The sequence below is a fragment of the Manihot esculenta genome, chromosome 17 (genome assembly GCF_001659605.2).
Source record: "Manihot esculenta cultivar AM560-2 chromosome 17, M.esculenta_v8, whole genome shotgun sequence".
NCBI lineage: Eukaryota > Viridiplantae > Streptophyta > Magnoliopsida > Malpighiales > Euphorbiaceae > Manihot > Manihot esculenta.
Genome location: NC_035177.2, coordinates 20867434 through 21004296, shown reverse-complemented (window position 1 = coordinate 21004296; position 136863 = coordinate 20867434). Strand labels below are relative to the sequence as shown.

General features: G+C 37.8%; 8 protein-coding genes and 1 pseudogene across 10 annotated transcripts; 5 read left to right on the top strand and 4 right to left on the bottom strand.

Annotated features, from left to right (window-relative positions):
- The first annotated feature begins 6971 nt into the window (after positions 1-6971).
- On the top strand, positions 6972-12014 carry LOC110605529 (tobamovirus multiplication protein 1). The gene is made up of 11 exons (XM_021744149.2): positions 6972-7288; positions 7883-7973; positions 8065-8117; positions 8314-8406; positions 8560-8631; positions 9100-9172; positions 9349-9394; positions 9533-9596; positions 10275-10328; positions 11421-11498; positions 11581-12014. The coding sequence occupies exons 1-11, from the start codon at positions 7139-7141 to the stop codon at positions 11671-11673; spliced, it is 867 nt and encodes a 288-aa protein (XP_021599841.1). The 5' UTR covers positions 6972-7138; the 3' UTR covers positions 11674-12014.
- A 1543-nt stretch (positions 12015-13557) lies between these two features.
- LOC110605393 (derlin-2.2) lies at positions 13558-20325 on the bottom strand. Its single transcript, XM_021743958.2, has 6 exons — positions 20008-20325; positions 18395-18494; positions 15017-15231; positions 14835-14918; positions 14557-14610; positions 13558-13998 (listed from the first exon to the last, which is right to left on the bottom strand). The coding sequence occupies exons 1-6, from the start codon at positions 20104-20106 to the stop codon at positions 13816-13818; spliced, it is 735 nt and encodes a 244-aa protein (XP_021599650.1). The 5' UTR covers positions 20107-20325; the 3' UTR covers positions 13558-13815.
- Positions 20326-56669: 36344 nt separating this feature from the next.
- On the top strand, positions 56670-72642 carry LOC110604631 (abnormal spindle-like microcephaly-associated protein homolog). Of its 2 annotated transcripts, none has more exons than XM_021742888.2 (20): positions 56670-57478; positions 57731-58199; positions 58306-58391; positions 58584-58697; positions 58819-59007; positions 59118-59183; positions 59413-59475; positions 59698-59820; positions 59919-60035; positions 60255-60362; positions 60445-60580; positions 61105-61242; positions 68785-68943; positions 69050-69585; positions 69940-70117; positions 70288-70475; positions 71116-71305; positions 71721-71946; positions 72044-72199; positions 72316-72642. In XM_021742888.2, the coding sequence occupies exons 1-20, from the start codon at positions 56777-56779 to the stop codon at positions 72422-72424; spliced, it is 4053 nt and encodes a 1350-aa protein (XP_021598580.1). In that variant the 5' UTR covers positions 56670-56776; the 3' UTR covers positions 72425-72642. The 2 variants fall into 2 exon arrangements, with proteins under 2 accessions (XP_021598580.1, XP_021598579.1); XM_021742887.2 differs by having other exon boundaries at positions 68785-68961.
- Positions 72643-73911: 1269 nt separating this feature from the next.
- LOC110604693 (15.4 kDa class V heat shock protein) lies at positions 73912-74690 on the bottom strand. Its single transcript, XM_021742964.2, has 2 exons — positions 74392-74690; positions 73912-74287 (listed from the first exon to the last, which is right to left on the bottom strand). Exons 1-2 carry the CDS (start codon positions 74531-74533, stop codon positions 74028-74030), a joined length of 402 nt encoding a protein of 133 aa, XP_021598656.1. The 5' UTR covers positions 74534-74690; the 3' UTR covers positions 73912-74027.
- A 625-nt stretch (positions 74691-75315) lies between these two features.
- On the bottom strand, positions 75316-79260 carry LOC110605415 (zinc finger MYND domain-containing protein 15). The gene is made up of 2 exons (XM_021743997.2): positions 75842-79260; positions 75316-75468 (listed from the first exon to the last, which is right to left on the bottom strand). Exon 1 carries the CDS (start codon positions 78817-78819, stop codon positions 76933-76935), a length of 1887 nt encoding a protein of 628 aa, XP_021599689.1. The 5' UTR covers positions 78820-79260; the 3' UTR covers positions 75316-75468; positions 75842-76932.
- A 617-nt stretch (positions 79261-79877) lies between these two features.
- Positions 79878-84171, top strand: LOC110605097 (polyadenylate-binding protein RBP45B). 2 transcript variants are annotated; one of them, XM_021743409.2, is made up of 6 exons: positions 79878-80326; positions 80983-81454; positions 83201-83262; positions 83345-83475; positions 83559-83655; positions 83752-84171. In XM_021743409.2, exons 1-6 carry the CDS (start codon positions 79952-79954, stop codon positions 83932-83934), a joined length of 1320 nt encoding a protein of 439 aa, XP_021599101.1. In that variant the 5' UTR covers positions 79878-79951; the 3' UTR covers positions 83935-84171. The 2 variants fall into 2 exon arrangements, with proteins under 2 accessions (XP_021599101.1, XP_021599102.1); XM_021743410.2 differs by having other exon boundaries at positions 79879-80326; positions 83204-83262.
- A 2138-nt stretch (positions 84172-86309) lies between these two features.
- LOC110604704 lies at positions 86310-90530 on the top strand. Its single transcript, XM_021742977.2, has 2 exons — positions 86310-86579; positions 88653-90530. The coding sequence occupies exon 2, from the start codon at positions 88700-88702 to the stop codon at positions 90179-90181; it is 1482 nt and encodes a 493-aa protein (XP_021598669.1). The 5' UTR covers positions 86310-86579; positions 88653-88699; the 3' UTR covers positions 90182-90530.
- Positions 90531-91427: 897 nt separating this feature from the next.
- LOC110604873 lies at positions 91428-116615 on the top strand (annotated as a pseudogene).
- An 11201-nt stretch (positions 116616-127816) lies between these two features.
- LOC110605451 (protein DETOXIFICATION 40) lies at positions 127817-132941 on the bottom strand. Its single transcript, XM_021744042.2, has 7 exons — positions 132516-132941; positions 131777-132408; positions 131317-131373; positions 130919-131157; positions 130711-130829; positions 130529-130615; positions 127817-128539 (listed from the first exon to the last, which is right to left on the bottom strand). The coding sequence occupies exons 1-7, from the start codon at positions 132831-132833 to the stop codon at positions 128468-128470; spliced, it is 1524 nt and encodes a 507-aa protein (XP_021599734.1). The 5' UTR covers positions 132834-132941; the 3' UTR covers positions 127817-128467.
- Between the last annotated feature and the right edge of the window lie 3922 nt (positions 132942-136863).

The window sequence follows — 136863 nt, the reverse complement described above, 5'->3', positions numbered from 1 at the left end:
TTATGACTACCCAACTAATATGAGGATCAATAGTCCGATAGAGCCTAATAAATAGAACATGTATTGATCCCTTTGTCACACGATATCTAGTTTGAACATAAGTCATGGTCAATGTCAAACTTATAATGTTCAAACTTATAATTTCTCGATCTCTAAGTAGACTGATAAATTCAAATGATATTGATCACGCTATTAATTCATTTGAGCACGGCCATGCATTTCTCAGTCTCACTTATCGAGGGGCCCAGAAGATATCTCTCTCAAAGAGAGGGATAAATCCTATCTTGATTGCTCAATATCCTCTATATAATTTCTATTATACTCAATCATAACCTTTATGACGGTCTGATTAAAGACAATGTTTGTGTAACGACCCGGAAATCGGACTGCTACCGGCGCTAGGATCCAGATCGGCATAAGGCCGCCGGGACCCGTAGCAAACCTACTATGCATCCTGTACAGTTGGTATAATCCCAAACATGATCAAACATTTCCACAAAATATTTAAAACTTTACCTTTACCAAGCTTGACCTGTGTATGCACTATGGCTGAACTCATAGAACCCCTAGGGTCAGCATACCCTATGTCAAACTCGATCCAACACATATATCAACATAATATAAAACTCATGTACAAAGGGATTATCCAACTCGGGTCAAGCACAATACTATCACTCTGAACACATTACATAATATCATTTTACAATACAACTCTTTTACATCATTACATAACCTTACATTACATCATGTCCACAACTATTCTATTACATATCATAACCATAGCCATATCCTGTTGACTTCCTGAACTATCTCTGACCCTGCAAACCTGGGGTTAGGGGAGAGGGGTGAGCTATAAAGCCCAGTGAGCAGAACAATAATAAGAATCATTTAAATATATACTTCCATGAAATGCAGCACATCACAAACATATCACATCAAGGATGAACTTGTCACCAATAGCCCTCTACATAACGTAATATGTCCAACTACGCTAGGGGCGGTTAGGCCTCGCCTGGGCTTCTCTTAACTAGCTCATATCATAACATGTCCAACTACGCCAGGGGCGATTAGGCCACACCTGGTCTTTCCTTACATATACATAATGTCAGGGGCGACTAGGCCACACCTGGTCTTTCCATCTCATGCCATATCATCTCATATCATGTTATCTCATCTCATATTGAGGGCTAAGGATCATCCAATATCCATCCACATCAACAACATATTATGCAATGCATCATATTCGTGGATTCTAATGCAAAACAACCTAATACATATCATGGCATTTTATGATGCATGGATCATGCTCTAAAAACATTTAATTTCTCAATTATAAAGATTAAGTTTAGTTCCACTCACCTCTAACTAGCTCTGAACTAACTCCGAAGCAGCTAATACTGCTGAACACCTTGGTTCCTCATGTCCGATCCTACACAGGTGGACTCAAATGAGGGACCAAACAACTCTAACATAACACTAAACATCTCCCCAAAAACCCCCCTAAAACACCTCAAAACATGCATAGGAAACAACCATGAAAAGGCTGGACAGGGCACTTTCGGCGGCACTTTCGGCGGCCGAAGGTCCCTTCCAGAGCCGAAAGCCATGCAGGTTCGGGGGCACTTTCGGCGGCCGAACCCTTACTCCAGATCCAAAAGTCAGGCTCTTTCGGCGGCCGAACATCACTTCGGCGGCAGAAAGTCTGCTCCAGATCCGAAACTCCACTTTCGGGGGCAAGGTTAGGCGGCTAAACCATGCATCCATAGGCAAGTTCGGCGGCCGAAACTACCTTCGGCGGCCGAACTTGAGTTCATCCAGAACTCAGCCCTTGAGCATACAAGCCTCCCAACCCTCCAAAACAAACCAAAACCTCACATACCCTCTCCCAAACATGCATATACACTCCCACAAGCATAAAGGGATATAAACCAGCATAAAGTCCTCAACATAACATCATATAAGCAAACAGTGGGCATAAAACCCACATAAACCCTAACATGCATATCTACCCATATTCAAGTATTAAAACTCCATAAAACTTACTTAAAACTTTATTAAAACATAAGAAAAACATGGATCTACCCTTACCTCTTGAAGATCGAGGGTTGGTGCGATCCCAAGCTAGAGATATGGAGAACCCAAGCTCCAAACGTCTCCAAGCTCCAAAACTTGAACTTTGAACTCAAAACTTCAAAATCCAAACTATCACTTGTTAAAACTTGAAGGATTTGAAGAAATAACTTAAAATGAACCAAAGGAGGACATGAACATACCTGAGCTCGAGAATGGGGAGAAAACTCGCCCATTTTTGGTCTGAGGGCCTTTTATAGGTGGCCTGGTCGACCACCTTCGGCAGCCTAACGTGCCTCCTAAACTCATGCATGTTCGGCGGCCGAACTTGAGATTCAGCGGCCGAACCTGGTTTCTGCCCTCAATGCTTTCGGAAGCCTAAAGCACTCCCGAAACAGCCCTATGTTCGGCGGCCGAACTTGAGGTTCGGCGGCCGAACCTGGGTCCTTCCTCCTTGGCCTATTCTTTTCAAAACTCAATTTCTTTTGCATTAAAACCATAAAATCATGTGAAAACATTTTAGAAACACATTTTACCCCTCTAAAAGACTCTGGCATCATCAAATTCCCAGATTCCAACGGAGATTCCGCTGAAAGGTAGGGATTCTGATGCCGGAATCTAGCCGGGTATTACAGTTTGGTTATGTCAAAACATAATAGTCCTTATGTTGGAAACTATGACAATCTCAAGTCAAATGATTAAGACATAACTATTTTGAGATTCACTTATGACAATAACCCATGTAGTGATGTCAATGCGAATCCATCCAATACTTTGTTCTCTAACAAGTATCTATGATTATTGAATTATATCAATATATACATTATCATCTCATGATTATCAATCAATAATCATACTAGCTATATTTTTATTATTATCAACATAATAATAAGTAACCAAGGATGATAATCATTATTATGTGACATGCAAACAAATAATAATGATGATAAAAACCTCTAATATTAATAACCAAAACGACATACAAAAAGGTCCAAGATAATGGCCTAGGGCAAATACACTAACACTTTTCTTAGGTCGGCTGCTTATTTCTCAAATTTTCTCTTATAGGCTTATAGCCTTGCTGCTCCTTTGCAGAGATATGTCTGGCCTTTCTGGGCTTTTTGGGGAGATCGACCAAGGGTTGAAGAGGTCGAACTATCTGTTTTGGACCTGATCATACTGGGGTTTGATTCTTTTGTACCCAATGAATCGGGGCTTTCTACTGCCCCATCCGACCATTTGGAATGATTCATTCGGCTTTTTCAAATTATGGGTACATGCGTCACGCCCTTGATGGGTCTTATTTTACTCGGTGTTAGTGTTACCCCTTCACATCTCCGATGGTTATTTATGACCTTCGGAGAAGGGAATTTGCCATGCTATTTTGTGCTTCCTTTTTACATGTCAATCTTGCATATTAGTTTTACGAGCATGTTGGATTTTTGCCGGGATTTTCAACTTTTTACATTGCTCTTGGCTCCTTGATTCTTTATTTGAGCATTTGGTTCTCGGGTACGTCTCGGTTGTTTGGGTTTTTTGCCCCCAAGCACTTTTCGGGCTGTCTGCTGCCTAGACCTTTCTCTAAGCTAACCGAACCTGTTTGATGCCAGCGGTCAATTCTTGAGGTCGGCGCCTCTTATGATTGTCCCTGGTCTTTTGTTTAGTTCTCTATTTCGGTATGCATTTTGCCTTAGTTCTGTCTGCCCATTAGCTTTACCAGCACCGAGCTTATTTCCTTAAGGTCGGAATGGTGCTTTGGCTCTGTGAGCCTTGAATTGGCCTTTAGTACGCTATATTGCTTCATAAAGCGAGCATTGGGATGCCTTAGTTTAATTTCTTTATACGCTGGCTGTTTTGCGAGATCGAGGTTTTATTATCCTGTGAGAGCTCCTTTGGGAGGTCGGATTCGAATTTTTTTATTTGTGTTCCAGTGCCCTCTTAAGGTCAGCATGGCACTTTGGCGCTTTGGCTATTGTGTTAGATCAAAATCTCATTACCCCATGATTGAAGCTCCTTTGGGAGGTCGGATTCGAATTTTTTATTTGTGGGCCAGTGCCTCAATTCTTCATATGAGGTTGGATTCGGGTTTTCCTGTGTTGTTTTTGTGATATCCGAGCTCTTTTTTGTGAGGTTAGAGCCATGCCTTTATTTTTTCTCTTGGAGGCTCATGGCGTTTATTGATGTTGTTTTTCTGTGTTGGCATTTGCTCCCCAGCCGGTTTTATGGTGCCGGCAGTCCTGTTTCGAGACTGGTCATCTATCTCACTGAGGGTTTCTTCCTCTCAGCCGGTTTTATGGTGCCGACAGTCATTTTTCGAGACCAGTCATCTACCTCACTGAGGGCTTCTTCCTCTCAGCCAGTTTTGTGGTGCCGGCAGTCATTTTTTAAGACCGGTCACCTACCTCACTGAGAGTTTCTTCCTCTCAGTCGGTTTTATGGTACTGGCGGTCATGTTCCAAGACCGGTCACCTACTTCACTGAGGGCTTCTTCCTCTCAGTTGGTTTTGTGGTGCCGGCAATCATTTTCCTAGACCGGTTACCTACCTCACTGAGGACTTTTTCCTCTCTTTTTAATATTTTTTTGCAAAGTAAAAGCTTGCATAGAATATATTATAAGTAAATGCAAATATTAATTTTGACAAATCCTATCTTTTTATGTGATTTAAAGGATTCAGTAAATAATAATTCACATGCTTGATTTATTTTATAATTCTTTCTTAATGGCATACGTAAACAGATAATCCTTTTTTCAATATTTCCCATGTTAAAATTCATGCTTTTAAATTACTTCAGTATACTATCATGTTTAGTCTCATACACACAAGACTTTCATCTTCAATCTTAATTTTATAACTAATCATGATAATGAAGATATTTTGGATTAAAAAAGTGATCGTGCAACTTAGTTATGACATCTTTCTTCCACAACTTGTGAATCACCCCTGCGTTGCCCTTTTTTCTTTATATCGGTATTTTCCTCTATTTGACTTTCGTCGTGTGACTTTTTGATGTAAGTGGTGATTCTTGGGTCTTTCCCTGTCTCGTGGCACCACAAATCTAGAGAATGAGGACTGCAGTCCTTCCTGAGCAGAGCTCGGATCATTTAGGATGCTTCCGATATAATTCTCGCCGTGATTGGCCATGTGAATCTCGGTAGGTGAAGTGAGGATGAGAACTCCAGTGACGAGAAGATCCCCTTCGTCCCCACTGACGGCGCCAATTGATAATTTGAAATTCAGAAAGAAATAGGGTTTCTGTGTGTATAAGTGAGCTTGGTCTGAATGAATCATGCTCCCCTCTTTTATTCCTTTTTTATTTGTCCTCTAGTGGTGCATAACCGCCACCCTGCTACAGTGCCACCAGTCACTGTCACACAGTGCCGTACGTATGGGCATATCTGCCTACCCACTATTATCAGGCAGCCATTTAATTCTTTTATGGCACTCGTGCGGATAAGGTCACAGTATAGTTGGACTTGCTCTCCTACTCTCCGTCACGTCAGATGAGTTGGGTTCCTCTCTGATGAGCCCGGGTCCTCGGTCAACCCGGCCTACTTCAACCGCGGATTGAGTGGTGTACTGATGGGTTAACTTATATAATCGGCTCTGATGCATAGTGGGCTCTGATGGATTTTGTGCCCGACTCTTCTTCAACCTGGGTATCAATGACCCGGCAGTCATCAAATTGATAACATTTTTTATATATCTTTTTTACATTTAAAATATTTAAAAATTAATTAAAAAATATTGCATAATAAAAAGAATTAAATTATTTTTTAAAAAGTTTCTCATTTCAAAAAATAAAATCATTTTTTTAATTTAAAAAATTTTATTAATATAATTAAACTTTTATAAATTTATTATTTTTTTCATATATAATATTTTTTATAAATATTTTATACATGTAAGTTTTTTTTTCTCAATAAATGGAGTTTTAATGTTTTTTATTTCTATGTTTTTTCTAGTTTGGTTCAATAATAATAATAATAATTGTTTCCTGTGTATTTCCTTTTATTTTCTTTAATTATTTAAATACAAAGAAGCAATATCAATATTTTTTTCATGAAATTTAGTTTAAATTCAAAATATTGAAATAATGAGTCTTTATTTTTAACAGTATAAATTAAAAGTTATTTTATTATTTAATATCGTTAAATTTGAATTACATCAAATAAATTTTTTTTACAAAAATAAATTTCTATAAACAGGTTGGATCTAATTATTGATTTATATGATCTAGTTTCATCTAAAAATTATTAGTTTTTTGTCTTAAAGTGAAGGGTTTAGAATCAAAAGCAGGACTTTATTTATTTATTTATTTTCAATAGTAATATCTAATTTGTTTTATTCAATTTAAATTAATTTCATGATTTAAATTAGATTGTTCTGACTCGATCTTTGTTTGATTAAAGAAATAATTCAATTTCATAAAACTTCAATCTAATTTCAATGCAATTCTAAGTTGAGAGTGGATGATACAGTTATAAATCATCACCTTATCACAAAATAAATAAATAAAAAGTAGCACGTGTAGATAATAATTAAAAGGAAAAGGGAGAGTAGAATGTGTAATGTAAAGCTACGGAGTAAACTACCAAATCTCACCGCTGGGATGAAGAGAAAATTATTATTCAGTGTGAAAAATAATTTTAATTTTAAAAATGTATTAAATATTTATAATATTTTTAATAAATTTATTAATTAATTTTTTTTAATTTTATTTATTAAGTATTATAATAAAATTTAAAATATTCTTAATGTATAAGAATTAATTAATAAAATAATTTAAAATTATAAAAATTAAATAATAAAATATATTATAATAAAATTAACTAAAAATTTAACTAATAAACTAAAACAGTGAGTTTATTAAGTTCTATGATATTAAATGCTGATGTGTTGAAATCCGTAGACCGTCTGGTAGAACTCAGTGAAGTCCAATCATTTGCTCTCTTTCTTTGGCTTTGAATTTCGCACTCTTTTCTTTTGGGCGTCGATGTGCTGGAGGGAAGTTTGGGGGCCAGGATTTTTATTTTGACTCGTCCTGGACTTTCTGGGGAAAATTTTATATGTTGAGAATGCCTGTGCAATTAGCTCCTATGGAAGTTGTTGGTTTGGTTGGGAACTGGTGGGATGAAATCAATGAATCTACTCGGTGGCAGGATGGGATCTTCTACGCTCTCTGTGCTGCTTATGCTCTTGTCTCCTCTGTTGCTCTGGTCTTTTTCACTCTCTAATTAATATTTTTGTAATTTTTTTATTCTTTTGGCGGTTTTATTGGATCATGAAATTTTGAGGCTTCGTAGTATTGGCGTTGTGACGAAGCAAAATATTATATTTTACCTTCAAATTCCTCGAATTCATCATCTTTTTTAAGTTGGTATTGATTGGCCTGGAACTGAACAATGTGATCAAGCCTTTTCTTTTCCTTAGAAAGGAAAATATTTAAACTATCATGTCGGAAGTTCCCACAGCTTCAATTATCAGCTAACCTGTTAGTTACTAATTAATTAGTTTTATTTATTCTCTTGATCTGTATAATATTATTAGTATTTTTAAAAAAAGAAATTATTTTGGCTACTGCCTGAATATTTTATGTTTCAATGGTAAATAATTGAGAGTTTCAGGGGTTTGAGTTCCTTGGGTACAGGTCTAGCAAGCTAAACTGTTTGACAGTCTTGTTATTACCTACTTTAGCCGCTAATATATGCTATTTTGTGGAACTTTCTGTCTGTATGGTTTTGGTTTGTATCTAAACACGAACAGGTTAACTGAGTTTAGAGGGTTTTGATAGTTTTCTATTTGATTTTCAGATTCAATTGATAAGGATAGAATTGAGAGTGCCCGAGTATGGTTGGACGACGCAGAAAGTTTTCCACCTTATGAACTTTATTGTGAATGGAGGTGATGCTTAAAGCATCGGTTTGTTCTGATTCTCACTATAACTTTATCGTCGGAGTGCTAACTTGTTCTTTTGGAATTATATATTTTTCAGTGCGCGCAATTTTGTTTGGATTTCACAGGCAAGTGTTTATTTTTCATCCCAAGGTTAGTTGCTGGAGCTTTAGAAAACATCAGTTCCACTCCACTTCCACATCTAAATGTACTCCTGGTTTCAGACTTACCATTTGAACAAGAGTTGTTTTATATTAACATTCATGGATAAAGTTGCTTTCTGCATCATATAGCATCTAGAGTGACTTACGCATTTACACTAACATATTCTAGTGCACCTTCAACCCAGGTGCTAACAGTGATATTATTAGATTTCCCGGGACTTCTTTTCTTTTCTACATACACCCTGCTTCTCCTATTTTGGGCAGAGATATATTATCAGGCAAGTACTTATTTAAGTTGCTCTTTCATGAGTAGTAGGCTGTTTATTTGCATGCTTTTCTCAGTTGCTCATGGAATTCTTTCTTCTTCTTGTTCTCTTTTTTCCTTTTTAAAAAGATTCTGAACTTTTCTTTTTGCCTTTCTTGGCATCCAGGCAAGAAGTTTGCCAACCGATAAGCTCAGAACTGTCTATATTTCAGCCAACAGTGGAATTTACTTCATTCAGGTTTGCTTAATGTTTCAATCTGTTTTACTACAGGTATGACAGAGGCCAAGACTGAACCTTGATTAGGAATTCACTATGTTTCATCATGTTTGTCACATGCAGTCCCATGGAGATATAGCTTATGTTTCCTTCGCATTCTGTGAGTTATTAGTTTATGTGCTGCAGGACCCATGTTGAATCATTATAACACTGTTTGGGGATTAGTGTTAAACATGTATCTTGTTGTGTGTCAACAACTACTGCATCCAAGCATGTTCAATGTTCAAGTTTCCTCCTCATTGATGGCACATTAGATTGAATTCTTGTGGTTATTTGTCCTAGTCTTCTTGTTTTGGGGGGTGTACAGGTGTACCAAGTGGTGATCTTCCTTATATGAATAGTTGACCAGGCACTGTGAGATCCAATACTGGACCTTTGTATTGCATCATATTTTGTAAAATGCCTTATCAAATTGAGGTTTTGAATCAGGTTTGCATCTGGGTATACCTCTGTGTAACGGACAACAGCATTGTTGAGCTCATTGGGAAGATCTTTGTTGCAGGTTAGATCTTATATTATGCGATTGATAAACCTGATGAGTTAAATTTTTGAAATTGAAGTTCTCTTTCTATCTTACTTTTTTCTATTTTAACATTTGTACTTATTACCTAAGTGTATTTTATTTTAATTTTTGTACCTATCTAAGTGTATTATTGCTATTTTTTAAAATTTCTCCAGTGGTATCAATTATAGCTGCATTGGGTTTCTTGTTATATGGAGGAAGGTGAGTGTTCTCTATAGTACTAATGATTATGGTAATACTAATTATGGTTTTTGGAGCCATCTCAGCTCTGTTTGCTCATGTGAAATTACTTTTATTTCTCTTGTTATTGTGTCTTTTTTTTTTCTTCCCATTAATCAGATTATTTTTCATGCTGAGACGTTTCCCCATTGAGTCTAAAGGGAGAAGAAAGAAGCTCCATGAGGTTTGATGCCTTTCATTTATCATTTGTCTTATGTTTGCAGTCATTATTAGTCTTACTACCACCCACTAGATATGATAAAAAGGTAGAAAGTGAACCAAGTCATATGGAGGATGAATTCTGTGTATATCATTTTGCAATATGAAAATGACAGTTAATTTTAAAAAAATGCTTTTGCCTATTGTTCACCAATGCCATTTTTGAATTATATCTCAGAAAATTAATAATGTTAAGTGATGGAAATCATTTATTATGACACTTTGGAAGGAACTACTTCCTCATTTCTGGACATGAGCTTAAAGTCAAATAATTGGAGGATCACAAATTTACTTTGTAACCTGCATCTCCATAGAAACTTGAAATTCCTATGGAGTTGCTAGTTGATCCGTATCACTAATGATTTCAGTACTTCTGATTGTGTATGCAATCTTTAGGGCACAAATGTTTGGTATCAGAGGTGTTCCCTTGAATTAGGTCATGCACGGTAATAGAACTTGAATATGAATAAATATGATATATATCATTATTATGAAACACTGTCACAAGCTTTAAAGAGATATCACCCATAATTTGAATTGGAAACATTAATTGATCTTCTTGTCACCATAGAAAAAATATATGAAACAAGGCTTCGTTTGAGTTTGAACTACTATTAATGAGATAATATTTGCACTGTTGCAGATTGGATCAGTTACAGCCATATGTTTCACATGCTTCCTTATAAGATGTTTTGTGGTAAGCTTGATCAATAATCTTCCTTTGTTGAATTTTATGAAAAATTTTCTAGATCTGCTAACCGCAAAATGTGGATCAAGGAAGCTGCTACTCATCTAATATATTGTATGTAATTCATCCCATTCAGCTATGCCAGCTGTTGGAAATGATATCCAGAAATATTAACTTCAGGCACATTGCTAATTTGAATAGTACATAATGCTAAATCATGCAGATAAAACATCAAGCAAATCATTTTTAATTTGTAATAAATTAATGAATAATCAACGCACATACATATGATGCAAAAGCTTCCTGATATTCTTCTTGATTGATCAAAGATGATGTGAACACTTTGAAAAATCATTAGAATTCTGAACTCAGTATTCAGGTTGAGGAGGGAATGTGATCTCAAATCTCAATTTTCTGGAAATATTTGGGCAATGTGCTGTACTTGATTCAACTGAAGTGAGAGATGGGAATTACCTTAACAATTCTTCTTGATCAAGTTTAAGGTTTCACAAAGAAGACATCTTTGTTACTGCGGGGAAAACAACATGGAGGGTGCTAAATAGTTTTTATGAACTCAAACTCCATGGCAGCATGAAATGTTGGGACATTAAGAAGTTGCTTCAGATGTTCTCACCATATCATACTTGAATGCTCATTCCTTCTTTGCACTGAGGTGATGAAGTTTGAGCATCTGTGACTTTTTCATGAAGTGACTGGTAATTAGAAATTATGTAGATTGTAGATAGCCATGGTGGACTTGGTTGTTGAAATGATGATATTCTGAGAGAAAGTGGAATTGTGCATAGCTTGATAGGCAAAAAGTTGAAGCATTCTTGAGATGCTTGACCTAAGAACCACTGTGATCTATGCTTAGTCATGAGACTCATCTAATATGATATATAATTATGATAATTGACTGTTCAAGTTTATAATTTGCTCTATTAGGATAAGATTGATAAGACTGGAGCAGCCATACGGCAATAGTGATATAATATTTGGTTTCATCATGTGATGGATTTTTTTTTCTGAAAATATCATGTGATATATTTGTGCTTTTTTTTTGTGTGCACGCGCGCATTTAACTCAATTCTTAACCTGCAGGTACTTCTTTCAGCTTTTGATTCAGATGCATCACTCGATGTTTTGGACCATCCAGTTTTGAACTTGATCTATTACATGGTATTCTTGGCTTACTATACATGATTTAGCTCCGCTACTCTACTTCATTGTATCCATAACTTTTTTTTATTGCATTTTACAGCTGGTTGAGATTTTACCCTCAGCTCTAGTGCTCTGCATTCTGCGGAAGTTGCCTCCCAAGAGAATATCAGTGCAATATCATCCAATTCGTTAACTGCAATGTTTCTTTGTTCTAGTGTGTTCATCCATGGTTCAAAGTTGGTGATATTGGAGCTAAGCAAGGCAGAGAAGAGCCAGAAAAACAAAAATGGATACATTCTGGTATGGCTCATGATAGCGGCAATTCTTTTCACATGTCGTAAGGGAAGGCATTAGATTTATGGCTTGAGGCTTTGGTTATTTGATACCTTTATGAAGTTTATTTATCTGAAATTTTGGGGAAGGGAAGTTTCTTTAGTTCGTGGTAGTTGCCTTGTCTGGTTTTAGCCCTAGTTTAATGTTTAAAATGCTTGGAGAACAATTGATTGAAATGAATTTTTTACGTGCATTCTTTTCACTTCCCTTAAGATCCCCATCCCCCCCACAATAAACCTTCATACGATATCTGTTACTTGAATATGGAAGACTAATTTAATGTTGTATTAACCTGCCTGAGAGCAGGTACCTCCTTTTAATTTGCACTTTGATGAACCTTTGTTGTAGGGTTGGTTTGGGAGGTTTGAGGTTCAGGGGACTAAAGTCTGATTTTAATTGCAATCAAATTCACTAACTCTTAGTTCTCTTTCTTTGGAATTAAAGATTTTATAAAGATTTAATTTAATTTTTTTTTATTAAATTCACATTTGATATTTAAGAATTTTTTTTAATTTATAAAATTTTCATTTAAAAAAAAATCAATTATGCATAATTTTATAAAAATTTATTTAAATTCTTTTCTCGTAAAATAAATTCCAAAATAAAATCTTTTAGTTGAAAATTAGACTGAATTTTGAACGACTATTTTGATTTGGTTTGAAAATGATTTTAATTAAGTCAGTTTTATGGATTTTAATCTTGGTTAAATCGTTCTAATTCTGTTGGTCTCTTCTCATTTGTTTAGAGTTTCCTCCTGCATTGATCGCTAATTTAATCGCGTCAAAGATCCATTTCGTATCAGTATATATTTTGTTCTCGTTGCCAATCTGAGGAGAAAATTGAGCAGCGACCCAGTATGTTGAAAACGTTCAGTTTTTATTAATAAAGAAAATATTTAATGATCTGTTTGTTTTAAGAATGTTAAGGACTTGCATTCCATTGACACAAAACAGATGAAAAAAAATAAAATAAAACCGACTTATGGAAAAAGTAATTTACTGTCATGTTCGTTCTTTTTTAAAAAAAAACATTAATTATTAGTTTATATTTCAAAATTTCCTTGTATTTTATAAAATAATTCTTTACTTTTATCAAATAATATGCTGATTAGCTTATTCCAGTCTTATCAAACAAATAAAATAATATATTTATTTAAAATTATAAATCTAAATAATATATAGACAAAATTATAAAAAAATTAAACGAAAATAAATTGTTTAATATTTTCTTTGAATAAGAGATTATAAAATTTGATTTTACAAAATATATATTGAGGAATTTTAAAAATAAAGACAAATTAATTAACTTCAATATAATACATGATGTAATAATAATTCATCCATTATAAAATATATATTTATAATTTGAATTTGATTTTGGCAAATAGACAAAGCCAAGCTGAACACATGAGAAACAATAATTCAGTTGATCTATATATTAATGATCTATTCAGATCTGGTTTCAACCGATCAATAACTTAATTAGAACATTTTCAGAATATTTGAAAATATTCAAACAGTTGAAAATCATATATCTAAATCAAATTATTTAGGCGTATTTGAAATTATATTTTTCACCTTTATCAATTGCTTGTTCTTTTGATTAAACCATAATAGTATTTGAGCATCAGACTTTCACCACTTTGTTCCACCAAGGAACAAGCAGAGTAGAGACTGCAAAGAACCTAAATTTCAGAAAAAGAATTAGCTGCATGAGTTTCAAAGAAAAGCCAGTCAGCAAGAAATGGATAAAAACACCCTCTATCATCAACTAGGACTTTCAGAAGCTTCCATTCTTGATATAAATTACAAAAACTTGTCTCTAAGTTATGCATGGCTCCATCAGCAGGCAATATCATATACATAGTTAAACCTCTAAAATGAAGACATGTCAGGACAGATAATATTAGAGAACTGTGTCAACTTTATGACACCTAATCGCAAGAGTTGACAAATGGCAACCAAAAGGTACTGCTCATTAGCCTGCGTTTCTATTGGTCTGATCAATCTTGATGCACCTCCTCTGCAGGTGGGGGAGCAAATCTCACATTTGCAGGCCGCGCCACTACAACAGCCTCATCAGCGAATAGCGATTTAATAAATGATGGGGTTCGCAGCGGCCGACGACCAGTCATTCGAGGATATACATCCTCAAGAAAATAATAAGCATGGCCAGCTATCATTCCCTGGAACACAAAGTAGTATTTGCTAAATAAGGGACGTAAAGCCACTTGTTAGAAAAAAAAGGCTGCAAATTTGGAAGATGTTTACTGGTGAGAATAATTAATCGGATGGGAAAGTAGCCAAGCATATTTCTTAGAGCAGTCAAGTTGTACAAGCATTCAATTATTATTATTTTTTCCTTCTAATTTTATGGGGTGCTAGTAATATTTTGTGCTCAGGAAAAAATGGAAAGTGGAGCCTACTGTCCTAATCTATATATTTAAATTGTGACTCGTGAACATTACCGAGTCCTGACATAACTTGTTGCAACACACTAATCAAGTTCATTCATCCCGTTCAAGCAGGCCATATCATAACCATTAACCATCCAAGCACTTGGACTTCCATTTTCAGAATTTTGCTCAATGGTCAAGCAATGTAATTTTGTTCTGAAATGAAGGTTTTGAATCAATGGGCTTGAGAGCACATGATTAAGAACATGCCCAACATGCACCTATGATTAATAAAGAAAACATGGAAATATTGATGCTTAAAGGGAATATTCAATAAATAAAACACACCAGTAGATCGACCCAAGCACTAGCACCAACAAGGACGGAAAATCCCAAAAGAACCTGCATGAATACAAGCAAATTTTTACCCAATGATACTTTCCAAATCATTATAATTGTGCGAGGGTTGGGGGGAAGGAAAGAGAAAATGAAGAGAATTTAAGCTCACGTATCAGGTTAAATGTGAGTGAGTTGGAACTTGGAAGGCAAATTGTGGAAGTCTACCGTAGTACAAGCATTTTAATTACATTAGCACAACAACTTGATGTAAGAGGAAGTTAACTCACCCATGGTAGGTAAGCTGCTGTAAAAGTAAAGAGGCCCAAGAAACTCATATGGATAAATGGATTTTGCTTGCTCCAGACGTAAACCTGTAAATATGAAAAAGTAAGAGGGAAGCTTTGGCGAATAATCAATTAAAAAGAACTACCAACAATGATGTGCCATATGTAGGCAAAGACTAACTTACCATCATAAATGTCAATGAGTTGCTAAGGAATATGATTTTCGCAAATGATTCTGACAAATAGGGTATCATCCCCCCAAGAAGAACAATGCCAGTCAAAACAGTTGCACCAAATAACAACATGTAAAAGAAATCTGCAGTCCTCCCCCTGAAAGAGTTCTCCTCAAGAAGTTTGCAGTATCGAGCAAGAAAGAACATGTGGAATAAAAAGTCCAGGTCTGGCATAACGAAAAGTCACTTTAAAAATAACAGAAATTAGAGCAAAGATATTATTTGAAACATGCCTAAACACTATGCAGATGAGAACATGAAACTCAATATTTGCCATGATAAAGCAATTTGACATGGCAAAATAACAAGATGATAAAGAGGCTTTCAACTAAAAGGAATACTTAAGTGGAGGTGCTTCACAGCAAAAATATCCATAACACAAAGTACAAGTACTTGTGTGAATAGTCTACATCGAGCAATTATCTGTCACATGCATGTGCACCTCAATTCCATTCTAGCTTCTCTGAGTTTCCCTCAACCTCTAGTTCTGCTTTCACATCCGGGGATGTTCTTGGGAACAACTCCGCTCTACCCTGTGTGTGTCTTGTGTGTATGACTTTGAACGTGGTACATAACAAAGGTGCCAGGTAGACTGCAGAGAATTCATTTTTGATAACCTAAAGAGCGGAAGATGACTATTACTTCTACTTTTACTTATGCCTTGTCTGAAGTTATGCTCGGATAAATCCTACCACTACTCTCTGATATTTCGACTCCTCATTTTGCTATGCGGTATCTGTGTCGTGCGATACGTCATGGGATACAATGTGGAATATGTGTCTACAAATATTCGTGCACTCGGACACTTGAGTGACATATTCATGCATTCTTTTTTCTCAGAATGAAGAGCGTGTATTTAGATAAAAATAGTTATTTGGTTGTATTTTGAATGATATATTTAGTTGTATTTAGATAAAAATAGTTATTTGATTGTATTTTGGATGATATATTTAGTTGTATTTAATAATCTATTTAGATTATTGATAACATATAAAAAATAGGATCTGTTAAGATCATAACAAGTGTATTGTGCGAACCTTTCCTCCTGATCGGACGATTAGACCGGTCCGTAGGAAGTCCAACCTATTGAGCACGAAGAATAAGACCACCAACACCCCTGAGTTTACTAAAGTCTGAAACAGACAGATTGACCTCTTTAAAGCCCAGAGATGACTGGCAGACCTCTTCAAAACTCATACTACAACGAGGCTTTGAATGCAGATGTGGCTGGCCTCAGTGAATGGAAGAAACTCACCTCCATATGGGTCAGATGAACCAGCCACGACTTGATAAACCAGGGTAAGGATGCCGACCTCCTATGCATTGATCGTCCCTTTGATACAGCACCGGAATCATTAATGCGCATGCAAAACCTACAAACTAGCGAGCTTCGCATTTATGGTCCTGTAACCCATCTTAATGTGCCGCCTGACACACCTGCCAAAAAGCATCTCTACTCAATCTGAATGAGATATGGCACAAAAGGCGTCAAAACGACCAGAGATATAAATACCATTGAACTAACCCTAAATCACTTTCTTCTCCAAGGAATAAACCATCTCTCTCTCGCCGACACACAGAGAGAAATCCAAAAACTCATTCTCTCTCTCTTAGGGGTTTTCTCTTCTCTTCTCCTCTCCTCTTTCCCTCTCTGTTTTATTTCTCTCAAACACCATTAAAGGGTCCCAGATTTGACTTGAGCGTCGAAAGGTCTTTACCGAGGCATCCCCGGTAGATCTCTGACCATCTTCTCATATTTTGCAGATCCCTTCATCAAAATCAAAGATCAAATATAGAGGGACCCTATGAAACCAATTATAGATCAATGGTCAACCCATCAAATCGAACCTCTGCCCAAGTGTCCGCATCTGGACACCCCATCTCACTTCATCAACAATAATTATTACTATATAACTATATTTTTTTTTTATTCTAGTTTATTGTATATAACATAATGTATTCAAGCACTCATGTTTAAACTTAGATCTATATCCCTGTATTTTCCATTTAGAATGTTGACAAGTTAGATATAGGGATATGCACCCATTTCTAACCTGTATCCAAGTCCAAGTAACATGGCTACTACTGCTGGTATTATTACTACTAACATGAATTGGCATCATAACAAACAGTTTTAAAAGAAGCACCACATCAATGAAATAGATAAACATTCCACTACCCCTTTTAGATATTGTTTCCATTTTGATTCAAGCACCTGAAGATGTTAGGCTCTACATAAATATCTGACACAAAATTACCAACACTAGAGGAAGAAGCTTATAATGCAAATATGGAGCATTATTCTAAATGAATCATAAATGCAATTAGCATATGAACCATTACACAAGCAAAATTTGAAATCGAAACAAGATTAAAGATTCAAACTGAAGTCCTTAACTAAGAGTTTGTACAGCACTTATTTTCACCTATGAAGTGCCAGAAATTTATTAATACTTTTTCATATTGCTGCTCTCAGCTTTCACTTTATCTAATATTAAAACTGAAAGTACAACACTGTGACAGTCATTGGGACCATTCACTCAAATAACTTCAATAACAAAAATTATGTGACTTCATGCTTATCCAAAATTTTAAACCAAATGAGGCATGAAACTTATGCAGTATTGGTTGACAAAGCGTTAATTCTTTGAAAATGGGGAAGCAAAGGTATTTTCAATGACAAAACCTCAGCAAATGCACTTGAACAAGTAAACATTGCTATTGCATGTACTATATGGAGAGAATGGAAATAGGCAGGACTAGAACAATGTTGCTCTGCATGTTATATGCCTAACATTAGAAAACATACAATTCTTTATTTCTAATACACTTTATCAGACAATTGCCATAACACTTGCAATAAATTGCATTAACATGAGTTTAAAATTTTGTGTCATGCATAAAATAGAAATAACTTTATCTATAAGCAAGCAATTGCATGTTTGTTTTTATAGTGGAAAATCTTCATTGCGAAGGTAAATATAGAACCTCCAAATCCACATAAGCCTATTACAATATGCCCAAAAGTCTCATCTTTCAGAATTCAGGGGAGCTGAGAAACTAGACAAGCTGATTTTATACCTACATCCCACACCTATATAATAAGAGAATGAACATGTTTATCCTGAATCATTACAGAGATTTGATTCCATGACCATGGCGGTTATCAAATCAAAATGTGAGTAGCCGAATATTTAAAAAGATATATATTCATATGATACTTTTCATTTTGAAAGTGGAGAGATTGAAAAACTACATTTACCTTAAATACTCATCCCTAAAATAACAATGCAATCGTTTATCATTTACACCTCAGAGTTTAGAACATACCCATTTTTCGGAAGTACAGGAAATTGGTGATAAGACGCCAGAATTGATAATGCTTAACCACAAGTGTAGGATGCAAGTACAGATTATGAGGAGATATTATCTGCAAAGGGAGAGAAAAGTTGCTAAAGCTTTTAAACCATCCAATTGCATATTCAGAGGATCAAAACTACGAGTGGAAGAAACAAAAAGAATCCAATTGAAATTTCAATGCACACCTAGATAAAAATAAACACAACATAAGATTAAAACTAATCAAGTTCATGAGCACCGAGCCCAACCCTTTGCATTGGATCCTTAATTGTGCAAGAGAATTGGAGAGAAATTTAAGAGAGAATAAAGAGAAAAGAAGAAATGAAATCTGATTTCTTTTATGTTGTTTGGATAGATTAATAATTTAGAGGAGAAATCAAGTTTCTCTCTTAAAAGGATGGAGGAGAAATAACAATTCTACCATTGGTTCTTCCATAGAACTTAATAATCTACTCTTCATAAGTGTTTCCAGAATATGAACTCAGAACTGAAATTGACAGTGAAACTAACAAAAGAAAAAAAAAAAGAAGTCTGACATGTAAAACTAGCACTTAAGAGTCAAAATATCCATAGTTTTATTCAGAAAAAAAAAAAGAAAAAAAAAGAAAAGAAAAGAGCAAAACCAACAATATTACAACACAATGAGCAACGATGCAATGGATATTGTCAGCTTAAAATGGAAAGAGCATTAATGAACCAGAAAAAGAAAATGAAAACAAATATATACTTGCTGCACTAAAATACAGAGCATAAATGGTAGAGAAATCCACAGATTCATGTTTCTCTTATATTTGGAGAAGAGCATCGATGTATTTTCTCCTTATTTCCTTCCAATTTCCACCATTTTGGAGGACATAAAATGGGTCATTTGTATCTGATTGGGAAATGTAATTTCCCTTCTTCCTCTCCTTTCTCTCCATTGCTTCTCCTCCATATTTTCTGTCAAGACAAGAGATGTTTCATAATTTTCATTTCTTTTTTCTCTTCTCTCCATATCTCCCCATCCAAACAAAGGGCAAGGGATAGCCTGATACAAGTGGATATTACTCTATATGTTATTGATAATGGTTCTACTTCTAAAGCTAAAACACAAGACTGGTAGTTTTCCTTCCCTACTATCCTCGAACCCAACATGGATAGTGAGCCTTGAACTGAACTATGACCTTAAAACAGTGTGGAAAAGATGCCTGTGATACCAATGGCCCCAAAGCTAAACATCAATAGCCCAAGTCATTAGTAAGATATACCAAAGAAATAATTAACATAACTTTGAAAATGCAAATGATTGGTTAATAGAATCAGAAGTTTGAGCTGCAACCGAAAAGCACATAATAATTCACATTAAACATGATAAGGGAATGGCTAAAATTAGCAAAATTAGAAAACCCAAGTCAGCTAAAGTCAGCTAAAAACAATAATTACCCATTTGTCTAGCAACAGAATTACCAACAATCCAGAAAATCAATGCAGAAACCTTATTAACAGTTTTTATCCACACCAATATTCAACTCCAATAAATATTAAAAAAGGAAGAAAAAAAAAGAAGCTAATCATAAAGGATTGAAGAGGTTGAAGAAATATACGTCTAAGGAACAACCGATGGTGGTGACAATAGCTGCTGTAAGATACGAGCGGGTGATGACAGGCATCTGCTTGTACCATTCCTCAACTGCTTGAGCCATAAGTACAATTTTCCTTTAATCTCTAGTTGATAAAACGATTCAGGTAGAATTTTTGAGACCTAAATCACGTAATGATCTGGCGATTAATAAATCCTTCGGAGCAAGAAATCGCAAAAGGGATTTCGAAGATCGACACACAGTTTTTGGAATAACACAAGGAAAGAGGTATTTCTCGCAGGATAGCTAACAGATGTAATGTGCCCCGAGCGTTCTAGCTTGGTTATGGTGACTAATACCGACGAATCAATAAAGCGCGTGAAGTTCACAGATCAATAATTTTTTAGGTTTGGGTTAAAATCCTCATTTCTTACCATCGAGTTTAAATTAAATGCTTGGCAAAAAAAACAGTTCAAATTAAATTAATCACCTAATTAATATGAAAATACATTCTTAAATCATTTGAATAATAAAATTAGCTGTTTTTTTTTTAAATAGGGATCAGGAGAGTCGAACCTTTCAAGGTTACAGGATGCACTTTTCACTAGGCTAAGCCTTGAAGTGCAATAATAAAATTAGCTTTAAACTCACTTATTTCGCATATAATAAAATTGCAAGTAATAGTAAACTTTAAAATAAATTACTAGAAAATCACACTTAGAAAAAATAGTTTGGCATGGAAAATATTAGTTCGATTCTTAAATATTATAAAATAAATTATTGTTAAAAAAATTAATAGTGCTAATAATATTTTTAAATTAGAAGATGACTTTAAAATGTTAAAAAACTCTTTTAAAAAAAATTGGTGCAAAAAATATATTTTCAAAATATCTTGACTTTTATAATAACAATATAAATTCTTATGAATATTCATTTCATATTTTGAAATACGAAGAGTCTAAATATTGACATCTCAACAGGTATTTTGATTTATAGAAGTTCTAAAAAAATATGGTTAGTTTATTAATGTAACAAATGGAGGTGATGAATGAGAGACTCTACTGGTCCTTTATTTGAAAATGTTAAGATTTTATTGTATAAGATTAAATGAGTTTCTTTCTATTGGACAAAAATATCAATCTCCTACTTATTCTTTGCGGGATATATATAATTTCGATTGAACCGTCACGTCACCATCAATTCTATTTGCGACGTATATTTTTTCTGACATTAGTCCTATTATTAAATCAATAATTCATTTTGTTAGGGATTTCAGATAATTTATTAATGGTGGTTAGCTAAACAATAAATATTAAGCCAACTAACTTATATTTTTTTAATCAAATACGTCACATCAATACTTTCTCTGCACATATGTATTTAAAATCTCGTGGTGGTCCGAGCTTTGAGAGAAGCCCTTAACGACATAATTGGACCATTTTAATAGTTGGTCTTGTTATGGTCAATCTGATCGGTCTGTAAAATTTTTTCTATACCATCTCTATTTTCTATATTGTTTGTGTTTCGACTTGTCATAAGCCCTTAACAACATGATCGAACTTCCTAATAGTCGGTCTTGTTATGCCCCAGTCTGATCTATTCGTAAAATCTTTTTTATACGATTTTTATCTTGACACACGTATTGTGATTCTAAAGGATATTTTTATTTATATGTTATCATTATTAATCAATTTTAAACAGAAGCAATTTAAAAGACAATAGATTAAAATGATATTGATAAAAAGTTGACACTTAATTCTATAAAAAAAAACATGGATTGGGTTTCAAAATGAATTAAATTTAAAAATTACAATTAATTTGATCAAAATTAAAATTATAAAAAAGGTAAAAGATCTCTTTAAACTCTTGATAAATTTTCAATCGTTCACTTAAATTCCTAATAAATTTTTTAGTCTATTGAAATCTCTAACTAAACCATAATGAACAATTAACTCATAAAGAGTGTGGATGCAAAGTGTGCTGAAGATATGCCATTTCGATAAGCATTGAACTGGATTAAAAAGTGTGGATGGGATCGAGTCCTTTTCGAATTGGATGCTCAGATACTTGTGATGTCAGTTAATTGTGCTTTGTTGGATGATTTATCGTCTTTTGGCCTTTTGGTTCAAGATTGTAAACTGCTTCTATATAGTTATGAGGAAGCAAAGTGTGTTTTTGTTCATAAATCTGCGAATGATGTCGCTCATGTTCTAGCAACATCGACTCATTCTGAGTCAGGTCAAGGAGTTTGGGTTGATGTCCCTCCTCCTCACATTATTTCAATGTTCTTTTTGAATTAATGAAATTTTCTTGTCCTTTCAAAAAAAAAAACTCATAAAGTTTCTTCCCGATACACTCTACTCATCTTTACTAATTCATTATTCATCTTTCTCCTCATACACATCACAGTCCCATTCTTAAATCAAATCCTCATTTCCTCTACAAATGTCAATCCTCTCCTGCAGTCCCAAATCCAATTCTATTCTCTTCAACAATAATCAGTCGGTTCTCATTTTTAATCTCAATAACCTTTGATATCTCCAACTATGGTGACCATGGTTCTTAAACGATATCCATGCTGATTGATGATTGAGCTTATAGGTCAATAACAAAACGAGTGAAAAGTACAGGTATAGACACACCAATCCTCAATGCAAATTGTAATATCCGGCTATATTCCGGTATCGGAATTCCTACCATCCGGTGGAATCCCGGATGTCGGAGACCTCTAGAAGGGTAAAATCATGTTTTGTAAAATGTTTTAATGTATTTTATGTTTTTAAGCTAGAAGGAAAATGAGTTTTTGCATGAAAATAGTCTTGAAGGAAAACTCAGGTTCGGCCGCCGAACATGCATGCACTTCGGGAGTGCTTTAGGCCCCCGAAAGCATAAGTGAGGGAAGTCCAGGTTCGGCCGCCGAACTTCATGTTCGGCCGCCGAACATGGCATGCATGCGGAGGCACGTTCGGCCCCCGAATGTGGCCTGGCCAGCCACCTATAAAAGGGTCCCTTAGCCGAAACAAGTGAGCTTTTCTCCCCATTTTCGGCCAAGGTGAGCTCTCCGCCGTCCCTCACCAATCTTGAGTTCCTTCCTTCAAATCTTTCACGATTTTCACTAGTTTTCACTTTGTTTTGAAGTTTTTCGAGTATAGAGCAAGTTTTGGAGCTTTGAGGTTCAAGAAACTCAATCTCTCCCATCTCCGAGCTAGGGCCGTTTTCCTCTCGATCTTCAAGAGGTAAGGGCCGATCTTGAGCTCACTATATGTTTTAAACAAGTTTTATGCAAGTTTATGGAGTAGAAATGCATGTTTAGGTTGTTTTGAGTTTATGGGTTTAATGTGTGTTTATGAGCAATGTGGGTATGTTTAATGTGTTGTAGTTGGGGTTTAGGCTAGTTTGAGACCCCTATGGACTTGTATGCTTGATTGTGTATGATTGAGAGTGTTGTAGAATAGGTTTATGCATGTTTGAAAGGTTTGGGAGGCGTTTGTGCATGTTGGAGCTGAGTTTCTGCCACTTTGGAGAAACTCAGGTTCGGCCGCCGAACCCGCTTGTGGAGGCAGCCTTCGGCTGCCGAAGCCTGCCCCCGAAAGAGGACTTTCGTCTCTGGAGGGCAGTTTCGACCGCCGAAAGTACTGCCGAACATGCATGAGTTTCGTCTCTGTCTGGGAGTTTCGGCCGCCGAAGGTGCCGCCGAACCTGCCTGACTTTCGGCTCTGGAGGGACTTTCGGCCGCCGAACCTGCCGCCGAAAGTGCCATGTTCAGCCTTCCTTTGCATGTTTTGCATGATTATTTTGAGGTGTTTTAGGGGGTTTTTGGGGGATGTTTTTTAGAGTCATGTTCTAGTTATTTGGTCTCTCATTTGAGTCCACCTGTGTAGGTTCAGACCCGAGGAACCGAGGACCCCAGCAGTGAGTCAGCTGCTTCAGTCATTGTCAGAGCTAGCTGAGGTGAGTAGAATAAACCTTTATGTTTTAAAGCAAATAAGTTATAAAGTTTGAGCATGTTCATGCATCATGAATGCCATGTGATATCCTAGGTTGTTGCATTAGAATTCACGAATATGTTGCATTGCATTCTATGATGTTGATGTGGATTGGTTATTGGATGATCCTTTAGTCCTCATATGATATGATATGATGATGGTACGGCATGATATGGTATGGAAGTCCGGTTGACCCATTCTACGTCCCGGCACTATGTAAGAGAAAGACCGGTTGACCCATTCTACGTCCCGGCACCTTGGAAATGTTATGTTATGATATGTTTAAGAGAAAGACCGGTTGACCCATTCTACGTCCCGGCACTTTGGAATGTAGAGGACTATTGGTGACAATACCATCCGTGATGTGATTTGTCTGTGATGTGTTGCATTCCATTATGGCATATGATTTAAATGTTTTTATTATTCTGCTCACTGGGCTCTAGTAGCTTATCCCTTTCCCTAATCCCCCAGGGTTGCAGGTACGGGCTAGACAGAGAAGTCAAGAAGAGTAAAGTCATGCTTATGTAATAGTTAGAAGTGTGGACATGATAAAATTGTGATGTAAAAGAATTGTAAAATGATGTAAAAGTTATGAATAGTTATGTCATGTAAATGTTGATTTTGAGGTTTAGAAATTGTGCTTGACCGAGTTTATATAGTAATTCCTTTTGTAAACATGATCTATGTTTTATGATGCTTATGTTCTACCAAGCTTGTGTATGAGGAAGATGCCCCATTGGAGTATTTGATGAGAGCTCCAGTGTGGGGTTTATGTTTATGTTTATGTATATGCTTATGTGCATGCACAGGTTGAGCTTGGTAAAAGAAAAGAAAAGTTCAAATTTTTATGTATGTTGTTGATCATGTATGGGATTAAACAAGTTTACAGGAGGTATGTCAGGCTTGCTACGGGTCCCGGCGGCCTTATACCGATCTGGATCCTAGCGTCGGTAGCGGTCCGATTTTCGGGTCGTTACAGAATGGTATCAGAGCCCTAGGTTCATATGGTCGGACCTAGAGTGTCGGGCTCATAGATGTTATAGAAGGTCAAGCACAATAGGAAAATCATGTCCACTAGGATAGGATAAAGAGTCCTGTCTTGAATGATGATGTGAAATGCCATGATTATATGCATGTGCATTAATGATATGTGATGTATGTGAAGCGGGTTCATGTGTTTCCACATGAACCATTTGATGCTAATGTTTATGTGATGTGTACTGTTTTTCAGAAAACAGGATGAGAGGAACTCGTCGATCTGCACGATTGACTGGAGTACCATCTCAGGATGAGGGCACTGATGCCCGTCCTCCAGCATTGCCTAAGGCAATGTCTAGTAGGTCCAGCAGAGAAAGAGCAGTAAAAGACCCTAGAAGGTCTTTGGATCTGGGTAGGAGCATATCAGTAAGGGAAACAGTGCAGGGAGGAATGTTAGTTGATATGGGGGATGAGATGGATGTGGACCAGAGGAGGGATGGCAGTTTAGGAGTGAGCATGTCGAAAGAGGGAATGGGAGAGTCCCAAGGAGGCACCCAGGCCTCGGGATTTGTTCAACCACCTCACTACCCACCCTTTTCACAAAACTCCGGGTATTCGATGGGAGGCACATCGGATTACCCTAGCTTTAACCCTTATCCCACATAGATGCCATACCCACCTTACTACCCACCATATCCACAGTACCCAATGTATCCACCCCCGCCCTACTATCCAAATCCAGCAAACCCTATCTCAGGGGATGCTGCTCCTCCTCCTCCACCAGCAGAACCCACAGTTCCAGAAACCCCAGTACCTAAGCCTAGCTCATCTGGTGGGAGCAAGGTCAAGATGACCGACTACATAAAGTTGGGTGCTCCTCAGTATGAAAAAGGGGATGACCCGTTTGTGTATCTTGAAAGGGTCAAGGTGATCACAGATGAGATTGGAGCTGATGACAGTAGAGCCATTCAGATGGCTGGGTTCACGCTTAAGTGCAAGAAGGCACGAGAGTGGTTTAAGAATTATGTGAACCCGAGGGTGGACAGCATGTCTTGGGAAGAGTTTGCAAACGAGTTTGCAGGATGGGCTTTCCCCGATAGTTCAAGGGAGCTGAAGATGATCGAATTTAAGCAGTTAAGGCAATCAGAAGAGATGAGTGTAGATGAGTTCACAGACAGATTCTTGGAGCTGTTGCCATTTGCAGGGCAAAATCTTGACTCAAACCAGAAGAAGTCAAGGAGGTATATCATGAAACTCCACTCCAGGTATTCCTCCTTGATCCAGTCAGCAGATAGAGAGAGCTTCCATGCCATAGTGGATATGGCCTGGAAAATGGAGGCCAGTGCCATCATTCAGGGGACAGTTAAACAGTCAGTGGCACAGTCTTCTGGTTCCAAGACCCCGGGTGGGGGAAGGCTAGATCCCTCATCCTTGAGTGCAGCAGCTTCGGGCAGCAGAAAGTGGGGTAACACCACTAGGAAGCCCAAGAAGAACAAGTTCTGGAACAAGATCAAGTCCAGTCTGGGACTAGGGAGTGGCTCAAGCTCTGGTGTAGATAATGCAGTTTGTGCAAAGTGTGGTAGGCCACACAAGGGAGTTTTCCGGGCTGGGACGGCAGCCTGCTTCAGATGCGGGCAAGAGGGACACATGGCTCGGAAGTGTCCTAGGACAGTACCTATGGCTCAGTCCCAACAGACAGCTTCAGGTAGTGTAGCGCAGCCAGCAGCTCCAGCCGTGACTCAGGCCAATGGCAGAGGCAGAGGGAGAAGGGCAGCCTCTTCTTCAGCGGGTTTCAGAGGTGAAGGTCCATCAGCTCCAGCACGGATCTTCACGATGACTCAGCAGGAGGCAGATGCATCTAACACCGTGGTGGCAGGTAACTTAGTCATTGATTGTTCAGATGTGTATGACTTGATGGACCCTGGTGCATCTCATTCTTTTATTGCTTCGAGAGCCGTAGAGAGGTTGGGTCTGATGATCTCTGGGTTAGAGTGTCCTCTTTGGGTCAGTGGACCCAAGTGTGATCCATCAGTTGCAGAGTTAGTCTGCTAGTGCAGTCCAGTCCTTGTAGAGGGAAGATGCCTTTCCGCCGACCTTGTGGTTCTAGACTTGACAGATTTTGACGTCATTCTAGGGATGGACTGGTTATCTACCCATGGAGCTACCTTGGACTGCAGGGACGAAGTAGTCAGGTTCAGAGGTCAGGATGGGTCAGAGGTTGTCTTCAGGGGAGACAGGAGGGGTACACCTAGAGGTCTGATATCAGCTCTTCAGGCTTGTAGGTTGCTTAGGAAGGGATGTCAGGGGTATTTGGCTCATGTGAGAGAACTTAGCAGTCAGGTTAGAGAGCCCGCCTCGGTGCCAATGGTCAGAGAGTTCTTAGATGTCTTCCCAGACGAGCTGCCAGGTTTACCACCTGCTAGTGAGATAGAGTTCGAGATATAATTGATGCCTGGAACCAAACTGATCTCTATCTCTCCCTACAGGATGGCACCAGCAGAGTTGAAGGAGCTTAAGGAACAGTTGCAAGAGCTGGTAGACAAGGGCTTCATCCGACCGAGTACCTCACCTTGGGGTGCTCCAGTATTGTTTGTGAGAAAGAAGGATGGATCCCTTAGACTTTGTATCGACTACAGGCAGTTGAATAAAGTCACTACCAAGAACAGGTACCCTTTGCCAAGGATCGATGATCTATTCGACCAGCTAGCAGGAGCGGGTTGTTTTTCCAAAATAGATCTGAGATCTGGGTACCATCAGCTGAGGATAAGAGAGGAAGATGTGCCAAAGACAGCTTTCAGGACCAGATATGGGCATTTTGAGTTCCTTGTTATGCCGTTCGGGTTAACCAATGCCCCTGCAGCATTCATGGATCTCATGAACAGAGTGTTTAGCCATTACCTGGATCACTTTGTTATTGTCTTCATAGATGATATCTTAGTGTATTCCAGGAATGCAGAGGAGCATGCTCATCATCTGAGGTTAGTTCTGCAGACCTTGAGGGAACATGGCTTGTATGCCAAGTTCTCCAAGTGTGAGTTCTGGTTGAGGAGCATCTCATTCTTGGGGCATGTTGTGTCAGAAAATGGAATAGAGGTGGACCCCAAGAAGGTAGAAGCTGTGGCTAACTGGCCTAGACCCACTTCAGTGACAGAGATCAGGAGTTTCTTGGGTTTGGCAGGTTACTACAGGAGGTTCGTTCAGGACTTCTCAAAAATTGCAGCCCCTCTGACCAGACTAACCAGGAAGAATCAGAAGTTTGTGTGGACTGACCAGTGCGAAGAGAGTTTTGAAGAGCTTAAGAAGAGGTTAACGTCAGCACCAGTGTTAGCTTTGCCAGCTAGCAATGAGGATTTCACAGTTTTCTGTGATGCATCCCGAGTGGGACTGGGTAGTGTGTTAATGCAGAATGAAAGGGTGATTGCTTATACTTCTAGGCAGCTGAAGAAGCATGAGTTGAATTACCCCACACATGACCTGGAGATGGCAGCAGTAATCTTTGTACTCAAGATGTGGAGGCACTACCTCTATGGGGTTAAATGTGAGATCTTCACAGATCATAAGAGCCTGCAGTACATCCTGAGTCAAAGAGATTTGAACTTGAGATAGAGAAGATGGGTAGAGCTGCTGAGTGATTATGATTGCAAGATTCAGCACCATCCGGGTAAGGCGAATGTTGTGGCAGACGCCCTAAGCCGGAAATCACTAGGCAGTCTATCCCACATCACGGCAGAGAGGAGACCAGTGGTGAAGGAGTTTTACAAGCTCGTTGATGAAGGTCTACAGTTAGAGTTGTCTGGTACAGGTGCATTGATTGCTCAGATGAGAGTAGCACCCGTGTTTCTGGAGCAGGTGGCTCAGAAACAGCATGAGGACCCATAGTTAGTGAAGATTGCCAGGGCTGTTCAGTCAGGCAAAGATAGTGAGTTCAGATTCGACAACAAGGGGATCCTCCGCTATGGGAGCCGATTGTGTGTACCAGACGACATAGGGCTAAAAGGAGACATTATGAGAGAGGCTCATAATGCAAGATACAGCGTTCACCCCGGAGCCACCAAGATGTACCAAGATCTGAAGAAATTTTATTGGTGGCCAGCTATGAAGAGAGAAGTGGCACAGTTTGTGTCAGCCTGAGAAGTGTGTCAGAGGGTGAAGCTAGAACATCAGAAGCCGGCTGGAATGCTTAACCCGCTACCTATTCCAGAGTGGAAATGGGAAAATATAGCTATGGACTTCGTAGTGGGGTTACCGGCGACGTCCAACAGATTGGACTCCATATGGGTGATTGTGGACAGACTCACCAAATCTGCTCACTTCATCCCTGTCAGGAGTGGCTATTCTGTGGACAAGTTGGCGCCGGTGTATGTTGATGAGATCGTCAGGCTGCATGGGGTTCCTGTTTCAATAGTGTCTGATAGAGGACCCCAGTTCACCTCCAGGTTTTGGCGGAGTCTGCAGAATGCCATGGGTACCAGGTTGGATTTTAGCACTGCTTTCCATCCACAGAGGGACGGACAATCAGAAAGGACCATCCAGACAATAGAGGATATGCTCAGAATGTGTGTGCTGGACTTTGGCGGTTCTTGGAGGCAGCATCTACCTTTGGTGGAGTTTGCCTACAATAACAGCTATCATGCTAGCATCGGGATGGCTCCATATGAAGCTTTGTATGGGAGGAAGTGCAGATCACCTGTTTGCTGGGAAGAGGTTGGAGAAAAGGCCTTGGCAGGGCCTGAGCTAGTAGAGATCACCAGCAGGGTGGTACCCATAATCAGAGAAAGGATCAAGACTGCTGCAAGCAGACAGAAGAGTTATGCAGACATCCGCAGAAGACAAGTAGAGTTTCAGGAGGGAGATCTGGTATTGCTCAAGGTGTCTCCTATGAAAGGAGTGGTTCGCTTTGGGAAGAAAGTTAAACTAGCCCCACGATACATCGGACCCTTTGAAATCTTGCAGAAGATTGGGAATGTGTCGTACAAGCTGGATTTACCTGCTTCAATGGAAAGAATCCATCCGGTTTTCCATGTTTCCATATTGAAGAAGTTCGTGTCAGATCCGGGCAAGGTTCTTAGTGAGCCTGATGTGGAGATCCAAGAAGATCTCACCTATGTTGAGCAGCCAGTGCGGATCATAGACACCCAGATCAGAAAGTTGAGGAACAAGGAAATCCCGATGGTGAAAGTCCTTTGGAACCACCACAATTTGGAAGAATGCACCTGGGAGACACGGGAGTCCATGCTCCAGCAATACCTTTATCTTTTCCAAAGTTAGTTCCTTGTGAGTTCATGTGTTTTATATGTATGTTATGTTGTGTGCCTTGCATGTGCTAGTTGAGGAACATTCGGGAACGAATGTTCTTAAGGGGGAGAGAATGTAATACCCGGCTAGACTCCGGTATCAGAATTCCTACCGTCCGGTGGAATCCCAGATGTCGGAGACCTCTAGAAGGGTAAAATCATGTTTTGTAAAATGTTTTAATGTATTTTATGTTTTTAAGCTAGAAGGAAAATGAGTTTTTGCATGAAAATAGTCTTGGAGGAAAACTCAGGTTCGGCCGCCGAACATCAAGTTCAGCCGCCGAACATGCATGCACTTCGGGAGTGCTTTAGACCCCCGAAAGCATAAGTGAGGGAAGTCCAGGTTCGGCTGCCGAACCTCATGTTCGGCCGCCGAACATGGCATGCATGCGGAGGCACGTTCGGCCCCCGAATGTGGCCTGGCCAGCCACCTATAAAAGGGTCCCTTAGCCGAAACGGGTGAGCTTTTCTCCCCATTTTCGGCCAAGGTGAGCTCTCCGCCGTCCCTCACCAATCTTGAGTTCCTTCCTTCAAATCTTTCATGATTTTCACTAATTTTCACTTTGTTTTGAAGTTTTTCGAGTATAGAGCAAGTTTTGGAGCTTTGAGGTTCAAGAAACTCAATCTCTCCCATCTCCGAGCTAGGGTCGTTTTTCTCTTGATCTTCAAGAGGTAAGGGCCGATCTTGAGCTCACTATATGTTTTAAACAAGTTTTATGCAAGTTTATGGAGTAGAAATGCATGTTTAGGTTGTTTTGAGTTTATGGGTTTAATGTGTGTTTATGAGCAATGTGGGTATGTTTAATGTGTTGTAGTTGGGGTTTAGGCTAGTTTGAGACCCCTATGGACTTGTATGCTTGATTGTGTATGATTGCGAGTGTTGTAGAATAGGTTTATGCATGTTTGAAAGGTTTGGGAGGCGTTTGTGCATGTTGGAGCTGAGTTTCTGCCACTTTGGAGAAACTCAGGTTCGGCCGCCGAAGGAACTTTCGGCCGCCGAACCCGCTTGTGGAGGCAGCTTTCGGCTGCCGAAGCCTGCCCCCGAAAGAGGACTTTCATCTCTGGAGGGCAGTTTCGGCCACCAAAAGTGCCGCCGAACATGCATGAGTTTCGTCTCTGTCTGGGAGTTTCGGTCGCCGAAGGTGCCGCCGAACCTGCCTGACTTTCGGCTCTGGAGGGACTTTCGGCCGCCGAACCTGCCGCCGAAAGTGCCCTGTTCAGCCTTCCTTTGCATGTTTTGCATGATTGTTTTGAGGTGTTTTAGGGGGTTTTTGGGGAATATTTTTTAGAGTCATGTTCTAGTTGTTTGGTCCCTCATTTAAGTCCACCTGTGTAGGTTCGGACCCGAGGAACCGAGGACCCCAGCAGTGAGTCAGCTGCTTCAGTCATTGTCAGAGCTAGCTGAGGTGAGTAGAATAAACCTTTATGTTTTAAAGCAAATAAGTTATAAAGTTTGAGCATGTTCATGCATCATGAATGCCATGTGATATCCTAGGTTGTTGTATTAGAATTCACGAATATGTTGCATTGCATTCTATGATGTTGATGTGGATTGGTTATTGGATGATCCTTTAATCCTCATATGATATGATATGATGATGGTACGACATGATATGGTATGGAAGTCCGGTTGACCCATTCTACGTCCCGGCACTATGTAAGAGAAAGACCGGTTGACCCATTCTACGTCCCGGCACCTTAGAAATGTTATGTTATGATATGTTTAAGAGAAAGACCGGTTGACCCATTCTACGTCCCGGCACTTTGGAATGTAGAGGGCTATTGGTGACAATACCATCTGTGATGTGATTTGTCTGTGATGTGTTGCATTCCATTATGGCATATGATTTAAATATTTTTATTATTCTGCTCACTGGGCTCTAGTAGCTCATCCCTTTCCCTAATCCCCCAGGGTTGCAGGTACGGGCTAGACAGAGAAGTTAAGAAGAGTAAAGTCATGCTTATGTAATAGTTAGAAGTGTGGACATGATAAAATTGTGATGTAAAAGAATTGTAAAATGATGTAAAAGTTATGAATAGTTATGTCATGTAAATGTTGATTTTGAGGTTTAGAAATTGTGCTTGACCGAGTTTATATAGTAATCCCTTTTGTAAACATGATCTATGTTTTATGATGCTTATGTTCTACCAAGCTTGTGTATGAGGAAGATGCCCCATTGGAGTATTTGATGAGAGCTCCAGTGTGGGGTTTATGTTTATGTTTATGTATATGCTTATGTGCATGCACAGGTTGAGCTTGGTAAAAGAAAAGAAAAGTTCAAATTTTTATGTATGTTGTTAATCATATATGGGATTAAACAGGTTTACAGGAGGTATGTAAGGTTTGCTACGGGTCCCGGCGGCCTTATGCCCATCTGGATCCTAGTGCCGGTAGCGGTCCGATTTTCGGGTCGTTACACAAATTGAGGACACTCTTTTTTCATCAACTAAAAGACCCATTACTTTGTTCTGTTAGTGATGCTTTTTCTCTTTCGCCTTTTCAATCACAGTATATTTTCTCTTCCTCTATTTCTTTCCAATTTCTTTCAATTTGTAATACCCGGCTAGAGTCCGGCACCGGAATTCTTGTCGTCCGGTGGACTCCGGGATGTCGGAATCCTCTAGAAGGTAGAAGGTAGGAGATATGAGTTTCTCAAGAAATGTTGTGTGGTTTACTGTGTTACAGGTAAATGGAACCAAGTTTTGAGTTGAAATGAACCAAGGCAGAGGAGCCAAGTTCGGCCGCCGAAGATAAGTTCGGCCGCCGAAAGTGCTCAATGTTCGGCTTCCGAAGATTTAGTTCGGCCCCCGAACGTTGCATTATCTTGCATGTGATTGGGCAGCCGAAGATGAGTTGGCCAGTCAGCTGAGTCATGGATTTTGACAGATGTTGGCCTCAGATTCTTGCCATGGAATAGGCCACGTCCCTCATGACTAATCTGCAAATGCTATTGAGCTGCTCATCACAGAAAAGTGAAATTTGTTTTTCAAAGGTTTTGGAAGTTTGAAACAAAAGCTAAGTGTGTGAGAGAGTTTGAGAGTTTGAGAAGAGTTGGTCCGTTTTCCCTTGGTCAGAGTGTTTAGCTTCTTGCTTCAGGAGGTAAGTGATGCTCTTGACCATGTGTCTATGTTTTCTGCAGGTTTTATGGGAGTTGTGGAGAGAGAGATGCATGTGTAGGTTTAAATGGGAGTTTTGATGATTTATGCATGTATACATGTTTCTGTGTTATGTTTGATTTGTTGTTTGGGGTTATTAGATAGTTTTGGACCCCTGTGAACATATACTTGAGTATATGTGAGTTGAGAAGATGATGTATGCATGTTTGGAGAGATTGAAGGGAAGGAGGAGATGGTTTGCCGTTGAAGCTGAGTTCTGGATGAACTCAGGTTCGGCAGCCGAAGGATCATTCGGCCGCCGAACCTCCTGCATGGTGGCTTGGTTGCCACAGCTTGCCCCCGAGTGTTTTTGCATGTTCGGCTCTGTTTGGGGGATTCGGCCGCCGAAGGTGCCGCCGAAGGTGCTTAAGTTTCGTCTCTGGAGAGGACTTTCGGCCGCCGAACCTGCCGCCGAAAGTGTCCTGTCCAGCTTTCTTTTGCATGCTTTGCATGGATAGTTGAGTGAGTTTTAGGGGATTCTTGGGGAGTTTAAGAGAGTTATTCATAAGCTTGTTTGGTCCCTCATTTGAGTCCATCTGTATAGGTACAGACCAGAGGAACCAGAGAGAGCAGCAGTGAGTACTGCTCCAGAGGTTCAGAGCCTACAGAGTCAGTCAGTCCAGATAGCCAGAGGTGAGTGGAACTAAACTTATGACTATTAATTGAACCACAAACTGCTTTTAGCATATCTCATGCATCATGGTTATGCCATAGGTTGATTGCATTAGTATTCACGAATATGTTGCATTGCATCGTTATTTGGTGATGTGAGTGAATGCTGAATGATCCAATAGTCTCAGACAGGAAGTCCAGGAGCCTTTGACTACGCCCTGGCAGGTATAGCGAAGACCAGGAGCCTTTGACTATGCGCTGGCAGGTATAGCAAAGTCCAGGAGCCTTTGACTACGCCCTGGCAATGGTAAGTACAGAGGTGTTATATACACATATACATATATATGACAGGAAGACCAGGTGCTCGATTCTACGCCCTGGCACAGAGTTACTGGGACTATGTGGTGACAGGTTTACTCTTGATGTGGCTTGTCTGTGATATGGTGCATTCCATGAGATCATATTTTACTGAGATGTTTTACTGTTCTACTCACTGGGCTATAGAGCTCATCCCACTCCCTTAACCCCAGTTTTGCAGGTTCAGTGTACAGTGTACAGGGACAGTCCAGCAGAGTACAGGAAAAGTAAAGAGATCTGTAATAGCTTAGAGTGGACATGTAATATTAAAGAGATGTACTAGTTGTTGCTTGACCTAGTGATGTATGTTTTGTACATGATCTGTATATGTATATATGTTTTCCTGTATGTGAAAACCAGACTTAACAGGTATGAGTTAACCCATCTAGAGCAAGCTCTAGTCAGGGATACAGAGTACAGAGTACATGAGTACAGAGTACAGAGATAGTGCATGCACAGGTTAAGCCTTGGTTCAGAAAAGAGTTTTATTTTCACAGTAAATGTATGATCATGTATGAGGTTTACAGGTACACAGAGAATATAGCAGGCTTGCTACGGGTTCTGGCGGCCTTAAGCCGACCTGAATCCTAGCGCCGGTGACGGTCCATTTGGGGTCGTTACAGATTGGTATCAGAGCCCTAGGTTCACATGATCGGACCTATAGAGACAGTGTTGGGCTCAGACAGGTTAGAAGTGGTCAAGCACAATAGGAAATCATGTCCACTAGGATAGGGTCTTGAGTCCTATCTGCTATGATATGCCATGAGTGTTGTATGTGTATGATTGATATGTGCTGTTTATGTGCTAAAGTGGTATGTTATATGTTGTGTTTCCAGAGTAAAGATGCGAGGAACTCGTCGATCAGCTCGATTGACTGGAGTCCCACCAGAGAATGAGAGATCAGCTGCTCGTCCTCCTGCATTGCCAAGGGCAAGGTCTCAGAGATCTAGCAGGGAAGGTACGTCAATAGACCCTAGAAGGTCTGTCGACGAGAGCAGAAGAGGAACAGCTAGGGGAGGAAGATCAGAGGAAAGGAGGGAAGCTATGGAGATTGATCAGTCTAGAAATGACAGCATGGGTATAGGCAGTTTTGAGGAAGGTATGGGAGAGTCGCAGGGAGGTGCTCAGACCTAAGATTTTGGCTATCCAGAGTATCCGATGGGAGGTATGTCGGAGTACTCGAGTTTTGTGCCATATCCTCCTTATATGCCTTATATGCCTTATCCTTACTATCCACCATATCCTATGTATCCCTCTTCCCCTACCCATCCAAGTGCAGCACACCTAGAGCCAAATGAACCAGTACTACCACCAGAACCAGTAGCCCCTGTTGTTGACAGACATGAACCTAGCTCATCTGGAGGTAAAGTCCAAATGACGGAGTACTTGAAATTGGATGCTCCTAAATACAACACGGGAGATGATCCATTTGATTACCTCAGAGCAGTTAGGATGATAACCAGTGAATTGGGAGCAGATGATAGGAGAACCATTGAGATGGCAGGTTTCACATTCAAATGCAAGAAAGCCAGAGAATGGTTTAAGAATTATGTGGAGCCTAGAATGGACAGTATGTCATGGGGAGAGTTCGCCAATGAATTTGCAGGGTGGGCTTTTCCTGACAGTTCCAGAGAGATGAAAGTCATTGAATTTGAACAGCTGAGACAGACAGATGAGATGAGTGTTGATGAATTCACAGATAAGTTCCTGGATCTGCTTCAGTACGTGGGTCAAGCCTATGATACTGATCAGAAGAAAGCAAGGAGATATACTATGAGACTGCATCCCAGGTATGCTTCCTTGGTTCTTCCAGCAGAAAAGGAGAGTTTCCATACCATAGTAGACGCAGCCAGGAAAATGGAAGCTAGTGCCAATATTCAGAAACAGTCAAAGGCACAGGCTTCGGGTTCTAAAGCCCCCACACCAAGCAGTAAAAGATGGGATAGAGCAAAAGGAACAAAGAGTAAGTTCTGGAGTAAAGTCAAGTCAGGTCTGGGAATAGGTAGTGGCTCAAGCTCTGGCACAGCTCCAGTTTGCAGACGATGCGGAAAACCACATGGAGGAGTTTGTCGGTTGGGATCTACAGCTTGTTTTCGATGTGGATAGGAAGGGCATGTTGCTCGGGATTGTCCGCAGATGACTTTTGCACCATCCCAGCAGATGAGTTCAGGCAGTGTGGTACAGCCAGTTGTACGACCAGCAGCCCCAGTCATGCCTCAGACTAGTGGCAGAGGTAGAGGGAGAGGGGTAGCCTCTACTTCAGCAGCAGGTTCCCGAGGTGGAAATCCGGTAGCCCCAGCACGGATTTTCACAGTGACACAGGAGGAGGCTAACACGTCGAACACAGTGGTGTCAGGTAATCTCATCATTGGGTGTTCAGATGTGTATGCTTTGATGGACCCCGGTGCTTCTCATTCCTTTATTGCTTCGAGAGCCATAGAGCGATTGGGTTTGATCAGTTCTGAGTTAGAGTATCCTCTCTGGGTCAGTGGACCTAGATGTGACCCATCAGTGGCAGTGTCAGTCTGTCGTTTCAGTCCAGTGTTTATCGAGGGTAGATACCTTCCAGCTGACCTTGTGGTTCTAGATTTGACGGATTTTGATGTCATTCTAGGGATGGATTGGTTATCTACATATAGTGCTACGTTGGACTATCGAGAGAAGCTAGTGAGTCTTCGAGACCAGGATGGGTCAGAGTGTGTCTTCAGAGGAGACAGGAGAGGTACACCCAGAGGTATGATTTCAGCCCTTCAGGCTCATCGTTTGCTTAGGAGGGGTTGTCAGGGGTTTCTAGCTCATGTGAGAGAGCTAGACAGTCAGGTGAGGGAACCAGCCACAGTACCAGTAGTCCGAGAGTTTCTCGATGTGTTCCCAGACGATTTGCCAGGACTACCACCTGATAGGGAGATAGGGTTTGAAATTGAATTACTGCCAGGTACCAGACCTATCTCTATTCCTCCCTACAGGATGGCGCCAGCAGAGTTAAAAGAGTTGAAAGAACAGTTGCAGGACTTGGTAGATAAGGATTTCATCCGCCCTAGTACCTCACCTTGGGGTGCTCCAGTGCTCTTTGTCAGAAAGAAGGATGGATCCCTCAGACTTTGTATCGACTACAGACAGTTGAACAAGGTCACTATCAAGAATAGGTATCCCTTACCTCGGATTGATGATCTATTTGACCAGCTAGCTGGAGCAGGTTGTTTCTCGAAAATAGATCTGAGATCTGGGTATCATCAGTTGAGAGTCAGAGAGGCAGATGTGCCTAAGACAGCTTTCCGGACCAGATATGGGCATTATGAGTTCTTAGTGATGCCATTCGGGTTGACTAACGCCCCTGCAGCATTTATGGATCTCATGAACAGGGTATTTAGTGAGTTTCTGGATCACTTTGTCATTGTGTTTATCGATGATATCTTAGTGTATTCCAGAGATGCAGAGGAGCATGCCCAGCATCTGAGGATCGTTCTGCAGACACTGAGAGAGCATGGTTTATATGCCAAGTTCTCGAAGTGTGAGTTTTGGTTAAGGAGCATTGCCTTCTTGGGACATGTGGTATCAGCAGAGGGTATTGAGGTAGACCCCAAGAAGATAGAGGCTGTAGCTAACTGGTCCAGACCCACGACAGTGACTGAGATTAAAAGCTTTCTGGGACTGGCAGGTTACTACAGGAGGTTCGTTCAGAACTTCTCAAAGATAGCAGCTCCTATGACCAAATTGACTCAGAAGAACCAGAAGTTTATCTGGTCAGACCAGTGTGAAGAGAGCTTTGAGGAGCTCAAGAGGAGATTGACAACAGCACCAGTGTTAGCTCTGCCTGTCAGTAATGAAGAGTTCACAGTGTTCTGTGATGCATCTCGAGTGGGATTGGGTTGTGTATTGATGCAGAGTGATAGAGTAATAGCTTATGCTTCTAGACAGTTGAAGAAGCACGAGTTGAATTACCCTACCCATGACCTAGAGATGGCAGCAGTTATCTTTGCACTTAAGATGTGGCGGCATTACCTCTACGGGGTTAAATGCGAGATCTTCACTGATCACAAGAGTTTACAGTACATCTTAAGTCAAAGAGAGCTGAATTTGCGGCAGAGAAGGTGGGTCGAATTGCTCAGTGATTATGATTGTAAAATCCAGTATCATCCGGGTAAGGCGAATGTGGTCGCAGACGCCCTAAGCCGGAAGTCACTAGGCAGTTTATCCCATATAGCAGCAGAGCGGAGACCAGTTGTGATAGAGCTTTATAAGCTCTTGGATGAGGGATTACAGCTCGAGTTGTCTGGTACAGGTGCGTTGATAGCACAGATGAGAGTGACACCTGTGTTTCTGGAGCAGATAGCTCAGAGACAGCATGAGGACCCTGAGGTGATGAAAATTGCCAGGACTGTTCAGTCAGGCAATAGTGCAGAGTTCAGATTTGACAGCAAAGGGATCCTTCGCTATGGGAGTCGACTTTGTGTACCAGATAGAGGCAGTGTGAAGGAAGACATTATGAGGGAAGCTCATAATGCGAGGTATAGTGTTCACCCAGGAGCCACCAAGATGTATCAGGATCTGAAAAGGGTCTATTGGTGGCCAGCCATGAAGAAAGAAGTGGCGCAGTTCGTGACAGCCTGTGAGGTTTGTCAGAGGGTGAAATTAGAGCATCAGAAACCAGCCGGAATGCTTAACCCATTACCGATTCCAGAGTGGAAATGGGAGAACATAGCCATGGATTTTGTAGTGGGATTACCAGTAGCGTCCAACAGGATAGACTCGATATGGGTGATTGTGGACAGACTCACGAAATCTGCTCATTTTCTTCCAGTACGGAGTAACTATTCTGTGGATAAGTTGGCACAGGTCTATCTGGATGAGATAGTGAGATTACATGGAGTTCCAGTGTCTATAGTTTCAGACAGAGGACCTCAGTTTACCTCCCGCTTTTGGCGGAGTCTGCAAAGTGCGATGGGCACGAGATTGGATTTTAGTACTGCTTTCCACCCACAGACTGATGGACAGTCAGAAAGGACCATCCAGACCATAGAGGATATGCTTCGACTATGTGTGTTAGACTTTGGCGGTTCTTGGAGGCAGCATCTACCTTTGGTGGAGTTTGCCTACAATAACAGCCATCATGCGAGCATCGGGATGGCTCCTTATGAAGCTTTGTATGGGAGGAAGTGCAGATCCCCTGTTTGCTGGGAAGAGGTAGGAGAGAAGGCTCTTGCAGGGCCAGAGTTAGTAGACATTACCAGTAGAATGGTGCCCCTGATCAGAGAGCGAATCAGAACAGCTCAGAGTAGACAGAAAAGTTATGCAGACGTTCGCAGAAAGCAGTTAGAGTTTCAAGAGGGTAATTGGGTATTGCTGAAAGTGTCTCCAATGAAAGGAGTGGTTCGTTTTGGGAAGAAAGGTAAATTGGCTCCACGGTACATTGGACCCTTTGAGGTGTTGCAGAGGATCGAAAATGTGTCGTATAAGCTGGATTTACCTGCTTCTATGGAGAGAATTCACCCGGTATTTCATGTTTCTATGCTACGACAGTTTGTGTCAGATCCGAATCAGGTTCTGAGTGAGCCTGAGGTAGAGATTCATACGGATCTCACCTATATAGAGCAGCCAGTGCGGATTCTGGACACGCAGATCAGACAGCTAAGGAACAAGGAGATTCCGATGGTGAAAGTTCTATGGAACCACCATAATCTAGAAGAGTGCACCTGGGAGACGCGGGAGTCTATGCTCCAGCAGTATCCATATTTGTTTTGAGGTTAGTTTTCTCCGTTTCATGTGTTAATTGTGTGTTTTAGGAACCTTCGAGGACGAATGTTCTTAAGGGGGGGAGAATGTAATACCCGGCTAGAGTCCGGCACCGGAATTCTTGTCGTCCGGTGGACTCCGGGATGTCGGAATCCTCTAGAAGGTAGAAGGTAGGAGATATGAGTTTCTCAAGAAATGTTGTGTGGTTTACTGTGTTACAGGTAAATGGAACCAAGTTTTGAGTTGAAATGAACCAAGGCAGAGGAGCCAAGTTCGGCCGCCGAAGATAAGTTCGGCCGCCGAAAGTGCTCAATGTTCGGCTTCCGAAGATTTAGTTCGGCCCCCGAACGTTGCATGATCTTGCATGTGATTGGGCAGCCGAAGATGAGTTGGCCAGTCAGCTGAGTCATGGATTTTGACAGATGTTGGCCTCAGATTCTTGCCATGGAATAGGCCACGTCCCTCATGACTAATCTGCAAATGCTATTGAGCTGCTCATCACAGAAAAGTGAAATTTGTTTTTCAAAGGTTTTGGAAGTTTAAAACAAAAGCTAAGTGTGTGAGAGAGTTTGAGAGTTTGAGAAGAGTTGGTCCGTTTTCCCTTGGTCAGAGTGTTTAGCTTCTTGCTTCAAGAGGTAAGTGATGCTCTTGACCATGTGTCTATGTTTTCTGCAGGTTTTATGGGAGTTGTGGAGAGAGAGATGCATGTGTAGGTTTAAATGGGAGTTTTGATGATTTATGCATGTATACATGTTTCTGTGTTATGTTTGATTTGTTGTTTGGGGTTATTAGATAGTTTTGGACCCCTGTGAACATATACTTGAGTATATGTGAGTTGAGAAGATGATGTATGCATGTTTGGAGAGATTGAAGGGAAGGAGGAGATGGTTTGCCGTTGAAGCTGAGTTCTGGATGAACTCAGGTTCGGCAGCCGAAGGATCATTCGGCCGCCGAACCTCCTGCATGGTGGCTTGGTTGCCACAGCTTGCCCCCGAGTGTTTTTGCATGTTCGGCTCTGTTTGGGGGATTCGGCCGCCGAAGGTGCCGCCGAAGGTGCTTAAGTTTCGTCTCTGGAGAGGACTTTCGGCCGCCGAACCTGCCGCCGAAAGTGTCCTGTCCAGCTTTCTTTTGCATGCTTTGCATGGATAGTTGAGTGAGTTTTAGGGGATTCTTGGGGAGTTTAAGAGAGTTATTCATAAGCTTGTTTGGTCCCTCATTTGAGTCCATCTGTATAGGTACAGACCAGAGGAACCAGAGAGAGCAGCAGTGAGTACTGCTCCAGAGGTTCAGAGCCTGCAGAGTCAGTCAGTCCAGATAGCCAGAGGTGAGTGGAACTAAACTTATGACTATTAATTGAACCACAAACTGCTTTTAGCATATCTCATGCATCATGGTTATGCCATAGGTTGATTGCATTAGTATTCACGAATATGTTGCATTGCATCGTTATTTGGTGATGTGAGTGAATGCTGAATGATCCAATAGTCTCAGACAGGAAGTCCAGGAGCCTTTGACTACGCCCTGGCAGGTATAGCGAAGTCCAGGAGCCTTTGACTACGCCCTGGCAGGTATAGCAAAGTCCAGGAGCCTTTGACTACGCCCTGGCAATGGTAAGTACAGAGGTGTTATATACACATATACATATATATGACAGGAAGACCAGGTGCTCGATTCTACGCCCTGGCACAGAGTTACTGGGACTATGTGGTGACAGGTTTACTCTTGATGTGGCTTGTCTGTGATATGGTGCATTCCATGAGATCATATTTTACTGAGATGTTTTACTGTTCTACTCACTGGGCTATAGAGCTCATCCCACTCCCTTAACCCCAGTTTTGCAGGTTCAGTGTACAGTGTACAGGGACAGTCCAGCAGAGTACAGGAAAAGTAAAGAGATCTGTAATAGCTTAGAGTGGACATGTAATATTAAAGAGATGTACTAGTTGTTGCTTGACCTAGTGATGTATGTTTTGTACATGATCTGTATATGTATATATGTTTTCCTGTATGTGAAAACCAGGCTTAACAGGTATGAGTTAACCCATCTAGAGCAAGCTCTAGTCAGGGATACAGAGTACAGAGTACATGAGTACAGAGTACAGAGATAGTGCATGCACAGGTTAAGCCTTGGTTCAGAAAAGAGTTTTATTTTCACAGTAAATGTATGATCATGTATGAGGTTTACAGGTACACAGAGAATATAGCAGGCTTGCTACGGGTTCTGGCGGCCTTAAGCCGACCTGAATCCTAGCGCCGGTGACGGTCCATTTGGGGTCGTTACACAATTCCTTCATAAAATTCGTGAAATAACTTCCTTACCAGAGAAAGTACCTTTTTATTTCATCATATAATATTGAAAAAAGTGGATCTTCATAGAGGAAAATTGTGACATTCAGCTGTCAGCTTGAAAAAGAATCCTACATTATCAGTTTATGGCAAATGGAAATTGTATATAATAGTTAGCACGAAACTACTAAATAACTTGAGTTAACCATTTTAAGCCAAGTAGAGAGTGGATCAAAAAGTTATTTGGATAAGTTTGGATCGGACTATTTTAATTGGTATCAGAGCCACCTGGGTTACAAAAATTGTGCAGAGCTAGTAGACCTGAAAAGGCTACTCGTGTGAGACGAGTTGAAACCGTCTGAGGTACTAGCGAACCACAATATCCAAGAGTTCGGTCTTGATTTAACAATTGTATCCGATTCAGTTGCGACGAGGATATCGCAAATTTAGCTGGGAGAATGTCACGTTCAACTGACTGCTTGAAAAAAAATCACACATCGGCAATTTACGGTAAATCAAAATTGTATATAATAGCTAGCAGAAAAATATTAAATAACTTGGGTGAGTTAATCATTTTGGATCAAATGAAAAGTGAGTCCAAAAAGTTATATGTATCAGTAGGGGTGAGCATTCGGTCGGTTCGGTTCAAAACCGAACCGAACCGAATAAACCGAAAATCGAAATTTTAGTTTTTATGAAAACCGAACCGAATCGATTTTGGTCAAAAACCGAATCGAACCGAACCGGTCTGATTCGGTTCGATTCGGTTCGGTTTGATCGGTTTCAATTTTTAATATTTTTTTAATTTTTTACATTTTATTTTTAGTATTTTAAAATTTAATTAAAATATTTTAATTTTAATATAATTTAATTTCTCTATATTATTGGAAAAACATATTATTATTCCTAATCGGTTCGGTTCGGTTTTTTCGGTTTTTTTCTGATCAAAACCGAATCGAACCGAAATAACCAAAATTTCTGAAATTTAAAACCGAACCGAAATGTATAAAAAACCGAACCAAATTTTCAAATCGGTTCGGTTCGGTCGGTTTTTTCGGTTTGAACCGAATTCTGCTCACCCCTATGTATCAGTTCGAACCGAACTGTATCAGAAATCAATTTGCAAAAATTTTAAAAAGAGTTTATGTTAGAAAATGAAGAATGTCATCCCTTGTTAATTACTTCAGAGAGATATTAATAATGTACGGGTCAAGTGCTTTGTCCCTACTTAATTTGACCTTCTTTTATTATCCTTATGTGTTAATTGTTCATTATCATTTAATTATAGGTTTCAATGAAAAAAAAAATATTAAGAGTTTTAAGTGAACAATTGAAAATTTGTGAAGAGTTTAAAGAAGCCTTTTGCTCATAAAAAAACAATTCTTAAACGATTAATTTCGATTATTTTAAATTAAAATTAAAATAACCAAATTAAAATTTAAATTAAGTCAAAAGAGTTCCATTAGCTAGGTATAATATTTGAAATTTAATTAATTTGTATTCTTCTCAATAATTACTGAAAATAAAATAAAACTTTAATTTTACATATATATAAATAAAGTATAAACACACGATATTTCACATAAAATTCTCATTCAATTTGTAATATGAACTCAAATAAACTCATTTTATTTATTAAACTTAATATTTCACTGATTTAAGAATAATTATAATATCACTAAATTAAAACTATGATCATAAATCATAAATTTCTAATGAACAATGTTAAATCATGCTGTCCACCAGGTTGAAGTACTGCATTTCATTAGTTTTTTTTGTATCAATTATCGTTGTCCTATACTTTAGTGTCTACATGAGTTTATACACTTTTAATGATTAATTTCATTAAAATTTCATTTATTTTCATATGGAAAATAACTTACATTTGGTTTATTTCACAAAACAATATTTCTTATATTAAAAAATAATTTAAATTCCATTTATTTTATAAAAAATATTTTTTATATTTTATGAGTTTGGAATATGTAAAAAAATTTAATTAATAAAAAATATTTTTTTAATCAAATAAAATTTTAAATCATTTTAAGAAAAATGAATCATTTTTTATATTTTAAAGATTTTATTAATATCTCCATATATAAATTTATTAACATAGTTTATTTTTTAAATTAAAATTAAATAATAAAAAATAAATTATTTTATTGTAAAATATTTACCTTAAAAATATTTTCTATTATGAAAAATATTTTTTTTAAAAATATTTTATATGAAAAAATAATTTTAATAAAATAATTTATTATCTATTATTTAATTTTAATTTTAAAAAATAAAATATACTAATAAATTTATATGTAAATATCCTAATAAATTTCAAAATGTAAAAAATAATTTTTTATTTTAAAAAAATTATTTAACTAATAAAATATTTTATGTTGATTGTTTTTTTGAGCCGCTCAAATAAAAAACATATGAGTTTCTGACAAAAAAAACAGTAAAAAAATTTGAAATATTTAAAGTATTAAAATAATTACTCCATCAGGATAAATAAATTGTAAATGGAGAGATACTTGGAATTATATTTGACTTAAAAAGCTATATTTTTAATAATTATTCATACATAATTAAGAATATTTTCAATTTATATGAATTGATTTAATGATATACCACTTAGTGAATGGATGAATGCTTTTAGAAAGAAAAAAAAAATCAAATTTTGATTCATAAAATCACCCTAAACTATTAGCAAAATGTTATTTACACGTGAGTATGAAGGGATTTTGAAATTTTTGAGTCTGACTCCCACACCAACATGTCTTTCTTTTGATGTGAGCATGACTGGACCATACATGAGTCATTATAAAAATGATTGGTTTTATCGACGAGAGGAGGTGGTTGCTTCTCTGATCGGGATACATAGTTAACTCAGTGTTTGTCGATCAAGTTTTACTTTGTTGAGATTTCTGTTGGATTTGATTGATATGGATCGTTTCTTACTTCGGTTTGATGAGATGGAACTTTGCTTTCCTTTTTCTCTCTCCAGTCGATGCTGGTGTTATCTCTACTCATTAGGAGGTCTCTTGCATGTCGACGATGTCAGTCTGTGATCCCATCACTACGTTAGGCGATCCTCGCTCCTATAAGCTCTTCGCTTCCTGTGAAGTAGAATCTTTTTTGTATTGGCGATTCAAATTTTTTTGGTGGATTTATTGGTTTGCTTGCAGATGTCTCTGAGTTGGAATTAATTTTGGCGGAAGTCTTGAGATTATAGGAAGAAAACTGTTTTTATTTTCTTACCTCTTGTGTAGTAAGTTACAGAGTTTATATAGTACATGATATGAACAATTAGACCTTTGATTGAGCCCTCAATTATGTCCTAGAATCGTGCTATGCTAAATATGGTAAGATTTGATCACTGACTGATTTACAATCATGACAGAGGATTCTTTCCAACAACTGATTGATTTACAATCATGGCAGAGAATTCTTTCCAACAGGAAGGCTGTTCTGGTTCTCCTATTTGCTTTGTGTGTGTTATTGTTCTTGCTTTTTTGTTGATCTATGTCTGTTTACATATTGTTGTTCTTGTTTATTTGTTTTTGCTTCTTTTGTGTCTGGTGTGGGGTGGAATTTGGCCATGTTCATCTTCTTCTTTGGCTGCCTTTCATCTATTTTTCTGATTTCTTATCGGAGATAGTGGTAGTGGGGGTGGCGGTGGCGTGGCGAAAGATGATAGTTTTGTATCATATTAGATTTGTGGATTGGGCTTTTGAGATTTGGGTTGGACTTCTGCTTTTAGATGGTGGGCTAGATAGTTAATTTAAGACTAGTTTTCCCTTTAGCCCTATGGGCTTTTAATGCAATTTATGTTGCATGGTAAAAAAAATATATAAAATACATGATGGAGTCTGTTTTTCTCTAGGTCTATTGAATCAAAGTATCATAGTTTTTGGAACATAATGTACTAAAGCCTTGGCTCCATCTCCTTAATCCCATGCTAAAATGAATCACAATATATATTTATTAAATAGGAGTATAAATGAATTAAATTGTTTGTGAGTTATTCAAGATTCAATTTGATAAAAACTTGATCTTACTAGACTCGATTTATAAATAAGTCAAGTTTGAATTTAATTTTTATGCTCGTTTAATAAACGAGTCAAATTTAAGTTTTATATTATTTAAATTGTTAAAACTCGTGAGTTTTGTTCGCTTCTGAACTAATGAGAAGACTCATGAATAATCTCGTTATATATGTTAAAATTAATATCATAAAAGAATTAAGATGAAACCCTGTATATACTTTGATATATCTTTTTCTCCTCTTTCTCCATGATAGATCTGGTTTTCTTCTTGGTCCATCATATGGGTTCATCAAATGGGTCTCTCGATGTTCTATTTGATGAAGGGGCCTGCAAAATAGGGAAAAATGGTCAGGGGTCTACCGGGAATGCCCCCGGCGGAGACCCTCTGACGCCCAAGTCAAGTCAGGTTTATGATATAATATTTCATGGATAGGCCCGAGTTTCCGAGAAAAATATGGAGGCCCTTCAGAGGAAGAAGAAGAAGAAGAAGAAGAGAGAAAAGAAGAGAGCTTGCCTTTTTTCCTGCCCCCCCTCACATCTATAGTGCTACCTGTATGTGTCCTTCAGGCCCGTACGTACGACGTGTCAGGCCCTTCTCCACGCAGGCGGCCATTTAATTCACCCTGGCACGCATGCAAACGGGGTTGGTGAGTGATTAGGCCTACTGGGCTTGTGCTCGTATCTGATCCGGATTGCCCTGGGTCGCTGGCCCAGGCTCGTGAAGTCGAGCCGTCTTTCGAGCATATGATCTGATGGGCTTTGGACCTGTGGCCTTCTTTTGGATCCGACCTTATTCCTGAGCTAGGAAAGATCTGGAGGTTATTAATTGCCCCTTTACCTCCTCAGCAGTTATTCCATGACTGGTGGGGGGTAAATACTTAGGCTCCATTAATGACCGTGCAGCTCGAGAACAGCTCTTGTCAAAACGTCCGTTACTTGCCTTATTTCTTTATCTCTTTACTTTGGTTTTTAAATGTATGGCGATCTGGAGATGTGTTCTTGATGATGAATGATATTTCACCTCGGCTTGTGCATCATCATTATTTTCTACTCAGACTGTCTTCTGGCTTTGTCAATTTTACTTACTTGATGGACCAGGCTGGCTCTACTGGGACTCTGCTAGTCGAACTGACCCGGGCTAAGAGCTCGGAGTCTGGTTAAACTTCTGACTTGCGAGTTTTTCTTATTCCCATGAGGGCATTTCTGTTTTTGACTCACAATCTCGTCATTGTTGCGAGCTCGGATACATAATACCTAGAGAAATGTCTTATTTGTATGAGTGCCCCACTTTAGATGATTTTAAATCTTGTTCTTGTTACGAGCTCAGACGCCTTGTCTCTCTTGAGATAACCTTTCGGCAGTCGGTGAGGTTTGAGCTGTGTGCTCCACTAGGATAGAGAGCTCATTCTTTTGTCGTTTTCCTCTTCCTAGGTTATTCTTGCTAAATGTTTGTTTATTGCAAATTAATCCGAGTTGTGAGCACGGTCCTTTACCTTCGTTTATCCTTTTATGCGTTCTTGCATTTGTGGGCCTTTTCATAGAGGGAGCTCGATTCTTTTGTATCCTAATGAGTCAGGGCTTTCTACTGCCCCATTCGGTCGTTCAGAATGGTTTATTTGTCTTTTTACGTTGCTCCTGTCTCCTTGATTCTTTATCTGAGCATTTGACTCTCGTGTATGTATCGGTTAGTTGGGTTTTTTGCCCCCGAGTGTTCTCTGGGTTGTCTACCCTCAAGCGTTTTGCGGGCTCTTTGCTACTTAGACCTCTCTCTAGGCTAGTTGAGCTGATTTAGTGCTAGCGGTCAACTTTCAAGGTCGGTGCCTCTTATGATTGCCCCTGATTCTTTGTTTGGTTTTGTATTTTGGTATGCATTTTGCTTAGGATTCGCCTCGCCTTAATTCGGTCTGCCTATTGGATTTACCAGTACCGGGCTCATTTTCTTGAGATCGGCATGGTGCTTTGGAGCTTTGGCGCCGTGAGCGTTGCATCGGCCTTTAGCAGGTCGCATTGTTACACGATATAGGCTATAACAGCCCGAAATCTGATACCCCTCTGTAACGGCCCGAACCGCTACCGGCGCTAGGCTCCAGATTGACGTAAGGCCGCCGGGACCCGTAGCAAGCCTATCCTGAACTCTGTGTACCTGATAAATCTCATACATGATCAAACATAAACATAAAAACTGAAAAACTTTCCTTTCCCTTACCAAGCTTGACCTGCATGCACTATGTCTGACAACATAGAACCCACTCTCATAGGGTCAGCATATCACAAGTCAGCCTTGGTTCAACACATTTCTCATCTTAAAACATAAAACAGTCAATAAAGATCATGCATAACAAGGGATTAACCATACACTAGGGCAAAGCACAACTCTATCCATTACATGACATTACATATCTATACATTCCATTACATCCTAGCTAATCCTTTAATTTACATCATGTCCACTACTCTATTACATACACTTCATACTCTAACTCTGCAGACTCTGACTCCCCATAGCTATCTCTGGCCATGCAAAACTAGGGTTAGGGGAGAGGGGTGAGCCAAAAAGCCCAGTGAGTAGAAACAATGAAAACCATTCATTAGTTACATGCTTTCATGAAATGCGTCACAGCACAAACATTTCACATCTCGGATTGGACATGACCTCAAAACTCCCTCTGTCAGCGCCCGGCCCCCCCAGGGAGCTCACACAGGTCTTTCCTTACTTAACAGATCGTGGGCTATTGAGGTCGCCTTGGTCCATCCACATCATCAATAAATAATGCAATGCATCATATTCGTGACTACTAATGCAATCAATCTATTGCATACTCATGGTGTATGAAACATGCTAAAAGCATTTAATTGCTCAATTTAAAACATTAAGTTTAGTTCTACTCACCTCTGGCAGACGCTAGACTAACTCTGCAACAGCTAACATTGATGGCCTCCTCGGTCCCTCGGGTCCGATCCTACACAGGTGGACTCGAATGAGGTGCCAAACATACTCTAAACAACTCCCTAAAAATCCCCCTAAAACATCCTCAAGCATGCATGGAAAACAAGCAAAGAAAAGCTGGACAGGACATCTTCGGCGGCACCTTCGGCGGCCGAACCCCCTCTCCAGAGACGAAACTCGGGCACTTTCGGCGGCACCTTCGGCGGCCGAAAGTCCCTTCCAGATCCGAAAGTCTACACTTTCGGGGGCAAGGTTCGGGGGCTGAAAGACCTTCCAGAGCCGAAAGTCATCCACCTTCGGCGACATGTTCGGAGGCCGAACCTTCCCTCCAGAGACGAAAGTCCCAACTTTCGGGGGCAAGGTTAGGCGGCCAAAACAGCCTTCCTAAGGGGTTCGGCGGTCGAACCTGAGTTCATCCAGAACTCAGCTTCATGCACAAACAAGCCTCCCAAACCTTCCAAACACCCAAAACATGCAAACCACACTTCCACAACCTGCATATACTCAAGTATAGGCACAAAGGGGTCCAAAACTAACTTACAACCCCAACAAACAACACATCTAAACACATAAGCATGCTTTAACCACAAATCAACCAAAAACCCACTTTACCCTAAACATGCATCTCTACCCATAAACCTCCATAAAACTCACTTAAAACTTCATAAAAGCTAAGGATCTACACTTACCTCTTAAAGAACAAGAGTTGGTGTGACCCCAAACGTGAAGATATGGAGATCCAAGCTCCACAAGTCTCCAAACTTCAAAATCTTGTTCAAAGCTCACAACTCTTCACAACAAGGAGAAAACTCATGAAAACCTTAAAAGATTTGAAGAAAAACCATGAAAACAACCCAAGGAGAGCATGAACCTACCCTTGCACAAAAAGAGAGTGAAACACACTCCATTTCCGGTCAACGGGGCTTTTATAGGTGGCCAACCGCCTCTCTTTCGGCGGCCTAAGCTGCATGCAAAACCATGCAACGTTCGGCAGCCGAACTTCACCTTCGGCGGGCGAAACCATGCAATGTTTGGCGGCCGAACTTATCCTTCGACGGCCGAACCTGAAATTTTCTTCCTTGGTCTTTTCCCTTTCAAAACCCAACTCCTTTGCATTCAAAACCATAAAACACTTAAAAACATTTTGAAAACCTCTTTTAAACCCTTCTAGAAGGCTCCGACATCCTCGAATTCCAGATTCCAACGGAAATTCCGCCGGAAAGTCAGAATTCCACAGGCGTTGGGGCGACTTAGTTTAATTTCGTTATATGCTGGTTACTTTGCGAGATCGGGGTCTTATTAGCCTGTAATCTGAGCTCTTTCGAGAGGTTGGATTCAAATTCTTTTATTTCTATTCTAGCACCCTCTTGAGGTTAGCATGGCACTTTGGCGCTTTTGGCTGTTGTGCGAGATCAAAGTCTCTTCACCTTATGACTCGAGCTCCTTTGGGAGGTCGGAGTTTAGCTTTTCATTTATGGTCCCGTGCCCCAATCTTTTATGTGAGGTCGAAACTATGTTCTTATGAGTTGTTTTTGCGTGTTGTCATTGTATACCACTGTTTGCTGTGACCATGTGACACCAGAAGATCTTTGGGGATCCCAGTCTTTGTTGCTCCGGGAGATCTTGGGGATCTAGCCGGCCGTTTTTTGCTCCGGGAGATCTTTGAGATCTTCGCCAGCCGTTTTTGCTCCGAGAGATCTTTGAGATCTTCGCCGGCCGTTTTTGCTCCGGGAGATCTTGGGGATCCCGGTCTTGTGCTTGCCTGAGGTTTTTGAGCGAGATTCAGGATTTTTCTGCAAAATAAAAGCTTGTACAGAGCGTATATAACGAGGATGCTCGTTGTTAATTTAATAATATTCATCAATAATATGTCGTACATGTCACTTAGTTTCATATTTCGGATGAATATAAATATTAGCTCTAATTAACAATATTAGCTCATACAATTTAGAGATTCAATAAATAATATTTTGCATGTGTAAATTCCTTTTAAATATTCTAATTTTTAATTTTTAATTTATAAAACAATATGCTTGAACACATAAAATTTTGTAAATTTAATTTTAAGTATTATGTAAACTTTATAATTTTACATCAATAATAACTGTAAAATGATAAGTAAAATGAAAATAGTGATAAGAAGCTCTCAACTTTGAAGTTTATCTGGTTGTGATGATGAATAATAATTAATTATTTGTAGCAGGAGTGGATTGGGTGCAAGCTATTTTTAACAAATTATTTATAATGGCATGTTGTAATATTTGTAGGGAATTTGGATACTTACCTCCGTCAAGAGCCATGTCGACCACCTATGAGTGGATCATGTGGACGCGTGGCTTTCTCCACTCTCATTAAACTCCGTCTTGAAAAATTTACAATTTTGATGTTTGGCCGACCTGCTATTGTCCGAGTTCCCCACTTGTGATTTTCTGCTTGCAACCTTCCAGCTCCATTAAGAGCCACGTCGACCCCTGAGCATTAAATAATTTACGCTTATCCTCCACCCGTTTCACCATTACACAAGATGTGGATTCCGGTAGTCCGTTCCCTTCATCGTTCTGGGATTTGCCAGAGGATCATCAACTTCATTACTGGGCTTGTTTTTCCTGGCTTCAAGCGGATCATTGACCATACAGCTTCTATTCATGATCCTTTGGTGGATGGTGTGGGCTCTGTGGTTCAACACCAGCATCCCAAAAGCCTTTCATAGCCCAGAGATGCTGAAATTGGGATACATTTCAAGCAATCTGATGAAGAAGGTTTGGAGCGGTGGACTCCTGTGGACAAGCTTGATTCTTCGGTCCATAGCGAGGAAGATTACCAAGTCCAATTCAACAAAGGCCATAACATTTCCAACTCTTCATCTGCAATGCCCTCTGACAAGGTTTCAGGGAAGAGAAGTAAAGTCACCGAGTCTCTCAGGGAGAAAGAGGTCCAGCTCCCCATAGTTGATGTGCATGGTAGCTCCCCTCATCAAGGGACGAAGAAAGCTAATCAGCCAACCCAACAACAAAAGAAAAGAGAGAAAGTGCCCAATTTGACGAGCTTGGCTCAAGAAAGAAGCCCGCAGAATGATTCTGTAGTTGGAGTATATGTTACCGACCTCGATTAATTGGGACTTGCTCTGGTTGAGCTCGTGCACCAGTCGACCTAACTTGCTCTGTCGGTCCATCGAGGTCGTCCTGCTTGATTCCTTTTGCCGATCTTCCGAAAGTGACTGGCCTGACCTCTTTCACCGACCTCCTGAAGGGAACCCGCCGGAGCTCTTCCATCAATCTTTAGCCGGAGCTCTTCCACCAACTTGCCAAAGGCGGCTAGGTCGGTTCTTCTATTGACTTATCAAGGAGGGCCTGATCGAGCTATTCCATTGACATTTATCTCGAGATCTTCTGTCGATCCGTCGATGATTGGCTGTCTATCTCAACCTTGCCGACTCACTTTTCCAGTCCGACCTCGTCTATTTTTTATTTTTATTTTTATTTTATTTTATTTTATTTTATTTTTTTATTTATTTATTTTTTGGTTAAGAAAAAATTAAAATTTTATACTCATAGACAAACATTTCGATCTGAAGTTTCACCTCGTCAGGTCTCAAAGAAAAAAAAAGTTAGCAGTAATAAAATTTAGTAAATATTAAAACAAACTATCTGAAATACTATATATATATATATATATATATATATATATATATATATATATATATATATATATATATATATATTAATACAATGAACCTTTCTTTTTAGCTGGGTTATTCGCTCAAACTTTCATATCTTATGTGGATCTCAATGGGTGGATCTGGAAACTTTAGAGATAGTAAAATCTCTTTCGTTTTCCCACAGACGGCGCCATTTGATATATATTTTTCTCCTCCTTCTCCATGATAGATCTGGTTTTCTTCTTGGTCCATCATATGGGTTCATCAAATGGGTCTCTCGATGTTCTATTTGACGAAGGGGCCTGCAAAATAGGGAAAAATGGTCAGGGGTCTACCGAGGATCCCCCGGCGGAGACCCTCCGACGCCCAAGTCAGGTTTATGATATAATATTTAATTGTAACGACCCGAAAATCGGACCGCTACCGGCGCTAGGATCCAGATCGGCTTAAGGCCGCCGGGACCCATAGCGAGCCTGACATGCAACCTGTAAACCTGATTAATCCCATACATGATCAACAACATACATAAAAATTAAAATTTTTCTTTCATACATTCTATCATACACCAAACTCAACCTGTGCATGCACTGAACATAGTCATAATCATAAACTTGACCCCTCAGTGGGATCTCATCAATGCCCCCAATGGGTGGCATAACATGTGTTGAGTTGGTTTACATCTACATCATCAACCCTCTAAGATCATGTAATAAAAGGGATAACAACATCCATAGGGTCAAGCACAACTTCTAATCCTCAATATCATTATACATAACATGACTATTCAAACTTTACATCATCTTACAATTTATCATGTCCACTTTCTATCTATTATAAACACATGACTTTACTCTTCTTGACTTCTCTGTCTAGCCCGTACCTGCAATTCTGGGGGATTAGGGAAAAGGGGTGAGCTACTAGAGCCCAGTGAGCAGAATAATAGAAAACAACATTTAAAATCTCATGCCATCATGTAATGCAACACATCACAACAAATCACATCTCGGATGGTATTGTCACCAATAGTCCTCTACATTCCAAAGTGCCGGGACGTAGAATGGGTACAACCGGTCTTTCTCTTAACATAACATATCATAACATTCCAATGTGCCAGGGACGTAGAATGGGTACAACCTGGACTTTCTCTTACATAGTGCCAGGGACGTAGAATGGGTACAACCTGGACTTCCATACCATATCATGCCGTAACATCATCATACCATATGAGGACTAAAGGATCATCCAATAACCAATCCACATCAACATCATAAATGCAATGCAACATATTCGTGAATTCTAATGCAAACAACCTAATTCATCACATGGCATTCATGATGCATGAACATGCTAAAAACTTTATAATTTATTTGCTTTAAATCGTAAAGGTTTATTCTACTCACCTCTTGGCTAGCTCTGACAATGACTGAAGCAGCTGACTTACTGCTGGGGTCCTCGGTTCCTCGGGTCCGAACCTACACAGGTGGACTCAAATGAGGGACCAAACAACTAGAACATAACTCTAAAAACATCCCCCAAAAACCCCCTAAAATACCTCAAAACAATCATGCAAAGGAAGGCTGAATAGGGCAGGTTCGGCGGCACCTTCGGCGGCCGAAAGTCCCTCCAGAGCCGAAACCCAGGCAGTTTCGGCGGCACCTTCGGCGGCCGAAAGTCCCAGACAGAGACGAAAGTCTCTTTTCGGGGGCAGGCTTCGGCAGCCGAAAGGCTTGCCTCCCCAGCCATGTTTAGCGGCCGAAAGTCCTTCGGCTGCCGAACCTGGTTTCTGCCAAAGGGCAGAAACTTGGCTCCTCTATGCACATTTGCCTCCAAAACTTCCATTCATGCATAAACCTATTCTACAACACACATACTCAAGCATACAAGCTCCTAAGGGCTTCAAACCAACTAAAACCCCATCTACAACACATCAAACAACACAAATCCAACATACATTGTCCATAACCCAACATAAACCCAAAAACTCATAAAACCCTACACATGCATTTCTACTTCAAGAATCAACTTAAAACTTGTTAAAAACATGTAGTGAGCTCAAGATCGGCCCTTACCTCTTGTAGATCGAGAGGAAAACGACCCTAGCTCGGAGATGAGAGAGATTTGAGTTCCTGAACCTCAAAGCTCCAAAACTTGCTTTAAACTCGAAAATCTTCAAAACAAGATGAAAACTCATAAGAAAAACATGAAAACTCGAAGGGAGAAGCTCAAAACAGAGGAGGGGCGGTGGAGAATTCACCTTGGCCGAAAACGGGAAGAAAAGCTTGCCCGTTTCGGCCATAGGGTTCTTTTATAGGGCTGTCCTTACCACCTTTCGGCGGCCTAACGTGCCCCCACAACGCATGCAAGTTCGGCGGCCGAACATGAGGTTCGGCGGCCGAACCTTGGCTGATTTAAACAAGGCTTTCGGAGGCCTAAAGCGCTCCCAAAACCTCCCCACGTTCGGCGGCCGAACATGATTTTCGGTGGCCGAACCTGGCAAAGTCTCCAAGGCCCTCTCCACTCAAAACTTGGATTTATTTTCATTAAAAACCATAAAATACATCAAAACATTTTAAGAAAACATGGTTTTACCCTTCTAGAGGTCTCCGACATCCGAGATTCCCCCGGACGGTAGGAATTCCGATACCGGAGTCTAGCTGGGTATTACATTAATGGATAGGCCCGAGTTTCCGAGAAAAATATGGAGGCCCTTCAGAGGAAGAAGAAGAAGAAGAAGAAGAGAGAAAAGAAGAGAGCTTGCCTTTCCCCCCCCCCCCCCCACATCTATAGTGCTACCTGTCTGTGTCCTTCAGGTCCAGGCCCTTCTCCACGCAGGCGGCCATTTAATTCACCTTGGCACGCATGCGAATAGGGTTGGTGAGTGATTGGGCCTACTCCCCTATTGGACTTGTGCTCGTATCTGATTTGGATTGTCCTGAGTCGCTGGCTCAGGCTCGTAAAATCGAGCCGTCTTTCGAGCATATGATCTGATGGGCTTTGAACCTGTGGCCTTCTTTTGGATCCGATATTATTCCTGGGTCAGAAAAGATCTGGAGGTTATCATACTTCATGAGTCAAATATAAGTTTTTAAAATTCAACTCTATATAATCTAATTACACTCTTCAAACTGATAGGTATTCAAATTATTAAGATTTAAAAACCCATTCTTTATAAATTTTATAAGTTAATTTGTTATATATTTATTTAGTTAACATTATTTAATTTTAAATTAAACTTTTTTATATATTTAATAAATTAAACTATTTAAAATTAAAATCAATAAAAATTTAACTTATTTAAAGTCGTATATTAAATAAATCAAATTTAATTTTATTAATACACAATTTTAAATTTAAAAATAATAATAAAACATTTTAATAAACCAAATTTAAACTTGCTAACTCAGTCCCATTCTTTTGTGCGCTAATAGTTGATATTAAAATAAATAAAAATGGAAAAAAATAATTTACCCATTTATTAATTACTTTCATACAAGAACCAGCTAATAAGATGAAGGTACTTCTAGAAATTTAAATCCTCGACACCTGCGTGGCAGATCGAGTGACGTGTCCGGTTGGGTCCCCATGCCTTTTATGGGTTTACCCATAATCACCGCTCTCTCCACATTTCAAATTCAAAAGGACCTCTATCGCAGTTTCCCTCCCATTTCTCTGTCGCTCTCTCTCGAAAGCTTCTACAAATCTCTTCAAATTCACTGTCGAAGCTCACTTCATCACAAGTCACAATGAAGCCCAGTGAACAGTCAGTACCATCGCTCTATCCACAGACTTCTTCTTCTTCTTCTTCGCTTCTCAAAGATATTTCAAATTTCAGAACTCCAAAACGCCCCTCACAACCCCCCAACTTCACTTCCTCCCCTTACCCCCAATTTTTCACGGCTTCCAAACAAACACCTAAGCCGTCTCCATCTTCCTCCTTTCGCCGGTACCATAACCGCCCTTCTCTATCTTCCCGGCCTAAGCACAAAACTGCAACTGCCCGTCGTCTAAAGGCCTTTGAGCTCGAGCAATCCCAGTCCTCACGCAAGGCTCAGATACAAAAAGAACAATCTCTTAAATCACTTGCCAAGTCTCTCACTACTTGGCTAAATTTCCTTTTCCAAAATCCGAGGTCTTGTGGCTGTGAATTGAAAGATCGTGAAGCGGAAACCGCGGGAAATTTGGGGAAGAGGGATGCTGGACCTAGGGGTAGGGTGGTGGGTTTGGATACATCATGGCGGAGTCCAAAGAGGCGGAGGGACCTGGGGTGGCGAGGCGTTGAACACGTGGAGGGGGAGGACGAGTTCATGATTTCTAAGCACTATGGGCAATTGAAGAATTCATTGATGGATGTTTGTAGTTTTGATGATTTGACGCAAAGGATGAGTGTTTATTTGAGCTTGGCTAGTTGCAAGGAGATTTTTGATGTCATGAGTCATGTGGTTAAAGTTCAGTCTCATCTCATCTCTTAAGCACTAGAATTGTTAATACCCAATTCTGTAATCTATTGCGGTTTTATTTTGGAAGGAGAAAAAAAATATTGATTTTTGTTTGCTAATATAGTTGAGTAAATTGGTTTCAATAAAAGAAAGTTGATCCATTTGCTAGATTAGGGATTTTAATTTCCATTCTAGTTAATAGATCACACTAAGAGCTGTAATTGTAAATGTTGAACTAATTTTGCGATTTTGTTTCACCAGAATATTGATGAAGGGAGGCTTAATATGAAGTCATATTGCCCCATTGTAACTGATGTTGGAATGAAAGAGAAGGCAATTCGAATTCTCATGTGCTACAATCCAATTTGGCTTCGAATTGGATTGCATATTATTTTTGGCGGTGATTCATTGTTGTCCAATGGAGATGTCAATTCTGATCAAGAAATTGCCTTCTTGAAGATGGTAATTGAGAAGCAGTTTTTCTCACATGCTGGACTAGCGAAAGCCTATGCTTATAACAAGATGGTTGAAGGGTTATACAGACCAGGTTACTATGAAATATTGGGTAATGTAATATTGAAGAGGTTTTTGCTGCTGGTTCTTATACTTGATAGAGCTAAATCTCATAGCACTCTTTCTCTAAAGTATGGAATTGATGGAATTGATGGGGGTTCTCCGCTTTTATTCATGGTGCAATCTAGTGTCAAGTCTAGTCGTCAAATGATTAACGGTAAATTTAGAATTGTTCCTCACTTTAGTTCTTCGTGGATTTATTTATAAGATAACTGTACTTTGTCCGTTGTAGGTTGACTTTTCTCTCTTTGATACAAAACTAGATTTCTTATCATCGGAGATAATGCTGGGAGAAGGTAACCTTCTTGCGCATCTAGTGATCCTAGGTTACAAAGTATCTTATCAGCAGGTATGTGGTTCAATTCCTGTCATGGCAAGCTCATATGCACATGTATGACTGTGTCTGAAGGAAAAGAGAAGTGCATTTTAAGACTACTTACGAACTTGCAACTTCAAACTATTGGTCGTATGCATTAGTAAAAAATAATAAACCAAAATAATAAATTTCTAATTTACCGACAAAAGAAGTTCATATCGGCAGTGTGCTCTGGTTGAGTATGACTTTAAAGTGATGGATCTATTTGTGGACCTACAAGATGGAGTGCGGCTTTGCAGAGCCATTCAGCTATTGCAAAACAACTCGTCTATTCTTATGGTTAGTGACCCCCCGCCAACCCCCAAAGAAAAGTTATTTTTTTTCCTTCTAATGTTTGTTATGGAAGAGAATTTTTTGAGGTTAAACATTATTCAGCGCAATGATCCTCTTTATGCTGCAGAAAATGGTAGTTCCATCAGATACTTGCAAGAAAAATTTGATAAATTGTGGCATTGCACTGCAATATCTAAAGGGTTCTGGTGTAACATTACGTGATGAAGATGGAGTAACTATTATGGAAGGTGATGTTGCCAATGGAGACAAAGAACTAACCATTAGCTTGCTTTGGAATATGTTTGTTCAACTGCAGGTTTCTTGGCTTCTTTTACTTATGCCGGATTTTTAAAACTGTAACATTTGACAAGTGATTAAGGATCTTGAAACTTTAAATAATGACGTTTCTTGTCATCAATTCTGCAGCTGCCACTTCTGATCAACAACACAATCTTAGCTGAGGAAATTTTGAAAATTCAACAAACCAATGTGGTATGGTTCAATTTGTTGAGCTTCCTGTGGTTTATCCATAAACGTAAACAGTATATGGCAAACAAGTGTTCCATGAAGCTTTTTGTTTGTAATTTAATGTCATCTAAGCCTCAACTTTAAAACGAGTGGTTGGATTGTGATTTCTTTTAGTTATTTTCAGTAGATTCTTTCTATTTTTTGATATGTTCCTATTGTTTCTGAGTTGCATTTGTTCTTTTGAATTTCACAGGACCCTTCAAACAACATCAGTCCTAGTTGCTTTCCCTTGGACTTGCTTTTGAAGTGGATCCAGGTAGAAATCTACCTCCCTATCTTTCCCTTGTGAACTCTTCCTCCGTGTTCCTCGTTGTTGTGATCTTGTATTCATTTACCTCTCTTTGTTTGTTTAGTCAGAGAACGTACTATTTAACCATATTCTGCTTTGACTTGTCAATTGCTTTCCTCTCCCTCCATTTCTTTGTTCTTGTCGTTGTATCTGCTTGATAACCATTTAGGAATTTACATTGTTTTACAGGCAGTCTGTGAACAATATAATTATATTGTTGATGATTTTTCTTCTATGCTTGACGGAAAAGCCATATGGTGTTTACTTGACTACTACTTCCGTAAGGAACTTTGGTGTTCTCATTCTCCTAAGGTGCTCCATATTTTTCTAGCCTCAGTATTTTTAATTTTACTTCTATAAATTCTCCTTTCTCGCTTTTTTTTTTTCCCACTTTTTTCTTTTGCTTACAGGATCCTGATGTCAGTAGAAGTGGAGAATCCATTATGTCAGCTGCTAATTATACAGATGCAGTCCATAACTTCATATTATCACAAAAGCTGATAACCTTGTTTGGGAATTTTCCAGAGGTATGAACTAGAAAGCTTGGCTAATAATTGATTGCTTATAAGGTGTCATATGCATTTGAGGCATATCAGTCATGAAAAGAAAAAGTCAAACAGGTCGCACACGCAAGAAAATTCTTCGTTTTAAGCACAAGGTGTCCAACACTTATAGTTTGAACATGACACTTGCTGAATTTCAATTAGTTTTACACTTTCTGAAAAATTTAATTTGCCTATTTACAGATTCTGCAGACTAGTGACATACTTCAACATAGTGGTGCAATTAGCGAAAGGAGTGTGGTTGTTCTATTGGTCTTCCTTGCATCACAGCTGACTGCAAAAAAAGCCATGGTATTGCTAGGATTTCCATGCGTAAAATAATTGGATCAACAGAATTGTGAAATATCTAACTAATGTCTTCTCTGTCAACTAGGATCGGCTGAATTTTCATAAACTGTTGTGTTGCAATTGCCAGAGTCTAGAGAGGAGAAATTCAAGAAATGGAAACTGTGTTGTGAATTTGAAACAAGTACTGAAGCAAGAAGAAATTGATTTTCACAGTAGTGGAGGTTGTTATTTATTTAGCAATGGACCTCTTTTGAGCTTTTTACTTTCTTATTTTGATATCCTATTTCTCCTCCCTTGCATTACTAAGAGCATTTCAAGTGTATCGGTTAAATGGTGGAAAGTAATGATTTAACTAAAAAGTGCAGAAGGCTAGGATGCATCCTGCATTTCCTTCTCCAGATCTGAATTTGACATGGTCATTTAAGTTTGTGAATTATGATGAAAATTGGTTTATGTATGTGAATCTTAATTTTCTCCACTTTCAGTGTCAGAGAGTATAGAAGTTCCTTGCATTAATAACTTTCTCTTTTGCCTTGGTTTTCTTCTTGGTTGAAAACTATATGCAAAAAAGGAAAACATGTTTGAAAAGAGATGTTTTTCGGTTCTCCTTAAAAAGAGATTAAAAGAATAGATTATCAAATGCTGCATTGCGTATTTGCAGTTCTAGATGATAAAACAAGATCAATTATACTAATGATTATTATTACTTTATAATTTCTTTTCCTATTTTCTCATTTTATTACAGATGTGGCTGAAAAGTTTAAGGCCATTAAGGCCTGGTGGCAAGATATGGCTGAGAGGAATAACATATTTGCTATGAAGCCTGCAACTTCTACTTCGCGGCACAGCTCAACGGGCAAATCCAGCATCAATATTGAAAGAGGTGTCCTTAGATCTATTTTAGTTTATTGTTTTTGGTAACGGTCCTTGGCTTGCATTTTCACATTCTCTAGTCCATAACTATTCAAAGCCCGTGGCTTTAAGTGCTAGATCTAACCAGAGCATTCCTATCTTTTGTTACTTATGCAATTACTATTTTATTTTTTATTAACCAAAAGTTAGTGTCTCCTTCAATTTCTTGTATATAATGGAGTTCTCATTCATTAGTAAACTAGTCGCTTGCCCGCATTTATGCGGTTATTAAATTTTTTAAAATTATAATTATATAACATTATAGTGTAATTTTAATTTGTTTATTATATTTCATTGTTTTAATTTATTGGTTTCACAAGAGAAAAGAATAGTTATAATTAAAAGGTATTAGTTATAATCCGAAAATTTTTTCTAAATAATAACACACTTTAGTTTAATATTACAAATTTTTATATAATTATCTATTGTCAAATTTGCCCATTATATGTATAAATAATATGAGAGGTACTTTATATCATGTAAAATGAATAGGAATATAAGTAACATATTAAACTTTGATTTTCTTTGCTACTGTATTAATTTTTTAATTATGTTAAAAATTAAGAAGTCAAAGAGTCATGTATTAATTAATGATCATAATAAAATAAATAAATTTTATTCAAGGTATATATATATATATATATATATATATATATAATATTTAATTATAAAAATATATCTTAAATAGTAAAAATAAGATAAAATGCCACTTGGCAAATAAATGAGTTCATAAACAATTAAACATAGATTTTATATTGAACATTAGAAAATTAAAAAGTCTAATTAATGAATGATTAGTGATAATAATATAAACATAAATTTTGTATAAATTTTATTTGTTATATAAATATTAATTATTATCAATTAATGACAAGGTTATATATAAAAGGATATGAATAAGATGTATTAAAATTATAGATAATCATTTTATTATTTGATTATGTTTCTAATGTTTATATTGATTCAAATTTAAGATTTTTTTTGTTATTTTAATTTATAAATATAAGTGTATATGATAGTGAAATAAGTTATTTAAAAGTTAATTTTATAATTTAAATTTTCATAATAAGTATTACATATTAAAAAAGCTACATGTTTATATATTTTTAAGATAAATAAATTAATGATAAACATATACATATTATTATAAATTTTATTTTAGTTAATATACATATATATGTTTCGTATATGTTTCGTATGTAATCCATTTTGCAGCCATTATATAACACACTATGAATTCTTATATTTATACACAAAGTATTTAAAATAAATTCAAGCATATTACAAGCCATATTAGCCTATAACAACTCTTAACATAGGTATGAAAATCCATAGAATAAATCAAATATTGAATAAGACGTTAAAATAATATAAAATTTCAACAATTATAGGAACATATCATATAATAAAGGGAAAATTACTTTGTAGTCCCTGAGGTTTAACGTAATTAACACTTCTGTCCCTCTATTTTGGCGACCCAACACTTAAGTCCCTCACTTTCTTTTCTGTCCAACTTCGTAGTCCTTCCGTCCAAAATAGCCGTTTGGGACACGTGAATTGACAAAATTAACCTTCTTCTTCTTCTTCTTCCTCCTTTTTCTGCAACTTCTTCTTCTTCTTCTTCTTCTTCTTTCTTCTTCTTCTTCTTCTTCTTTCTTCTTCCTTCTTCTTTCTTCTTCCTTCTTCTTCTTCTTTCTTCTTCTTCTTCTTCTTCTTCTTCTTCCTACTCTTTCTACAGCAGCTTCTTCTTCTTCTTCTTCTTCTTCTTCTTCTTCTTCTTCCTACTCTTTCTGCAGCAGCTTCTTCTTCTTCTTTCTTCTTCTTCTTCTTCTTTCTTCTTCTTCTTTCTTCTTCTTCTTCTTCTTCTTCTTCTTCTGCAACTGGAGAGAGAAAGCATGAAAGAGAAAAAAAAAAAAAGGAATTTCACATTAAGAGAAGGGTATTTCTGGAAAAAATTATCACCTCTCACTTTTGACTCTTTGACCAAACGGTTTAAATGGACGGAAGGACTACGAATTTGGACGGAAGAGAAAGTGAGGGACTTAAGTGTTGGGTCGCCAAAATAGAGGGACAAAAGTGTTAATTACGTTAAACCTCAGGGACTAAAAAGTAAATTTCCCTATAATAAATCTAATTAAAGCATGATCAACGAATAATTTATTAGTTTGTTAAGATATATAAGAGTAGAGTACAAGATAACTATTTAGTAAAACTTAATATAAAGTGTAATAAGGTTACATTTATATATATATATATATATGCTAGATAGAAAGCTCTTTTAGTATTTTTTCAATTAATATCTTACATCTCTTCTCTTCATTTTCCTATCTCTAAAGTGATTACAAATACATTATAATTTTATACTTATCTCTAAAGGAATTAAAAATACATCATAATTTTATACACAATAATATTAGATCAATGCCCATTGACATAAAATATAAATATCTCCTGCCAATTATATACATATCTCAAATCTTGTATGTGTATAAGTTGTGACTCTTTACCTACCGTGAGAGGATGAAGTGGACAAAACAACTTCTTTCCTTTGCTCCAAAGGACCTCTATATGATGAAATAAACAAAAGTTACTTCTCATAAAAAAACAATACTATCAAAAAATAAAAGTAAAAAGTGAAAAAAAATTCTTTATATATAAAATCTAAACGATTTTAATGTAGCCAATAGTGCATGCCTTTAGATTTAATATATAAAAGATTTCCCTGTTCAAATTTTATTTTTTTTTCTTGGTAAATTATTTTTTTATGAGAAATAACTTTTTATTTTATCATATAGAGCTCCTTTGGAGCAAAGAAGAGAAGCCACTTTGTCCATTTTATCCTCTCTTAATAAAGGGTCACAAATTATATAGATAGAAGACTTTAAGAAAAGTTTGTAATTGGTAGGAGATATTTGTGTTTTATGTCATTTGATGTTGATATAATATTATTGTTTATAAAATTGTGACTTATCCTCAATTACTTTTAGAGATGGAAAGATAAAGAGGGGAGATGTAAGATTTTGATTGAAAAAACACTTAGGGGGGCTCTTTAGCTTATGTATATATATATATATATATACAAAAATGTGATCTTAGTTTACTTTCTATTAAATTTTACAGAATAATTGTCTGTACTTAAATACTCTTATATATCTTAATGGACCAATAAGCTATTCATTGATCATACTTTAATTAGATTTGATAATGCTGAGATCCGGCGGGGCGTCTAAATAAGGACATCTAGACAGATATCTGATTTGCTGGGTTGTTCATCAATCGGTCCGTTGGGTCTCTCCATACTTGGCTTTGAGAAAGGAGTCCTGTGAGATGAAGACGATCAAGAGTCCACTGGAGTAGTTCTCGGTGGGGACTCTCTGATGCTCAAGTCAGATATGAGAACTTAGTGGAGTTAAGGAAAGTAAAATAGAGAAGAGAAGAGAATAGTGATTTCGAGTTCTCCTTGTGTGACGGAGAGAGAGATAAGTCCTTTTTTAGAGAAGGAGAGATCTTTTTTTTTAGGGTTAGTTCGATGTATAAATAACTTTGAATAAAGTTGATGCCTCTAGTGCCGTTTCCCCTTTTGATGGGGCACATATATTTTTATATAGGTGTATCAGGCAGTACATTAATGATGGGCTATAGGACATTAAATGTGGAGCTGCCCGGGTTTGTACCCTGTACATGCGCGCTTATTATCCCTGTGCTATATCAAAGAAGCGATTACCCTGACTTCATCAGGTCGTGTTGGGCTCATCCGGCTTATATAGAAATGAGCTCCTTCCAGTTGTTACTGAGGTCGGTCACATCGGCGCTCAAAGCTTTATTATAGTACGAGCTTTTAAGGAGGTCGGTTTGTTCGTCCTCTCCAGTCTTTGGGGAGGTCGGACTGTCTGTCTGTTTTGGATTTTGGTAAACTCAGGAGTGTTGTTGGTCTGATTTTTTGTATTCAATAGGTCGGGCTTCTTACTGTCTAGTCCGACCAGATGGAAAGGCTTTCGATTCACATACACACGTGTCACAATCTTAAGGAGTCCTATTTTTTATACGTTATCAATTATCCTTTCACTTTTTCGATGATTATTTACGACCGTCGGAGAAGGTAACCCATCTTGCTAATTTGACGCTACCTGTTCGTTTGGTTAACGCTTATGAATTTTGAAGGGAAGTGTAATAAATAAAATTGGTCAACTTAACATAGACTGGACCGAGAGAGTAAATTTTATATTTTGATAATCATCCCTTTGGGAGATCAGATCTTGGTGGCCTTTTTCATGAAAAGTCTTATTTTGGTAGTTTTTTTTTTTGGAAGGTCCGACTTGGGTGCTCTGCCTCTCTAGCCTTCCCTTTCCGATTTAACCTTAATGGTTTGTCCTTTTGGGTCTTCTTTTGAGCATTTTACTTTGAGTCATCTTCTAAACTTTAAGTTCTGGGTCTTCTAATAAGCGTTTTAGCTAATTGATTTCACGAGCGGTTTGGCTCTTTGTTGGACTCTCTAGTCCTGAATGTTCATTTGAGCTCTTTGGTTTTTTATATAATTCCAGACTCTTAAACTCTGACTATTTTTATGAGCATTTTAGCTCTTTTTCGAGATCTTTAGCCTTAATTTTTTACTTGACTCTTTTGGCTCTCTATAAGATACTTTGGCCTTTTTAGCACAAAATCTTTCTTTCGAGCTTTTTGGCTCTTTGTAACTTCCAGACATTTTTGCCCTCAAACGCTTTCTAGGCTATTTTCGCCCTTATTCGCTTTCTGGATTATTCGTCCTGAGAAGCTTCTTCCGACTGTTTTTGCTCTTCTGGACTATCTGCCCTTAAGCATTTTGGGGCTTAAAGCCCTAATTCTTTATTTCGGGCTATTTGCTCTTAAGGAGATTCCGGGCTTTTTGCCCTCGACCTTAGTCCGAGCATTTTGGACTTTTTCTTGTTTTTCTTGTAGGGTATGCTCAGCTCTTGTCATTATGTGTTGTCAATCCGTGCTCCTTTTGGAGGGGGGACCTTCTGGTACTTACATCGAATTTCATCTGAGCGCTTTTGCTTTTTGTCATTTGAGCTCTTTGGCTCACTGATCTGTTTTCAAACTTATTTTTCCTCAACTCGGTTTTTTAGTGCCGGAAGTCAATTTCCGAGATCAGTTATCCATCTCATTGAGGTCTTCATTTTCTTTAACTGATTTTGTAGTGCCGACAGTTTTATTTTTGAGACTTGTTACCTACCTTATTGAGGTCTTCATCTCCTCAATCAGTTTTGTGGTTTTGGTGGTCTTATTTCCGAGATCAGTCACCTCTTCTGGTTTTATGGCCGAGATTTCCAGGTTTATTACCCTTGTTCTTACTTTTAAAATTTATTACAGAGCATATGTAACAAGAATGTTCGTTTGCTCTTTGTTAATTTGAGAAATAAGATATTTAGCTTTATATTTCAGCTGAATGCAAAATATTAATTTTGTCCAACTATATCATCTCATATAATTCTAAAGAATCTAATAAATAATGTTTCTCATACATAAATCATTCTACTTCTTTTAATTCTTATGGTATTATACTTAAGCAAATAATACCCTTTTTAAGGAATTCATACCAATATTAATCACCGGTGAAAATTTTTTAAGCTGTTTCTAAAATACTATAATGCCCAAGCATATATTCAGAAGGATTACTATTTGAAACTAGTTACGATGATAAAAATACTTTAAACTAAAGAGATAACTATATAGGTTGTTTAACTCACGCATGTCACCTCTATTTCACGCCGAGCGGATTGCCCTTGTGTCGCATTCTCTTCTCACATCAGCGTAGTCTTTTTTTGACTTTTACCATGTGGTTTTTCGATATAGTTAGGGATTCTTGAGTCTTTCACTATCTCTCTTCCTTTTGGTCTTTTTTTACTGTTTGACTATTAGCTTTTCTTGACCCTCCGACACTCAAGTGAGATCTGGAAACTTAGTGGAGTTAAGGGAAGTAAAACAGATAAGAGAAGAGAATAGTGGTTTCGGGTTTCCCTCTGTGATAGAGAGAGAGAAAGAGATATGTTCTTTTTTTAGAGGAGTGATCCCCATTTTTAGGGTTAGTTCGATGTATAAATATCTTTAAATAAAATCGATACCCTCGGTGCCATGTTCCCTTCTGATGGAGCAGGAATGTTTTTGTGTAGGTGTGTCAGGTAGTACATTAATGATGGGCTATAGGATACTAAATATGGAGCTGGTCGGTTTGTACCCTCTACATGCACGCTTACTAAAGAAGGGACAAGCTCATATAATATCTTTACCTTGGCTTCATTAGGTCGTGTTAGACTTATCCGACCTACATAGAAATGAGTTTCTTCCAGTTGCTGAGGTCGGCCACATTGGTGTTCAAAGTCTTGTTATAGTACATGCTTTTAAGGAGGTCTGTCTGTCCATTCTCTCCCGTCTTTGAGAAGGTCGGTCTATTCGGAACAAGAAGGAAGGTCGGTCTATTCGGAACAAGAAGGTCGGTCTATCCGTTCCGAGTTTTAGTAAACTCAGAAGTGTTGCTGGTTTGATTCTTTGTACCCAATAGGTTGGGCTTTCTACTGTCAGGTTAGACAGATGAAAAGACTTTTGATTTACATGTACATGTGTCACGATCTTGGGGGTCCTATTTTTTATACGTTATTAGGCGGGATGTAAAAGTGATGGAAGGTCAATTAGTGGCTACTGTGTATTTGTTGGAGGAAACATAGTTTCTTGAAAAAGTAAGAAACAAAATGTAGTATCTAGATTCGGTGCCGAGTTGGAATACAAAACTATGACTTAATATATTTGTGAGGTTAAAGAAGTTGTTATAGATATTGTACCACTCGCGAAACTTTGGTATAATAATAAGATTGTTCTTCACATTACTTTCAATTCAATATATCACAAACGGACAAACATATTGAAATTGATTGTCATTTCATCCATGAGAAAATTCATGATAATTTAATTTCCATCAATTATACGAAGACAAGAGAGCAATTAGGATCTACTCTCCAATGTTTTAAATGGATCTCGCATAGAAGATCTTTTGTAGTAGTTAGGCATGATAAACATTTATATACTCAAGTTAAACTTGAGGAGAGTGTTAATGTGTGAATGGAATCTGTACATAATCAGATTACATAATCATAAGGTAATTGATATTAATTGATTGATAGAGAATTCTAAGAGTTACCTTAATAAGATTTTGTAATCTGTATAAATACACTTATTTTAATAGAAAAGATACACAAAAATTAACTAATTGTTCTTTATCTTGTTAGAAAAAATTGATATAGTAGCAAAGAAAATAAAGTTTTAATATATTGTTTATGTTCCTATTCATTTCACACTATACAAATTACCTCTCATATTATTTATAGATATAATGGGCAACAATTTGATAATAGAAAATTATATAAAAATTTATAATATTAAACTAAAGTGTGTTATTATTTGGAAAGACTTTTCCGATCATAGCTATGATCCGACAGATATCTAATGACCAATATTTGCCTTTCATCAATATCTATTTCAGAAAATGCAGCAACACTCATACAATCACACCTGAGGAGATCAATTGCACGCCACAATTTTTTGAAGATGATGAATTCAGTTCTCTATTTGCAAACTGTTATTCGGGCTTGGTTAATGGTGAAGCAAAAATCTTCATTCTGCAAATTCAGTACTAACATAGGTCAGGGGTCTGTACATGGTATACATATTACCTCACCATTACATTTCCAATTACTTTGCAAGTTTCATGGACTTTTTCACTTTTTGGGTTTCGTTAAATCTTGCAGAAAAATGGGAGCAGTCTGAAAGAGTTGGGAGATATGTCAAGTTTATAGTTGACAGGCATAGGTTTGTCAGGTTAAAAAAATCAGTTCTGTTTATCCAGCAAGCAGCAAGGATTTGGATGATGCGAAGACTTCAGGATGGTAGTATTAGAAATTGTGATGCATCCACTACAGATTTAGTTAATGCCGCGGTAGTACTTCAGAAGTGTGTTCGTGGTTGGATAGCAAGGTCTAGGTGCAAGGTCATGCAGATGAAGATAGCTTCACACATGTGCCAAGTGAATTCTCTCGACAGTCACCACCTAGATGCAATTAAAATCCAGAGTCATCTTCGAGGCTGGCTATTTAGAAGAAACTTTTTGAAGCAGAAGCAAATGGTGACAAGGATTCAAAGCAATTTTCGACGCCTAAAATGTTGGAGGTCCTTTCAACAACTTAGAGTTGCTAAAAGGTCTGCCATCACCATTCAGTCTCATGTACGTGGATGGATTGCAAGGAGAGTAGCTTCAAGGCAAAGGTGCCTTGTTGGTGTCCTTCAAGTAAGTTGATCAAGTTTTGGTTATGATGGTTATTATGACTGACGGTCGATCAAAACTGGCTAATATATGCCGAGGCATTGCACGTTTATTTTGGCTTCTGTGGGCTTGTATCCATTCGCCCATTTGGCCAAATTATCGAATCGTTAGTATTTTGGTTTACAGGCAATTGATTTACTGGGATGGCCTTTTTTTTCCTTCGAAATGGCCGTATCCATTTCTATAGCAAGCTTTTGGGGGTGATAATCTTTTCCATTTTTCACGAATTGATGTTTTTTTTAGATGTTCCATATGACTTTGCTGCTAAAGTTATAGGTTTTTTCTTGTAGTATCACTATTTTGTTTTAATGAATTCAGAAATGCTGCCGTGGTTGGTTGATGAGGAGGAACTTTTTGCTACAAAGAGATGCTGCAATAAAGATCCAAAACGTTGTTCGGTGCTTTAACTGCTTGAAGGCATTTCATTGTAGGAGAAGTGCTGCTATAGAAATTCAACGGTTTGTCAGGGGATTGATCACTCGAAGAAGGATGCTAGGTATTTAGCAATTCCTCTAAACTTTAATTAGTTGTGCATTTCTTTAGAAAGCTTATCTTTAGTTTTTTTATTCAAGTTTGGTTGTCTTAAAGATGGACGTATTTGGTGTTGGGCAAGAGCTTCTTTCTTTCGTTCAGCCACTAACGGTTATTGCAATTTCCAAACTTCAGTTGGCTGTGTGCAGAGTTGTGAATTGGACATAACGATATCTTCGATATTGAAGCTGCAAAGATGGTGGAGAAGTGTTTTATTGTTTAAATTAAGAACTAAGTCGGCAATTGTTATACAATCTTGTCTTCGAGGTTGGATTGACAGGCAAAGGGCTGCTAAACAAAGACAGAGTATTGTGATGATTCAGGTAAGAATGTTGCAGACATGAGTTGATTTTTTCCTAATCGCGTTGAATGGAATGTTGCATGTATGTTGCGAAAATGAATTTCTTGGCATTGCAAAACTAACTTGTACAACTACTATTAATATTTACTTGCTATATAAATTTTTACAAACTTTTTCATCATTTGGCAACATTTTGGGAATATCTTCTTTCTCCTTAACCGAATTTAATTGACCATCTTGGTGAACACTCTAAGCTTCAGTTCTGTATTTTTTGTCTTTGTCTTTATTCAGGTTTGGGGGAAGGGAGAGGGCGTGCTGGTAGTATCTGTTTACATTTCTTGAACGTGTTTTGACAACTCAAAATTCAAGTGTTTATTGGCAGTATATTACTTTCAATTTTAAACATATAACATGTGTTTCATCAAAATTTATGAGGAAAATGATGTTAAATTTTTGCAATGAAAGAAGTAGTTTTCTTAAAATAGTGCAAGTTTGTAACTGCAAATTCTTTCTTTTGTGAGGGTATCTATGGAGTTCAGACTTGGTTGGCTAGTATTTTATATAGGCTTGTTGCTTTCTTTTATATGTATTTATAGGGCTTGTGGCAAATTCAACTTATCATTGTCTGTTTTTAGTTGTTAACGTTTCTCTAAATTTGATAGTCACATTGGAAAGGATACCTTTTGCGCAAAGAGTCAAGAGGACAATTATTGGATTTGCGCTTGAGAGTACAAAGGTCTGCTAAAAATGTAGATGACAGCATGCGTATTATTAACAGACTCAAAGTGGCACTTTCAGAACTACTGAGTGTGAAAAGCATTAGTGGAATCCTTCATACTTGTGCTACTTTAGGTAAGGGATCTGACTCATAATTTGGCAAAATTTTAATTTCGTTTGAGTTATTGCTCACGTCACTATTGGAAAATATTATGCAGTTTGAGATTTTTACATTTAATCTTTTTCGGTATTTTTCTACCCTACATGATACTATTTATGACAAAATACATAAATAGAGTAATTAAAGTAATGAGCATTAGGACATGTTTGAGCAGTGGAAAGCAAACTTTCTTAAAATATGTGGCTAAATAAACGTGAGAAAGTGAATGTTCTAAACGTACTGTTGTAAAATGCATGTTTCTCTTAATTGCATGCAGATCATGAACTTTTAGATATTGATGTAGTATTTTTTGAGTTAAAACAAGGAACTTTTTGGGTTGTTTAAAGAAGGTTATGCATGTTGTGTACTCATGTCAAGCTTCTCTGGCAGATATGACTACCAAACATTCTCAGAAATGTTGCGAGGAACTTGTGGCTGCAGGGGCAATTGGCATTTTACTAAAGCTAATTCGTTCAGTCAGCCGAAGCATACCTGATCAGGAGGTTTTAAAGCATGCACTCTCAACTCTCCGAAACCTTACCCGTTATCAACATTTGACTGAAGTGCTAATTCAAAGTCATGGATCGATAGAAATTATCTTTTGGGAATTTCTTAGGTATTTGTCTTATATTTTGAATTAATTAGTTGTGAAATATGCATTCTTCATTCTCTACCTTCAAATAAAATTGATTTTTCTAATAACATTTTTCCAGGAATAAGGAGGAAGGTTACTTTATTGCTGCAGAGATTTTGCGAAAAATATGTTCAAATTACAAAGGTGCTGAGTCCTTGAGGAAGCACCCTGCCCTCTTGAAGAGGTTACATAATCTTGTGGAAGAACTAACAAGGAAGTCAACTATTGATAAAAGGTGAGATGATTTCATTTGGAATAGTGCTTTTTTTTTTTTCCCTCTATATTCTATGAAGATAATTTGAGAATAGGTGATTGATGGCTAAAAATACAATGTATACTATTTTTTTGCAGGAATCTGCTTGGTGTGGCTGCAAGAGTGAAAGTAGAAAGAAGATTAAATGAGGCCTTTAATCTTCAGAAACTGTTTACTAGTAAGCTAAGTGCAAAAGCACGTGCATGAATGAATATGTTTCCTCATGGGCGCTCTAAAAAAAATGTTTAGAAGGATGTTTTTGAGGTCAGTTGGGATTTTTAAAGTAGTGTGTTTGTTTTGTAAGAAAGGTTTTTTAAGTGAGAAAACCTCTAAAATTCTCATTTTTTCAATACATTAAATAGGTGGATTTGATAGATTCTGATATTTATATTTTTACTACCCTGTGGTAAAAAAACCTTCACTCATTCCATTTAAAAACACCATAACTCGTATGGAAAGAAAAAAAAAAAAATCATGTTTGGGTTTTTTTGAGGTTAAATTTTCATGTTTTAAAAAAATAATTTTTACTGCATTTAATATAACCTTGATTTTATATGAGAATTAGTTTTTTATATTTATTAAATTAAATATTTATATAGAGATGTTACATAATTAAATAAAGATTATATACTAAATATATAAATCTAAATATAAAAATTACCTCCAATCTAATTGTTACTAAATTCATTATAATTTCAGTAGTGCATTCACTAATTTTTGTCAATAATCCTTTCGATATAGTTATAATTAAATTAAATATTTTCTGTCAAATTAAAAAATAAAATTATACCATATGATAAATATATTAATTTAAATATAAATATTTAATTTAATAATGATTAAACTAGTTTTATAGGTAGCCTTTGTATACAATTTAAATATTTATTTATTTAGGAACTTGCAACTGAATAAAGCTTAATTAGTTTAGCATTTCAAGAGAATAGAAAAAACTTAATTTGTTTACGGAAAAATATCAAGAAATATATTGGACGAGTTGGGACTGCGGCAGTGATACATGCATGTTATCTTCTCGCAAGACGAGATTCAGATTCTGCCATCACAATTACCAATCTACTACCTTAAGGCCCATTTTATTTTTTCGAGATTTCCTTAGGGCCCCCCTGCCTGTTTTTGAAATTACTTTAAGGCCCTTTTCGTTTGAAATTATCTCAAGGCCCTGTTTGGATAGTCGACAACAGGTCACAAAAACATCCTGTTTGAAATGTTATAGCTAATGGAAGGGAATAGGTGATCTCAAGGCCCTGTTTGAAATGTTATAGCTAATGGAAGGGAATTTTTTTTTTTTTAATGTAAATATGGGGAAAAAAAAAAAGAAAGCTTAAGATTCATATTTTCATTAATTTAAGAGTTTTAAATTTATAAAACATATTTAATATTTCATAAATATTTAAATTTAACAAAAAGTAAAAGTTCTCTTCTTTCACTCGCCATTAGCAATCAAATCAGTAATAACATGGCATATTAATAATTTTTAGTGATAAAATTAAGGTTAATTCGTAAATTTTATATATTTTTTTTGTTTGATTGACGAGTAAGTGAATAAATTTTATTATTTTGTTTCGTCTTTAATTCTTTTTATTAATTTGATTTTAGATATTTAAATAAAATTAAATGAATATTCTCAACCAACAAAAGCACAACATCATCCACTCACCGGACAAAACAAAAGCATAGCAAATACCCTTTATCCATAAACTCCATGGTAACAATATACGATCAAATAATAGCAATTCTAACAATTAATCAAAACCCAAATCTCAGTGTCTAACCATCTAATCAAATCATGAATTCAAGCAGCTCTAGCTGTAACTTCCAGTCTCTCAGGCATGGCTGTAATGAGACCTCTCCTTGTGTAAGATCTCGGTACAGTAACTCTTAAGACACCATCTTCATATCCAGCTGAAATTCCATCAATATCAACCAGACCCGGCAGCCGAAATTTCCTCATGAAGTCCTTGGCAGGCTTAGTTGATTCATCAATGGCCTCTGTTCTAATTATGAGGTATATTGAATCCTCAACTTCTACCTTTATCTCCTCTTTCCTCACACCTGCAAATACCCGAACAAGACACAAAGAAAAGATTCATCAAGGACCAAGAAAATGCAAGAAAGTTGAGGAAATGAAAAGAAAATTAATTTGTTGTAGCATATACCAGGGAGGTCAGCTGAGTAAACATGGGAGTCAGGTGTTTGGGCCCAGTGAACATAGTTTTCTGGGGAGACTGAATAGGAGAAATGAGCAGGAGAGGCAAGGAGGTAGTGCCATGGAAAAGGTTGATTCATGGGGAACTCCATTGCCTTTTCTTCTGATTTTTTGTAGGCAATTCTTTATTTAAAGGAGAGGGAGATGGAGATGGAGATGGAGATGCTTGACCTTTTAAAGGGCAAGTGGCTAACTTGACCTTTTAAAGGGCAATTGGCCAAGTGGGGTTAGGTTTTGGAGTTGGGTTTGGAAGTTGGGAAGTTCAAACTTTGTAGGAGGTTTCCTTCCATAGGAGGAAATGATCAATGCCATGGTGTGAATTGCTAGATGATTGGATAAATATCTGATAGTGCAATGACGAATTTGCCCTTCACCTTTTTTTTTTTTTTTGCCTATTCTAACTTTAGAGGAGCCTGGCTTCTATGTTCTAATTTCTAAGCAAGTTGTTTCCTAAAAAAGAAAAAGGTTCTAAGCAAGTTGCAGGAAGTAATAATTGAGGCAGAGTTATAAGTTTAATCCTAAATTATGCATCTACTCATTTTCCATCCAGTAATTATCTTTAGGGATAGCTAAACCATCATTTTGGATCTTAATTATGCATTAAGAAAATTAAAAAAAAAAGTTAAAGAGGATAAATAAATAAAAAATTCATTTGTTTAATGTTTGAATAGGTTATCAAAATAAGAGAGAAATATAATTTATTTCTAAAGAACAAAATAAAATGACTATTATATCATTATAATCTTAAAAAAAAAGCCTTCAAATAAAAAAAAACATCTAAAAATTTTTATACAAATAATGTTCCTTCCTTTTTATTTTCCATTAATGTGGAGAGATATTTTGAATCCATTATAAAGAGTTTGAGAATTTCTCCTTTTTTTTTTTTTTTTAAATCCTTTAATTGATGTTCAAACATTTAAAGTAATTAAATTTCTAATTAATAAAGAAAAATCTTTTCTTTTCTCTCCAACACAATCCAAACAAAGAGTAATTAAGGATCAACCTAGAACTGGGATTTTAATTAAAACTTAAAGGAATTAAAATCAGAATTTAGAATTTTCTTTTATTTTTAGTTAGTTATCCTTTGTGATTTCTGTTTGATTAAGAGATTTTTTTTTATTTGACTTATAAATCAATCAAACCTATTTATATTAAGTCATAGATAATGATTTATTTATCCATTTTAATTTCTGATTATTTCTTCACATAAGGGATAATGAAACTTACTTGCAATTTATCGTTTGCAACATTTTAGAGAAGGGAAAAAAAGAGAATTATTTTAAGCACAAGAGAAAGTTAAATGCACAATTGCCCCACCAACTGAACAGCTATTTCCTTTTCATGGCTGCAAACTTCAGATCACAAATAATTCTTGATGTTTTAATAAATATCTATTAAACTACTTTTGAGAAAAAAACGTTTTCTTAAATATATTAGTTGAAAATATTAAAATTAATTGACACATATTAACCATAAGAAAACAAAAATCACAAAGTAGTTTTTTTTTCATCAGCTTTTAAAAATAGCATCTAAAATGATGCCATTTTTAAAGCACAACATTCAACTTCAAGGCCAAATAGGCAGCAAGTAGAGCAAATAACAATTTTACTCAGCTTCCACGACTGCAATACTTATAAAACATGAACTTTACTAGGCATCACGAACAAATGAAAAGCTGGTGCTACCACACACACATTGGATGGTTTTCAAAGCCCCACGGTTGATCTTTGAAAGGATGAATTAAGGCTACATAGATCTATTCTAACAAGTTTTGAACCTTCACCTACTCATATCACTTGACTTCTCTTCTTTTATCAACTCTCTCTATGCTAGAATCCATTGACCTTTATCACCAGCAGTTTCCAGCTTCTAAATATACAAACAAAATCTCTTATTTTGACCCTTTCAGATTGTCCCAACAAAGAAGACAAAGTAGACCACAAGCATATGAGCATGGTTAGTTATAGATTATTCATCAGTAGGTTCAACTAATTATATGAATAAAGGTCATCATATATAAAATGCAGGAATTTTTAAATAGGGCTAAACATGGCTACATCTGCAGGAGTTATTAACTGCCCCTAACAAGAAACCAGGACACCTTAAGATCAAAGGGAAAAAAAAATGAAGCTCATTCCTGAAGGAGGTCATCCTCATGCTTAACAAAGCTCATGTATGCTAACATACAACATCAGACTCAATTAATTTGCAACCATCATCTTTAGCACACAAGATCACCATTAGGTAAATGACAGATATGCAAGATAAAAAAGCAATCCCAGGATCCAACTCATGAATTGCCCCCAAGTGCAATCCCATTGCTATATGCAGAATGCTAGAAGTGCCACAGGAAGAAAATTGAGCAATCTAGCCCATGGAGGACCTGCTTTGCATTTGTACCTGGAATTTCTGACTGCTTTTAAAGAAGCTGGAAAACTTGAAGATTTGATCAATTCAAGCGCTCCAACCAATTCATATAGTATGATTCCAGTCATGTATTGACTCCAAGAATAAATCCGTTACTATATGAAGGAAGATTACTAGAAGTCCCTTGCATCTTCACAGGAGAGCGAAAAGGATTTGGTGTCACAGGATGGGTAATGTGTAATCCAGCACCTCGAAAGACCTGCTTTGCATTTCCACAAGAAATTTCTGACTGTTCTGTAAAGAAGGCTGGGACACTTGAAGATTTTATCAATTCAAGTGCTCCACCCCAACTCATATGGCTATCTAGTCCACAGTTCAATGCAACAATAACATGGGGAGACGGCAGGTAGGTGGCTTCCTCTTGATAAATGCCCCTCACCAGATTCACCCTCACCCTGCTACTTATTCCTGAAGTTGTTCCAGATAAATTCGTTGGAACTTCAGGACCCACCATTACAATGTGTATGTTACCTGATCCATTGAGCAAATGGCTAATTTCTGCAAATGCTGGCAACCAATCCAACTCCCCTTCAGGCCCAAGGTAATGAAGAATGACCTCTTTCCCCTTGAGTAACAGATTTTTTGAACTGATGTTGAGGGCAGTTAAAATGTAATAAACTGTCAGCGGATGAGAAAGAATGTCAGCAACAGGGCTTGACAGTGGCAGTGACCGAAGACTATAGTACTCTGACCAACCAGAGAGTAGGATTGGGCTCGATATTCCATCTCTCAAATGGTTGTGAAAAGGTGAATCACGGGGATACTCATTGTCGTCCAGGCCACCCCATGAATCCCACAATCCGCCTTTAACTGGAAGGAGTCCAAAAGGGCAGTGAGAATAGCAATTACACTTTCTCCTCCACATTCCCTTCTGATGGACACCTAATGACTCGAGCCATTTACAAGGTTGTTCAGCAGAACAAGGGAACACAAAGATTTTTATTACCAGCTCCTCTTCCCTTTCCATCATAGCCTTGTAAAGGCCACACATGCTCTTATGCGTTTCCTTCCAGTGCTGCTTCTGGCAGTGAGAATCACAATAGACCACTGCTAGACACTGCCCACAAGAGAAAGCCTGTTCTACATGAACTTCTTTCTCGCACATTATGCACTTCCTCAAGTTGGAATTTGTGTTAATTCTCACATCAACAAAGGTCTCCTCCCTGGGTCGTTCTGCATACTTGGTGGGTGCTGACCTTCCCTTTTCCCCATATGATTGGCCAGGCGGGTGCGAGATTGTAACTGCAACAAGATCATGAAACTTGCCTATTTCTGGAGGCCATTGAACATCAACAGTCTCAATAAAGGGTTCAAAATACATCAACTTTGACCACTTCGGAGCACCTTCTTTGTCTTCCTGAAGTAATGGATGCACCAGAGACATGGCTTTCACAAACGCATACACAAACCTAAGCTCCTCAAGAGTTGGATGCCTAAACCGAAGAACACCTGAAGACATACAACGCGCAACATCAATTACAGGAAATCTGTCGGTGCCTGATACCTCCAATGACAATGTCTTGATCATTTTCCTATTAGAAGGAAACATCAATGATTCAGGTTCATATGTAACCCTCAGAAGCTCAACATTAGGAACACAAATTGTCTCTCTGGACCCTGTCATCTTCCTAGCATCATTTTCAGATCGAAACAGGTAAAAGCTAACATCCCCACCGTCACCTCCTATGAACTGAACACATGGGAAAGGTTGTTTCTTACTCGACCAATCCGAGTCCTTTCCTACCCGGATTCCAAAAAAATGTGCTGGACGCAATCTCCTCCATGGATCAGTTCTGTAAAGAGCGGCGCAAGCTTTATATATCGACTTAATGAAATTAGGAGCAATACCCTCCACCTTCATTAAGCAGGTCCCAGACCCAGGACCAAGCCCAGGACCAGACCCAAATTGCTCCTGGAATCTACCAAACAAGCTCTTCAAATGCAAATCCATTAAAAATGCACTTGTATTAGATCTACTAAATTCTTACCAGACTCCTAAACCTGATTACAACCAGTAAATCCAAAAACAAAGGCTACCCTTTATTGCTACTATAAGAACTCAAAATCCTAACACTCAAAATTGAGAATGAATCTGACCTTGAAAGGGTCCAGAAATCAAGTAAAAGTACTGAAAACTGGAGAGTTCGCACGAGAAATGCTAGAAAATCACAGTATCGTATGTTGAACACTAAGGAGAAGTAGAGAACCTGAAACGGAAGAAAAGATCGAGAGAAAAGATCAACTAGAAACAGAAAGAACTATGATGACTGCGCTGTACCAGAACTGGCTGCTGAAACGCGGACCAGAGAGTGAATGACTGCAAACTTCAAAGAACAGCTATCGAAAAAACAAGAATCTTTGATTTATTTAGTAATTATTATGAAGTCCTAAACTTTTAGTGTATTTATTAATTCATCTATAAAGAAATCGATAATCCCTAAATACTTATATAGTTTGCTTTTATTATATATATTATTTAATTTTCATAATTTTAAATATTTAAACTATTTAATTCCCAGTTCAAAAAAAAAACTATTTAATTCATTTCACTAAAATTAAAATAAATTAACCAATAGTTTTTGACAAAGATATTAAAAAATTAGATTTGATAAATTATAAAAATATTTTAATTCAATGATTTTAAAATAAAAATAAAATTAAAATAGTAATTTTTTAAGAAAGTTATGATCTGACGGTAATTCTCTCTTATTTTTTCTACTACTAGATAAAGAACCTGAAAAATTAAAGGAAATGTTGGGGTTTGGTTGTTTACTTTTTGTTATTTACGGGCTCTTCTGACCCGATTTTGTTCTTATAAAACCTTGGTTTCTGAATCGGACGGTCACAAAATCATGATGCAGGATAGTTTTCAGGGACATGCCCGTAAACAATCATTCCCTCAAAAGTTCACTCCCAATATGACACGCGTGTATTTTACGTGTCTCTTTATTGGCTAATCAAAATTTGAGGTCGAATAGATATTTTTTTTCAATCTTTGGATTCCGAACACTCTTATATCTATTCTCGCACTCTCGAGCGCTAGGGTTTCCTTTCTCTCTCCTCCATATCTCAATCTCGACGCCATGATGCAGCAGCCAGGAGCTGGAGGTATGCCCCCTCCACAGCCACCCATGGGGCCGCCGCAACCTCCAGCAATCGCTCCACCACCTCCACAAGGTCACCCTCAGCAATACCAGCAACCTCCCCCGCAACCTTATATGATGATGATGCCTCAACTGCCCCAGTCCCAGCCTCCGCCACCAGCTCTGTGGGCTCACCAGCCTACGATGCCGCCCGCGGTTGCGCCACCGCAGCTGCAGCAACAATTCCAGCACGCCCAGCAACAGCAACCTGGTCAACCTGCCAGTGCCGATGAGATCCGTACGCTTTGGATCGGGGATTTGCAGTACTGGATGGATGAGAATTATCTCCATAGCTGCTTCGCTCACACCGGAGAGGTAGCAAATAAATAAATAAAATAAATAAATAAATAAAGAGTAGTGACATATATGTAGAGGCTTGTCTTGTCCTTGACAGGTAGGATTAACGAGTTCTCTGTTCTCGTGGATTGACTTGATCATCGAGAATTCATGAACCAATGTTTATGTAGTATGCTGTGATTTGCTTTTCACGAATTGAAAGTTAGTTCTTTGTGTGCTGATGAAAGATATGTTCTTGTATTGTTGCTGTGTCCTATCTAATTTTATTTGTTTTCTTGTTTCATGCATTTACCATTTGTTTTGTGTCCTCATTGTAGTCTTCAGATAAAATATCCTAATACTGCAAGTTTTCTACAAGTGGATGGTATTGGTTGTTTGAGTGTATACGAAGTGCAGGGCAGTTGCAATAGAAATAAAGCTTTGTGGATGTGTCCCATGAATTAAACATCTTTATGTTTATCTTTATGGATTTTTATGGGTTACAGATGGATATATGATTATTTCACATTTTGAAAAATCTATTGTTCTGCATCATGGGTCTCATGCATTATTTACTCCTAACCTGCCTTTGCCTTCATTGGCGTTTATTTTTGTGTTTGCAAATTACAAGCAAGCTTTGTCCACATTTATTAGGGAAAGGATTGGTTGAGTTACTGAATACAATTTGTTTGCAGGTTGTTTCTGTGAAAGTAATTCGTAATAAGCAAACTGGTCAAGTAGAAGGTTACGGCTTTATTGAGTTTACCAGTCATGGGGCTGCAGAAAGGATATTGCAGACATACAATGGTACCCCCATGCCAAATGGTGAGCAGAACTTCAGGCTGAACTGGGCTTCTTTTAGCGGGGGTGATAAGCGGGATGATACTCCTGACTTCACAATTTTTGTTGGAGACTTGGCTGCTGATGTTACAGATTACCAACTACAAGAGACATTCAGAGTTCGATATCCTTCAGTTAAGGGTGCAAAAGTTGTTATTGATAGGCTCACTGGACGCACAAAGGGCTATGGGTTTGTCAGATTTGGAGATGAAAGTGAACAGGTACGTGCTATGACTGAGATGAATGGAGCTTTCTGTTCAACAAGACCTATGCGGATAGGGCTAGCTACAAACAAAAAGGCAGTTGCTGGCCAGCAGTATACTAAAGGTACGCTTATCTGCAGTGATCAGTGTCACTGTAGTTGAATGCTTGTACTCTAATCCTGTTGTCCTTTTTCTTTAATATGCATAGATAATCATGGAATTTGACCATTTTGAAGTGGTGGGATTATATGAGCTTGTATTTAATATATGATTTATAGTATGTATGCTTATCATTGTTGTTAAGTTTGACCTCTTTCAGTTATATGGTTCGAAGATAGGAAGCAGTTTCCCAAGTCATTTCCTTCCTGTACTTTCCTTTAGCATTTGGGCACAATAATTCTGTTAGTCTTAAACTTGCAAAAACTTATAGAACTCCTATTCTCTCAAAGCAGGGCGTCAAGAGGCTCTATCATCTAGGGGCCTGGGACTGATTTCAGCTGAATTGGTTACCCTTTAGTGCATGCCTCTCCTAGGTCAGTTTTAGTTTTTGTCCTTTATTTTAAGCTTTTATGTGGCATCTGTTATGCTACATTTTTCAAAGCATCTTTTCTGCCCGTTCTTTTGGTTGAGCTGTCAGTCAAGTTGCATTCTGTTACTGCTCTGGTTATCTAAATTTCTATCAGTTCAGTAACATGTCATTTTTTTTTTTCATTAGAGAAGGTTTAGTTTACTTTTATTTCCCTTTTAGCTTTTCAGAAATTCATTTCTATTTTTCCCTCATTACTTGCAGTACATGATTCTAGTTAATAATTTTAGATTTAGTATGGCTATTTATGTTTCTAGATTTCAGTTGATGTTAAGGTATGTCCTGAGGAATGTTGGTGCAGTGTCTGAAACTGCATAGAAAGGTGGTTATGGTATTGTCTGTTTCCTCATATTGCACTTTCATAACTCCCCAACTATTTTTGGCTTGGGACTGCTACCTATACTTTGTCGTTCTTCTGTTTGACTTCTTCCCTTTTCATTATGGTTAATTTCTCTCCTTCCAAACGTGTATGGCCTGTTTAGATGAATTGTCATTAGTCTCTTGTTGACTTGCCACCAATGTTTCAAGAATTTCCCTCTACTTTGACATGGTGTAATACTTCCCCTTTATTGGTATTCTTGGAATGTTCTATTGCATTCTGGCTGGGAGTGCAGGTTCTCTGAGCTGCTAGAAACCTTATATGCTCTTTTTTTGGCATGGGTGGGGCCGGTTTTTCCACCTGCTTTGCATCAGAGTTCTTTCTTTATAATTGCTTTATGTGGTATATTAGTGGGCCAATGATTATAGTAGTTACCTAGTCATTTGATTCTCTTGTTATTTGCTTATCAAAATTTGATTTGTTATGTGATAAGATCAAGGCCTAAATTTTCCATTTGGTTTGTCTGGTATTATTGGAATAAGTATCTAAACCTTAGCAAACTATGATTGGAATATTCTTTATACTTCCATTGTCATTGAAATGAAGCATAAAAGAGTTGAACTGTAGATCAATGGACATTCTGAGTAGCTGAGTTCAGTAATTGATAAATAATGGCCATATTTACTCCTTGGAATTTCTGGATCATAATATGTGGTGGTATCTTTACTTGGATAATATACTTTTCTTCATCAAAATCACCTTTTCTCTTTTGTTTTCTCCCCCCCCCCCCAAAAAAAAAAAAATTGTTGAGATCTACTTATGATGCCTGACCTACTTGTTTACCATGTGATATCATAATCTACCGTTAGTCGCCTGTATGTCTCCATCCATCTCCAATACTCTGAAGTGAATGTTCTCCTATGTTTGTATTTTTTGTATACTTCACATTAATTTTTCACATGCAGCAGCTTCATATCAGAATACTCAGACCCAGAGTGAGAATGAGAATGACCCAAATAATACAACTGTGGGTACTTTAATCTATTTTTTACACATATATAAATTATTACTTCGCAACATGTGTGTGATTTGCACGATTTTCAAAACAGATATTTGTTGGTAATTTGGATTCTAATGTTACGGATGACCATTTGAGGGAGCTTTTTGGCCAATATGGGCAATTGTTACATGTGAAGATACCAGCAGGCAAGCGATGTGGGTTTGTTCAGTTTGCTGACAGGTAAGGACATCCACTGAATAACTATAGTGGAATCCTGTAATGAAGAAATGGAGCATTTTAATTTGCATTTATGCATGGATCAGGAGCTGTGCAGAGGAAGCATTGCGGATGTTAAATGGAGCTCAGTTGAGTGGGCAAAATATTCGTCTTTCATGGGGACGTAGCCCTTCAAACAAACAGGTTGATTTGCATTACCTGACTTTTAGTTTGCTTTGAGAAAAGAAATTGGAACGAGTCCTTTATATCTGATGTATCTACTGGACGTCTCTTTTTCAGCCTCAACCGGAAGCTGCTCAGTGGAATGCTGGATATTATGGATATGCACAGGGATATGAGAATTATGGCTATGCCCCTGCTCCTCAGGATCCAAACGTGTACTACGGAGGCTATCCTGGATATGGGAATTATCAGCAGCCCCAGCAGCAGCAGCAGCAGCAGCAGCAAGTGGGGTATAGCTGAAAAGTTTTGGCATTCTTGTGCTTTCAACTGATGATTATTATTAGTGGTGAGATGGTGGAGTGGTGCTAGTTCCATCTACTATAATGTGCTCTTCGGGGTTGACGAATCGGCTGTGTTGTTTCTTTGCTAATAGCATATGGCACCTGTAGACCCTTATTTACTAAAATTTTGCACAATTGCTATCTTTAATGTGCTCATGTTATATGGTCTTATTTCTATATATTATGCTTTGCTTCTGATCGATTTGACCAATGGACAAAGCTATGTCGGTTGACTCCTTGATTCTGCTCATTTTCTTTTATCAATCTTGCGATGGTCTGGGACAGATTTTATCAGGCAGTGGCAAAGGGGAAGCAGGAAGATGTAGAGAATTAAATTCAGTTCCTTTTAGTTTAATTTTAGTGCAGTTATCTAGTTTAATTTTAACGCAGTTATTGCCGAGGACTTGCCGGGTTAAGTCCGTAACTGCATAGATGTTGATCCTTGTGAAAAGGAAGAATTGTAGCCAATGCATGACGGATCTTTTCTATATTCAGAGCTATATTATATGATTTTTAAAATGTATTGTCATTTATTAGAATATATTCATAAACTATTAATTGAATCGATTTCTTTGTTAAACAAGTTTTTTATTTCTCTTATTTAGGATTTAATTTAAATTTTTACTTAAAAATTTTGTATTTTGAAAAGTCATGCAAGATTCACTAAATATGGAAGGAAGTTAAGTTTTTATTTGAAATGATTTATTAAAAACTTTTTTTAATATGGTTTTTTATATTTTTATTTTCTAATTAAAATTTGTTTGATATAAAAATTTAGAGTTTCTCTTCAAATTAAATATCAATAGAAAAAATGTCAGTTGAACTAATTTTTTATGAAGTTCTTTATTCTAAACGGTAGAAATTATATTTTAATTTTGTTATTAATTTATAACTATAATTATTTTATTTATTATTACAAAAATTAAACTTATCAATAAATTTCATAAATTTTATTTTTAACTAAAATTAAATATATACAATTATCAAATTTATTTATTTAACAAAATAAATTATTTTATTCTAATAAACTTCAATTCACAAATTCAACAACTACAATATTATTATTGTAAAATATATTCCACAACGCGTTTTATTGATGTTATAGAATTAAACACAATATAAATATTATAATAAGATATCCTTTTATAGTTATATTTTATTTTTTACTTTATTTATGTGAATACTTGTAAATCATAATTAAATATATCATCATGATATGAGTGATATTTTGTATTTATATTATTTCACTTTTGTATAAAATATATCAAAAAGATTATTTTATACTTTATTATTTTTAAAATAAATTTATCAATGATTTTAAAGTAGATAATATTTGTAATTATTTACTTTGTATGTGATTTTTTTACTCAGAAATGAAGATATTTGAGCTTATTAAGGATTTATAAATACGTGTAAATGTAATACTGTGATTGTATTTATTTTTTCACCCTCTTGGATTATTTTTTTTTTCTGTTATTTTCTCACAGGTCAAACAATAAACGTTAAAATAAAATTAAAAAAAAAAAAAGAAAAACCCTATATTTGAACGTATAATTTTTTAAATATCCTTTTGACTCCAAAAGTGATTTAAATGATAGTAGCCGTCCAGTCATCTATTTCATTATAATTTGATTTTATTATGAAAAGAGATGTTGATATAAATCATAATAGAAATTATAATTTCATTTCTTCGATGATATTTACTTATTTCATAGATTTACTGAACAACGTTGAAGACGAAAATTTGATTTTGATGTATTTTACATATGAAATCTATGAAATTGAAGTTCATTTTTTTGGCTTGTATGCTTAATATCATGACATTCTTTATTTTTTTTTGGCTTGTATGCTTAATATCATGACATTCTTTATTTTAAATATGTAATATTAGGAGCATTTTCTTGTTTAATGTGTTTAAACTTGAAGATTAGCCTAGTTGTTCAGGAACTAAAATTCTGCAATGTGTGATATTCTTTTACTTGTGGTTGTCTTAGGCTTTTTAGGGCACATTTTTCTAGGTATCTATTTTTCTATTTTGCAATAGCAAATTGAGATATCATTGCTCCTCATGTTGTCCGGCGCGCCCCCTTCTCTTTTCTCTCGGCGGGTGTGGAAATTGAATGCACATCCATCTAAAAATGTCCAAACTCAGAAATACAGCACTAAAACACAAGCCTATAAGATATAGGCTTCTAAAGCCCACAAAGAAGCTCTTTGACAAAAAATCACAGGTTTGGGCTGGGCACAGTTTATTTTTATAAATATATTATTTTTTTATTTATCAACTATACTAATATAATTAACCCAAAAAAAAAAATAAAAAAAGAAAGCACAGCATCTGCGCGGATTTAGAGCTTGTCTACGTTAATGGTACACAGAATGCAGCTTAGCCCAATCCAAATCTCACAGATACTTTATGTTACATTTGTTAATTATGGATATCAGATGGTGACTATCATTATTGTATTTGTATACCCACCGAGAGTCCAACTGTAACAAATTAGAATCAATGCTTTCATCTCTATTTAGACTCTTGCTTCCATCTTTCTAAGAAATGATGATGGCGTCGAGCAGGAAATCCACTCAAAGAGCATGGTAGAGGCAGTAAGTGTGCTTTTGTGAGCAAAAATTTGATTGCCATGGAATTTGCATGATAATGGCTTGAATCTTGTCTTCTATTGCAATATGAAAGTCTTGGTGATAATTGCATGCCTTGCATTAAATGAAAACCTCCGATCCCATTTCTTCGCAAACTATCGTTGCAGATTTTGATAAGCTGTGGTCCAATATTATCCTCTTCTGTCGTAAAGAGATCTTCAAGAATCTAGAGTTCTATTAAATGTTATGTGTGAATGTTATCTTCAAGAATCTTTTTCCCCCTTCTTTTCTCTCACCTTAATCTATATAAATTTGAATCCCCCATGTACGGTGTTTTGCATTGCTATTATCAATGAGGCAAGTCATCGTAGGCCTATCATATTACATAAGCAAGTGATTTTATGTCTGTTATATCTTTTTTACATTCCGTTGAATGGTGTTCATCACGAACAAAACTTTTTGAAATGTTAATGCAGTAACTGATGTATTTGAAAATCTGATCAAATTCAACGTCTCCTTCATTCTAAACCGCAAAGTAATATAATATTTTAAATGCAATTGCAAATTCTTTAAACATTCCCAAAAGAAAAGAGAATCTTATATGCCCATCATAAATATCAATATTTGCACTTTCCCTAGTTGCATCAGATCATTCTCTTACTTAACTATTTTGTTCCTTCATTATGTAAAGAAATTAATATTCATCTGTTTTGAAAAACTTCAATTTCCAGTGCATGTGGATGATTATATTGCAATTCCCTTAACACAAAATGGATCACAGTGATAGGGTCTAGATCTTTCTTTTTGTTCTTTTATTGGTTTATCAATCTATCTTTGCTTAGACTTTTGGTTTTCTTTTATTGCATAGTTAGATCACACGATAAAATTAGGCCATGCAGTTTATATGTAATTGAAAGAGGGGAAATGGGGTTGTTGCTTAGGGGTTTTGAATTTTTTATGATACTATTGGTCGATCCTGAACTTGGTGTTGCACCTAGGTCGACTTTATGTTGGACACCTATGTGTCTTTGTTTATGCAGAAGGAAAAAATAAGCCTATCTACCGAATCGTAGATTTGATGGCTTATATTATCGTTTGTGATTACTGTATGGACCTTATGTTTCTCTTTCTTGCTTACGGATGATGTACTTGTGATTACTAGTAGTTATGTTGCAATATTTATGGCATACTCATACTATTACATTCCACATACTTTCGTTTTTGTCCTTTTCGATTTCCTCCTTAACTGGTTTGGTCTCTTATGCTTCTTCCTATATGGAAAGAAGATAAACTGTTATACAAATTTGAATTTAGGACTAAAATCTGATAATTTGACTTGGAACTGCCTATGTTATAGTGTGGATGAGTCATTTTTCTTGTATGGTATTTTGAATGCATGTGGAAGTTCAGTTGGACTTCAGTGTTCAGGTTAAGTAACACATCAAATTTTTATGAAATGCCCTTTTGTTCAGATATGGCACACATAGCTACAAGATAGACTTTGAAAATTGTGCTTGTCTAATGGGTTGTGCTATTCAAAGGAAGATAGAATCTACTTTCTCATGCCACCAGTTTTGAGGGAAGTAATATATTTAGCTATTTGTTCCTGTTTTTTGTGATATTCTGCATTGAGAGTGGTAGTGCTTGTTTTTGGACATGACCACATAATATCATAGGGAAACCCATCTTACATCACACTTTTGGGTTAAAAGAATGTATCCACCAGCTGTATATTACAGCTCAAGTATACATTTGAGCTGGTTGCATATGTGTTCTTGTCTTTGTCACAATGGTTATTTCATACAGTAATTCCTATTGCAAAAGTAAACACATAGTCGTATTGAGCGCATGTCAGATGGGAATTTAGGGACCATGAGTTGAAACCTACATGGAAAAGGCTAATGGCATATATTTGCTTACAGAGCAGTTTGATGTGTATGATGTCTTCTGCTGATTAATTATATAGCTTTTTTTTTTTTTTTTAACTATTTTAACTTATTGCCCTTTTCTTTTTTTAACTCTCTCACTGCTTGATTCATTACAATAAGAGAAGATAAAATGACTTTTTTTTTTTTCCAGAGAAAATTTTAACTGTGTAAAATCAGATCTTCTATCAACTTTGCAAGATGAACTCACAGGGTCAAGTGACCAGCTGCTCTCTAACAGACCCCCCATTGAAGCGCAAACGGGGCCGTCCCCGCAAGGATGAGAGCATGGCACAAGGTGAGATTCCTCCTGCATTGCCTGTGGCTAAAAACAAACAGTCTGCATTTATAACTGGTGCTGTTGTTGAAGAAATGGTGGGTCAAGTTGTTTCTGGAGTCATTGAGGGCTCATTTGATGCTGGATATCTTCTTAAAGTTAAGATAGGTGATACTGACACTTATCTGAGGGGTGTTGTGTTTCTTCCGGGCAGATTCTCTCCAATCACAGCCTTAAATGATGTAGCTCCACAAGCGAAGATGTACAGAAGGACAGAGATGCCCATACCAGTTGCAAATCCACAAACTCTAGTCCCTGGCCCAGTTCCTTCATTGGAGCAAAGCGATAAGCATCCCGCTGAGCTTCAAAACTTTGGACCAATGATTCAAGTCCAAGGGCTACCATCTGAACTTCAACCCGGTGTTCCCATTTCACAGGAAAACCAACCTGCATCAAGCGTCCTTCCTTCCTCTAATGTCCTTCCTTTGACTGATAACCCACCTATGAGTAGCACAGGATCTTCCTCGGGAGGCAGAGTTGCACCACATAAAATTAAAATTATGGAATCAGGACATGGAAGCCAGTCTACTATTGTTATCCCACAGATGGTACATGATAAAGTTGCTGAACAAGATGAGGCGGTGAAAGAATTTGATTGTTCGGCAACAAAAGTTCCTAATGTAAATCTGGAGGCAACTGTGCAATCAAAATCAGTATCGCAGTCAGTACCTTCTACTGATAGTATTCCTAGCAGTGGAGCTGTTAATCTTGAGCTTCAAATTCAACATCAAGCTGTGAGTGATGAATTAAAGCCGAATCAGTCAATTAGTGATGGGGTAAAAAGTCCAAACCTTGAGCATAATCAAGTTCCTGTAACAAATGAACCTGAATTCATATCTGCTGAACCAATTGGGTTAAAAATTTGGATGGAAAAACTGGCTTCTCCAAATAAAGCTGCAGTGCCAGAGCTTGCTGTGAATGTTATTAGTGGAAATGATGCATCCCACTTAAATGGGAGGCCTGGAAGTCGTGCTGCTAATGTTACTAGGGTAGACTCAGAGTCTGCACCAATAGGAGGCCTTCCAGTGACACTATTTGAAAGAGAAGCTATTCCATCTGCATCCAAGCTTGCAACTGAAGGATCTCCTACTCAAAGGATGATTGAACCGCAGTTATGTAATCCCTCTAGTGCCACTAGCATCTTGAAGGCCGACTCTGATTCTGCATCAATGACGAGCTTGCCAGTAACTCTATTTGAGAGAGAAGCTATTCCATCTGACCCTAAGCTTGGTATTGATGGAACTGCTCTTCCAAGAATAACTGAACCTCTCTTCTACAGCCCTTCTGGTGCAGCCAATAACGTGGATTGCAACTTGAAGGATGCAATTCCACCTGCAGAATCTTAGGTTTATACATTGATATGAAAACATTATGGGTAGGACAGTTGCATCTGAAACTACATAAACAGGAAAAGCTGTGATAGAATTGGCTTCTAATAGCAGAGGTTGGACAATAAACAGGGATGCTGCGTAATATTTCTATAGTCTAGAGCACTGATATATGCTTAGTCTTAAACTTTAACCTACTATCATTTGCTCTGGATGGTCTTGCATTGTTAACTACTGCTCTCTGCCTAATTTGGATCCGATAATATCTGTTATACATGTAGTAAAGGAGGCAGAGTTTTTATGATAATGTCTTTGCATCTTTTGGAAGCGTTGTAGTTGAATTGACATGCTTTTGCCTTGATCACCATGCTTTTGGAGAAAAACACCTGTACTGGAAATGTATGCCAACGAGTGTATGTAAGTTCTAGGGAGATCCTGCTGATTGATCTTGTTGACCGTTTGATTTCTCTTAGAATGGCATAAAGAAAAATTTAAGAGTACTCTAAGAGAATGACATATGCCCCTCATATAGATTTAATGCCAACGCATTCTATTCAAACGTTATGCAGGATTATGACAAACGAAAATTTGTTATATAGAATTGTGGGATTGGTTCTATCCGGCGTCCGCGGAAAAGATTGGATAAGCAGAGTCCATAACAATTAATGTAATGGCAAATAAAATCCAGAATGTAGAAAATAAAATTTGGTTTATTCTTTTATCTTGTAACTCGATGGGTACATTGCCTTAATTAATTCTTGACTACAGTCGTTCCTACCTTGATCCTCTCGGTGACTAGGTAACTTCCAGTGCTACTTGCTGCATTAGCAAATGTTCATGTGGATCTTCTGCAGTCCAGCAGCAATATCCTCTATGGTAGGATCCCATCTCCCTACACTACTACACTCTCTCAAGTGCCAACTAAATATTACTTAATTATTCAATCTCTGTTGAATAAAAAAAATATATGGAAGTGTGTGTATATACATATATGATTAAAAAGTTATTTCTTAGTAAATAAGAGAAAACCAGAGAGGGAGAGCCATCCCAGATTTCTCAGTTTCCATGGCTGCCGTTCAAATTTGGCGGCTGAATAATTTAATGGCTAAAATCAATTTTATTAGTACGTGTGAGATACACGTGTCTATCTTCAAACTTATGGCCAGCAAAACAATCGTCCAAATACTTAGAATTTTCAAAACAAAAAATAAGACTAGAGCCTTTCTTCTGCTGCTTGCTCTATTCTTCCATATCAACCACAACCATGGCTTCTATTTTGGCTAACAGAATTTCATGCATTTAGTAAGGATCCAGAAATCAGACCGCTACCGGCGTTAGAATTCAGATCTATTTAAGGTCGCCGGAACCCGTAGCAAACCTACTGTACATCCTGTGTACCTGATAAAATCCCATACATGATCATACATCATCACAAAACTTTAAACATTCCATGAAATCAAGCTCAACCTGTACATGTATCAAACTGAAAACATAAAACTCATACTAGAGCTCTCATCAAATGCTCTAGCATAGTTAACATCACATGTCTCAAGTTTTGTTCAAACATAACTCATAATTAAAAATTTTTACATAACGATCATGTTAACATGGATTACAAGGATAAAAACTAGGACAAAGCACACTTCTAATCCATTATACAATACATATCCACAACTATTCTATTACATTAAACTATACCAGCTATTATGCCGACTTCCCGATGCTATCTTTAATCTTGCAAACTTGGGGTTAGGGGAAATGGATAAACTACAAGAGTCTAGTGAGTAGAACATAAAAACAGTGTAATAAACATATGCCCGTATGAAATGCGTCACAACACAAACAATTCACATCAAGATGGACTTGTCACCAGTAACCCTTTACATATTCCAATGTGCCTGGCCCTCGACGGAGCTCCTCAGGACTTTCGCTTAAACATAACATAACATATCCAAAATGCCAGGGGCGTAGAATGGGCCTCACCTGGACTTTCCCTTACATATTGTCAGGGGCATAGAATGGGCCTCACCTGACATATCCAAAATGCCAGGGGCGTAGAATGGGTCTCACCTGAACTTTCCCTTACATATTGCCAGGGGCATAGAATGGGCCTCACCTGGACTTCCATACCGTATCATATCATATCATCTTGAGGGCTAGTGGGTCATCCAATATCCATCCACATCAACAGTAAATTATGCAATGCATCATATTCGTGAATTCTAATACAAAACAACCTAATACATAAACATGGAATTCGTGATGCATGAACATGCTTAAAAAGTTTGATTACTTTAAAACAATAGATTAGTTTAGTTCTACTCACATCTGGCTGACGCTCGCCTAACAATGATGCAGCTACCTTACTGTAGGCCTATACGGTCTTCCATGTTCGATCCTACATAGATGGACTCAAATGAGGGACCAAACATAACTATTACATGACTCTAAACAACTCCCCAAAAACCCCTTTAAACATTCCAAAACATGCACATAAAACAAGCAAAGGAAGGCTGGACATGGGACTTTCGGCGGCAGGTTCGGCGGCCAAAGGTCACTCACAAATCCGAAAGTCAGGGACTTTCAGGAGTAGGTTCAGCGGCCTAAACTCCACACAAATTTGAAAGTCAAGGATTTTCGAGGGCGGGTTAAGTGGCCGAAACCCTTCACAGATCCGAAAGTCATGCTTTTGGGGGTAGATTATGCGGCCAAAAGGCTGCCTCCACAAGCAGGTTCGGCGGTCAAACCTTGGTTCTTCAGCAAGGTAGAACTCGATTCTGCCCTATGTACTCAACCTCCAAAACTTCTCAAATCCTCACACCCAACTCCTAAAAAACATGCATACACACTCATCAAGCATAAGGGGCATAACAACTAGCCTAAACCCCAACAAACAACAATAAAAACTCATAAGAGCAAACATTCATTAACAACCCAACTCAAACCCTACAACTTTAGATCTAACCTGTAACGACCCAGAAATCGGACCGCTACCGGCGCTAGAATCCAGATCGACTTAAGGTCGTTGGGACCCGTAGCAAGCCTACTATATATCCTGTATATCTAATAAAATCCCATACATGATCATACATTTTCATAAAAACTTTAAACTTTTCCTATACCAAGCTTGACCATGTGCATGCACTAAAACTGTATACATAAAACCCCTTACTGGAACCCTCATCAAATGCTCCAGTTGGGTCAACATCTCATATGTCAAGCCTGGTTCAACATATAACATCATTAAAACATTAATATAAAGATCATGTACAAAAAGGGATTACCACTACTGATAGGGCCAAGCACAATAATAATCTATAAAAACATCACTCTACTTTACATTACGTTACTTCATTTTACATTACATGTCCACTACTAATCTATTACATATACATAGCCTTTACCCTTGCTGACTTCTTGAGCTATCTCTGGCCTTGCAACCTGGGGGTTAGGGGAAAGGGGTGAGCTACAAGAGCCCAGTGAGCAAAACTATAAAAATATTATAATAAACATATGCTTTCATGAAATGCGTCACAGTACAAACAATTCACATCACGAATGGACTGACCCATAAATCCCTCTACTCTATGCCCGGCCCTCGGTGGAGCTCCTCAGGACTTCTATTACATAACATAAGCTCTGTGCTAGGGGCGTAGTGCAGGCCACACCTGGTCTTTCCTGTACTCTGTGCCCGGCCCTCGATGGAGCTCCTCAGGACTTCTATTACATAACATAATATCTAGAGGGCTAATGGGTCGTCCTGTTGTCCATCCAGACCCACAATGAATAATGCAATGCGTCATATTCATGAATTCTAATGCAAACAACCTATTACATATCATGATGCATGAACATGCTTAAAACATTTGATTTCTCGAAATACAAGATTAGTTTAGTTCTACTCACCTCTGGCTGACTCTGAACTAACTCTGAAGCAGCTATCTCACTGCTGATCACCTCGGTTCCTCAGGTCCGATCCTACACAGGTGGACTCAAATGAGGGACCAAACATACTCTAACATGACTCTAAACAACTCCCCAAAAATCCCCTAAAACATTACAAAACATGCATGTAAAACAGGCAAAGGAAGGCTGGGCAGGGGACTTTCGGCGGCAGGTTCGGCGGCCGAAAGCCCCTACAGATCCGAAAGTCAGGCACTTTTGGGGGCAGGGTTCGGCGGCTGAAAGTCCTTTCAGAGTCGAAAGTCACCATCCTTTAGGGGCAGGTTCGGCGGCCGAAACTTCCCTCTAGAGCCGAAAGTCTGACTTTCGGGGGCGAGGTTAGGCGGCCAAAACTGCCTCCCCTGGCAGGTTCGGCGGCTGAACCTGGATCCTTCTGGGTGGCAGAACCCGATTCTGCCATCCTACATTCAGCTATCCAAACTTTCCAACACACATTCACCTATTCTAAAACATGCATAAACACATTTTCAAGCATATAGGGGCATAAAACTAGCCTAAACCCCAACAAACATCAACATAGCATCACATTAAGCACAAAGGGTACATAAATCCTAACATTTTAGATCTACTCTAACACATGCATCAAATACCCTTAACCTCTTTTAAAACTTACTTAAAATATATAGAAAGGTGAGGATCTACACTTACCTCTTGAAGATCGAAGGTAGGCGTGACCCAACTTGGAGATGAGGAGAAAACGAGCTCCGTAGGTCTCCAAGCTCCAAAACTTTGATCTTTAGCTTAAAATCTTCAAAACATGGTAAAAACTCATAAAAACTCTGAGAGATTTGAAGGAAAACATAAAATCAACCATTGAGGGTCAAGAACTCACTTTTGCCCGAAAATGGAGAGAAAAACTCGCATATTTTCGGACAGGGGGCCTTTTTATAGGTGGCTGGCCAGACCACCTTCGGGTGCCAAAGGTGCTTCCACAACTCCACCATGTTCGGCGGCAGCAAAAGGGAGCCATCTTCGGCGGCCGAACCTGGCATTTCCCTTCAAAACTTTCTTTTATTTTCAAAACTCAATTTTCTTTCTTCATTAAAACCATAAAACATATGAAAACATTTTGTGAAATCCTTATTTTACCCTTTTAGAAGGCTCCGACATCCGAGAATTTCAGATTCCAACGGAGATTCCGCCGAAAGGTAGGAATTCTGATGCCGGAGTCTAGCGGGGTATTACATAACCATTTCATGCATTATTAACCTTTACGCCTTCTTAAAACTTGATTAAAACATAAGAAAAAACAAGGATCTAGGTTTACCTCTTGGAGATCTAAGGGTAGCAGCAACCCAAACTTGGAGATGAGAGAAAAACGATCTCCGGAGGTCTCCAAGGTTTAAAAACTTAGATTCAACTCAAATCTTCAAAAACAAATAGAAACTCATGAATTTTCTGAAAGGTTTGAAGGAAAAACAACAAGAATCACAAAGGGAGGGCATGGACCTACCTCTGTCCAAAAATGGAGAGAAAGCTCTCTCATTTTCGGGCTGAAGGCCTCTTATAGGTGACTGGACAAACCACTTTCGGGGGCCGAAAGAGGAGGTTTCGCGGCAGCACCACCTTCGGCGGTCGAACCTAGTTTTTTCTCTTTCAAAACTATTTTCTTCAAAACTCTTTTCTTTCTTAAAACCTTAAAATCTTCAAATTCATTTTATAAAATCCTTATTTTACCCTTCCTAAGGAGATTCCAGCTTCGAGATTTCGAGTTCCAATGGAGATTTTGTCGGAAGATTGAAATTCTGACGCCGGATTCTAGTCAGGTATTACACATTTCTCCCTGGTCCATCTCCGATTTAGCTAAACTATCCAAACCCTTTTCATTTCCTTCAAAACCCAGACTGGCAAATCTAGTCAAGATCCAAGCTTATGTCGGCTTCAAATACAAACCATCAGTACTAATTCAGGTAACAACGTTTCTACTTCAACTACTAGCTCTGACGAAAAAATTTGGGAAATTCTCCGTAACCGTGATTACGACAAGAAATTTAGCTTTAGTATGGATATTGACTCCTTTTCGATCCCCAAAGGACTTTTCAAGGAAACAATCATGTTAATTTCTTTGCTTAAGGAAGAACATGATTGGATGCTTCAGTTTAGATTAAATGCTTTTGAGAAATTATTGAAAATGAGCGAGCCTAAATGGTCTGATAATCTATACCTGCCAATTGATTTTCAAGATATTTGTTATTATTTAGCTCCTAAAGAGAAACCCACTTTGAATAGTCTTGATGAGGCTGACCCAGAACTGCTTAGGTACTTTGATAGACTTCGTGTGCCTTTGAATGAAAGGAATAGATTGGCTAATGTTGTGATTGATGCAGTTCTTGATAGTGTTTGAATTGCTACTACTCATAGGCAGACTCTTGAAAAGGCTGGTGTGACTTTTGTTCCATATCTAAGGCAGTATTTTCGATTTGGTTAGGAAGTATTTAGGGAGAGTTGTGCCTAGCGAGGATAATTATTATGCAGCTTTGAACTCTGCTGTATTTAATGACTGGTCATTTTATTATATACCAAAGAATACTAAGTGTAATACCCGGTTAAACTCCGGCGTCGAAATTTTCACTTTCCGACGGAATCTCCATAGGAATCCAGAATTTTTAGAAGGATAAAATAATATTTTCATACAATGGACTTTTAATTAGTTTTATTGTTTGGATTTGTGTTAAGAAAATAAAAGAGAAAAGAGTTTTAGAGGGATCCCCAGGTTCGGCCGCCGAACCTTCAAGTTCGACCGCCGAAGGTGGTTCCTCCAGCCGCCTATAAGAGGTCTTCAGCCCAAAAATGAGAGAGCTTTCTCTCCATTTTCGGGCAGAGATAGGTCCATGCCGTTCCTTTGATATTCTTGTTGAAATTCCTTTAAATCTCTTAGAGAATTCATGAGTTTTCCTTTGTTTTTAAAGTTTTGAGTTTGAATATAAAGTTTTGAACCTCGGAGACCTCTGGAGATCAATTTCCCTCATCTCCAAGTTGGGTTGCTGTCACCTTTGTGTCTCCAAGAGGTAAGTTTGAATCTTTGCCTTTCTTTTATTTTCTAGAAGTTTTCAGCAAGTTTTAAAAGGGGTTAAGGGTTGTTAATGCATGAAATGGTTAAATCTAAAGTTTTAGGGTTTGGGTTAGGATTGATGATGATTGTTCCTCTTGTGTTGTATGATGGGGATTAGGCTAGTTTTTATGTCCCTTATGCATGTTGAGTGAGTATGAATGTTTATGAGTGGTTGGGTGTGAGGATCAGAGTGTTTGGTGGCTGTGTACATAGGGCAAAATCGGGTTCTACCTTGCTGGAGAACCTAGGTTCGGCCATCGAAGCAAGGTTCGGCCGCTAAACCTGCTTGTGGAGGCAGCCTTTTGACCGCCTAACCCGCCTCTGAAGGTTCCAACCTTTGGATCTGTGTGGGGTTTAGGTCGCCGAACCTGCCCCCAAAAGTCATTGACTTTCGGATCTGTGTGGAGTTTAGGCCGCTGAACCTGCCCCCAAAAGTTGCTGACTTTCGGAGCTGTGAGGGACCTTCAGCCACTGAACCTGCCCAGCCTTCCCCTGTTTGCTTTATATGCATGTTTTGGTATGTTTTAGGAGTTTTTGGGGAGTTGTTTAGGGTCTTGTAAAGGTTATGTTTGGTCCCTCATTTGAGTCCATCTGTGTAGGATTAGACTTGGGAGACCGTAGAGGCCTGCAGTGAAATAACTGTGTCATTGTTAGGCGAACGTCAGCCAGAGGTGAGGAGAACTGAAATGATCTATTATTTTAAAGAAATCAAACTTTTTAAGCATGCTCATGCATCACAATTGCCATGTATATGTATTAGGTTGTTTGTATTAGATTTCACGAATATGATGCATTGCATAATTTACTATTGTTGTGGATGGATGTTGGATGACCCACTAGCCCTCGAGTATGATATGTTATGATGTATATGGAAGTCTAGGTCGAGACTCATTCTACGCTTCTGGCAATATGTAAGAGAAAGTCCAGGTCGATGCCCATTTTATGCCCCTGGCATTATGGATATGTTATGATATGTTTAAGAGAAAGTCCTGAGGAGCACCCGTTGTGGGTCGGGCACTATTGGAACTTGTAGAGGGTTATTGGTGACAAATCCATCTTGATGTGAATTGTTTGTGTTATGACGCATTTCATTCGATCATATGTTTATTAAACTATTTTTATGTTCTGCTCACTAGGCTCTTGTAGCTTATCCCTTTCCCCTAACTCCAAGTTTGCAAGATCAGAGTTAGCCCAGGGAAGTCGGCTGAGTTGCTAGTATAGTCCTTTGTAATAGTATAGATGTGGACATGTATTATTTTATAGTTTTAGAAGTGTGCTTTGCCCTAGTTTTGTCCTTGTAATCCCTGTTTACATGATCCTTATGTAAAAGTTTTAATTATGAGTTATGTTTGAACTAAGCTCGAGGTATGTGATGTTTACCATACTGAAGCATTTGATGAGGGCTCTAGTATAGGTTTATGTTTTCAGTTTGATATATGCACAGGTCGAACTTTGGTTCATGGAATGTTTATGTTTTTATCATATCGTGTGATCATGTATGGGATTTTATCAGGTACATAGGATGTATAGTAGGCTTGCTACGGGCTCCGGCGACCTTAAGCCGATCTGAATCCTAGAGCCGGTAGCGGTCCGATTTTCGGGTCATTATAGAGTGGTATCAGAGCCCTAGGTTTATATGGTCGGATCTAGAGTGTTGGGCTCATAGATGTTATAGAAAGGCAAGCACATTAGGAAAAATCATGTCCACTAGGATAGGATGTAGAGTCCTGTCTTAATGAATGTATGATTATGTGTAATGCCATGATTGTATGCATGTACATTAATGATATGTTTTGTATGTTGAGGGTTCATATGTATCCACGTGAACCATATAATGCTAATGTCTATATGTTAATTATTGTTATTAGAAGACAGGATACGAGGCTCACGTCGATTTGCACGATTGACTGGAGTTCCCCCTGAAAATGGGGGTATGGATGCCCTTCCTCCTACTGCTCCGTCAAGAGCACGGTCGAGTAGGACTAGCAGAGATAAAATGTCAAGGGACCCTAGAAGGTCCTTTGATGTAAACAGAAGAAGAATAGATCTAGGGAAACAGTGGGGGATGATCAGAGGAGAGTGGAAGTCTGGGTGTAAGTTTTGAAGGAGAGGGTATGGGAGAATCTGTAGGAGGCGCTCAGGCCTTAGGATCTGCCTATCCACCTCAGTACCAACCTTACCCACAGGGACCCGGGTATCCGATGGGAGGCACATCGGATTACTCTAGCTATCACCTGTACCCCTCACATATGCCCTATCCTCCCTACTACCCACCATATCCACCTTACCCTATGTTTTTACATCCATTTTATTACCAGAATCCAGCAAACTCTAACATAGGGAGTGCTGCACCATCTCCTCCCCCAGCAGAGCCAGTGATTCCTAAAGCTCAACCACCCAAACCTAACCCATCAACAGGGAGCAAAGTCAAAATGACAGATTACCTGAAGTTGGATGCTCCAAAGTATAAAGAGGGGGATAAGCCATTTGAATACATCAAAGCAGTGAAGATCATAGACGATGAGTTAGGAGCCAGTGACAGCAGAGCCATTCAGATGGCGGGGTTCACTCTAAAGTGCAAGAAGGCAAAGGAGTGGTTCAAGAATTATGTGGACTCAAAATTGGACGGCTTATCCTAGGAACAGTTTGCAAATGAGTTTGCAAGATGGGCCTTTCCAGATAGTTCGAGAGAGTTGAAAGTAATAGAGTTTGAGCAGATATGGCAGACTGAAGAAATGAGTGTGGATGAGTACACAGATAAATTTTTGGAGTTGCTTCAGTTTGTGGGCCAGGCTTATGACACTGACCAGAAGAAGGCTAAGAGGTATACCATGAGACTCCACTCTAGGTATTCCTCCCTGATCTTAGCAGCAGAGAGAGAGAGAGTTTCCACACTGTAGTGGATGTAGCCAGAAAGATGGAGGCTAGTGCCATCATACAAGGAACAATATAACAACAGGTGGCACAATCCTCGGGTTCCAAGACCTCGAGTACAGGAAGATTCGATCTCTCTTCTCTGAGTGAAACTACCACAGGGATTAAAAAGAGGAACAAATCCACTAGGAAGCCAAAGAAGAACAAGTTTTGGAACATGATGAAGTCCGGTCTGGGAATGGGTAGTGGTTCAAGCTCTGGTTCAGACACCTCTGAATGTGTGAGGTGCGGTAAGCCGCACAAAGGGCTTTGTCGGTTTGGGACTACGGCATGTTACAGATATGGTCAAGAGGGGCACATGGCACGTGAGTGTCCCGATGCAACTAGAATGACTCAGTCCCAACAGACAGCTTCTAGCAGCGTGGCTCAGCCAACAGCTTTAGCCACATCTCAGGGCAGAGGGTGAGGTAGAGGGAGAGGGACAACCTCTTCTTCAGCAGGTTCCTAAGGGGAAGGTCCTTCAGCTCCAACACAGATCTTCACCATGACACAGCAGGAGGCCAACACATCAAACACAATGGTCTCAGGTAAACTCACTATTGGGTGTTCTGATGTGTATGATCTTATGAACCCTGGTGCCTCATTCTTTTGTTACTCCGAGAGCCGTAGACAGTTTGGGTTTGATAGCTTCTAGGCTAGAGTGTCCTCTTTGGGTCAGTGGGCCCAAGTGTGATTCATCTATGGCAGAGATAGTCTACCGGTTCAGTCCAGTTATAGTTGAGGATAGGTGCCTTCCAGCCGACCTTGTGGTTCTAGATTTGACTAATTTTAACGTCATTCTAGGGATGAATTGGCTCTCTACTCACGATGCTACCTTGGATTGCAGAGACAAGGTAGTTAGGTTCAGAGAACAAGATGGATCAGAGGTCGTCTTCCGAAGGGACAAGATAAGTATGCTTAGAGGTTTGATATTTGCCCTGCAGGCTCATAAGTTGCTTAGGAGGGCTTATCAGGGGTTTCTTGCTCATGTCAGAGAGTTTAATGGTCAGGTTAGGGAACCAGCTTCAGTGCCAGTGGTCAGAAAGTTTCTTGACATTTTTCCAGACGAGCTACCAGGTTTACCACCTGCTAGAGAAATAGAGTTTGAAATTGAAGTAACGCCAGGAACCAGACCCATCTCTATTCCTCCCTATAGGATGGCACCTGCCGAGTTGAAGGAGTTAAAAAGAACAGTTGCAAGAATTAGTAGATAAGAGTTTCATCCGACCTAGTACCTCACCTTAGGGTGCTCCGGTTTTGTTCATAAAAAAAAAAGGATGAATCCTTTAGACTTTGTATTGACTACATGCAGTTGAACAAAGTCACTACCAAGAATAAGTATCCGTTACCCAAGATTGATGATCTGTTTGACCAGCTAGCAGGAGCCGGTTATTTTTCCAAGATAGATTTGAGATCCGGGTATCACCAGTTGAGAGTCAGAGAGGAAGATGTACCTAAGACAACTTTCATGACTAAATATGGGCATTATGAGTTCCTAGTGATGCCGTTCGGGCTAACCAATGCCTCTGTAGCATTCATGGATCTCATGAACAGAGTTTTCAGTCAGTTTCTGAATCATTTTGTTATTGTTTTTATTGACGATATCTTGGTGTATTTCAGAAATGCATAGGAGCATGCCCATCATCTGAGGAGAGTGTTGAGGACCTTGAGAGAACACGGCTTGTACGCCAAGTTCTCTAAATGTGAGTTCTAGTTGAGGAGTATCTCTTTCTTGGGGCATGTAGTGTTAGAGAAAGGAATCGAGATGGACCCTAAGAAAGTAGAATCTGTAGCTAACTGGTCCAGACCCACTATAGTGATAGAAATTAAAAGCTTTTTGGGTTTGGCAGGTTACTATAGGAGATTCATTCAGGATTTTCCCAAAATAGCTACTCCTATGACTAGGTTGACCAAGAAGAATAAGAAGTTTGTCTAATCAGATAAGTGTGAGGAAAGTTTTGAAGAGTTAAAGAGAAGACTGACGTCAGCACCAGTGTTGGCTCTACCTACAAGTAATGAGGATTTCACAGTGTTCTGTGATGCATCCCGAGTGGGACCAGGTTGTGTGTTGATGCAGAAGGAAAGGGTAATTGCTTATGCTTCTAGACAATTGAAGAAGCATGAGTTAAATTATCCTACGCATGATCTAGAGATGGCAGTTGTGATCTTCGCACTCAAGATGTGGAGGCATTACCTGTATGGGGTAAAATGTGATATCTTTACAGATCATAAAAGTTTGCAATACATCTTGAGTTAGAAAGAGTTAAACTTGAGGCAGAGGAGATGGGGTAGAACTACTTAGTGATTATGACTGCAAAATCCAGTATCATTCGGGTAAAGCAAATGTGATGGCAGATACCCTTAGCTGAAAATCACTTGGCAGTTTATCCCATATCTCAGTAGAGAGAAGACCGGTGGTGAAAGAATTTTACAGGCTTGTTAACGAAGGTTTGCAGCTAGAGTTGTCTGGTACAGACGCATTGGTAGTGCAGATGAAGGTGACACCCGTGTTTATGGAGCAAGTGGCACAGAAACAGCACGAGGACCCCGAGTTGGTGAAAATAGCGAGAGCTGTTCAGAAAGGCAAGAATGGTGATTTTAGATTCGACAATGAAGGGTTTCTCCGTTAAGGGAATAGATTATGTGTACCAGATGACATAAGCTTGAAAGGAGACATTATGAGAGAAGCTCATAATACCAGGTATAGTATCCACCCTGGAGCCATCAAAATGTATCAGGATCTGAAGAGAGTGTATTAGTGGCCTTCGATGAAGAGGGAAGTGGCTCAGTTTGTGTCCGCTTGTGAGGTATGTCAGAGAGTGAAGTTAGAACACCAGAAGCCAGTTGGGATGCTCAACCCATTACTGATTCTAGAGTGGAAATGGAAAAATATGGCGATGGACTTTGTGGTGGGATTACCAGCAACGTCCAACAGACATGACTCTATATGGGTAATAGTGGACAGGTTGACTGTAACGACCCGAAAATCGGACCGCTACCGGCGCTAGGATCCAAGTCGGCTTAAGGCCGCCGGGACCCGTAGCAAGCCTGACATGAAACCTGTAAACCTGTATAATCCCATATATGATCAATAACATGCATAAAATTTTAAAACTTTTCTTTCCATATACATCAACCAAACTCAACCTGTGCATGCACTATACATAAACATAATCATAATCCTGATCCCTCAGTAGGATCTCATCAATGCCCCAATGGGCGATACATCATGAGTTGAGTTGGTTTGCATAATCATCATAAAATCTAAGATCATATATTAAAAGGGATAACTCATACATATAGTCAAGCACAACCTCTAATTCTCAAAATCAGTACATGACTAAAACTATACTTTTACCTAACATTAATACATTTATCATGTCCACGCTATCTATTACATACACATGACTTCATTACTCTTATGGATCTCCTGGTCTACCCTGTACCTGCAATCCTGGGGAAATGGGAGAGGGGTGAGCTACTAGAGCCCAGTGAGCAGAATAATAAAACATTTAAATCATATGGATCATGGAATGCATCACATCACAGCTAATCACATCAAGGATGAACCTGTCACCAATAGCCCTCTACATGGTCCAACTGTGCCAGAACGTAGAATGGGTCCTGGTCTTTCCCTTACATAGCATAACATAACATGGTCCAACTATGCCAGAACGTAGAATGGGTCCTGGTCTTTCTCTTACATAGTGCCAGCGAACGTAGAATGGGTCCCACTGGTCTTACTTTCCGTACCGTACATATCACATCGTCATATCATAGATCGAGGGCTATGGATCATCCAACATTCATCCACATCAACATTTAAAATATGTAATGCAACATATTCGTGAATTCTAATGCAAGCAACCTAATTCATCGCATGGCATTCATGATGCATGAACGTGCTCAAACTATACGATCAATTTGCTTAAAAATATAAAGGTTTATTCCACTCACCTCTGGGTAGCTCTGACCAGACACTGGGGCAACAGACTCACTGCTGGGGTCCTCGGTTCCTCGGGTCCGAACCTACACAGGTGGACTCAAATGAGGGACCAAACAAACATGAACATAACTCTAAATAATTCCCCAAAAACCCCCTAAAACATCATGAAATAATCATAGAGAAACATGCAAGAAAGGGCTGGACAGGGCACTTTCGGCGGCAGGTTCGGCGGCCGAAAATCCCTCCAGAGCCGAAAGTCAGGCAGGTTCGGCGGCACCTTCGGCGGTCGAAACTCCCAGACAGAGACGAAACTCATTCATGTTCGGCGGCACTTTCGGTGGCCGAAACTCCCAGACAGAGACGAAAGTCTCCTTTCGGGGGCAAGCTTTGGCAGCCGAAGGCTGCCTCCACAAGCACGTTCGGCGGCCGAAAGTTCCTTCGGTTGCCGAACCTGGTTTCTCCCAGAATGGCAGAAACTCAGCTCCCCTATGCATTTATGCCTCCAATCTCAATCCAAACATGCATAAACCTATTCTACAACACTCATACACAAGCATACAAGTTCCTAGGGGCATCAACTAGCTAAAACCCCATCTATAACACATTCAACATACATTTGCAAGCCACATTGTTCAAAATCACCTCAAAAACCCATAATCTCAACATAAGCTACACATGCATTTTCTACCCCATGAACTTGCATAGAACTTTTTTAAAACATAATGTAAGCTAGAGATCGACTCTTACCTCTTGAAGATCGAGGGTGGAGGCGATCTAACTTGGGTTGGAAGAGATTTGAGTTCTTGAGTCTCAAAGCTCCAAAACTCGCTCAAAACTCAGAAATCTTCAAAACAAGATGAAAACTAGTGAAAAACTCGAAAGATCTGAAGGAAAAGACTCAAGATCGGTGAGGGGTGGCGGAGGACTCACCTTGGCCGGAAATGGGGAAAAAGCTCGCCCGTTTTCGGCTAAGGGACCCTTTTATAGTGGCTGGCCAGGCCACGTTCGGGGGCCGAACGTGCCTCCGCATGCATGCCATGTTCGGCGGCCGAATTGAGGTTCGGCGGCCGAACTTGGACTTTCCTCACTTATGCTTTCGGGGGCCTAAAGGCGCTCCCGAAGGCATGCATGTTCGGCGGCCGAACTTGAGGTTCGGCGGCCGAACCTGAGTTTTCCTTCAAGGTTGTTTTCATGTAAAAACTCATTTCCATTTTACTTAAAAACCATAAAATACCTTAAAACCTTTTATGAAAACATGATTCTACCCTACTAGAGGCCTCCGACATCCGAGATTCCACCGGACGGTAGGAATTCCGATACCGGAGTCTAGCCGGGTATTACATTCTCCCCCCCTTAAGAACATTCGTCCCCGAATGTTCCTCAACTAGCACATAGCATGGCATAAAACATAACATACATACATAACACATAAACACATAGAGATCTAACCTTAAAAGAGATGAGGGTACTGCTGGAGCATAGACTCCCGTGTCTCCCAAGTGCATTCTTCCAAATTGTGGTGGTTCCACAGGACTTTCACCATCGGGATTTCCTTGTTTCTTAGCTTTCTGATCTGGGTGTCAATGATCCGCACTGGCTGTTCAACATAGGTGAGATCCTCTTGGACCTCCACATCAGGCTCACTAAGAACCTTGCTCGGATCTGACACAAACTTCCTCAACATCGAAACATGGAAAACCGGATGGATTCTTTCCATTGAAGCAGGTAAATCCAGCTTGTACGACACATTCCCAATCTTTTGCAAGATTTCAAAGGGTCCGATGTATCGTGGGGCTAGTTTACCTTTCTTTCCGAAGCGAACCATTCCTTTCATAGGAGACACCTTGAGCAATACCAAATCCCCCTCCTGAAACTCTAATTGTCTTCTGCGGACGTCTGCATAACTCTTCTGCCTGCTTGCAGCAGTCTTGATTCTTTATCTGATTATGGGTACTACCCTGCTGGTAATCTCTACAAGCTCAGGCCCTGCCAAGGCCTTTTCTCCAACCTCTTCCCAGCAAACAGGTGACCTACACTTCCTTCCATATAAAGCTTCATATGGAGCCATCCCGATGCTAGCATGATGGCTGTTATTGTAGGCAAACTCCACCAAAGGTAGATGCTGCCTCCAAGAACCGCCAAAATCCAGCACACACATTCTTAGCATATCTTCAATGGTCTGGATGGTCCTTTCTGACTGTCCTTCTGTCTGGGGGTGGAAGGCAGCTGAAATCCAACCTAGTACCCATGGCATTCTGCAGACTCCGCCAAAACCTGGAGGTGAACTGGGGCCCTCTATCTGACACTATCAAAACAGGAACCCCATGCAGCCTGACGATCTCATCCACATATACCTGCGCCAACTTGTCCACAGAGTAGCCACTCCTGACAGGAATGAAGTGAGCAGATTTGGTGAGTCTGTCCACAATCACCCATATGAAGATGAACCTTGTGTTCACAAGATGGTTAGTGGGAGTGCAGTTGTGTTTCTAGTCCTATATGTGGATGACATATTACTCATTGGAAATGATATCCCGACCTTGCTAAAGGTTAAGACTTGGTTAGGGAATTCTTTTTCAATGAAGGACTTAGGTGAGGCCGCATATATCATTGGTATTAAGATCTATAGGAATAGATCTAAGAGGATAATTGGTCTGAGTCAAAGTACTTATATTGACAAAGTGCTGAAAAGGTTCAACATGTAAGATTCCAAAAAAGGATTCTTGCCCATGTCTCATGGTGTTCATCTCAGCAAGAATCAATGTCCTACGACATCTAATGAGCGAGAACGAATGAATAAGATTCCTTATGCTTCTGCTATTGGATCTATCATGTATGCCATGCTATGTACTAGACCAGACGTCTCATATGCCTTGAGCACAAGGAGCAAATATCAGACAGATTTCGGTGAAAGTCACTGGACAGCTGTTAAGAATATCCTAAAGTACCTTAGAAGGACTAAGGATGCATTCCTAGTTTATGGAGGATTGGAAGACGAGCTAGTTGTAAGTGGTTACACAGATGCTAGTTTCCAAACCGACATAGATGACTTCAGATTGCAGTCAGGATTCATATTCACTTTAAATGGTGGAGTTGTTAGTTGGAAGAGTTCCAAGCAAAGCACTATAGCAGATTCTACAATAGAAGCTGAGTATATAGCAGCATCAGATGCAGCTAAAAAGGCAGTCTGGTTGAAGGAATTCATCTCAGAGTTGGGAATGGTTCCCAACATTGCAAAACCTATAAACCTTTATTGTGATAATAACGGTGCCATAGCACAGGCAAAGGAGTCCAGATCTCACCAGAGATCTAAACATATACTCAGGCGATATCACCTTATTCGAGAGATCATTGATAGAGGAGATATCAAAATATGCAAAGTAGACACAAATGACAACATTGCAAATCCAATGACCAAGCCTCTTTCACAGGTCAAGCATGATCAGCACACTAGGTCTATAGGTATTAGATACTTATATGATTAGGCCTAGTGCAAGTGGGAGATTGTTAGTGTATATGCCCTAGGCCATTATCTTGGACCTTTTTGTATGTCGTTTTGGTTATTAATAAAAGAGGTTTTTATCATTATTATTTATTTGCATGTTATATAATAATGATTATCATCCCTGATTACTTATTATTATGTTGATAATAATAAAATATAACTGGTATGATTATTGATTGATAATCATGAGATGATTATGTATATGTTGATATAATTCAATAATCATAAATACTTGTTAGAGAACAAAGTATTGGATGGACCCGCATTGAGATCACTACATGGGTCATTGTCATAAGTGAATCTCAAAGTAGTTATGTCTTAATCCTTTGACTTGAGATTGTCATAGTTTCCAACATAAGGACTATTATGTTTTGACATAACCAAATGTTGTCTTTAATCGGACAATCATAAAGGTTATGATTGAGCATAATAGAAATTATGTAGAGGATAATGAACAATCAAGATATGATTTGTCCCTCTTTATGAGAGAGATATCTTCTGGGCCCCTCGATAAGTGAGACTGAGAAATGCATGGTCGTGCTCAAATGAATTGATAGTGTGATCAATATCATTTGAATTTATCAGTCTACTTAGAGATCGAGAAATCATAAGTTTGAACATTATAAGTTTGACATCGACCATGACTTATGTTCAAACTAGATATCGTGTGACAAAGGGATTAATTCATGTTCTATTAGGCTTTATCGGACTATTGATCCTCATAATTAGTTGGGTAGTCATAATGTCTTGCTAGAGGCCACTTATGACTTATGGGCCTTGTGGGACTGGGCCTATTGCCAATTAATGTGAGCCTATTGGGTCACACACAAAAGAACGTTGTTGATGTGCTATGTCATATTAATGGGCTAAAAGCCCAAAGCCCATTAATATAATTAATAGTAATAAGTGTTATTATTATTAATCATTAATATATTTAATAATAATAAAGTGTTATTATTATTAATATATTTAATAATAATAAAGTGTTATTATTATTATTAATTATTAATATAATTAATAATAATAAGTGTTATTATTATTAATATTAATTATTAATATAATTAATAATAATAAAGTGTTATTATTATTAATCATTTATTATTATGAGATAATAATATTTAAAAGATCTGCAGTCTATCTGTAACTGTTACAGATAAATGATTATATCACATAAGATATTTGAGTATCTGCAAGATTGTGATAGTGGGTTATGAACAAAACTTGTTTTAGGAAAAGGAGTTGTGGGATAAACACAACTCCTTTTAGGAAAATGAGTTGTGGGAAAAATACAACTCTTTTTAGGAAAAGGATTTGTGTGAAAACAAAAGACTGAAACATATAGATACCCCTTCTACGAATTGTGGAAGGTACGTGTTTTTTAGAAAACTCAGTCTAAAAGATTGCAGATTGTGGAGCACATAATCTATCCATCTTTGAGAGAGCTAGCACTCTAGAAGGATAGAAGACATTTGTGTGGATACCATTGAGGGTGTTCGTTTGAAAAGGCAGCACCATCAGTCCGGCATTGTATCTTCTTGACGAGATTAACAGGTTAGTCTCATATCCATCTTTTGAATTAAACGAAGCACCCTGATTCTGGAAAAGGAAATCAATAGAGATTTTATTTTTTTCCGCTGCACAACTGGATTGCAATAATCTCGGGATTTCCCAACAATGGCTCTGGGTTCTCCAAGTTTCCAAACTTCGATCTTTGCTCAAAATCTTCAAAACCAAGTTAAAAATCATAAAAAAACATGAACGATTTGAAGGAAAACATCAAAACTAACCATGGAAGGGCATAGACTCACCTTTGCCCGAAAATAGAGAAGAAAACTCACCCATTTTCGGACATGGGACCTTTTATAGGTGGCTGGCCAGACCACCTTCGGGGGCCAAAGGTGCTCCCTAAACTGCACCATGTTCGGCGGCCAAACCTGCCTTTCCTTCCTTGGTGCTTTGCTTTCAAAAACTCAATTTCTTTCTTACTTAAAACCTTAAAACACATGAAAACATTTTAGAAAAATATATTTTACCCTTCTAGAGGTTTTCGACATCCGAGATTCCATCGAAAAATAGGAATTCCGATGCCGGGGTCTAGCCGGGTATTACATTAGAGAACCAGTTTCAGTGCCCATGGTTAGAGAATTTCTTGATGTTTTCCTAGACGAGCTATCAGGTTTACCACCTACTAGGGAAATAGAGTTTGAAATTGAAGTGATGCCATAAACCAGACCCATCTCTATTCCTTCCTACAGGATGGCACCTGCCGAGTTGAAAGAGCTAAAAGAACAGTTGCAAGAATTGGTAGATAAGGGTTTCATCCGACCTAGTACCTCACCTTGGGGTGATCCGGTATTATTTATGAAAAAGAAAGATGGATCTCTAAGAATTTATATTGACTATAGGCAGTTGAACAAAGTCACTACCAAGAATAAGTATCCGTTATCCAGGATTGATGATCTGTTTGACCAGCTAGTAGGAGCCGGTTGTTTCTCTAAGATAGATTTGAGATCCAGGTACCATCAATTGAGAATCAGAGAAGAAGATGTGCCTAAGACAGCTTTTAGGACCAGATATGGACATTATAAGTTCCTAGTTATGTTGTTCGGGCTTACCAATGCCCCTACAACATTTATGGATCTCATGAACAAGGTTTTTAGACAGTTTCTGGATCACTTTGTTATTATTTTTATTGATGATATCTTGGTGTATTCCAGAAATATAGAGGAGCATGCCCATCATTTGAGAAGAGTGTTGTAGATCTTGAGAGAACATGGTTTGTATGCCAATTTCTCTAAATGTGAGTTCTGGTTGAGGAGTATCTCTTTCTTGGGGCATGTAGTGTCAGAAAATGGAATCGAGGTGGACCCTAAGAAAGTAGAAGTGGTAGCTAACTGGTCCAGACCCACTATAGTGATAAAAATCAAAATCTTTTTTGGGTTTGGCAGGTTACTACAGGAGATTCATTAAGGATTTCTCCAAAATAGCCGCTCCTATGACCAGGTTGACCCAGAAGAATCAGAAGTTTTTCTGGTCAGATCAGTGTGAGGAAAGTTTCCAAAAGTTAAAGAGAAGATTGATGTCAGCACTAGTGTTAGCTCTGCCTACAAGTAGTGAGGATTTCACAGTATTTTGTGGTGCATCCCTAGTGGTACTAGTTGTAAAATGTTAGGTTTTATGTGAGTTAAATGATAAATGTATGCTTAATGTGATGTTTGTTGGGGGTATAGGCTAGTTTTATGCCCCTATATGCTTGAATAAGTGTTTATACATGTTTTAGAATAGTTGAATGCATGTTGGGAAGTTGGGATGGCTGAATGTGGGATGGCAGAATCGGGTTCTGCCACTCAGAAGGATCCAGGTTCGGCCGCCGAACTTGCCAGGGAAGGTAGTTTAGGCCGCCTAAACTCGCCCTCGAAAGTTTGGACTTTCGGCTCTGGAGGGGAGTTTCAGCCGCCGAACCTGCCCCCGAAAGCGGGTGACTTTCGGCTCTGGAGGGACTTTCGGCCGCCGAACCTGCCGCTGAAAGTGCCCTGTCCAGCCTTTCTTTGCATGTTTTTTATGAATGTTTTATGATGTTTTGAGGGATTTTGGGGAGATGTTTAAAGTCAAGTTAGAGTATGTTTGGTCCCTCATTTGAGTCCATCTGTGTAAGATCGGACCTGAGGAACCGAGGAGGCCAGCAGTGTTAGCTGCTTCAGAGTTAGTCCAGAGTCAGCCAGAGGTGAGTAGAACACAACTCTATTTTATTTCAAAGCAACTATTGCCATATTTATAGGTTGTTGCATTAGAATTCATGAATATGATGCATTGTATTAATTATTGTTGATGTGGATGGTTATTGGATGATCCATTAGTCCTCGATATGATATGTGATGATATGATATGGAAAGACCAGGGCTGCCCGTTCTACGCCCCTGGCACAGAGTAAGGGAAAGACCAGGGTTGCCCATTCTACGCTCCTGGCACAGTTGGACATGTTATGTTATGTCTAAGAGGAATCCTGAGGAGCTCTGTCGAGGGCCGGACATTTATTGGATATGTAGAGGGCTATTGGTGACAATACCATCTTAAGGTGATTTACTTGTGTTGTGATGCATTTCATGATGGCATATCTTATAAATTGTTTTTACTGTTCTGCTCACTGGGCTTTTGTAGCTCACCCCTTTCCCCTAACCCCCAGGTTTGCAGGTTCAGGATAGACCGGGAAGTCGTCAAGGGTAAAAGCTATGTGTATGTAATAGATTAGTAGTGGACATGATATGTAAAATGATGTAATATAATGTAAAGAATGATTCATGGTTTAGTATTGTGCTTGGCCCTAATAGTAATGGTAATCCCCTTTTGTACATGATCTTATGAAATGTTTAATGATGAGTTATGTTGAACCAGGCTTGACATAAGATATGATGCCCCACTAGAGCATTTGATGAGGGCTCTAGTGTGGGATTTTTATGTTTATAGTTATGGTGCATGTGCAGGTCAAGCTTGGTGTATGAAAAGTTTTAAATTTTTATGTAAATGTATGATCATGTATGGGATTTATCAGTTGCACAGGATGTATGTTAGGCTTGCTATGGGTTCCGACGAACTTAAGTCGATCTGAATTCTAGCGCCGGTAGCGGTCCGGTTTCCAAGTCGTTACATACTAAGTTATGTGTTGATGTAGAATGAGTAATTGCTTATGCTTCTAGACAGTTGAAGAAGCACGAGTTAAATTATATTACACACGATCTAGAGATGGCAGCTGTGATCTTTGCACTCAAGATGTGGAGGCATTACCTGTATAGGGTGAAGTGTGAGATCTTTACAGATCATAAGAGTTTGCAATACATCTTGAGTCAGAGAGAGTTAAACTTGAGGCAGAGGAAATGGGTAGAACTGCTTAGTGATTACAATTACAAAATTCAGTACCATCCGGGTAAAGCAAATGTGGTGGCAGATGCTCTTAGCCGAAAATCACTTGGCAGTTAATCCCACATCTCAGTGGAAAGAAGGCCAGTGGTGAAAGAGTTTTATAGGCTTGTTAACAAAGGCTTGCAACTAGAGTTGTTTGGTACAGTTATGTTAGTAGCACAAATGAAAGTGACACCTGTGCTTCTAGAACAAGTGGCACAGAACAGTACGAGGACCCCGAGTTAGTAAAATTAGCAGGAGCTATTCAGAAAGGTAAGAATGGTGATTTTAGGTTTGACAACAGAGGGATTCTCCATTATGGGAACAAATTGTGTGTATCAGATAACAGGCTTGAAAGGAGACGTTATGAGAGAGGCTCATAATGCCATGTACAATGTTCACCCTGGATCCACCAAGATGTATCAGGATCTGAAGAAAGTATATTGGTGGCCATCTATGAAGAGGGAATAGGCTTAGTGTGTATCCGCTTGTTAGGTGTATCAGAGGGTAAAGTTGGAACATCAGAAGCCAGTTGGAATGTTCAACCCACTACCAATTCCAGAGTGAAAATGGGAACACGTGGCAATGGATTTTGTAGTAGGGTTACTAATAATGTCCAACAAACATGACACTGTATGGGTAATAGTAAACAGATTGACCAAATCTGCTCACTTTATTCTTGTCAGGAGTGGTTACTCCATGGAAAAGTTAGCACAGATCTACGTGGAAGAAATCATCAGGCTGCATGGGGCTCTAGTTTCTATAGTGTTAGATAGGGGACTCTAGTTTACCTCCAGGATTTAGCGGAGTATGCAAAATGCTATGGGCAAAAAGCTAGACTTTAGCACTGCTTTTCATCCACAGAATGATGGATAGTCGGAAAGGACCATCCAAACTATAGAGGATATGTTAAGGATGTGTGTGTTAGACTTGGAGGCAACATCTGCCATTAGTGGAGTTCACCTACAATAACAGTTACCATACTACCATTGGGATGGCTCCTTATGAAGCTTTATATGGGAGAAAGTGCATGTCACCTGTCTACTGGAAAGAAGTAGGAGAAAAGGCTTTAGCAGAGCTAGAATTGGTAGTGATCACTAGCAGGGTAGTGCCCATCATCAGAGAAAGAATCAAAATAGCTGTGAGTAGGCAGAAGAGCTATGCAGACATCCGCAGAAAGCAAATTATCTTTCAGGAGGGAGATATGGTATTGCTTAAAGTGTCTCCTATGAAGGGGGTGACTCATTTTGGAAAGAAAGGTAAACTAGCTCCAAGGTACATCGGACCCTTTGAAATCTTACAAAAGATTGGGAATGTATCTTACAAGTTAGATTTACCTGCTTCTATGGATAGTCCATCCAGTTTTCCATGTTTCTATGTTACGAAAATTCGTGTCAGATCCGGGCAAGGTTCTTAGTGAACCTAATATGAAGATCCTAGGATATATCATCTATGTTGAGTAGCCAGTATGGATTATAGACACACAGATCAGAAAGCTGAGAAACAAGAAAATCGCGATGGTGAATGTTTTATGGAGTCACCACAATATGGAAGAGTGCACTTGGAAGACCCGAGAGTCGATGCTTAAGCAGTACTCCCATCTCTTTTAAAGTAAGTTGTTAGATGGTTTTTATGTGTCTTCTTGATGTGTATGTTTTGCTTGCTTGCTTTGTGGAACATTCGATAATGAATGTTCTTAAGGGGGGAAGAATATAATACCCAACTAAACTCCGGTGTCAGAATTCCAACTTTCCGAAGGAATCCAAGATCTCGAAACTGGAATTTTTAGAATGGTAAAATAAGATTTTTATAAAATGAATTTGAAGCGTTTTTAAACATGTTAAAAAAAAGGTTTTAGAGGAGTCTTAAGGTTCGGTCGTCGAACCTTCAAGTTCGGTCACAGAAGGTAGTTTCTCTAGCCACCTATAAAAGGCCTTCAGCCTGAAAATGTGAACTCTTTCTCCATTTTCTGGCAGAGGTGAGTCCATGCACTCTCCTTGATGTTTTTTGTGGAGTTTCTTTAAATCCCTTAAAGAATTCATGAGTTTTTACTTTTATTTTGAAGATTGAGTTGTGTTTCAAAGTTCTAGCTTTCAGGATCTTCTAAGTTCATCCATTTTCCTTCCCCAAAACCTCCTCTTTGTTGCTGTGTTTGTAAACCTTCAAAAAGATAAGTTTGGCTTCTCTAAAACCTCTTGTTTTGGACTCAATTTTAGTTATGAGTTGTTGTTTTGAGAATGCATGCAAAGAAATGTGTCTTTTCCCCTTTTATGTTTTTGAGTTTAAAATTCTTTTTTTTTTTTTTTTAGTAATGGAGGATTCTTCTTGTATTGTTGATAATGCATGATGAGGATTAGACTAGCTCTAGATGTCCTTTATGCATGTTGGGTGTGTACGGTTGTTATAGGTTGTTACATGCGAGATTGAAAGTATTTGGTGGCTGTGAGTATAGGGCAAAATAGAGTTCTGCCTTGCTGGAGAACCCAGGTTCGGCCGTCGAAGCAAGATTTGGCCGCCGAACCTGCCTGTGGACGTAGCCATTTGGCTGCCTAACCTGCCCCCGAAGTTTTTAACCTTCGGATCTATGAGGGACATTGGGCAACCAAACCTGCCGCCGAAAGTCCCCTGCCCAACCTTTTCTAGCTCGTTTCTTATGTGTGTTCTTGTATGTTTATAGGGATTTTTTGGAGGGTTATTTTAAGCATTGTAAAAGTTATTTTTGGTCCCTCATTTAAGTCCATTTGTGTAGGATCAGACTTGGGGGACCATAGAACTTGCAATGAGATAATTGCTTTAGTATTAGGTGTGCGTCAGCCAGAGGTGAGTAGAACTGAACTGATCTATTATTTTAAAGAAATCAAAATTTTTAAGTATGCTCATGCATCACAAATGCCATGTATATATAATTTGGTTATTTTGCATTGGAATTCATGAATATGATGCATTGCATAATTTATTGTGGTTGTGGATGAATGTTGGATGACCCACTAGCCCTCGAGTATGTTATCATATGTTATGATGGATTTGGAAAGACTAAAGTTGCCCATTCTACGCCTCTAACACTATGTAAGGGAAAGACTAGGGTTGCCCATTCTACGCCCCTAGCACTATGGACATGTTATGTTATGTTTAAGAGGAAGTCCTGAAGAGCACCCGTCGTGAGCCAGACACTATTGGAATCTATAGAGGGTTACTGGTGACAAGTCCATCTTGATGTGAATTGTTTGTGTTGTGATGCATTCATACGATCATATATTTTATTGAATTGTATTTTTTATGTTCTGCTCACTAGGCTCTTGTAGCTTATCCCTTTCCCCTAACCCTAGGTTTGCAGGATCAAAGTTAGCTCAAAAAGTCGACTGAGTTACTGGTATAGCCTATTGTAATAGTATAGCTGTGGACATGTATTAATTTGTGGACTAGAATTGTGCTTTGCCCGGGTTTTTCCTTGTAATCTCTGTTTCTTGATCCTTTTATGTAAAAGTTTTAAGTATAAGTTATGTTTGAACCAAGCTTGAGGCATGTTATGTTGACCATACTGGAGCATTTGATGAGAGCTCTAGTATGGATTTTATGTTCTCAATTATGATGCATGCACAGGTCGAGTCTTGATTCATATAATGGTTATGTTTTTTGATCATGTATGGGATTATATCCAGTGTAACAGAATGTATAGTAGCCTTGCTATGGGTTCCGGCCACCTTAAGTCAATCTGAACTCTAGCGCCGGTAGTGGTCTGGTCCCCGAGACATTACAGTGTGCCTTTGAATAAAAGGAATAGATTGGCTAATGTTGCGGATGCAGTTCTTGATAGTGTTTCAATTGTTACTACTCATAGGCAGACTCTTGGAAATACTAGCGTGATTTTTTGTTCCATATCTGAAGTGATAAAGAAATACCAAGATTTGGTTAGAAAGTATTTGGGAAATGTTGTGCCCAGCAAAGATAATTATTATGCAGCTTTGAACTCCGCTGTGCTTAATGACGGGTCATTTGTTACATACCAAAGAATACTAAGTGCCCAATGCATATTTCCACATATTTTAGGATTAATGCCATGGAAACGGGACAGTTTGAGAGAACTTTGATCGTTGCTGATGATAGGATTTTTGTGTAGTACTTGGAAGGCTGCACTGCTCCATCTTATGACACAAACCTGCTTCATAAAAAAGTGTAAATGTAATACTACCACCGCATCCACCTTTCCACCTTGTCGGATTATTTCTTCTTTCTTGTTATTTTCTCACAAGCCAAACAATAAATGCCAAAATTAAATTAAAAAGAAAAAAAAGGAAGAAAACCTATGATTCCTTGAACGTCCTTTTGGCTCCACAAGTGATTCAAATGCCAGTAGCCCATATCTACGTAAGTCCTGTCATCCATTCCAGTATAGTTTGATTTCAATTATGCAGAGGGACATTAATATGAATCATAATAGAGATTATAATTTCATTTCTTCGGTGAGATTTGCTTATTTCATAGATTCAATGAACAACAGTGAAGAGGAAAATGTGATTTTGATATCATATTTTGACAGAAAATTTTACACATGAAATCCATGAAATTGGGGTTCATTCTTTTGCTTGTATGCTTGATATCATGCCATTCTTTGTCTGTAAATATGTAATATCACAAGCATATTCTTGTTTAATGTGTTTAAACTTGAAGATTGACATAGTTGTTCAGGAACTAAGATTCTGCAATGCGTAATGAAATTTTGCAATGTGATATTCTTTTAGTTATGGTTGTATTAGGCGCTAGGGCACATTTTTTGGACATCTATTTTTCTGTTTTGTAATAGCTAACTGGGATATCATTGCTATTCATGTTGCCCTTTGCGCCGCCCCCACACCGGGTGTAGATATTAAATGCATACACATCTAAAAATATTCAAACTTAGAAATACATCACTAAAAACAAGCCTACAGGATATAGGCTTTTGAAGCCCACAAAAAAGCTCTTTGACAAGAAACCACGGGTTATAAGCTACACATAATTTATTTTTATATAAATATATTATTTTTTTATTTATCAACTATACTAATATAATTAACCAAAAAAAAAAGAAAATGCAACATCTGCACGGGATTTAGAGCTTGTCTACGTTAATTGTACATAGAATGCAGTTGGTTATGGAAGAAGTTTTACTACTTGACAAAAAGAACTTTGGATGAAAATCAAATCAAATGAGTGAAGTGAGAGAAAAGAATCTTGAGCATGGTGGTGTGAACAAATAATTGTATAGTTGGACGACATGCATGATGCTAAGAGATTCGCTCTTAAAGGCATCAGCTTAAAAATGATATTAGATGGGAAATATATACATGGGGATCTTGATACCGTCTATGACTATGTCATCTTTGATTTTCTCTTGATTAACATGAGATAACATGTCAACAAGGAACACCATACTTGGTTTGGCATTGTTACTTGAATCCAAGACCAATATGGTTGAATAAGTAGAGACAGGTGTGTTACGGTGCTTGAGAGAATCCCATTGAATGAACCTGGCAATTTGACCACTGTCCATTACCTTGGAAGAAGGCACATTCTCCTGTCTTATGATTAGGAAAGTGGCACAGCTGCTTGACTAATATTAGCCTAATTGTCCCTTTCTCTGAATACGAGTGCATGATATTGTTGTTAAACTTGATTTGATTTTCCTTTAATGAAGAATCTCAGGAGTGGTGTATGACAATCTCATGCCTATGAGAAAATAATGAGAATGATTACCAAAATATTTGGAATGACGTATTATTTTTAGCATTGCATATGTGCTATTTATCTTTCATTATAAATTTGGAGTTTCATGTACTATAAAATATACACAAGTGAATAAAGTGTAGTCCTTTTCCAGTTTTGTGTCTGTGAATGTAGGCTTTCCATAGCAAAACCACATCAATCCCTCTCTCATTCTCATTCTTTTCTCCTTTTTCTTTTAATATTTCTAAATCTAAAACAATTTTTTTGGCTTTTCATTTCCTCCTTTCATCTCTTTGTTGTATCGCCAATTTAGATTTTGTGTGATAGGGCTTCTGTTCAATGCACCTTATCCTGCTGGCTTGCCATATGGGTCCTTGAGGACATTGGAACATGGGTTGCCCAAAGCTAGCCAGGGATCCTCCCTTGGCTTTTGCTCATGTGCACAAGGTGGTTTAGCCAGTATGGAACTCTCCTTGTTATTAGAGAAGAGGCATGCTAGTGCGTTCCCATTATATATGTTTAAGGTGAAGGGGTGGGAAATCTGTCTATTATCTTTTGGAAACTTCAGTTCTTTCATTTGTTGATGTGGACTTGAAAATGAGTTGCTGCAAAAGATGCTTTCTAAGGTCTAGTTGCATGCTTTCAATTCTTAATTATAAAGAGAATTAGCTCGCCATAGTTACTTAATTTGCTCACCCCTTGCATACCACGTTCTACTATTGCAAGTACCAAAACATGGTACAGGTAATTGTAATTTGCCATGTTACCTTGTGGTCAACACTCAAGACATTTAGAATGCAAATCATAATGATTGTATGTTGGTGTTCTCTGGAGGATTTGATAGATTCTCACTTTTGTTGTTTGCTCAATAACCAGATATTGAAACTTGAAATTTCAAATGCCATTCTATGTTTTTGCATAATGGTCAAATCTTGTTGTTCAACAGGTGAAGAACTCAACAGCTCGCGTTGAACATGAAGCCAACACCTTTAAAATTGGTGAAGGTCAGTTATTTTACTTTCAGCAGAGGGGAATCGACTATGAAAAGGCTATGGCTGCTATGATTTCTGGGTTCTGTCAGGATGTCTTCAATGAACTTCCTGATGAATTTAGTGCTGAGGTGAACCAACTATGAGCTTGAAGCTTGAGAGATTTGTAGGTTAAGTTACAACTGAGATCCAATTTCTTTTGTTGTTGCCTATTGAAGAACGTTTCTAAAGTTGGATTTGTAAAATGTATGAACAACAAGAGTTGTATATGTCGTAATTCCAGAGTGAATTATGAATCATCTGTAACCTTTTGTCTGCCATAAAATAAGGAGAAAGATAGTCAATACTTAACTTTATAGTGAAAGGAGTTATAACAGGAGACATCCTACTAACGCTGAGATTTCTTGGTGTGTATTTGTATCCATGAAAAACAAAGAAACATGCAAAAGGGGCTTTTTTTAAAGTATAGTTTCAATTTATTTTTTAAAAAATTCATTTAATTCAATTAAAATTTGAAATCATTATATTTTAAGGGCTTTGAAAATAATTTTAAGATATAAAAATATTGATAAATATTTTTTATATGTCTAAATTAGTTTAAAATTAAAAATAATACGGCTAAAGCCGGCAGTAATGTCAAGGTTATAAGATATTATATTAATATTTTTTTAACAAGACATACATTCCCGTTTGTATTAATATGTGGCTAAATTTTATAAATATTTTTTTCTTTTTTTTTTTCTAATTTCTTCCACCTATTTTAAGCTGCTAACTGCTGTTATTCAATGCTCGATTGGCGAGGGTTTCTTGAAATTAATCATTTACTGATATTGTTGTTATTTTAAAAAAAAAAATGAATTAAAGGGTGTTGAAAATAATTTAAAATTATAAATTTAATATGTTTTGGTTATAATACTTCTAAAATAATTAAATTATCTTTAACCGTATAATAACTAATAAATTAGCATTACCTTCTAATTTGTGCTGCAAGATAATCCAGATCAAGATACTCTAATGGGATATAAGCTTCTGGGAAAGTAAACGTGTTTTTTTTTTCTTTTTTTCTAATTTCAGAAGAGGTAAGGGAGAAATTAAAATTAAATTATATGTAACATATATGTTGGTCAAGTGATAGTGGTTAAAAAATGTTAATTATATTTTTTTGAAAGAAAATGAAATAATAAATATCAAATATAAATTATAGCAATAAATTGGCAGACATGATAAAATAATATATATTTTCCTTAATTATAATTTGTGTCCTCATTAATTAATCTTGGTTTGACTCTTAATGAATTGTGTTTATAGTTTTTGTGAATATTATTACCAATACCACCATTTGCCTATGGATATCTTGATTTATTTTAAATAAGGCATACGTGTTTTTTCCATGTTTTTGACTTTAGATCTTTTAAAGGTAATTGCTAATTGAAAATGTGTTGATAAAATGTAAAGATTGTATTATAACCACTGACTATGTTGGTCTCGTGTAGATCTTACCATTCTCATAAATCTGCACATCATCATCTACATTCTCTTATGCATACTTCGTTTGTTATCACTTCCAAAGTACTTGTATATCTGTACTATATATCTCTTTTCTTTTATCTCTTGCTCTCTTTCTCAGACTATAATAAGAGAAAATGAGGAGATCATCCTATGGTTACTTAAAGTTGGATAATGTGCAAAAAAAGCAGGAAAGAGAGAGAACACTAAAGAGATTTTATTTCAAACATAAAATGACGTTATGCTCAGTTCTAGAAGCATCTTGCTTCCTTTTATACCAGACAAGAACACATGCTCAACACATGACTATAGAGTTACAACTCATACAAGTAAAACAACATAGTTTAGATACTAATATAAACCAATAACACTAGATAGGAAAACAACGTAGTTTTAATGCCCCCTCCTCAAGTTGAAACTAGTAAAGGCAAAAGATTCAGCTTGTGGGTGAGGCTGCCATGGCGACAGGCTGGTAAGGCCTTGGTGAATATGTCAGCCAACTGTTCTTCAGTAGGGAGATGGTTAGGCAAAATGAATCCCCATTGAAGTTGATATCGGATCAGATGGCAATCTATCTCAATGTGCTTTGTGCGCTCATGGAAGACCGGATTGGCAGCAACGTGTATAGCTGCTTTGCTATCATAGTGCAGTGGGATGGACAATTGGATGTGAACCTGCAAGTCCTGCAAAACATAGCTGACCTAGAGGAGTTCACATACAGTGTTAGCCATTGCACGATACTCATCCTCAGCTGAGGACTTAAAAACAGTGGGCCGCTTCTTTGTTTTCTAGGAGACAAGGCAAGATCCCAAGTATATACAATATCGAGAGAGTGACTTTCTAGAATAGGTACAAGCTACCCAATCAGAGTCACAGTAGGCATTCAGAGACAAGTCAGTACTTACAGGAAAATAAAGTCCCTGATATAATGAGCCTTTAAGATAGCAAAGCACATGTAAAGCAGCCTCCCAATGGGGCTTTCGGGGCATGCTCATAAATTGGCTCAAGTGTTGTACAACATAGCATATGTCAGGCCTTATGAGATTAATGTAAAGAAGTCTCCCAAGAAGTCTTCTATATAAATCAAGTTTATCAAAGAGCTCCCCTGAGTCAGGAGATAAATGCAAGCCTTGAGGCAAAGGACAAGAAGCAGGTTTACAATGAAACATGCTTGCATCTTTCAATACATCTGAAATGTACTTAGTTTGACTAAGGAAGGTTGCTTGAGAGGATCTAACAACCTCTAGGCCTAAAAAATATTTCATAGATCCCAAATCTTTGATAGTGAACTTTGAATATAAAGCAAGCTTGCATTCAGTAATGGCATCAATGGAGTTTCCGGTCATAATAACATCATCAACATATACAAGCAGTATCAAAATCAAAGTACCATTGTGCTGTGTAAAGAGATAATGATCATGAAAGGATTGCACAAAGGCTAAACCCCCGAGAAAATTGGTGAACTCAATATTCCACTGTCTGGAGGCTTGTTTAAGCCCATATAGGGACCTTTTAAGCAAGCAAACCTCCCCTGGCTGGGCTTTGTAATAACCCTGGGGAAGTTTCATGTACACCTCTTCATCTAGATGACCATGTAAAAAGGCATTATTGATATCCAATTGAAAAATTGGCCATTATTTAGAAGCAGCAAGGGCAATAAAAATTCTTACAGTTGTAAGCTTAGCCACAAGTGAAAACCTATCTTTATAATCCAAGCCCTCAATTTGGTTGTAGCCTTTGGCCACCAACCGGGCCTTATATCTTTCTACATCCCCATTTGGTTTAAATTTCACTTTGTAGACCCATTTACAGCCTATTGTTTTCTTACCCTTAGGTAAATTAGTAAGCACCCAGGGGTTGTTGTTTTTCAGGGCCTGAAGCTCTTGCTTCATAGTCTCAACCCAATGTTCATCCTTAGATGCTTGAGAATAAGTACAAGGTTCAGTGACCTTGTTAATATTGTAGATGTAAGATTGATATAAGGGATGGAAGGACATAAAGGATGTTTGCAAAGAATTTACATAGCCTTGCATCCAAACAGGGGCTTTTCTTTGCCTTTGAGTCCTTCTAACTGAAAGACATTTCTGTAGGTCATCACTGGTATGACCAGATGGATAGAGTTCAAGATCTGGACAATCACTCTCAACCACAGGAATTGGAACTACAGAGTTCTCAATTAGATTAGTCCCTTGGAAGGGAAAGATGTTTTCATGGAAATAACATCTCTACTCACAAAAAAGGTTTTATCACTAATATTATATAACTTATAAGCTTTGTGTGTGCTGGCATAACCCATCATCACAGCTTTAATTGCTCTATCATGAAACTTTTCCTTCTGTTGTAATACCCGGCTAGACTCCGGTATCGAAATTCCTACCGTCCGGTAGAATCTCGGATGTCGGAAACCTCTAGAAGGGTAAAACCATGTTTTCATAAAATGTTTTAATGTATTTTATGATTCTAAGAAAGAAAGGAAATTGAGTTTTGAATGAAAATGACCAAGGAGGCATTTTCAGGTTCGGCCGCCGAACCTCAAGTTCGGCCGCCGAACATTGGATAGTTTAGGGGGGCAAGTTAGGCTTCCGAAAGTTTCAAAGGTTCGGCCGCCGAACCTCATGTTCGACCGCCGAACTTGTATGATTTTTAGAGGTACTTTAGGCTGCCGAAAGGTGGTCTAGCAGTCCCTATATAAGAGCTCCATGGCTGAAGCGGGCGAGTTTTCTCCCCATTTTCGGCCACGGTGAGTTCTTGCTCTCCCATGGTTCGTTTTTGATGTTTTTCCTCCGATCTTTAGAGTTTTAACGAGTTTTATCTTGGTTTGAAGATCTTTGAGCAAAAGAGCTAGTTTTGGAGCTTGGAGACCAAAGAGTTGAGATCTCCCCCATCTCCAAGTTAGGGTCGTTTCTCCTCTAGATCTTCAAGAGGTAAGCTTCGATCCTGCCATTCTAGTATGTTTTAAACAAGTTTTATGAGTTTTGTGGGGTAGAAATGCATGGTTAGGTTATTGTTGGTTTTATGGGTTTATGTTGAGTTTTTGACCAATGTATGTTGAATATGCATGTTTGATGTGTTGTAGTTGGGGTTTAAGGTAGTTTGAAGCCCCTAGGAGCTTATATGCTTGAGTATGCATGTTGTAGAATAGGAAAATGCATGATTGAATGAGTTGGGAGGCTTTTGTGCATGTTAGAGCTGAGTTTCTGCCCTTTGGGAAGAACTCAGGTTCGGCAGCCGAGGCTCTTTCGGCCGCCAAACCTGCCTGTGGTAGCATGTATCGGCTGCCGAACCCTGCCCCCGAAAGAGGACTTTCGGCTCTGGAAGGGAGTTTCGGCCGTCGAAGGTGCCGCTGAACATCCATGAGTTTCGTCTCTGGAGGGAACCTTCGGTCGCCGAAAGTGCCACCGAAGGTGCATGACTTTCGGCTCTGGAGGGATTTTCGGCCGCCGAACCTGCCGCCGAAAGTGCCCTGTTCAGTCCTCCTTTGCATGATTTCTATAATTGTTTTAAGGTGTTTTAGGGGGTTTTTGGGGAGTATCTTAGAGTCATGTTCTTGGATGTTTGGTCCCTCATTTGAGTCCACCTGTGTAGGTTCGGACCCGAGGAACCGCAGACCTCAGTAGTGAGATAGTTGCTTCAGAGTCATTAGAGCTTCAGCCAGAGGTGAGTGGAATAACTCCTTATGTTTTAAAGCAAATAAATAAATTTTGAGCATGATACATGCATCACGTATGCCATGAGATATACTAGATTGTTTGCATTAGAATTCACGAATATGTTGCATTGCATAATATGATGATGATGTGGATGGGTGTTGGATGATCCTTTAGTCCTCGTATGATATGATGTGATATGATATGGTATGGTATGTAAGTCCAGATCGAGGTCCATTCTACGCCCCTGGCACTATGTTAAGAGAAAGACCAGGTCGAGGCCCATTCTACGCCCCTGGCATTATAGGAATGCTATGTCATGTATGTTATGCTAAGAGAAAGACCAGGTCGAGGCCCATTCTACGCCCCTGGTACTATTGGGTATGTTGAGGACTATTGGTGACAAAACCATCATTGATGTGACTTGTTTGTGCTGTGTTGCATTTCATGAAAGCATGAAATATAAATTGAATGTTTTACTATTCTGCTCACTGGGCTTTATAGCTCACCCCTCTCCCTTAACCCCCAGGTTTGCAGGTACAGGGTAGACCAGGAGGTCAGCAGGAGTAGAGTTATGTTATTGTAATAGCTAGATGTGGACATGAAGATGATGTAATGTAAAAGTATAGTATAGAAATGTAATATAATGATGTTTATGGAAGTCTAGAGTTGTGCTTGACCATAGTATGATTGTTAATCCCTTTCTAGTACATGATCTTAAATGTTTAATGATGATTATTGTAAACCAAGCTTAATGTATGTTATGTTACCCCATTGGAGTATTTGATGAGGACTCCAGTGTCAGGCTTTATGTTATGATTTGTGCATGCACAAGTTAAGCTTGATGAATGAATGAAAGAATGAATGAATGAGTGAATGAATGACCAAATGAGAAAGTTTTAAAATTTTTATGTAATTGTTGATCATGTATGGGATTAAACAGGTTTACAGGATGAATGTTTGGCTTGCTACGGGTCCCGGTGGCCTTAAGCCAATCTGGATCCTAGCGCCGGTAGCGGTTCGATTTCCGGGTCGTTACATCTGTGTTCCCACAGAAGTAGCAAAATACAAGCAACCAAACTTTCTCAGGTGAGAGTAGTTAGGTGAGGTCCCATAGAGCCTCTCATAAGGTGTGGACCAATCAAAGTATTCCATAGGCATTCTATTTATTAGGTAAGTAGCAGTTAGGATACACTCTGACAATAATTGAATAGGCACTTATGATTGCATTTTCAAGGCTCTAGCAGTGTCAAGTATGTGTCTATATTTCCTTTCCACAACTCCATTCTGTTGTGGAGTGCATGGACAGAATCTTTGGTGCATGATTCCCTTACTCATAAGTAGAGGTCTATAATTATGGCTTATAAACTCTTTTCCATTGTCAGTTCAAATAACTTTAATGGCAATGTTAAATTGATTTTCTACCATGTGTATGAAGTGTTTAGTCAAACTGAAGGTCTGACCTTTTAAGTGCATCATAAAAGTCCACACAGCCCTACTATAGTCATCAATAATGGTGAAAAAGAACTTAGCTCCAGTAATAGAGCTGGTCTTATATGGCCCCCATATGTCAATGTGAATTAATTCAAAAGGTTTTAAAGTTAAGATGTGGCTTCTGGGAAAGGGTAATCCTAAAGGACATATAGGACAACACCTCATAGGTTCATTACCAATATTCATGCCTTTAATATGTTTGAGTTTGCCTACTGATGCATGCCCTAGTCTATCATGCATGTCATTCATGGTCACTACAGAGTTATGTATTTGTTCAAGTTGCATGGAAAGTTCTTTATTCAAATCCATTTGGGAAAGAGTGATATTTACAAAGTTGTGAAGATCTACATTAGAGTTCATGATCTCAAGCAAACAGTTTCTTACATTAGAATGAGAAAAACTCATCTGGTTTAGCCTGAAGAGGCCTCTTTGTTTCTTGCCTATGGCCACCACTTTCTTATTCAGTGGGTCCTATATAAGGCAATTATCATTTCACATCACTATACAGTAGCCATAGCTACTCATTAATTGAATAACAGAGATCAAATTATATTGAAAGTGAGGAACATAAAGAACATCATCTAGAATTAATTTTCCAAAGAGATTCAACTTTCCAAATTGAGTAACCTAAGTTATTTTTCATCTGGAAAGTACACAGATATGTGCTTGTGTAGTGAATGCAAAGTGGTGAAGAGAGTGTTGTCTGAACACATGTGATTTATGGCTCCAGTGTCTAGGATCCAATTAGAGTTAGTTTACATTTGTGCATGACAAGTGTTATAGAGAGTATGCTTACCTGCAAAGTCTATGAAATGTGTCTCAGATCCATGAGATGTACTTGGGGCAAGAGTTCCTTTCCCCTTTACAAGTTGAGAGACTTCTTGTTTTAAAGAGCTCAATATGGATGTCAATTCATGTATTCTACTTGATGTGTCTAAATATTCCAGGGGATTATCCTATTTTGATTTGTTTCCTTCAATAACAGCTATAATTTTGGTGCTTCTGTTTCTCTTGACAGATTGGGTTCCAGCCTTGTTCTTGGCCTTGAACCAATCAGGATAGCCAATCAGCTTAAAACACCCTTCCCGAGTGTGGCCATCCATGTTGCAGAAGGTGCAATGACCCTTTTTAACCATAGACCTTCTTGGTCTGGACATATTATAAGCTTGAGTCTTATTCAATAGGGCAAGGGATCCTAAATTGTTATTCATTGTACATAGAATCACCCTATGAGACTCAAAGTTTACAACCATTGAGTAAGCCTTGTTCACTATTGGTAAATAGTCCATCCCCAATACCTGGTCTCTCACAAATCTGAAGGCCTCATTCAGACCCATCACGAATTGCATGAGCCTATTCGTATTGGTTATTTCAGCTATGGGCCTAGAGGCTCCACAGGTACATGTTGGAAGTGGTTCTACTGACCTAAGCTCATCCCATAATCTCTTCAGCTTAGTGAAGTAGACTGACACATACTGATTTTCTTGAGAGATAAGAGATATTTTCCTGTGCAACTCATAAATCATAGGTTCGTTGCACTCTCCAAATCTCTCGTAGATCTCTTGCTAGAGATCTCTAGCAGAGGCAGTATATATGAAGCCATCAACCAACTCCTTAGAGATGGAGTTGAGAATCCAAGATGTGACCATGAAGTCACATCTTTTCCACTGTTCATATCCATCAATGTTTTTGCTAGGAGCCGATGTTGTGCCTTCGACAAATCCCAATTTCATCTTAGCACCTAGGGCTATTTTAATAGCCCTACTCCAAGATCTGAAATTAGGTCCTATAAGAGGTGCTGAGACTAAACTCATACCTAGATGGTCAGATGCTTGAAGGTTCAGGGGGTCTCCCATTCCAGTATTCGCAATCTGCGACTTTTCTGGTGCTCCGGTCGCCTTCTATTCCTTGCTACTACTCCCTCGTTCTGCCATGACCAGATCTTTCGAAAACACTAAGATCTCTCGCATGCAACCAGTGATGCGCTGTCGTGCGCTAGGGTTCTAGCTCTGATACCATGTGCGAAAAAAAGTAGGAAAGAGAGAGAAAACCATAGAGATTTTATTTCAAACATAAAATGACGTTACACACAGTACTGGAAGCATCCTGCTTACTTTTATACCAGACAAGAACATATGCTCACACGTGACTACAGAGTTATAGCTTCTACAAGTAAAACGACATAGTTTAGATACTAATATAAACCAATAACAGTAGATAATAAAATGACATAGTTTTAACAGATAAAGAAGACCCAGAAGAGAAAATCCATCGACGAGCTCAGTTCTTGATCTTCAAAGCTCTGCAACAAGCGGATTCAAAACCATCATTTCTAAAAATCGGATTATGTAGGTTAAAAATGAAGATTGGAAAGAAATTAAACAAGTTGCCAATCAATGGAAACGCTGGTTTGACAGCGGAGAGGCCATTGCCAGTCTTCCCTCTGTGTTGGCTTCAAGCCCTGCAACTTCTAATAATCCTCTCTTGTTTACAGGCTTAGCATCTGCTGATGAGTGAGACAAATCCTCTAATTCGCTAGAAAATAGTCATAAATTCCATTCCCAATCAAAATCAACTGAGCTAAGAAAATACTTAATTGGTATTGTGCATTTAATTTTAATTGCACCATTAATTGATGGATTTAATGCTTTGTAATTGGCTCAATTTCATGACCCATCTCCATGCTGAAGTTATTTTGAGGTTCTGAGGAGTGGTTCCTTCTTATCTTCCCACTCATCCAAACGCAGTCTAGCCTTCTCTACCTGAAACAACATACACATTTTTCATATATCAGTTATATAATAAGTGATTTAAATTAATTCAAATAATTTTTATACTAATTTTTCATTTGATTTAGAATAATTAACCCAAATAATTTTTAACTCGCTATTATATATAATTTCAAATTACAAAAACAAGTATCATAAATTCTATTATGTACAGAAGAATTTTATATTTTTAAATAATTTCCATGTAAGGTCACTGTTGAAGTTATATGATTCTCTTATACTAAAATTTAGTATTTTATATATCTTAATTAAATAATCTCAATGAGGTTTTATAGTATAATTAGCATTTTAGAATGATTGATGTACTATATATGTATCTATGCTTGTAAATAAGAGATAAAAGTTACTAAAAAGCCTTATATCTCAATACTTTTGTTGTATGAAGAAAAGTAAATAATAACGATAAGATTTATTAATTAAATATAAAAAATAATTAATAAAATAATTATTTACTCGCTTCATTTCATAATTTTTATTACTTTATTTTTTTACAAATTAATAAATACAATTTTTTTTTTAATTATACTTATTTTAAAAATATTTAAGAGAATATTTTAAAGTTAAAATAAAATTAAATATGATTATAATAATTAATTTATATATTATTATAAGAGAGATTTACATTTTAGCCTTTGAATATTGCCATTATTAACAAGTCAGTCCCTATATTTTCAGAAACCTATTAAAAAGTCCTTAATTTTTCTTTTTGTCAACAAAATAGTCCTTCTATCATCTTTTTCGGTAAAAATAGATAAAGGACAAGAGAGAAAATTTTTAAAATTCAATTTTGCTCTCAAATAAAACTCCTTATTTAGTTATTGAATATTGCTATTATTAATAAGTCAGTTCCTACATTTTCAAAAATCTATTAAAACATTCTTATTTTTTCTCATATCTGTTAAAACGTCTTTATTATTTTTTTTTTGTCAACGAAATAGTCTCTTCTTCTCCTCCTCCTTAAAAAAGAAGAAGAAAATGATGATGATGATAATGAAGGAGAAAAAGAAGAAGAAAAAGAAAAATCTCTTCATCCTCTTTGAAGAAGAAGAATAAAAAGAAAAAGAAGAACCAAAGAATAAGAAGAGGAGGAAGAATCAATGAAGAAGAAGAAAGAGGAGGAGGAGGAAAAGAATGGGATAATTTGGTCTTTTGTTATATTTTTAACGGCAGAAATAAATAGAAAGACTATTTTGTTCACGGAGAGAAAATATAAAAACGTTGTAATATGTTTCTGAAAATGCAGAGACTGACTTGTGAATAATGACAATATTTAGAGACTAAATTATAAATCTCTCTTATTATAATATAAAAAAATAAATAATAATTTTAAAATATTTAAAAATAAATAAAAATTATGTAACCATCACCATTAAATTAGTTATAGTTTCATAGCTATTTTATTTACTTAATTTTGTTTTCCTAACTTTTCATTTTTTTAATACAGTAGTGTTTCAATTTTTTTTTATTTATTGGAGATATTTAATTTAATTATCCAAATTTATCTAAAAATATCAATTTAAATTCATTTAGCCTAATATTTAAAAAAAAAAAAAAAAAAGAAAAGAAAACATGTGATTCCTGCTCTTTGTCCTAAATCGAAAAACTTATTCCAACAATCAAGAAGCCCATCTTCTGATTTTTGAGCTAATAAATCAATTCCATAAAATTTAAATTTTGAACTATGCATTAAGTTTAAATTAAAATTTTATGACTAATTTGAATTTATTTTTTTTTTTAAAAAAAAAGGCTAAATCTGAATATTTCCAATAAATAAAAATGAAAATTCAACATTTAACCTATTTTGTCTCTTTCACATAAGATTGACACCAAAACGTCAATGCATATGAGCAGGTAAAATAAAGACAATCAGTTGGATGTCGTGTACTGTGGTTACACTATGGCCCTTCAAGTTACAATGAATCGTCATTTCAAAATTAACTTAATGTGTAATTTTAACATTACCTCTTTGTTCCAATCAGTGCGGAAAGTTACCCATAATAAGATTATGGTTTGCATCATGGTTCCTCCCATCATTCCAGCCCATATTCCCTAAAATATTAAGGATTAATTTAATCAATACAGAGACAATGATGGGGTTCTAAGTAATTAATTATATTATATTATATTATATTATATTATTATACCTTTGCACCAAGATCAAACTTAAACCCAAGAAGACAACCCACAGGAATTCCAACTACATAATAGCATCCCACATTGACATATGCGACAAACGCTTGCCATCCACATCCAACAGCAACCCCTTCACAATTACATATAATTAAGATCACACAATTTTCTTGATTTTCACATATAATTAATAGTCAGCTTTTGTAGTGGAGGAGCTCTTACCAGACAGCACTGGTTGGACACCATTAAGTACCAGGGTGATGGCCAAAAGAGGACAAAGATCTGAAACAGCAGCCGCTACAGTTTCTCCACTAGTGAAAGCGTAGCTAATTACATTGCGCAGAGCAAGCACAATCACAGCTTCTACAAGTGAGATTACTAAAGAAACCAAATTCACCATCAAAACTGAGAAGGCTGCTGATTTTGGATTCCCTGCTCCTAATTCATTGCTAACTCTGACGCTGTAATTCAATCAAATTACATCAAACTACTGCATTTTGAATTCAATGAGCTGGATATGTGTATAGACACGACAAGACAGTACCGTTTTTTGTTGGGTAAATGTAATAATTTTTACCCATGAAAGATAAAACTTAATTTATCGAGTTAATTAAGAATACCTTGCAGCTGCGTTGAATCCCACTGAGACCATGAACAGCAACGCACTTACAGACATACTGCAAAAAGGGTATTGATCATCAATTAGATTGAGAACTTAATCCGACCACATAATCTAGCAAATTATTATATGTGCAATTTAGCATTGGTTCTAGATTTAGTATTATTTATTGAGTTGCTGGAGAAGACAAGCGTCACATTAAGACAAGACACAGAGGTATATATGCTCATAAACAAAAACATTTAGATATTGCTTCTGTAACTCTTTAAGTATATGGTGATTTTATTCTTTATAAATTCTCTACCTACTTAATTTAGAATTTATATAATAGAAATCAATCTCAATCTGTGGTGTAATTCGAACTTAACGTTTTATACATTCAAAAATATATCAGAGTTAAGTATGCGGTGAAATAATTTTATCATGATTGGAAAAAAAAAAAAAAAAAAAAAAATTCTTACCAAACAGCAAGGGAATCCAAGGCAATCTCAGGGTCATCGAGGAGACCAGCAATCAACACCAATATCTGAAAGTACCAAGTCTCCAAGCACAGCATTACTGCTGAAGCTATTGACAGCTTTACAAACTCCCAAAGCCCAGAAAAGGCCTGCAACGTAAATCCATTCCACGTCTGCTTACATCGACTAGTCTTCACTATATAAATAAACTGGGCAGCAACTATGACCCACCATGACAAGCTTAATATCAGCGAAGCTCCAAGCAGTCCCATACCCAGCTGGAAAACTGCAATCCAGCTTAGCAATAAGTGCAGCACGAGAGTAGCTGCCGATATAATGGCACTTGGGTTCACTATGCTTTGTGCTTGGAGGAATTTTTGTATTGGAAAATTCACAGCATAAGCAAAAATTTGAGGTATTAGACCATAAACAAACACTGCAGCTGCTGATGCCATTTTTGGTGGCTCTCCCAGTAAGAGCAAGATTGGCTTCGATAAAAGGTAGATCACAGTCATCGGTATCCCAGTTAGAGTTAACACAACCGTTGCTCTTTGGAGATACGTGCCTAGCATTGCATACTTTTGAGCTCCATAAGCTTGGCCACACAGAGTTTCCACTGCACTTCCCATCCCCAACTACAAGAAGAAAAATTCACTCTAAAACAAATGAGAAAAAAAAAAAAAAAAAAAAAAACCCTAAACTCTATCTGATATATATGTGCACATATCCATACAGATATTACCATTAGGCCATAAGCAAAGAGTTGTACGCCGCTATTGCCAAGAGAGGCAGCGGCAAGCTCAAGATTCCCAAGGTGGCCAGCGAAGGCTCTGGTGGACAAAGACATAAGGTTGTTGATCATGTAAACGAAAACAGCCGGTGCCGCCAAGTGGAAGAGTTGTTTAAGTTCGATCCAAGAAGCCAACCGGAGGCGGCTGAAGTATGGTAACTTGTCATCGTTCAGCACGTTTTCGAGCCTGGAGTCAATCTCAGAATGAGCAGGTGGATCAAAAGACGGTGACTGTGAAATTGGTTCTTGAAGTTCATCCTGAGACTCCATGAGTGCTGGGGTACTATTGGAAGGTGACCTTGGTAATGGGGAATGACGACTGACGAGCTGTAATTTATTAACCAAAGAAGGAAAGCTATTAAAGAATAGAGGTATATATGAAAAAATTATACTATAAAAATCATTCCATGTCGGAAGAATTTGACATATAATAAAATATTTTACAAAAATAATTTTTTATTTCTAGTTCATCTTTTATATTTTTGCTGTAAAAATTTTATTTGCTTAGTATTATCTACATTGTATAATTACTCAGCAGTCAGCATAGGTTGATTGTAAGATGATGATGCTGAGATCCGACAAACACAGAGAACATATTTAATATGGTTTTGTAATGCGCCGAGTTTGAATTAATTTCCTTTGCGGCTTTATATGAAAATGCCAACCATTCATCCTCTTCATTTTTGTTTCCTTTCCATTAACTTCATCTTCATTTTTGTTTCCTTTTCACTAATTCCATCTTCATTTTTTTAACAGACGTGTCAAATTCGGAATCTTAAAAATTTTGAATATTAAAAATAATGTGGTGTTGAATTGATTATGTATATATATAATTTAAAAAATATTTATAGACTTAGCCTGATAGAAAGTGTAGTAAGTGTATCTGAATAAATTTGAGAGATCACATGTTCTACTTTCCTAATTCTTTTTAAAAAAATATATAATTTCAAAAGATATAAATAATATTTTTAAAATATTCCTTTATTAATCTTAAATTCAAAAGATATAAAATTAGAGCTATTACTCATTTTTATGTTTTAAATTTTTTAATTAGATCACTTAGGAGTTAACAAAATAAAAATAAATGATGATTATCTATCATAAAATTAAATTATTATATACAATAATAATTATTTAAATAATTTGAAATAAAATTATCGAATTTAAAAATAAGAATAAAGTGAAATTATATAATTAATAATAAAAATATATATTTAAGAGACAGAGAATTCTGAGCATAAATAATTATTTGTTTGTTTTTTTTTTTTGTTTGTTTGTTTGTTCCTTACTAATAAAAATAAATCCACATTTCACATCTACTCTTTGTTTGTTTTTTTTTTTTAATATATGTAGAACAAAATTATTAGTAAGGAAAACAAAAGAGAATTAGTAGGGTGAGAGACTTCCAAACTACATTCATGCGAATAGGCATCCAATATACCCAGTCTAACAACCATACCAGACAACAGCATAGATAAAACTGCAACAATTGCAGGTTGTGCTTAGCTAAGTTATCAGCTATAAAATTGGCTTACAACATGTTGAAGAACTTGAAAGGACTCGAAGACTGAATTCATGGTAGTCAAAAATAAAGGTTTATTTGTGTGAGGATTGAATTTTTTTTATCTCATTTAAGAAAAGAAAAAAAAGTATTGAATTATACTTATTCTAATATTTTTTTTTTAAATAGAAATTGAATATTGAAGCAATAGAATAGAATTTGAGATCTCTCAAAACCTATCATAGTCTGACTCATTTTAATATTTATTAGTGCATTTAAAATATACTGTATAATCATACTCTAACAAAAATGAAATCTTAATTATTCTTAAATTGGTGCCACGTAATACATGCACTATAAATTAATGGACTTGAAGACGTAACTCATTTGATTACGAAAATAGTAGTGATTCATTCAAAACAGTAGTCGGAATAACCTCATTCTTGACAAAATTAAGTGGTATGGCAAATCAAGTCACTCTTAAGTCGTTTAAACCAAAAAAATATCATAATTAACATCCCACCAAGCGGTCACTTTCACGACAACGCAGGAGATGATGTGTTTTCAGTCCACTTGCCTTCTGTGCTCATTATACCTTCAATTTTTTTTTAAAAAAAAAAATTGATTTTTAATGGGTCCAAACCACTAAAAATAAATTTTTATTTATAATGATAAGTAGGATCGAACTCACAAAATTAGTAAATAAATTAATTTTATTAAAAAAATAAGAAATAAAATAAAATGGAGAATATTTTGAATGTAGAAAAATAAATAAAATTAATTTAAAAAAAGAAATAATTAAATCTAAATGAAAAAATCAAGATGAGAAATATTCAGTTAAAAAAATAATTTTAGTTTCAGTTTTTGTTGGTTGATCATAGATATAAAATAATATCAATTTAATTATTGATAAACCAGTTATAGATATCGAAAACGCTTAAGATATCCAATCTTTTTTAGATTTTAAACTAATTAAGAGACGCTCGTTAACTAAGTCTAATTTTTGGACAACCGTAGGAGACGCTCCTAAGATTTAATCCAATTATTGCATTAAGAATTAAAAGGATCTGATTCTAACTAACAAACGCGAGACGCTCTGTTCATTTAAGTTAAATTATACTATTCCTTATAAATGTCTTATGCAATCTAATTCACTACTTATTTCAGTTTAACTAAACAATTACGGACTTAATTAACCTGAATAGTAATATATTATTATATTAATTGAGCAATGGCGTCTTAATGCAACAGCCAACAGAATAATAGTTAAGCAATAAACACAGGAATAATATAAATAACAAGAATAATTGAGCGTAACAATAGAATCACATAGATTTCACAATCAATTGAACTAAAACTTTAATTATCCTTTAACTGAAAAGAAGAAATTTAGTCACACATGTTCATGGCTAAGAATGGGAGATGAAAGATGAGATGAGATGAGAGATATATCAGAATGTACTCTTTTTATAGTGCTAAGAGTCCTAATTTAACTTAAACACAAGTAGCTAAAACCAAAGTCGAGTACATCTCGGCAGATGAGAGTTATCTATTTGTTTCTCGAATTTGAAACTAGACTCTGTTCGTCAAGTACGTTATGCCCACGGCTCGTTTGGAAATTAGAGTTCAAGTGTGACTATGTTCCTTATTCTTCTATGAATTTGGTTGTGACTACGTTTGATCTCAGAATGTAGAGTCCAAATTGGATTTTCTCTTGTTATTCTCTAATCCTACCAAGATAACAAAATTTCAACGAATCAACCTATTTTAAACGAAATCAAACTCAATATCTAAATATTTTAGAATATTAAAACTATATAATTGTGCATATTATCAATTCTATTGAAATAAAAAAATACAATGCTTAATACATAATTGACTTGCATCCAAGGATTTAAAATAAAAGACATATCATATAACGTTTTACAAGTCAGCTTATGTGCAGCCACATTACAAAATCTCTTCACAAAAGAGAATGAGATATTAGAACAATTTTGACTTAAAAGTCGAATATCAGAGACCAAACTAGCAATCGCTAAAGGCATCATCTGAGAAGATCATTGAATTGCTTGTATAACATTCAAAGCATCATCCTCAATAATGACCCAGTCAAAGCCTTTGTATTTTGTGAGTAAAACTGCTTCCCTACAGGCCCCAGCTTCTGTAACTAAAGGATCATAATTAGATGGTAATCGCTTAATGAATCAGCCTAGAGGTTGACTATCTAAATTTCTAGCCAGAGCCACTAAGGATCTTTGGTTCCTTGTTACAACATGTTACATCAAAATTAATTTTGAATGTATTAATAGGTGGAGGATACCAGCTAAGAGGTGAAACCACAACAGCCCTCTGAGCTTGAATTTGCATATCTTGGGAGGCTAGAAAATCTTCTCGATAGGAGAGGGCCGACTCAATAATCTGTTGGTAGGAGATATCCTCATTCTTGAAGAAGAAGGAGTTCCTTGCCTTCTAAAGATGCCATAAAAGAAAAACAGCCATGCTTGCAAAATCTTTAGTATCTTCTTGATCAAGGAGAGGCAGGAAGAGGCCATTCCAACAGTCCGCCATGCTATGACTATAAATAAGAGCAGATCTAATTCTTAGTGGTGAGTTTATCCATACTGCCATTGCCTTGGGACAATGGAGGAACAAGTGTAATGCAAATTCTGTCTTGCCACACCTGGAACAATTTGGAGCAACAGGAGAAAGTCTTTTGTGTAACCCTTCATTCACTGGAAGTCTATCCTTGAGCAACATTCATAGGAAGATAGCTAGCTTTGGAGGAAGTTTTAGACTCCA

Bases quoted from the DNA above. Each gene is read 5' to 3' on its own strand.
- LOC110605097 (XM_021743409.2), top strand. From the start codon at position 79,952: ATGATGCAGCAGCCAGGAGCTGGAGGTATGCCCCCTCCACAGCCACCC. The intron at 83,476-83,558 runs GTAAGGACATCC...TGCATGGATCAG, and splicing joins TTTGTTCAGTTTGCTGACAG to GAGCTGTGCAGAGGAAGCAT. The intron at 83,656-83,751 runs GTTGATTTGCAT...TCTCTTTTTCAG, and splicing joins GTAGCCCTTCAAACAAACAG to CCTCAACCGGAAGCTGCTCA.
- LOC110604631 (XM_021742887.2), top strand. From the start codon at position 56,777: ATGAAGCCCAGTGAACAGTCAGTACCATCGCTCTATCCACAGACTTCT. The intron at 60,036-60,254 runs GTATGAACTAGA...GCCTATTTACAG, and splicing joins TGTTTGGGAATTTTCCAGAG to ATTCTGCAGACTAGTGACAT. The intron at 61,243-68,784 runs GTGTCCTTAGAT...TATCTATTTCAG, and splicing joins CAGCATCAATATTGAAAGAG to AAAATGCAGCAACACTCATA.
- LOC110605451 (XM_021744042.2), bottom strand. From the start codon at position 132,833: ATGGAGTCTCAGGATGAACTTCAAGAACCAATTTCACAGTCACCGTCT. The intron at 132,409-132,515 runs GTAATATCTGTA...TTCTTCTTGTAG, and splicing joins TCTTTGCTTATGGCCTAATG to TTGGGGATGGGAAGTGCAGT. The intron at 128,540-130,528 runs GTAATGTTAAAA...ATGTTGTTTCAG, and splicing joins GCACTGATTGGAACAAAGAG to GTAGAGAAGGCTAGACTGCG.
- LOC110605415 (XM_021743997.2), bottom strand. From the start codon at position 78,819: ATGGATTTGCATTTGAAGAGCTTGTTTGGTAGATTCCAGGAGCAATTT.
- LOC110604704 (XM_021742977.2), top strand. From the start codon at position 88,700: ATGAACTCACAGGGTCAAGTGACCAGCTGCTCTCTAACAGACCCCCCA.
- LOC110605529 (XM_021744149.2), top strand. From the start codon at position 7,139: ATGTTGAGAATGCCTGTGCAATTAGCTCCTATGGAAGTTGTTGGTTTG. The intron at 8,407-8,559 runs GCAAGTACTTAT...CTTGGCATCCAG, and splicing joins GGGCAGAGATATATTATCAG to GCAAGAAGTTTGCCAACCGA. The intron at 10,329-11,420 runs GTAAGCTTGATC...CTTAACCTGCAG, and splicing joins TCCTTATAAGATGTTTTGTG to GTACTTCTTTCAGCTTTTGA.
- LOC110604693 (XM_021742964.2), bottom strand. From the start codon at position 74,533: ATGGAGTTCCCCATGAATCAACCTTTTCCATGGCACTACCTCCTTGCC. The intron at 74,288-74,391 runs GTATATGCTACA...GGGTATTTGCAG, and splicing joins TTACTCAGCTGACCTCCCTG to GTGTGAGGAAAGAGGAGATA.
- LOC110605393 (XM_021743958.2), bottom strand. From the start codon at position 20,106: ATGGCTCAAGCAGTTGAGGAATGGTACAAGCAGATGCCTGTCATCACC. The intron at 18,495-20,007 runs GTATATTTCTTC...CTCCCTTTGCAG, and splicing joins CCATCGGTTGTTCCTTAGAC to ATAATATCTCCTCATAATCT. The intron at 15,232-18,394 runs GTATGTTCTAAA...TCGTTATGCCAG, and splicing joins CCTGTACTTCCGAAAAATGG to ACCTGGACTTTTTATTCCAC.